Here is a 144,179-nt window from a genome sequence, read left to right as displayed (position 1 = left end):
TGCTCATCTTAACCTGATGAGACTGCTGTGTCAGTACACCAGGCAGAGTTGGACCCTAGCTTAAGCTAGCAATAAAGCCTTTTTGTTTTTGCATCTCTGGCTCCGTGTGGTCTTTGGGAACCCTGGATGGAGTTGAGGCACCAACTCCTAACACTATGATAAGAGCAGACAGGGTAAAGGAAAGTCCTGGAGCCCTCAGTGGCTTTCTCTGGCTTTTATTGAGCATTTACATGTAGTGCAGCAACCAGGTTCATGGCAGGCAGGGGTGCCAGGGGGCCAGGAGACCAAGCCCCAGGCAAGTCTTCACTCTGGGCTCTCTGGCTTTCTTTTCTCCTTCTCTCTCCTGCCTCTTTCTCCTGCCTCTGTTTCTCTTGGTGGATATCTCTATACTCCAGTCATGGCCCACAGAAGTAAACAACACGACTTATAACAATGTAACAAAATACAGGTACCCCATCAGGCAGGGCAATCCTAATGGCAAGGGCAGAAAAGCCTGAAAATCAAATACCCTACAAATTACATTGAAATTTTTATTGGAATAGCATTGAATGTGTAAATTGCTTTTGGTAGGATGGCCATTTTGATAATGTTAATTCTTCCAATCCATGAGCAGGAGATGTCTTTCCTTTTCTTTGTATCTTCTCTCTTTCTTTAAAGATCAGGATTAATATGTCAATAATGTTTGCTATCATCATTTCTATTCAAAATTATTTTGGAGTTCTGGCCAGTGCAACAGAATACGAAAAAGAAAGAAAAACCTAAAGGATTAGAAGGGAAGATATAAAACTAATTAATCTCAGATTATATTTTTGTATATGTATAAAATACTAAAGAGGGGCCTCCCTGGTAGTGCAGATGGTTGAGTGCCACACTGTGAAGCTGTCCGCAGTCTCTGCTGTTCAGGTTCGATCCCGGCCAGCAGGTGAGAATCCTACATGGAGAAGCAGACCCCTCCTGTCTCGCCTGCTGCTCCCCTCATCAGTGTATTTCATCAGTGTGCCTGTTCTGTTTCCCGCTCTGTCTCTGGTGAATCCTCTCACTTTCCCATGCATTTGGCTTGTACCCCAGTTCTTGTATAAATAAATAAATCTTTAAAAAAAATTAAAATAAAATACTAAAGAATCTTAAAAAAATAGAACTAATAAGTAAAATTAGCAAGGTCTCTGGACACAAGGTCAGTATAAAACATAAATTATATTTCTATATAGTTGCAGTATTTATCAAATAGAAAAATGACACCTTTTGCAATAGCATCAAAACTATTGAATACAGAGAAAAAAAAAACTAATAAAGACACAGAGAAGACACAAAGAAGACACAAAGAAATGGAAAGACATCTCCTGCTCATGGATTGGAAGAATTAACATTATCAAAATGGCCATCCTACCGAAAGCAATTTACACATTCAATGATATTCCAATAAAAATTTCAATGTAATTTGTAGGGTATATGATTTGTAAGACTATACTAAAAACTGCAAATCATTACTGATAAAAATCAAAGGCCTAAATATAGAGAGGAATACAGTATGTCCATGAATTGGAATACTCAATTTATGAAAATGTTGGTTCTCCACCAAATAAATATATTTATTTAGCACAATTATAAGCAAAATCCCAAAAAAAAAATGTTTTGTGGACAAAATTGTTAAGCTCATTTTAAAAGTCATACACAACTTCAAAGGGGCAGAAACAGCCAAGGCAGTCATGGCTGGAGGACTTAAATGACAGATAACACAACCTTAAATAAATCCTATGGTAAATGAACGTTTGGTACTGGCACAAGGATAAACAAACTGTCCAGTAGAGCAGAATAGATATTCCAGAAGCATGTCCACAGAAATTTGTATATTCAACTGATTTATGTTGGTGATTATAATGCAGCACAATCAGTAAATACTGATCTCATCAATAAGTGGTACAGTGTCAACTGCATTATCATAGGAGGAAAAATATATCTTGACTTCTATAATACCATAATAGGAAATTAATTTCAGATGTATTGCAGATCTAAAGGTAAATGGTAGGGCCTCCCTGGTGGTGCAGCGGTTGAGTGCTGGGTTGCGAGACTGCCTGCAGCCTCTACAGTGCTGGTTGGACCCCCGACCACCAGGCGAGTGTCCCATATGGTGCGCAGACCTCTCATGCCGCCTGCTGCTCCCCTCAGCAGTGTACTTAGTCAGTCTGCCTGCTCTGCTCCCTGCTCTGGCTCTGGTGAATTCTCTCACCCACCTGTGCTTCTGACTGTACCCAGTGCTTGTATAAATAAATACATAAATCTTAAAAAATAAATAAATAAAGTTAAATGGTAAAATATGATTTTTAGAGGAAAAAATATAGAAAATCATTTTTTGATCTTAGAGTTGGCAACAATTTCTAACATAGAACACAAAAACTATATCCATAAAGTAGGAATCTATTAACGTGAATTAAATTAAAATTAGAAATTTCTGTTCAGGGGCTCCCCTGGTCGTTCAGGTGGTTGAGCACAGTGTTGTGAAGCTGTCCGCCACCTCTGCAGTGCTGGTTCGATCCCGGCCAGCCTACAAGAGTCCCACATGTGCGGCAGACCTCTCCTCTTTCACCCGCAGCTCCCCTCAGCCGTATATTTCATCAGTCTGCCTGTTATGTTCACTGCTCTGTGTCTGGTGAATCCTCTCACCCTCCTGCAAATCTGGCCTGTACCCTGGTTCTTGTATAAATAAATAAATAAATCTTTAAAAAAATAAATTTCTGTTCACTAAAAAATGCCATGTCAGGAGAGAAAGGGAACCCACAGAGTTGGATAAGATCTAAGCAGTGTTCTTGACAAGAACTCAAATTCAGAATATATAAAGAATTTCTAAAAATGCATACAAAAAGGCAAACAACCTATCAGAAAAATATGTCAAATATTTGAAGAAACGTAACAAAAGTAATATCCAAATTTCCAGTAAGTGTACAAAAAGTACCCAATATCATTAGTCATCAAGAAAGGTTGAAGCCATAGGAAGATATCACTTAATATCCATTAGGAATGACTAAAATTAAAAAAAAAGGTGAAAAATTTCAAAGGCTTGGTGAAGATGTGAAGCTCTCATATGGTATTGGTCGGCATATTAAATTGTTACAAACACTTGGGGAAAAATCGTAGATAGAATCTGCTGAAATTGAGCATAGGCATACCCTACTCCTACAACAGAAATGAGTAAATACACTCATCAAAAACAGGATATTCATGACAGCACTGTTTGTAATAACCCAATTCTGGGAATTCCCCATATGCTCAACAACAGTAGAATTCATAAATTGAATAAATGCATTCCATGCAAGGAATATTTTACAACAATATGAAAGATACTTGTGCAGTTAGAAGCAGTAATGTGGATTGACCTCATAATTTGATGAAGGAAACTAGAAATAAGTAAATATGAACTGAATTATTTCATTCATATAAATCATAAATAATAAAAACTAATATGTGCTGTTGAAATTCCTGATACTACTACATTGGGATGTCCAATGACTAGAGCAGAGCACAAAGGGGAACTTCTAGGGTGGTAGTAGTGTTTCTACTATGTTGATTTTTTACATTAATAAAAGTGAGGAGGTATATTAGTTTGTTAGGGCTGCCATCGAAATTAACACAAACTTGGTGGCTTAAAACAACAGAAAAATATTTTTTTATAGCTCAGGACACCACATGTCTAAAACCAAGGTATAGGCAGGACTGCATTCCCTTTGAGAATTCTAGGGGATTATATTTTCTTGCCACTTCCAGCTGGTGGCTACAGGTGTTTCTTGGCTTGTGACTGCATAACTCCTTTCTCTACCTTTGCCTTCACATGGCCTTCCCCTTTTCTATATGTCTCTCCTGCACATATCTCTTATACGGACACTTGCTATTGAATTCAGCACCCAATTGGAGATTCCAAATAAAGTCACATTCACAGTTCTGAGGGTTTAGGATATGTATGTAGCTTTTTCATAACACCATTCAAGGAAATACTATACTAGGAAACATATTTAAGGAGAAAATATTTATTCTCTGTTGTCTGATATCTGTAAGGTCCCCTTTTTTAAGATTTATTTATTTATTTTATACAAGCACTGGGTACAGTCAGAAGCACAGGAGGGTGAGAGAATTCATCAGAGCCAGGGTGGGGAACAGAACAGGCAGACCAACAAAATACACTGCTAGGGGAGCAGCGGGTACACCAGGAGAGGTCTGCGCACCATGTGGGACCCTCGCTGGCTGCCGGGGATCGAACCGGTGCTGCAGAGGCTGTATGCAGCTTTGCAGCCCAGCACTCAACTGCTGTGCCACCAAGGGAGGCCCTGTAAGGTCCTCTTGCTCACTGCATTGATATTTACTATTGCTCTACTGGCCAGCTGAATTGAAAATGTTGCCAAAGGAATCCAGAAACATGCATTTGATGACCTTATTGAAGGCATAGTGTATCTGATATCAAAACTCTAAACAAGATTTGGAGCCAGGACAAAGTATCAAAGAAACAAAGGGGAGGCAATTGTGGAACTGCCTGGCTACTATACTGCCAACAAAAGTTTCTTTGGCAAAATGTCCATTTATTACTAATATATAGGGTTTCTTTTTCCCATGTGTCCCCCAGTGACCATTCCCATGCCTTTTATTTTTCTTTCTGTAACAGCATCAAGACACATAAGGTGTGTGTTATGGGACATACAGGGAAGTATGGTTTGTATTCAGTAATGCCATATTCAAAAGTGTCCTCGTGTTGAGATCTGTAAGTACTTCTTGCTTAATGTACTGGAATTAACTATTGCACAGAAGACCTTTATCTCTGGTAGGTGATGAGCCAGAATGGTTGCAATTCTGAAGAAAATCTTGACATTTTTGAATAGGTCCCCAGAAAAAATAAAACACTGATTTATGGATGAATTAGGTGCCACATAGGTATCTCATTACAGATGAACCAAATACTACAGATTTGATGCTTTAGCCAAGACAGTGACACCAGACTCTAATGTCATTTTGATTCTTCCATTCAGATACCTTCCCTGGGTTGTTAACAGACATTTCAAGTATAACATGACCAAAACACAATTCTCACTCAAACCAGTTCTCTCATTATTACCCATCTCAGTAATTGGCATCACCTTACAACCAGTTGCTCAAAACAAAAACCTAGTAGTCATCTTTGATTTGCATTTTTCCAAATACATGCAATTGACATGTTAGGTCAAGTACACCACCAAAATTCAGTAACTTCTGAGGAAATTACTGCCACTGCTAACTGCCTGGTATAAGCTTCTATTATGTCTTTTCTAAATTACTGAAACAACCTCCTACCACACCCCCTTCTTCCACTTTTGTCCTTACAATAATGTTCACTACCAAATAAAAAATGATAAAGAAGGGCCTCTCCTGGTAGCGCAGGCTGTTGAGCACAACACTGTGAGGCTGTCCGCAGCCTCTGAAGCGCTGGTTCGATCCCTGCCAGCCTATGAGGGTCCTACATTGTGCAGCAGACATCTCCTGTCTCACCCGCAGCTCCCCTCAGCAGTATATTCCGTCAGCCTGCCTATTCTGTTCCCTGCTCTGTCTCTGGTGAATCCTCTCACCCTCCCGCAAATCTGGCCTGTACCCCGGTTCTTGTATAAATAAATAAATAAATAAATAAATAAACAAATAAATAAATAAATAAATAAATAAATCTTTAAAAAAATGATAAAGAAGAGAAGAAAGTAAGAGAAGATATGCTTCATTTTAAAGAATATTACAAATAACTACAGTCATATATGCTTTTGAGAGATTTCTGGGAGGTGACAACATTGACCTTTTCAGAATCAACCTGAGTACCTCCATCACCAACTAGCATATAAACAGAATATAATGGGTAGGGTAATTAACTTATCAGACTCATGTATCATTACCCTAATAATAATAAAGTGTTTTTTCTTTACTTTGATGGGTTGAGTGTGGGAGTGTCCTTAATCTTGAACCAAGTTAAAGGTGATATAAGATAAGAGTATCATAATGTAAAAGATATGTATGCTAAATCAACCATATTCTGTACTTTTCTTTAATATTGCATACTTTATTGCTTTCATTATTTGAATTTTCTATCTAGCATTGCATTGTTTTTCTATTTGTATTGTTTCAATTAAGTATATTATAACGATATTCATTTTCAGTTATTTATACTGCCATAGAAACAGTCTTTCCACTTTACCAATAGAAGTAAGCTTTCCACTTTAAAGAAAACCCAAGAGAATCTCTCAAAACATGTCCCTAGGAACCCAAGTAGGAAAAACAACATCTCATTCTTCATTTTATAAGGATAACTGAGTTTCCTGTGCATCAAATGGTCACTCCAAAAAATAGCTAAATTTGAGCTATTTTGGTAGGTTCCAACTTGAGGGCCTGCTACAAGGCAAGAACACCCCAGTAGCGAGAAGCTTTAGGTTTCATAGGTGGGGAGTGGTAGCTGAAAGAGAATGGAAGCAGACTAACCTGACATTTAAATTTGTTTCTAGTCTTAACATTCTGATTTAATGGATCTAACTATCATTTGCCACTATAGTAGTGACCCTTTCGTTTTTTTAATATTTATTTATGCCTACAAGGGCTGGAGTACAGGCCAGAAATGTGGGGGCTGGTGGTGAGAGGATTCATCAGAGACAAAGTGGGGAGCAGAACAGGCAGACTGACTGAAATACACTGCTGAGGGGAGCAGCGGGCGAGACAGGAGAGGTCTGCTTTGCCATGTGGGTTGCTCCCTGAGATGCTGGGAATTGAACCCATGCTGCAGAGGCTGCAGATTTCTTCATAGTGCATTCCTTAACCCCTTGTGCCACCAAGGAGGTTCCAAACCTTTCTTTTTTTATCCAACTCCCTCTATAAGAAGGAACACATTGGTAATCTTCTGATTATTTGGGACTCTTATTTCCTTGACAACTGCTGTAGTCTGACCCCAGTTACTCAATTTTTACCTCATTCTTCATACACAATCCATTAACAAGCTATCTAAACTTTACTTACAAAGCAGATATACAATCCAACCATTTATTAACACTTTGTACTTTAATCCAAGTCTATCTAAACCAATATTATCTCTTGACTGGGCTGCTACTATAGTAACCTAGCTTGTCTCCTCATTCCTACCCTTGATCACTAAACTCTGTTGTCCACAGAGAAACCCTAGTCATTCTTTTAAAATGAAATTTAGACCATGTATCTTCTCAAACCAAGGCCCGTCATTGACTTTTTAATCACACTTAGAATAAAATCCAAATTCCTTAAGATAGTCTCTAAGGCCTTACATGATTTTGCCCCTGTCTAAGACTGGCATTCTTGTTACACTTTGAATATCCCACCTCTAAACCTTTCCTTTGCTTTTTCCTCAGACTAGAACATTCTGTCCCCAGACCTTTACATAGTACTATTCCCCATATCATTAAGGTCACTGTTTAGATAATACTGGCTCAAAAAGAACTTCCCTGACAATCCAACATGAAATATATACTCTCCATCATACACACCCTTTCCATATTTTATTTTTCTTCTCAGTATTTATCAATACTTAAATTATATTGTATATTTGTTGTGTGTTTATTTTTGTCTCTATTCACAATAATATGTGTCCTTTACTATCTCTTCTCTCATAAATATATGGCATATCTTAAGGTTAGATTAGGCTCCACTGTCATCTCTTCTACTAAGAGAAAGATATGGGGACCAGAAAATATATTTAATATCAATTTTACACTATTTATGGCATCTTAAGTTGAGCTCATCGCAGCTTTTGTACTGTAAGCTACATTCCAAAGGAACAGTTATGAGATCATTATTTCACAAAAATTCATGGCTTTCACCAGTGGTGTGAATAAATAGGAATTTTAACACCAACCACTCACCTATAAGACCATAACAGGCACAAGGAGGAAAATAGTTTTCATTAGCAACTAGTCAAAGCCTGATGTACTAGAATTTGCAAAGCAAACAAGGAAAGAGCTACAAAGGGGGTGGGACACCAAAAGTAAAGATTGAAATAGAGGGCTCTAAGAATGATGGGAGGAGAGAAATCAGAGATAAAGTGAGGTCAGATGAGAGGGAGAAACTACCTGGGGAGTGTGACTGAAGACCTAAAGTGTTAAGGCTACTGTCCATTGTGTGGTGCAAGGAAACTAGAAATTTTTTCAATAAAATCACATTCTAGGACCTCCCCGTTGGCACAGTGGGTTGAGCGCAGTGCAGTGAAGCTGTCTGCTGCCTCTGCAGCACCGGTTTGATTCCTGGCCTACCAGGGAGATACCCACATGGTGGGGCAGAACTCTCCTGTCTCACCCACTGCTCCCCTCAGCAGTGTATTTCACTCAGTCTGTCTGTTCTGTTCCATGCTCTGTCTCTGGTGAATCCTCTCTCCCCCCACCCCCAGACCTCTGACCTGTACCCCAGTTCTTGTATAAATAAAATAAAAAAAATCTTATGAAAAAAATCACATTCTTGGGCCTCCCTGGTGGGCAAGGTGAGAGGAATTGGGCTTAAGGGTAGTTTTAGAAGAGACTGTATTCAGATCATATTCAGGATTATTAGTTGGCATCACAATTGAGTATCTCTAGTTGTGGATGGGTCTATGAATGAGTAACTATAAAAAAACAGCTGAAAAAATGATGACTATCTTTACACACCCACTATCCCCACCAAACAGCTTATCTACAAGTCAGCAAGGAGCATCCCTAATAAAGCTAAAAGAAGAAAATTCTCTTCATTCCATAAACATATATAAGTGAGAAATATGATAAATTGATATTCAGAATTTCTGAACACTTATAATTATCACAAAATCTTTAGAAACTTCATATTTCTAACATACTACAGATGAAGAAACTTAAGCAAAGTCACACAGAAGGTGAAGAACTTGGGGCTTGAAATGAGGACTCTTTACTAAAGTCCTTTCCTACTGGAGTCTAGTCCCATTTTTCACTATTGATTGATAAGCATGAGATGTTATACTTCAAAGATCAAGGAATTTTCATTAAGGCTCCAAACTGATTCCAACTCCAGTTTTATGCACTTTCTAGCTTAAAAAGCTTACACTTTCACTTTTCAAGTCTTAGTTGCATCATCTATGAAGTGAGAATATGGGATCTGTCTCTCTGTGTCATTATAGTAAATGAAATAATTCATGGAAAAAAAGCCTAATATATTACAGGGAATATATTAAGTCCTTGGTAATGGCAGTTAGTCATACTAATTGTGGGGGCAAATAGGTGCAGGGGGCAGGGGGGCAGGTAGGCTCAGGTGACAGCATAGCCCCCCAATCTCCCACGAAGTTCCACACTCATCTCTCTGCTGTTTTTCCTCTGTCTCATGTCATCTCATAGTAGTCTCAGCTTGACACCACCTTTATATCCCTTGCCTCTTGTCATATGTGTGCATACACACAGATGAGCACACCCATGCTCTCTGGGCTCAAGTGTCCATAGTTATAGACACACATACCCCCCAAACACAACTCTTGGCACTGGGCATCCACACAAGCAGGAAGATTTCAAGATAGAAGGTGGTACTCATAGAGGCTAGCAGTAGGAGGGCATAAAAAATCCTGATTCACTTCATTTACCCTACAATTCACCCCTCAGGGTTTTTTCCAATGTACAATCTACAGGTAATTATTCCCCAAGTTTCCCTTGGGGAGAAGTGTGGAACATTGTAACCACAACCCACAAAAGTAACACAAACTGTAACAGAATGCAACAGAATACAACTAAGCCAAGTTCACAATGGTGTTCAGGCACACCAACCTAGGAGCAAAAAGATAAAGAAATTATTGCCATCAGCAGAGGACCTGTCAAGTCTGCTACTGAAGGCACTGCTACATGTAAGGGAGGAACCAATTTATTCAACTCACAGTAATCTACCATCATACACCAAGAGCAATCAGGCTTCCTGGCCTTCTCTGGCTGTGGTCTGCAGCCACAAGCCATGTAGTACATTCACCCTAGGGAGGCACTCTGAGATTGGTGACATATACATTTTATACTCCTTTGGGGGTAATCACCCAATCCCCAGGGGTAGTCTCACTGCTGTCACTATGATAGCTGTCCTCCATGGCCATCAATGTAACAAGCAGACCCCTGAACTAAGGCCCACCCTTTGCACATACACATGGGTTGGGAACACATGGAGAGCAAGCTCCACATGTGACCTTCAGTTCCTGGCCATGCCCTGTGGATGGGTTCCTCAACACCTCACCTTTATTCAAGAGTGAATAGGACATGACCTACTGGTGATTTTAAGAGGCTTGCCTCCCTTCCTTAGCATCTTTTTTGGCTGCTTAACAACCACTCAGGACTTCCTGACCTTGGCACCAGCTTTTGGCCTTATCTAAGTTGGCTTTTTGATACATCTCCTGCATGGCTGCAGAGGACCTAGTGAGGACTTCCTACCTCAGCCAGCCCCAGGCTGCTCTCATGCCTATACCTTCCCCCACTCTAGCCCATTTGCAGAGGCTGTTGCCACTTTGGGCTGTGCTCATCACAGCTCCCTGGCTAGTCAAGCACAGCCAACCGCTGTGGCCCTGGGAGTACCGGGCAGCACACAAGGCTGTTTTAGGCCACCAAAGCCCACTGGATACCCCTTTATTTTCATTTCCTGGGGGGTGAAAATGATCCCATCCACCCCCAGGATCCATAGATATAGCAGTCAACCTGACAAAGGTCCCCCACCTTCTGGCAAATTGTCTATCCAAGTATATCATTTTATCTTTGTGTCATCACTGAGCAAGCTCTGAATGAAGGATGGGGGTCTCATTTTTCCCTGATGAGTCTGATGCCTCAAGGACAGTGGGATGTTCCTCCTAGTCTGTTTCCTCCTCTGCACGAAGTCTTGTCCCACAGTTCCCAGAACTCATCTACCTCCCGTCTCCTGCACCATCTTTAGCTCTTCTCACTACTTGTGGACTTTGGCCACCACCTCTGTTTCCAAGACACCTCCAGTGTTGTCCTGGACTCCATTTGCAGAGCTGTGAGAGAACACTCATACCTTAGCCCTGCCACTGAGCAGGCACCATGTCTGTCCAATTGCCTCCCGATTGTGTGCACATTTCTCTCCACATGCACCAAGGACTCATCCACCTCAGGCCACTTCTAGGGAGGTGCCCACACAGAGAGGAGGCAGGCCACCGATCACTACATGCTGGTGGCCTGCCACCACTCAGTCCTTCCCAAGGTCTTCAAAGGGCTCCATACCCTAATTGTCCTGTCATCTATGCCAATTATACTGGCAAGGCCACAGGCTGCCAAGGCAGGCTCTCAGGGCAGGCAGGAAAGGAAGGGTGCTAGGAGTCAGGCAGGCAACCGAGCCTCCCAGCCCCCCACAAAGCTTTACTCTCTCTGGGCTCTCTCTTGGATTTTCTCATGCATTACCTCCTGGTCTCACCTCTTCTGTAGTCATGCCACTTGTATGCCCTTTTTTAGCCCAGCCTCTAGGCTTAGATATGCACACTTACAATACTCCAGGTGTCCACAATCAGGTACACATGCCCCATGCCCACGCACCCAAATGCCTTCTTCATTGGCACAATCAAGGCCACAGAGGCTAGTGGCTTAAAAAGCTTGATTAATTATTTTACCCTACAACCATTTGTGGATATTTTTATCTGAAGAATATGAAAACATTAACTTGGAAAGGTATATGCTCTTCTGTCGGGACAACCATTCCATACTCCAGGTGTCCCCAATTTATTTCTTACTTTTTATGAGTATTTTTCTATGTTCGTTATTAATTTGGGTAAATGGAAAAGGAATCTTGGAGACTTAGGTATATCTGACTGTAGGGTAAGGTAAAAAGTATCAGGCTTTTCTGCCCTCCCGCCATCAGGATAGATGAGGGAGCCCTGTGATCCTGGGTGCATGCCTGATGGCGGGCACCTGAAGTGGGTCCACCTGAGCTAAGAGACTGATTTATAAGGGTGGTGCAGCAGAGTGTGGTGGTGGTGGTAGTGCGGTGTCGAGGGTGGAGGAGTGGAGTGTACAGAGGCATGTGGCGACTACAAACCACGGTGAAGAGCATGTGGCTGCTAGAAACGTTTATAAACCTGCTCAGAATGGGTTGGTTGCTTTACAACTGGCGTAGACGGCAGGACGGTTCGAGGCAGGACAGCTCTATGCAGACAAAACCCTTTGAAATCTGGAGAGGGATCCCCGATGGCCGGCCACGAGCAGATGGTACCCGGTGGCCGACCTCCTCACCCAATGGGCACCTCCCCAGCAATGGCCAGAGGTGGATGGATCCCCGGGGCAGTTGGAACAGGCCCTGTATGAAATAGAAGAAACCCTGAGTGGATGCAGTGCCTGCGAGGCGGCAGGAGCCGTGGGATGGGTGTTTCTCACGGCTCTGCGAGAGTCCAGGCAAAAAGAGCAATCTAGGATCCAGCAAGTACTGGATGAGATGCGAGAAGAGATATGAGAAGAGATGCGGATACAGCAACAACATTTGAGGATTCTGGAGGAAGAAGTTCGGAGAAACCGACCCACCCCTCCGGAGATGCCAGACCCTGTCTCAGGAAGGAAGGAGAGGGAGGCTGGCCCTTTGCCCGAATCGCAGCTGGTGGTGGCAAACCAGCCTGCGACTCCAAAGATGCCTGACCCCTGCTCAGGAGAGGAGGAGAGGGAGGCTGAACCGTTGCCTGAGTCCCAACCGGCCGTAGCAAACCAACCTGCAACCCCGGAGATGCAAGACTCCTCTGGAGAGGAGAGGAGGCTAATCCCATGCTCTGGGCCTGCCCGGTGGTGACTCAGAAAATGAAGCGGCAGCGACCCATGGCCCCAGGGGGTCTGGCTGTGGGACCACCACAGATGACAGAATTTACTACCTACCGACCTTACACCCAGGCGGAACTGGTGGACTTGGGCAAACAGTTCCGCCAGAAACCAGGGGAACCCTTGGCAGCCTGGCTGCTACGTTTCTGGGACCTGGGGGTGGATGGGATTATTTGCTCGGCTCAAGAGATGGAGAGACTGGCCTCTGTGACTTCACACCCATCCTTGCGACAGAGGCTGCAGAACTGCCGGCGGTATGGCCAGGGCGACCACACCCTCCTGGAGTGGATAATGGCTGCCATACGGACAGTATGGGCTGATGCGGGAGACGCGCCAGAGACAGAAAGCGGATGGCAGACGTACGCCGAGCTGGTGCAGGTACTTCGGGAATTGGGGATGCGGCAGGCCATGTTTAATGTGAATACGCGTGGTCCTGACGACGAGCGTTTCACAGCAGGGATGAGAGACTTGGTATTAAAGAATGCCCCCTCATCTACATTTGGATCTCTCATGGCAGTACTAGCACCCTATGTGGGACATCAGATACATGACGTCACCACAATGATAGCCAGCTTGGGAGAAGTTGAGAGCCGGCGCTCTCAGAAAGGAATACGGGTAGTTTCAGAAAGGTCAAAAGGAATGCCAAGGAGGGCAAGGAGGCCTCTTGGCATCAAAGAACCTATAAAAGTCACCCGTAACCAAATGTGGATGGATTTAATAAGAGCAGGGGTAGATGGCACTAAAATAGACGCACAGCCCAATGCATATTTGTTGGAATTATGGCAGCAGCTGCGAGAAGACCAGAGGTTCACACCCATGAGAAGGACTGCTGCTCAGGGGGAGCCTGGAAGCCCCAGGCCTCAGGCACGCGCCCTGCGCCTGGAAGACCACTTATTGCCAACCCCGTCCTCGGGTGATGGCCTGATATCCTTTGAATAGGGTGAGGGCCAAGGAACCCGTCCACAGGGGACGGGCGGAGACCGGAGGCCACATGTGGAGCTTGCCATCCACTGGTCCCCGACTAACGTACAAAGGGTTTTAGCTCTAGTAGACACAGGAGCAGAATGTACTCTGCTCTATGGAAATCCAGAAAGATTTCATGGGTCTACTTGTTATATTGATGGCTATGGAGGCCAGAGTGTCAAGGTGACAGCAGTAAAACTATCTCTGGGGATTGGGCGATTACCCCCAAAAGAGTATAAAGTATATGTATCGCCCATCCCGGAGTACATCCTGGGGGTGGATGTACTACGTGGCTTATGGCTAGAAACCACAGTCGGAGAGTTTCACCTTAGAGTGTGAGTAGTAAAGGCAGTGGTAAGAGGACACGCTAAGCATCCACCCCTACAACTGCCAGTCCCTAGGCGAGTGACTAATACCAAGCAATATCGGTTGCCCGGAGGCTACAAAGAAATTACAGGCACAATATCAGAGCTGGAGAAAGTGGGCATTGTGCGTACTGCACACAGCCCCTACAATTCGCCAGTGTGGCTGGTGAAGAAGCCCGATGGCTCTTGGCGCATGACAGTAGATTATCGTGAATTGAATAAGGTAGTTCCCCCCTTGCATGCTGCAGTGCCTTCAGTGGCAGATTTGATGGATCGTCTGAGCCACGAGCTGGGAATGTACCATTTTGTAGCCGATCTGGCAAATGCTTTTTTTTCAATAGATATAGCCCCAGGAAGTCAAGACCAGTTCGCCTTCACCTGGGAAGGCCGGCAGTGGACATTCACTGTGCTGCCACAGGGATACCTGCACAGCCCTACTCTGTGTCATGGGCTGGTGGCAGCAGATTTGGCCCGGTGGGAAAGGCCATCTTCAGTGCGTTTATACCATTATATTGAAGATATTTTATTGACAAGTGACTCTCTTACAGATCTGGAAAAGGCAGTACCTTTCTTATTAACACACCTGAAAACATGAGGCTGGGCAATCAACGAAAGCAAACTGCAGGGGCTTGGACTATCAGTTAAGTTCCTGGGAGTTGTTTGGTCAGGTAAGACAAAGGTTATCCCTGAAGCTGTGATACATAAAGTTCAAGCTTACCCCACTCCAACCACAGTGAAGCAGCTGCAAGACTTTCTGGGTCTGCTGGGTTACTGGAGGGCATTTATACCTCACATGGCCCAGCTCTTACGACCCTTGTATATGTTAATACGTAAGGGAGCCAGGTGGGATTGGTCAGCTGAGGCAGACACAGCATTGGCCATGGCCAAATGAACTATAAAGACTGCTCGGGTCTTGCAGGTTTTTGACCCAGCCCGACCCTGTGAGCTTGATGTGCATAGTACTCAGGAAGGGTTCAGGTGGGGACTCTGGCAGAAATCAGAGAGGCTACGACAGCCTATTGGGTTCTGGTCCCAACTCTGGAAGGGGGCTGAGGTTAAGTATTCCTTAATTGAGAAACAGTTAGCTACGGTATATGCAGCCTTACTAGCCACAGAAAGTATAACTGCCACAGCCCCTGTCTTAGTGAGAACCACCTACCCAATAGCTGGATGGGTACGGGACTGGACAACAAAGCCCCATAGTGGCACTGCTCAAACGCCCACTTTGGCAAAGTGGGGGCATAATTAGAACAGAGCTGCACCCTGTCAACTAGCCCCTTAAGGGTGGAGTTGCAGGAGGTTCTTGGTCCTGTGACATATATTAGTATGGAACCAACTTCAGAAGCCTGTATAGAAGCCGAACCTGAAGCTAGTCCCTACAAGGAGGGTCGAGCACCAATTCCAGCAGAGGCCTGGTATACGGATGGCTCCAGCTGGGGCCAGCCAGCCTCTTGGACAGCGGTGGCTGTCCACCCAGAAACAGACACTATTTGGTTCGAAACCGGGATGGGACAGAGCAGCCAATGGGATGAACTGCGAGCAGTATGGATGGTGGTGGCCCATGAGCCTTCCCCTCTAGTAATCTGTACTGACAGTTGGGCTGTGTACAGGGGTCTGACACTGTGGATTTCCACATGGAATTTAAATGACTGGACAGTTTTGCATCGGCCATTGTGGGGCCAGACCCTATGGAAAGATCTATGAGATCTGGGGCTTCAGAAGCAGGTGACTGTTTATCATGTCACAGGACATGCCCCATTAGCCTCACCAGGCATCGATGAGGCAGATACCCTAGACCGGGTTCGATGGCTTGAAACTGCTCCAGGGCGGGATGTTGCTCAGTGGCTACACAGACGCTTGCTCCATGCAGGGCAGAAGACAATGTGGGCCACTGTGCGTGCCTGGGGTCTACCTGTAACTTTAAAAGAAATCCAGACTGCATGTGAAACATGTGTAGTATGTTCTAGGACTTACCCCTGGAGACCTTTTGCATCTACAGGCCAGGTGTTGCGGGGGCAGGTACCCCTGACACGCTGGCAGATTGACATCATTGGACCACTACCTCGCTTTGATGGACAACAATATGCTGTCACCTGTGTAGACACTGCTACCGGGTTATTGGCAGCTTACCCTGCTCCACATGTGGAACAAAAGGCAGTTTTGGCAGCACTGGCATGCCTATGTGCTGCATATGGACGTCCGCTGGTAGTGGAGAGTGATCAAGGGACTCATTTTACAGGAGCCTGGGTGCAGCAGTGGGCCAAGAACATGGGTGTTGAATGGAAGTTTCACACTCCCTATAATCCCAAAGCTGCAGGGATTATAGAGAGGTATAATGGCCTACTGAAGCAAGGACTAAGAGCCACTGCCCCCACTCAGACACTGGCCGGGTGGAGCTGACGTCTATGGGAGGTGTTGCAGACACTGAATGAGAGGAGCAGGAGAGGCGGCCTGGCTCCAGTGGAGGCATTGCTACATCGTGCCGCTGCTCCCATCCAATTACAAATAAAAACTTCAGACATCTTATTAAAACCGGGACTTGGACAGCAGGGCAACATCCTATTGCCAGCCCCAACTGGAGTGAACCCAGGGCAGACTGTGGACTGGGAATGGCCCTGGACAGTGAAGGCTCCCCACACGCGGTGGGTGGCTCTGATAGCCCCTTGGGGTCGTGGCCTGGAGGCCGATTTACAGGTAAAACCATGGGTGAGTGCGCAGTGGCCGCCACGGGTGCGTGTTACCCACCCTGGAGTGGCAGATCAGCGGGCAATCCTCAAGGGGACATTTGTAATAACTCTGTGGCCCATTATGAGCTCTCCACTCCTGCTGCATGTAGAACCCACTGATGCCTCTTCACTGGCAAAGCGAGTGTGATACTCACGACCTGGAAGGCCACTGATGCCAGCAACAATATTGTCCTCAGATGCCAAATTGGCATGTATATTACCCGATGGGAGGGATCTCCCATTGCTGGTACCGGTAACTTCTCTGTCTTTCTGCCCCTAGGAAAATTAAGTTTAGTCATTTTGTGATGTATTTGCTTTTTTGGTCCATGGCTGCACTGTTTATGTTTGCTTAAAAAATTGTATATACGTGGGCTATATGGCAGAAAACCCTGAGGGGGTGGACTGTAGGGTAAGGTAAAAGGTATCAGGCTTTTCTGCCCTCCCGCCATCAGGATAGATGAGGGAGCCCTGTGATCCTGGGTGCATGCCTGATGGCGGGCACCTGAAGTGGGTCCACCTGAGCTAAGAGACTGATTTATAAGGGTGGTGCAGCAGAGTGTGGTGGTGGTGGTAGTGCGGTGTCGAGGGTGGAGAAGTGGAGTGTACGGAGGAGTGCGGCGACTACAAACCACGGCGAAGAGCATGTGGCTGCGAGAACCGTTCATAAACCTGCTCGGAATGCGTTGGTTGCTTTACACTGACACACCTTTTTTTTTTTCTTTTTTTTTTTAAGATTTTTATTATTTACTTATGCATATAAGAACAGGGGCACAGGCCAGAGGTGCGGGAGATGAGAGGACCCACAAGAGACAGAGTGGGGAACAGAACAGGCAGACCGACCGAAATACACTGCTGAGGGGAGCAGCAGGCAAGTCAGGAGAGGTCTGCTTCACATGTGGGCAGCTACCCGGCCAGGGATTGAACTAGCGCTGCAGCGGTTGTGGACAGCCCCATAGGCTCTGCCTCAATCCATTGTGCTGCCAGGGAGGCCCTGTAGGGTAAGGAAAAATGTCAGACACTTCTGCCCTCCCGCCATCAGGATAGATGATGGATCCTTGCGGTCCTGAATGCATGCCTGATGGCGGGCACCTGGAATAGGGTGTGGGCAGATGTAGATAGGATTCACCTGGGCTAAGACTGGGCTTTTAAGGGCAGCATCACGGGGATGCCAGCAGAAGCCAAAAGAGAAGCCAAGAACGAAAGGAAGCCGAGAGAAAGAGGAGCAGAGAGAACACCAGAGAGAGTCCAGACAGAGTGAAGATTTGCTGGGGTCTGGGAGGATTGCCAGTCTCCCGGCCCCCCAGCACCCCTAACTGCCATATGCCTGGAAAATCCAAATAAAAGACCTGCAAAAACCACTGAGGACTCTGACTCCTCCTTTACCCAATCTGCTGGATCAGAAAACGTAACTGTGTCCTGTCTAGCCGCTACAGGCCCCTGATACACTTTGTAGGGTAAAGAAAATATCAGGCTTTTCTGCCCTTCCGCCATCAGGATAGATGATGGATCCTTGTCCTGAATGCATGCCTGATGGCGGGCACCTGGAATAGGGTGTGGGCATAGGTAGATGGGATTCAGCTGAGCCAAGACTGTGCTTTTTAAGGGCGGTGTCACAGGGACGCCAGTAGCAGCAGTAGAAGCCGAAGCCGAAAGAGAAGCCAAGAAGCAGCAGAACAAACTCCAGAGAGCCAGCACCCCTGCCTGCCATGTGCTTGGTGAACCCCAATAAAAAGCCTGAAAACCACTGAGGACTCTGACTCCTCCTTTACCCAGTCTGGATGGGATCAGAAAACCTGCTCTGTCTCCATTCCTGCCTTTACAACTTTTATTTTTTTTAAGATTTATTTATTTATACAAGTGTTGGGTACAGTCAGAAGCGTGGGAGGGTGAGAGAATTCACCAGAGCCAGAGTGGGGAACAGAACAGGCAGACCGATGAAATACACTGCTGAGGGGAGCAGCGGGCAGCAGGAGAGGCCTGCACACTATGTGGGACCCTCGCTGGCAGCTGGGGATCGAACGGGCACTGCAGAGGCCACGGGCAGCCTCACAGCCCAGTGCTCAACCACTGCGCCACCAGGGGAGGCCCAAACCTGACACATTTTTAATGCTGAAGAAGGGGACTGGATGCACAGGCAGGGAGGCAGGGAGGTAGCAACTGAGCCTCCTAGCCCCTTTGATCTCCACTATGATCTCTGTCAAGATATCTCCCCAGGGATCTATAATTATTGGTGCACATACCCTGTGCTCATACCTCTCAGCCTAGGTGTTTGTATTCATAGGTGTGCGTGCCCTGTACTCTCTAGCTTCTCAGCCCAAGTGTCCATAATTACAGCTGTGCATGCCCTTTGCTCATGCTTCTAAGTGCTTTTTAATGTGCAATAACACATTATCATATGTGGGTAATGAAATCTAAGAGGAAAACAAAGCTGCAGAAGGCGGCTGTAGAGGCTAGTGGCGGGAGGCTAAAAAAGAGCCTGAGATACTTCATGTTCCTTACAACTCCTATGTTCACTGTAGCACAGTTTACAATAGCACAGACTTTGAAAAAACTAAATGTCATTTAGTTGGCAAATGGATAAAGAAGATATGATATATTCATACAATGGAATATTATTCAGCCATAAAGGCAGATGAAATATTGACATTTACAGCAAAATGAAAGGAATTTGCGGAAATTATGTGTAGTAAAGTAAGTCAAAATAACAAAGACAAATATTGGACAATAACATAGTGGATGATTTAACATAGAAAATACTCATAAAAAAGTAATAAATAATAAAGTGAGATTTCTGAGGTTAAGGGGAGTGAAATAGAGAAAAGTCAAAGGTGATAGAGAAGAAAAAGAAAAAAAACTATTCTTATCTATAAAAGTGCTAAGATCTCTGGAAATGTTTTTGTTTCCCCTAAATTGGCCATTATATTTATATGGTTTAAAATAAGAAAAGGGAAAAAAGGGAAAGCTAATTAATGACCAGATGTTATCACTCATGTGCAATATAAATAAATAAAGAAAACAAGCAAAACTCAACAAAAATAACTTTCAGACTGACAACAAATTAGAGGTTACTTAAAGCAGGGGAGGTGGGTGAAACATACAAGGGGTCTATTCAATAATAGTGAATGACTAAAGATTTGGTAATGGATGAAGTGTAATATATGCATTTATCAAGGTGTAAAGCTATACTTTTGAAACCAATGATAAATCAATTTTTAAAAAGAATTACTCCCAGAGAAGCTTGTAAAACACTCATCCTGCCTGGTTAACCTAGAGCTTTTCCCATGAGGGTCCAAAATGCGTGTCGCTATGTGGCCATAGCCAAAATCTGCAAAGCACTTCTGGGGTGAGATCTTGAGAGGTGATGGTAGTAGGGTGATGATGGAAATCTTAGCTTAAACTCCACTGGAGTAATCACTCTGAATCCAGAAAGACATTAAGGAGAATGACCCAGGGCTACCCAATTCCAGGCTTATAACATTGCATTAATGAAGTTATAAAAGAGACTGTTATCTGGAACCGTGGAGACTCACCTGACCCTTTACTTTAATCATTACAAAATCATTACTTATACTGATCACAAGTCTTTTTTCTTGTCCATTCCAGCCAGAAGTCCTCATTTTGCTTGTTTTTATCCAGCCTCTAGGCTCAGGTGTGCACACACATATGTACTTTCTACTCGCGACAATTTGTAGGGTAAGTGATGGTCAGGCTTTTGTGCTGTTGGCCTCTGTAGCCATTACCTGTGGCCTTGAATGCAGGATGGGCTTGGGAGTGTGGGCTTGGGGTATGCATGCCTGATTGTGAACACTTGTAGTATGGTATGGGAATGTGTAAATGGGCACACCCGAGCCAAGAGACTGAGGTTATAAGTGCAGCATCACAGTTGATGGTGTGTGGCAGAGAGTAGAAAAGAGACCATAAGAGAATGGCAGAAAGCCCAGAATAAGTACAGATTTGCCAGGGACTGGGAGGCCTGCCATCCTCCAGGCCCCCAGGTTCCCTGCCTGCCCTTACCTGGTTACCTCACTACGAATGGTGTAGAAAGATCATTAAAAGCCCGAAAAAGCCACTAAGGGCTCCAGAACTTTCCTTTACCCACCTGCCTGGATCCATAGAGAACCTGCCTTGGGCTTCCTAGCACTACACAACCCTCTGGTAATGGCAAAAAAGTGACGGAGTCTACCTGAGTCTTCCTGTTTCTTCTCAAGCCAAACTTAGTTGTGTGGGTGAGGTGTTGGAGGCATTTCAGTATTTCTCTGAATATCTCCCACTACTGAAAAGAAGATTTTTTGCACCCACCCACTAGACATTAAATCTTTTTTTTTATTATTTAAAGATTTATTTATATATTTATTTTTTAATAATAAATTTTCTTTTTATATTCCCATACAATTGTAACCCCCTTATTTGACCCCAATTCCTCCCCTCCCACCCTCTACCCCCCCATAGAGTGTCTTTGGTTCACAGTTGTTTGTTGATTTTGATTTTCACTTTCTTAGAGTTATTCATTTTCCTGGTCCCTTATTTAAGTTTTCTAGATTCCTGCTATGAGTGAGACCATCCGGTATTTTTCTTTTTCTTTCTGGCTTATTTCACTGAGCATGAGCCCTTCCAGCGCCATCCATGTTGCTGCAAAATGCATGTGTTTATCTTTTTTGAATGCTGAGTAATATTCCATGGTATATATGTACCACATATTCTTGATCCAGTCATCCATTTTTGGGCATTTGTGTTGTTTCCAAAGCTCAGCTATTGTAACTAGTGCTGCTATAAACATAGGGGCGCAGGTGCTCTTTGGAATTGATGTTTCTGTGTCCTTTGGGTAAATACCTAGGAGTGGAATTGCTGGATCATATGGAAGCTCTATGTTTAGTAGGTCCAGAAATCTCCACACAGATCTCCATAGTGGTTGAATCAGTTTGCACGCCCACCAACAGAGCAGAAGAGTTCCTTTTTCTCCACATCCTCGCCAACATCTGTTGCTAGTTTTTTTTAATATGTGCCATTCTCACTGGTGTGAGATGGTATCTCATGGTAGTTTTGATTTGCATTTCCCTGATTACAAGTGACATTGAACATTTTTTCATATGCCTGTTGGCCATTTGCATTTCTTCTTCAGAGAAGTTTCTTTTAAGCTCTTCTGACCATTTTTTGACTGGATGATTTTCTTTGTTGTTGAGTCTCATCAGTTCTTTGCAGATTTTTGTGATCAGTCCTTTATCATTAGTGTTGTGTGCAAAATTGTTCTCCCAGTTGGTGGGGTTTCTCTTTGTTTTTGTTATTGTCTCTTTTGCTGTGCAGAAGCTCTTTAATTTGATGTAGTCCCAGCTGTTTATCTTTGCCTTCACTATCACTGCTTTGGGTGATGTGTCTGTAATGATGTCTTTGATGTGCAAATCACATAGTGTTTCGCCTATATTTCCTTCTATGTATTTTATGGTTTCAGGTCTTATGTCTAGTTCTTTAATCCATTTTGAGTTGATTTTTGTGTATGGTGTGAGGTAGTGGTCAAGCTTCATTCTTTTGCATGTAGCGACCCAGTTTTCCCAGCACCATTTATTGAACAAACTTTCTTTGCTCCAATGCATACTCTTTGCTCCTTTGTCAAAGATTAGTTGACCACAAATCTGTGGGTTTATTTCTGGATTTTCAGTTTGATTCCATTGATCTGTATGTCTGTTCTTGTTCAAATACCATGCAGTTTTTTTGATTATGGCTTTGTAGTATAGTTTGAAGTCTGGGAGTGTGATGCCTCCATTCACTTCTTTTTTTTTTTTTTTCAGGAGAGCTTTGGCTATTTGGGGTTTTTTGTGATTCCATATGAATTTCATCAATAATTGTTCTATTTCTTTGAAGAATGACGTTGAAATTTTTATTGGAATAGCATTGAATCTGTATATTGCTTTTGGTAGGATGGCCATTTTAATAATATTTATTCTTCCAATCCATGAGCAGGGGATGTCTTTCCATTTCTTTGTGTCTTCTTCTATTTCTTTTCATGGTGTTTTATAGTTTTCTTTGTATAGGTCCTTAACCACCTATTTTGTTAGATTTATTCCCAAATATTTGATTTTTTTTGTTTCAATAATAAAAGTTTTTTTTTTTATTTCTTCTTCTTCAGATTTATTGTTTGTGTATAGGAAGGCTACTGACTTTTGCTTGTTGATTTTGTATCCTGCCACTTTACTGAACTGATTGATGAGTTGAATTAGTTTTTCTGTGGAGTTTTTGGGGTTCTCTCAGTATATTATCATATCATCTGAAAATAGTGATAGTTTGACTTCTTTTCCTATTTGGATTTCTTGTATGTCTTTCTCTTGTCTTATTGCTCTGGCTAGGACTTACAGTATTATATTGAAAAGCTGTGGTGAGAGTGGACACCCTTGTCTTGTTCCTGATCTTAATGGAAGTGCTTTCAGCTTTTGACCATTGAGGATGATATTGGCTGTTGGCTTGTCATAGATGGCCTTTATGATGTTGAGGTATGTTCCTTGTATCCCAAGAATTTCAAGGGCTTTTATCATGAATGGGTGTTGCAATTTGTCGAAAGCTTTCTCGGCATCTATTGATATTATCATATGGTTTTTATATTTATTTTTGTTGATGTGTTGGATAACATTGATTGATTTTCAGATGTTGAACCATCCTTGTGTCCCTGGCATGAATCCTACTTGGTTCTGGTGAATTATCTTATGGATACATTGTTGGATTCTGATAGCTAAAATTTTATTGAGGATTTTTGCATCAGTGTTCATTAGGGAGATTGGCCTGTAGTTTTCCTTTTTTGTGTTGTCCTTGTTCAGTTTCGGTATTAGTGTAATGTTGGCTTCATAGAATGTGTTTGGTATTGTCCCTCCCTTCTCAATTTTTTGGAAGATTTTGTGAAGGATAGGCACTAATTCGTCTCTGAATGTTTGGTAGAATTCATTTGTAAATCCATCAGGTCCTGGGCTTTTGTTTTTGGGGAGGTTTCTGATTACCATTTCATTTTCACTGCTTGTAATTGGTCTGTTTAGGTGTTCTATTTCTTCTTTATCTAGCTTTGGGTGATTGTAGAGTTTTAGGAATTTGTCCATCTCCTCTAGATTGTTGAACTTGTATCCATATAACTGTTCATAGTAGTTACTGATTATTCTTTTGAATTCTGCTGTGTCTGTTGTGATTTCTCCTCTTTCATTAATGATCCTGTTTATTTGTGCTTTCTCCCTTTTTTCCTTTGTGAGCCTGGCTAGGGGTTTGTCTATTTTATTGATTTTTTCGAAGAACCGGCTCTTGGTTTCATTGATCTTTTGGATTGTTTTTTTAGTTTCAATTTCATTTATTTCTGCTTTGGTTTTTATTATTTCTCTTCTTCTACTGGTTTTGTTTTTTTTGTTGTTGTTGTTGTTCTTTTTCTAGATCTTTGAGCTTCGAGATTAGGTTGTTTCTTTGAATTCTTTCTTGTTTCTTGATGTGAGCTTCTATTGCTGTATATTTTCTTCTTATAACTGCTTTTGCTGCATCCCGTACATTTAGGATAGTGGTGTACTCTTTGTCATTCAATTCAAAGATTTTTTAATTTCTTCTTTGATCTCCTCGTTAGTCCTGTGGTCTTCCAGTAGTGTGGTTTTTAATCTCCATGAGTTAGGAGAGTTCCTTGCCTTCTTTTTATGGTTTATTTCTAGTTTGATGCCTTCATGGTCAGAAAAGATGGTTGATAGGTTGATATGATTTCAATCTTGGTGTATCTGTTTATGTTTGTCTTGTGCCCCAGTATGTGATCGATCCTGGAGAATGATCCATGTGCGCTTGAGAAAAATGTGTACTCCGTTTTTTTGGGGTTTAGTGTTCTATAGATGTCTGTTAAGCCCAAATGCTCTAGGTCCTTATTTAGACTTTAGTTTCTTTACTTATTTTTTGTCTTGTTGATCTATCCATTGTTGATAGTGGTGTGTTGAAGTCTCCCACTACGTATGTGTTTTCTCTGATGTTTGTTTTCAGAGAGGACAACAGTTGTCTGATATATTTTGGTGCTCTTTCGTTTGGTGAGTATATGTTAATGAGTGTTATTTCTTCTTGAAGTATTGTCCCCTTAATCATAATGTAGTGACCATTGGGGTCTCTTTTTATTTTTTTGAGTTTGAAGTCTGTTTTATCTGATATAAGTATAGCTGTTCCTGCTTTCTTTTTTGGCCCATTTGCTGTAGGATTGTTTTCCATCCTTTGACTTTGAGCCTATTTTTATCTTTTGTAGCTAACTGTGTTTCCTGGAGACAGCAAAAGTTTGGGTTGGGTTTTGTTTCTTAATCCAGGCTGCAACTCTGTGTCTTTTTATTGAAGAGTTTAGTCCATTTACATTTAGAGTTAATATTGTTATGTTAGCATCTGTATTTGCCATTATGTTTGTCTTTCCTTTGATTTTATTTATTCTTTTAATAACTTTTTTTTTTTTTGGTCTTCTTTCGTTGTTATTCGTCCCTCTGAGGTTCTGTCTTTAGGATTCTTTGTAGTATTTTTTGGAGTGGGGGTTTAGTTGTAATGAAATTCCGGAGTTTCTCTTTGTCTGGGAAGGTCCATATTATTTCTTCATGGAAGAAAGAGAGCTTTGCGGGATAGAGTATTCTTTGTTGGCATCTGTTTTCTTGGAGTCTGTTGACTATGTCCCTCCACTCTCTCCTTGCCCGTAGTGTTTCTTCAGAGAAGTCTGATGTCAGCCTGATTGGTTTTCCTTTGAATGTTATCTGTTTCTTCCCTCTTGTCAGCTTCATTATTTTTTCCTTGTCCTGGATTCTTGGGAGCTTTACTATTATGTGTCTTGCTGTGTTTTTCCTTTCGTCGTGGAAGTTTGGTGTTCTTCTTGCTTCTTGTATATCAATTTTCAGCTCCTTCTTCGCATTGGGAAGTTCTCTTCAATTATATCCATGAATATTTTCTCTGTTCCTACATGTCTCTCCTCTCCTTCTGGAATTCCTATAACTCTTATATTTCCTTTCCTCATGGAGTCAGATAGTTCCCGAAGTCTTTCTTCATTCTTTTTCCTTTGTACTTCTCTTTCCTTTTCTGTTTTGGTTCTTTTTATTTCTGTGTCTTCAAGATTAATTATTCGTTCTTCCATTTCATCTATTCTGCTTTCATTGCTTTTCCCAGAGTTCTTTAGTTCCTCCATTAATTCTTTGATCTCCTGCATTTCTTTTACTTCCCTCTTTAGGGACTCAATTTCCTTCTTCTGATCTATCACTTTTTTAATCATGGCAATTTTAAATTCTCTTTCTGGAAGGCTCAGAAGTTCTTCCAAGTTGCTGTCGTTGCAATCTGGGGAGTGGTTTTCTTTTTGTGGTGTGCTTCTTTCCTGAGGCGTTGTTAGGTTGCGTGTGGTTCTTCTACTCCCTACTGTCTGTTTTCTAATTTGTCGTATGCATTGGGACACTGTGTTGCTCGGACTGACTGGCATCTTGGGTGAACTTCTCTGTTCCCCTCTGGCTCTTCCAGGAGCCATCTCTGTCTTCTGGGGGAGCTTTCTGCTGGTTTTAGGCAGTTTTTACTGAAGAAATGTCCCTGTTCTCAAATGGCGAAGCGGGATGCAGTCCCTGCGCCTCCGGTTTCAGGCACACTCTTCTGCGCACCCCGTCTGCCCCGGACGTGGGTGCCTGCTCCCTCTGTGGGCTCAGACTGCTGGTCGGAAGGGGACTGGCGTGGGCTAACTTCCCGGCTGGCCAGTGGGTCCTCCAGAAGCCTTCTGCCCTTTTCAAGCCGTCTTAAGAAATTTCCTGTTCTATGGGGTATTAGTGACTTTTTTTTCCTGGTCGCTAGGTGGCGCCAGAGATCTCTCCTATTGTCCTTGGGGGGCTGTTTTTCGCCTCCCCCCACCCCGTGGGACAGGGAACAGAGCGGGAATGGTAGGGTACACCTCAACAGCTTTGGGGTGCTGTGTCTGCCTTGTTCCCCACCGTCGTGGAGAACCCACGCCCAGAATTTTCGTGCCCAGGGTCTCAGTTCAAAGCCCTCAGTTCCAGGACGCGGGCTGTAGCCCAGTTCAGTGGCGCGGGAATGGCGCCTTTTGCACCGCTCCCGTGCCTGGGCGCCTGGTTCCTGCTTACTCAGGGAGGGACCTTCACCTCAGTGAGGACCTCCTTGCGTCTCCCCGCAAGCCTAGGTCTCAGGCTCAGGGACCTGGGCAGCCGCGATCCTGGTCCATGTTTGCTTTTCAAGCGCGCCAAGCGCGCTGCTTTTCCGCACAAGCTTTCGGGCAGCCCGGGCTGTGTGCGCGTCTCCCGGGGTCTTTGTTCTTCTCTAATGGCACCCGGAGCCCTTCGCTCACTGCCACGGCGAATCCTGCAGGGTTCGCCTCAGCTCCCGTTCACGGGGTGTGGTGGCTGCAATAGTTCCTTTCCACTCACAGTCCCGCTTGCTGCGTCGTTTGTTCTTGTTGGCCGTTTTGGTTTGTTGTTTTCCTCCTCTCTGCCGGTCGGAGAGTGCTGCCTCTGTGGGCGGGGGAGGGGAGCAGGGTTCTGCGCTTCCCTCCCTTCTAGTCCTCTTTTATGGCCACTTTCTTCTTCGGGTAGTTTGCTGGAGTCACCCGTTTATCTTCCGTGTCCCAGTTCTCACTGGGACCTGCTGCTTTTCCTCCCTACTAACTTTTTTTAATGGGAGATCTCACTCGCAGTGTCTCCTCGCTGCCATGTTGCTCCTATTTTAAATATTTAATCCCTCTCCCATGGACTTCCAAGTTCCTGCCAAAAAATTAAAAAATAGTCTCATGGAGGCCCCCATGTATATGACAAGTCACTTTTTATTTGTTGGTTTCAAAATTCTTTCTTTGACTCTGATATCTGACAGTTTAATTATAATGAGTCTTTATTTAGTCATTTTATGCTTTAAACTATTTCGTTTATCCAAATTCATGGATCTGGATAGCTATATCTCTCTCCATGTTTGGAAAAATTCCATCCATTATTGCTTTAAATTAATTTTCTGTCATTTTTTTTGTCGCCTCTCCCTTGAGTATATCCTTTAAATTGGTTTAGAATTTTTAGTCTTAAATCATACTGCTTATTTCAATTTTCCTTTTTGTTTCTCGGTTCAAGTGTTCTGTCTTCAAGTTCACAGATTCTTTATTATGTCAATTCCCCTTGGCATTCAGAAGAGTTTTGGTACCTATGCTCCAAATGATACCGCTTTCTAAAACACAAACCTGCAGGCTCAACAAAGGATATAAAGTCTTATATTATGTCTCTCTCTACAAAACCCCCTCACTCCACTGAGTGTTCTCTGTTTCAATTACAGTCATATTCTCCATGAGGCCACAGGGACCATCAAAAACCAAATTCAGAGTCCCCACCTGGACTGGTGAGAAAACAAGCCCATTCAGGAGGAATGTCAGTGTGACCAGAGACCTCATGACCTTCTGAATTAATGTGTTGACCTCCATCCAGACCAACAGAGGTCTTATGAGTGTCTTCAAGAACCTGAGAGTCTCCACCCAGACTAGCAAGACTTTGGACCCCATTGGGGAGAGAGCCAGAGTGTGGAGAAGGCTGCAGGAATCTGCCAGAATCTGCCCAGACCAACAGAGATCTCATGATTTCTGCAAGACTCCACCAGTGCCTGTGCAGATTGGTGAGGCTCTAGGCCTATGTTGGGGAGGGTTCCCTGAGCAAATAGTACAATATAGGAGAGAACAAATCCCCAAAACTGCAAGTCATAGATATTGTAGCCATGTTCTCCAATCAGGTGCAGAGTTTAGAATTGAAATTAATTTAGAAAAATAAATGATTATCCTTAGAAATTCATGTCAGTGAACTGAAGGCAGAAAATGAACCTCTAAGTAAGATAAAAATAGGGATTCAGCATTTCAAGAGAGAAATGTAGGAGATGAAAGACTAAGCAGAAAGTCCTGGAAGTAGAATAGATCAAGTGGAAAAAATAAGTCAGTATAAAAGAAGATAGAAATTTACAAAGAACCCAGGTAGATAAGCAAAGAGAGAAATGAAGTTAAAAAAAATGAAGAATCACCAGAGAACAATCCAAATCCATGTGAAAATGAAACATAAGAATAATGTAAATACCAGAGGGGGGAGAGAGAGAGAGAGAGAGAGAGAGAGAGAGAGAGAGAGAGAGAGAGAGAGAGAGAGAGGTAAAATGTATTTAAAGAAAATTCCCCAAACATAGAAAAATGAATGAATGTACAAATGCAGGAAGCTAAAAGAACCCCAGCATATCTAGAAAAAACAAGATAGTCAGCAAGACATATGATAGTAAAATTTCAAAAAAAATCACAACAAAGTAAGAATACTAAAACTGGCAAGGGAGAGGAAGCAGATAACATATAAAGTTACCTGATCAGGCTAACATCATACCTGAAAAACACTGCAAATGAGCAAAGAATGGAATGACATGTTCCAAATACTTAAGAGAAAAACTGCCAGGCAAGAATACTCTATCCAGCAAGACTCTCCTTCAGATAGAAGGGAAGAATAAAGGTCCTTTCAAAAATAGGAAGCTCTAGAAGTTTGCAAACACTAAATGACCCCACAAATAAATATTGAAAAAAGCTTACATGATGAAACTAAAGAAAAGTAATATACACAAAGAGCTAAATAAGGAAATAGATTAACCCACAAAAATTAAGAATAAAATGTGAAAAAATCACTTTAAACACAAATTGACTGAATTCCCTAATTTAAAGAGTGTCTCTGGATGGATTAGGAAACATAATCCAAACTTCTGTTGTCTCTAGGAGACATACCCAACTCCAAAAACAAACATAGGCTAAAAGCAAAGCAACTCACCAAGAAAACTCAAATAAATAGAATAAAATAATGAAAGTGAAGAAATCATAACAGATGTTGCAGAGATTCAGAGGATAATTCGAGAGACCTATGAGCATCTAGAAAATTCCCCAAACATAGAAAAATGAATGAATGTACAAATGCAGGAAGCTAAAAGAACCCCAGCATATCTAGGGGTTTGGAGTTTCTAGCTAGAGCAATTAGACAAGAGAAATATATAAAAGAAATCCAAATTGGGAACAAATTTAATAAACTAGAAGAGATGGACAAATCCTTAGAATTACACAATAATCTGAGACTGAATAGGGAAGAATAGAAAACCTAAACAAACCTATCACAAGCAAAGAAATTAAAGTAGTAGGGTCTTCCCAGTGGCATAGCGGGTTGAGCACAGCTCTGTGAAGTTGTCCGCAGCCTCTGCAGAACTGGTTCAATTCCTGGCCAGCCAGGGAGATACCCACATGGCACAGCAGACCTCTCCTGTCTCATCCGCTGCTCCCATCAGCAGTGTTTTCGGTCCATCTGCCTGCTCTGCTCCCCGCTCTGTTCCTGGTGAATTCTCTCACCCTCTGCTTGTTATGCATCCCACTCTCTCTCTGGTGAATTCTCTCACCCTCCCATGCCTGTGACCTTTACCCCAGCTCTTTTATGCAAAAGATAAATAAATCTTAAATAAAAGAAATTGAAGCAGTAACCAAAACTCTCCAGAAAAATAAGAATCCAGGATCAGATGTCATCACACATGAATTCCACTAATGTTCAAAGAGGTACTAATGCCTATATTGCTCAAACTCATGCAAAAAAAAAATAAAAAGGAGGAATATTTCCAAATACTTTTAATGAGGCCAACATTACTTTAAAAACAAAACCAAACAAAGGTGACAACAACAAAAAAACTACAGATCAATCTCCCTAATGAACACAGATGCAAAAATACTTAATAACATTCCAGCAAACCTAATCCAACAGCACATTAAAAAGATCATACACCATGGCCAAATAAAATCATACCAGGAAAACAAGGATGGTACAACATCCAAAAATCATTCAATGTAATTCACCACATCAACAATAAAAAAGATAAAACCATATGATCATATCAATTGATGCTGAGGTAGTGTTCGATAAGATCCAACATCCATTTATGTTGAAAACCCTTGAAAAATTGGGAATAAACATAGCATCCCTTAATATACTAAAAGCCATTTCCAATAAATCCACAGTTAATATCATTCTCAATGATGGAAAACTGAAAATTTTTCTACTAAGTTCTGGCACAAGTCATGGATCCACTTTCACCATTGCTATTCAAGGGAGAATTGGAGTTTCTAGCTAGAGCAATTAGACAAGAGAAATATATAAAAGAAATCCAAATTGGGAAAGAAGAAGTATAGCTATGATAATTTGCAGATTACATGATAACATACATAGAAAACCCTCATGATTCCACAGGAAAAAAAATGGAAACAATCAGTTTAGCAAAGTGGCAGGGTATAAAATCAAAACACATAACTCAGTTGCCTTATAATACACAATACACAAACAATGAGAAAGAAGAAGAAGATATTAAGAACGTGATCCTATTTACAATTAGACCCAAAAAAAATTGAATACTTAGGAGTAAACCTAACAAAGGAGGTAAAAGATCTCTACAAAGAAAACTGTAAGACATTCTTGAAAGAAATATTAGAAGACACAAAGAAATGGAAATATATTCCCTTCTAATGGATGGAAGAATTAACATTGTCAAAAAGGTCATTCTACTCAAAGAAATATACAAGTTCACTGCAATCCCATTAAAAATATCAGTGGATTATTTCAAAGATTTGGAGCAAATGCTATTGAAATTCATATGGTATCACAAGAGACCCTGAAGAGAAAAAAACAATTTTGTCAAAGAACTAGAATGGGGATATCACAATTTTAGCTCTCAAAATATAAAGTCACAATAATTAAAAGAGCTTGGTACTGAAATAAAAATAGACACACGGACCAATTATATAGACTTGAGAGCCAAGAAATAAACCTACATATATATATATATGGATAGCTAATATATGACAAAGGAGCCAAAATAATAGCTTGGAAGAAGGATAGCCTCTCCAATAAATGGTGCTGGGAAAATTGGACAGCTGCATGCAATAGAATAAAACTAGATAACAAAATCACACCATATACCAAAATCAACTGAAAATGGATGAAAGACTTGGATGTAAAACCTGAAACCATAAACTACACAGAAGAAAACATAAGCAAAACATTTAATTCCTTAAGCTTTAGTAATGCCATTTGGGATTCGTTCCCAATATCAAGGAAAACAAAAGACAACATAAACAGCTGGGGCTGCTGCTAAAAGCTTATGTACAGTGAAAGAAATCATAACTAACATGAAAATATGTCCTACTGAATGGGAGAAAATATATGCATCCCATACATTTTACAAAGGACTGATATCAAATAACTCATAAAACTCCACTAAAACAGAACAATTCACTCAATCAAAAAATGTTCAAAAGTACCTATGGCAAAGGAAACATTCAAATGGGTCTCCCTGGAGGCTCAGGGCATTAAGCACAGCACTTTGAAGTTATCCACAGCCACTGCAACATTAGTTTGATCCCCAGCTGGCCAGGGAGCTACCCACATGGCTCAGCAGACCTCACCTGCCTTGCCCGCTGCTCCCCCCAGCAGTGTATTTCAGTCAGTCTGCCTGTTCTGTTCCCTACTCTGTCTTTGGTGAATCATCTCACCCCTGCACCTCTGGCCTGTACCCCAGTTCTGGTATGCATAAATAAAATTAAGAAGTCTTAAAAATTAAAAAAAGAAAAATCAAATGACCAACAGGTGCCTGAAAAATGTTCACAATAACTTATTAGAGAAATGCAAATCAAGACCACAATGAGATATCTTCTCACACCTGTGAGAATGGTCCATATCAAAAAGACCAGAAACTAGTGTTACGGGAATGTAGAGAAAAGGGAACCCTGCTTCTGGGAAAGCAAACTGGTCCAGCCCCTTATGGAAAACAGTATGGAGATGTCTCATAACATTAAACATGGTTCTCCTATTTGACCTAGTAATTGCATTCCTAGGCATCTATCGAAAAGATTTAAAAACATTAATTTGAAAGGAAACTTGTTTATTGCAGCACTATTTATAGCTAAGCTATGGCGACAACCTAAGTGATCCAGATCAGATGAATGGACCAAGAAAACGTGGTATATATACACAATGGAATACAACACAATGATCGAAAAAGTTAAACTCATGCAATTTTCAACAACATGGATGGAGCTTCAAAGGATAATGCTAAGTGAATAAGTCAGAAGGAGAAAGATAAATACTGGATAGTATCACTAATATGTGGAATATAAAGCAAAGTAATAGCTGGAAGTTGTAAAACTAGTATTTCATAGCTGACTACAGAACTGAAGCACTAAGGTGTGGAGGGGGTAGGAGAGGGGGAAGAACAAAGAAGGAAGAAAGCACAATGGTCTATGTTGGAGGAATATGGGTTAATTGGTGGTGGGTGCACTATGCTGATAATACCTGATGGGGGTACCTCAGTTAAAAAAAATACATAAATTATAAAAAGAACACACCGAGATTATACTTAGTGTTGTAACAAATACTTTCATATACAAGATATTCAGTATGAAACATGGAGAAAACACTCAAAATGCTCTTCAATATGACAGTGCCAGAAATGTGGAGGACTGACTTACTGAAGAGCTTCTGACTCCATTGGTTGTAGGTCCCCTTGATAATGATATTGCATTCATCTGCTTTTCTAAAATTGTCCACCACCAAGAAGAATCAAAATACAATTTGGATCCTCAAATACCAATGCACTCATGATGCATGTATTTATTCTATACTTTAAATGTGAATTTTCTTTACAGCTCACTTAACTTAAGCTCAGAGTCAAATTGTTAAGCTCCTGGAAAGTAGTAGAAACCTAACCAATGAGCTATACATTTGGTATTTACTTTGTGAGAATAATCAGTTTCTAGGAATTTCAAACATTCTAACCATCAGTGGATATTATAATCTACCTATTGAATTTTGTCATATAGGATATTAGGGAATTTCTCTAGCACTAGGTGATTAAGTGGAACAAAGAAAAAGAGAAAAAAATAGCATTTGCATGTAAATAAATAGGTGAAGAAATACCCAGGCAAATTTAATGCCCTCCTCTGTTTCTACCACCCTGCCCTTTTGACAGTGGGGCCAGTTGCTAATGCACAGTCTGCTGGGAGTTCACTCCAGATGGGCAGTTCCGGGATCCAGCTGTTACTTCTTCAGGGACAGAAGTTTGAAGCTGTCATCTAGGATGGACCTCCTGTTGCGCCGTAGCTTTCTTTGCCGATGCTGGTACCAGACCACACCACCAAGAGCCACAGCAATGAGCAGGAGAATGATACCCATGGCAATCAAAACAGAAGCCAGCGTCTCAATATCCTTCACAGGGATCTGCATGCCTAGCAAAGTCACATTGCCTTTTTCAATATCTCTTGGTATAGTTGCTGAAATGGAACAAGAGGAAAATGAGCACCCTGAGATAACTCTAAAGGGGAACATTTGTCGTCTTCTGGAAGAGGAGGAATAAGTCCTTCCAAATAGGAAAGAGGAACTATCTCTGTCCCTCAAATGACCAGGTGATGAAAACAGATTTAGAGGTTACAGAGAATCAGAGTAACAAGATGTCACAGTTAAGAAGTTCGTAGGAGTTATTAAAGCACTGATCCTTCCATGGAAATAGCTAGAGTCAAAGTGGGGGATGCCTTGATATATAAAGGTCTATGATGTAGAAAAAAGAACTGGGTTTCGTTTACACGGTCCAGAGGGTAAAATTTGGAGCATCACGTGCAACTCCAGGAAACCATTTGACTTAAACATCTATATAATTTATCAATGCACACTTTGATCATTGGACCACGCCAATAGCTTGTCTGGTCTCTTGTTTCTTTGGGTCGTGTTAAGACTGATGTAACATGAATCTTTTCAGGTGAGTATCTCATTGTCTCAGTTCTTGACTACAAACTTGATGTTTTATTAACATACAGATTAAAGCTCAGACTCAAAACAGTCATTCCAAATCTCACAATAAGGTTCTAAATTACCATTTGAGTCTTATTTACTACTTTTTGGCCATTGCAAATAATTCTTTATCCCCTGGATAGGTTATCATCATTAAGGCTTCCAAGACTTTCCCTTTACCTGAACAGCCTTTTTTCTTCCTTTGCATTTTTCTAACCCCATTTCAGATTTCTGTAAATCTTTCTTCAAAGCAGCTACAAAGTTAATCCTGTATTCCTTAAGTATCAGTACTGTTTGTCCTCCCACAATTTGCTTGTTTGATCCAAGTGATTTAATCCTCCCTCACTTCTAGACTAGGTAAAATGGGGATAATGATCATACCTAATGAATAGGCTTACCACGAGGTTTAAGTGAATTAATATTTACAATATATAAAATATTGACCATAGTGCCTGGAAGATAAGCAAATATACAGTAATTGATAGTGATTTTTTTTCTTTTTTTTCTTTTTTACAACATATAGTATCCAGAACTATAATTATTATTTCAGTGTCTCATTACATTTCCAAAAACAAATACTCTAGAAAGTAATGTTATATCTTACTTTTTTCAATATCCCTGGCATTTAGCACATGTTTGATAAATGTATACATAATTGAGTGAGAATGAAATGTAAAGAGTTTTAATGGAAGAAGGAAAACATCTGGTTCTGAGTTTACTTGCTACCACTTACTCCTCTCATTACCTTGGATAAATAACTTTCCATTTCTCAGTTTCTGATGAAGAAAATTATTGGGTTTTACTAGACCAACAGTTTTCAATGCAGAATTTTTTTAACAAACAAGGCCTTATGAATATGCATGTATGTGGACACAAATATGAATGTTTGTATACAGATATAAGCAAAGTGTATACATATACACATCCATATCTGTGTATCACACCACTCTCAACCTCACCTTATCTCTCCCCATCCCCTTCAGTACATACTCTTAAGACTTTTCTAAATACAGGTGAAAGAACATCCAGACTAAACTGGTGATCTTTACTGTTCCTCATAATTTTCATAAATTGCTGAATATTTCTTAGTTCATGCAAAATAGGGTGGAGAGTGAAAGCACTATTTTGGACCTAGGCTTGATAAAACAAGAATTTCTATTTTCTTGAAAGTTAGAAATAGCTGGTTCTTAAAATTGGTATTCCATAGATGCAAGGAAAAAATAGTTAGTGCACTGTGGTGTTTGTTCAAGTTTCGCACTATCCCTGTGAGGAATCTGTCTCTTTGATACAGCTCATTTATGCCCAATGCAGTAAGTCTGTGAATTTTCTCCTCCCTTTTACATTAGATTGGAGGTTACAATAGCAGCCTGTGATTGGGAATAAGGCACTATTCCCCTACTCAAGAGGCTGGCGGTTGGGCCCAGAAAAACTAACCTTTTTGATGGAAGTTGGGCCTTTGGTCCCTTTCTTCTGAAGTCTTACAGAAATTTTAGGATGCTTCTTACTAAGATTGTGGCCAAGTTTTTCATCATGAGAATCCCATTTTCTAGAAGAACTGAACCTTCCCCTAACCCCAAGCACATACCACTTATAATTAACTACCCAGTGTCTGAAATATTTCCGTACCTTTTTCAATCTCTTTGGTTATGGTGGTGATAGTGCTTACATTTTCTGGAAGAAAACACAAGAAATTAGTTTTTTTTATTCTTCCTGTATTATCATTTCCCAGGCTCATTGTGTAAGGTTGATGTTGCTTAGAGGGATTTCTCTGTTATAGTAAGAAAAATGAAGTTTCCTGGAATTAATTACATTATGGTCAAAGTAAGTCTCAGCATGTAGATTTGATTTTGAGTATGACACAAAATATGAATAAAAACATAGGCATATGAGTCCAAAATATAAGTCATCTTTCTGCCACTATGTACATATATATTGGCACTTCCTCTGTCCCCATTATTGCTCTTCTTTTTTTTAAGATTTATTTATTTATATAAGAACTGGGGTACAGGTCAGAGGTGCCTCAGGGTGAGAGAATTCACCATAGAGAGCGGGGAGCAGAACGGGCAGACGGACCAAATACACTGCTGAGGGGAGTAGCAGGCGGGACAGGAGAGGTCTGTCCTGCCATGTGGGTTTCGCCCTGGCTGGCCAGAAATCAAACCTGCGCTGCAGAGGCTTTGGACAGTTTCACAGCGCAGTGCTCAACCCGCTGCACCACGGGGGAGGCCCCATTATTGCTATTATTGTTACTCATTTTCACACTCCCTTCAGAAAATCCCTGTTCCTTGTGAAATCGACATCTGTATACATGTAACCTCTTCTTGGACAACTTCTCCTCTTCTTCCCATTTTAATGAGGTTGAACTCTTCTCTGGGTGCCATGCTTCATTTAACACTCTAAATACTATGCTTAGATATGGTGCCTTTCCGTTTTGTAAAGATCTATCTCTTTTGATAACATTTGGTCAGAAAAGCCACAACCACTTCTTGTCACTTCTATTTGGTCATGTGAGTCATCGGTACCTGACTCATTCTTCTTCCTAAATACCCATCATGGGTATCAACCCATCCAATGCACAAGCCTCAGAGTTTTTGGACCACTTAACACCAACATATACACTCTAATTCTGCAATCTACTCCCATGGTCACATAGAATTTGTTATGCAAAACTGCTCCATGTCAGAAATCTAAAATCAAGCAAAACGTTGTCATATGTCCTTTCAGTTTTCTAATGCTATTTATTCCATTTCACACTTATTCCCCTCTCCTGGAGAACTTTAACTTCTGAACCCTTTCATTTTTCCCAAAGTAGTGTTTTCAATCAACTTTTTCTTCCATTCCTGTCAAGACAAGATTCCATTTTCTATCATTTCAACTACTAACTTACCAGAAACACTATAATCATCTACTGAAACTCAAATAACTGTATTTTCCCTCCATTTATCTAGTATGCTGATAATTGGTGGGCCAAAAAAAAATCATACAATTGCAAACATCAGTATTCTTTATGTCCAACATTAATCCCTCAATGCACCCAAACAATAATTAATTTCCCATGATTCAAAGTAAACATTTTTCTCATTTTCCAGATTGATTTTTAAAATTTTTGCTCATTTTTCAGAAGTCACTCATTCTACCACCTATCCTTCACTTTGAATAGATGACTCTATCTCTTCCATCACAGAGGAAACAGAACTTCCGTCAAGCCCCTCACTTCACTGCCACTGCAACACGAGTTTCATCCCCGGCCAGGGAGTTGACCCACATGGCACAACCGACTTCTGACTCACCCACTGCTCCCCTAAGCAGTGTATTTCAGTCGATCTGCCTGTTCTTCTCCCTGCTCTCTCTCTGGTGAATCCTCTCACCTGCCACACCTCTGGCCTGTACCCACATTCTTGTACGCATAAATAAATAGATCTTTAAAAAAAAAAAAACTTTCGTTTTGGCTCTGAATTTCATCCCCGCTGCTTCACTATGAATTTTGTTCCAACAATTTTTTTCTCCTTATCAACCTTCAACTCTAACTTTTACTTGGTCTGTTAGCAAATATGTGGTTGGAATTAAGCCATAGTAGGGTATAACAAAAAAAATATAAATATTTGGGCCTCCCTGGTGGCCTAGGTGTTAAGTCTCAGCACTACCACGGTGAGGGCCTACCCCAGTGGCCTGAGTTGGATCGTGGTCAGGGAGCTAACACACATGGCACAGAAGACCTCTCCTGTCTCACCTGCTACTCCCCTCGGCAATGTATTTCACTAGATCTGCTTGTTCTTGTCCCCCTCTGCCGCTGATGAATCCTCTCACCCACTTCACCTCTAACCTACACCTCAGTTCTTCTATGTAAAAAATTTAAAAAAATGTAAATAGTTAAGATTTATGGACTGTCTCGTTGTCATAGAGACATATGAGCTATTCTTATTCATGGAGGTTTTATGATTATATATATATATATATTTAAAGATTCATTTATTTATGCATACAAGAGCAGGGGTACAGGCCAGAGATGCAGGGGAGTGAGAGGATTCACCAGAGACAAAGCGGGGAACAGAACTGAATGACTGAAATACACTGCTGAGGGAAGAAGCAGGCGAGATAGGAGAGGTCTGCTTCACCATGTGCGATTCTCTCCGGCTGGGGATCGGACTCATGCTACAGAGCCTGTGGATTGCTTCATAGGACAGTGCTTAACCCCTTGCTGCCACCAAGGAGGCCCTGATGATATATACTGAGATGATGTTTTATCTATTATTTGGCCCATGTTTGAGATGATCTATTATGATACACAGATTTGACTGTTGTCTTAGACTATAGCATCTTGATGACACACCAATTCATCATTAGAATTTGGATATGAGGAATGCAGAAAACAAAAAATCATTCTTTGCTTATTGCATTGTAAAATTCAAACAGTGATTTAAAGAAATGTTACTTCAATAAAAATTTTACGAAAAAAAGGTTTTCTATGCCTGTCTGGATGATGGGGAAATGGTATTAGAGTAGTAAGTGGAAGCCACATTCTAGCAGTATAGGTTACCAGAGAACAAAGCTTTTAAAAAACATAGGAAATCATAGATACCATCTTACACCAGTGAGAATGGCACATATTAAAAAAAAAAAAAAACAGGAAACAACATGTTGATAAGGATGTGAAGAAAAAGGAACACTCTTACACTGCTAGTTGGAATGCAAATTCATCCAACTACTTTGGAAAGCTGTGTGGAGCTTCCTCAAACTACTAAAAATGGGGCTACCCTGTGACCCAGAAATTCCACTCCTAGGAATCTACACAAAGGGCACAAAAACATTAATACAAAAGGACACCTGCACTCCTATGTTTATTGCATCACTATTTGCAATAGGTAAGATATGGAAACAACCCAAATGCCCAAAATTAGATAACTAGATCAAGAAGATGTGGTATATATACAAAATGGAATGTTACTCAGCAATCAAAAATAAAAAAAAAAAACTCATGTCATTCACAGCAACATGGATGGAGCTGGAAGGGATTATGCTAAGTGAAATAATTCGGGAGGAAAAAGAAATATCAGATGGTTTCACTTATAAAGAGGGATGTAGGGGAACAAAATAAGGTATCAGGAAATAAATAATTATAATAAAAAAATAGCAGGCAACTATAAATCAGAAATATTCTGTAGGGGAGGGGTAAGGAGAGGGATCAAAACAAGGGATGGGATAACACAAGGTACTAATGGTGATGATGCACAGGTGAATTGGTGGTGGGAATTTTACAGGGAATACACCTGAGAGGAGAAAGCATACATTGTACAAAAAGGAAGAATGATATATATATATATATATATATATATATATATATATATATATATATATATATATAGAGAGAGAGAGAGAGAGAGAGAGAGAGAGAGAGAGAGAGGGGAAATCATATTGTACGATTATCTGTCTTCCTCCCTTGGGATAAGTAGCAGCTTGGCATTATCTAGATTGTTTGAATGACCACAGATATTCCCCACAATCCTGCTGACAGAATATCAAGGATGGGTAATCTAAGAACTTATATTAGTACCACATTTTTCAAATCATTATGAAAAAAAATTAATGCACAGAAGAAACAACCCTTGATTCTTGTAGGCCACATGAGGTTCTATAGAGACTTTTGGAAGGGAGATATTGTTGAGGGCTAGACTCAGATGAAGAGACTTAAGAAGAAATACACAACCCTTTAATGATTCAAGGATCCAATAATACAACAACACAAAGTATTTTATGTTCTTGGTGTTGACACAAAGATTGATTGGTAAAGAAGCTACCCCAACTATGCCCTATCCTTACAAAAAAAAATACAAGAAAATGTTTTTCTACCCTTGGAAAAAAATTGGTATGTTATAATTGAAGGCTCAACATCTCCTTCCAGACTTAGAGTTGTTCCTGAACAGAGAGATTTGCCTTTCACAATTTACACAACAAATCAATTAAGGGGTAACTATTAGAATTACATTTCTTGCCTTTTTTAAGGTTTCTTTAGCAAGATTCCTTTAAATAATATCCTTAATGAATTGTAAAATTAATAAATTTACATACAAATTGAATATATTCCAAAGGAAGCAAATCTTCATTAAGGATACATGCATACAGTCCAACTTACAGCCTCAGTCAATCCATGTGAGCTCAACAGATATAAAAGTAATTAAGATAAGTGCAGGACCAAGAGGACAATAGACAACACCTGGGGACATACTCTGTTAGAACCTGTTTCTTCTGGGATCAGAAGCACAGGTACACAAACTTCTTGGGATTATCTGATTGCTAAAGATTAGATAAAGTGCTAGAAAATGGCCCATTTTGGGTATTTAGACCTTACCTCCTTGGGACAAGACAGTAAAGAGGGTCTCCATGCCAGCATGGATATGGTCAGTAACATGGCAATGCATCAACCACGTTCCAGGATTGCTGGCAACCATCTCAACAACCTCAAAGGTCCCTGGGAACAGATCCACCACATCTGCACGGTATCTCTTTCCATTCTGCAAGAGAGATGGAGGGTAAGAAAGAGAGTGAAGCAAAGGGTACACAGATTATCTAAGAGTGTGTGGGAACGAGAAGGCTTGGACTTCCACATCAGGGATATGGGGCACCAAGATTCATATATCAGAGAGTAGCTTAATTCGTCTACCTGGTCCATATCCTTTGAACTTACTCAAATTGAGCCAATAGTAAAGTCTGTCTCCTCCTACTTTTTCTCAAAGAATCCAAAAGGAAAAGATAATCCAGCTTTATTTAAGGGTAAAAATACCAGTATCGCCAAACTTTTCAGCATGCTTAAATCTGAAATTTAGATTAAGCTTTTCCCCCTAGGAAGGAGTCACACATTTCTTTTAGAAATGAACTCATTAGTTTATTCTACATGTCATCACCTTTATCAACACTTCTAAATCTTTAAGTGTATATCGATGTTTCTAATTCTGTCCCTCTTTCCTAATATTAAATCTTCTTTATCAAGGTGGGGAGGGATGTACCAATGAACTATGGTGGTGGACTATGGGGGTTTTGGTGGTGGAACACTATGGTAACATCAACAGAAGGGGAGGAATTCTACTTTCAAAATACAAACAACAATGTAAACCAATGTTACATCAATCAAAAAGATCATAAAACCTATATATTATCCGTTCCATGTAGCCTCTGAACTGAAGTCCTTCTCATAAAGGATTAAGGACTTTCAGAGATTCTGAGACACCACTCTGAAACTCCTTGATGTTAAAATCACTATTTGCTGTATCTCAAGACCTTGATTGAGACCAAATTTCATTGATTCCTTCAATCTCCATACCCTATTAATAGGCCACTCATTTCTCCTATAAGAGGGAAAAGCTATATAATAGCTGTGACTGATCCTGAGATACACAGGCAGGCTAGATTTCCCAGCTCAGTTCTCCCTGTACAAGGTCTTTCCTTTTTCCATGGATTATTATGTTGTTTCTTGCTATTCCCTTCTTATTTAATAGCTATGAAAACACTTCTCTAATCAGTCTCAGGGACTCAGTCTCTTTCCAGCTTACCTGATATAGGAAGCTCTCTGCATGGAAGTGGACAGTGTGTATGTCAATATCTTGACCCATGGCTAGCATGTACCAGGACACTCGTTCTCCTTGGTACATGGTAAGACCCCTGAGGTTGGCATAGAGCTTTCCATTAATGGCTACAAAAGAATAAAAAAAAAAACCTCTTACATATCTCATTTTGTCTTCCCATTGCTACTGCCCTAAGTAAGGTTAGTCCCTTTCAATTCTGATAATTAACAACAGCCTGCTATTTTCTGTCATCTATCCTTGTACAGTCTATTTTCCATGCTGATATTATTAGAGTGGTCTTTCTAAATAACTAATCTGACCATATCATTCTGCTGTTTAAAATACTTCAATAGTTTCCTCCTGTCCAAAACATCAAATCCATAACTCCTTAGATTAACTAACAAGATCCTTCAAAGTATAGCCCCAAGCAACCACTATAGACTCATTTCTCACTATCTCACTATTGCTCACTATGATTTATTTCAGTTAGGTTGATTTATTAACCATCATTCATATATGCTATATACATCCTGTTTGTGTCCTTATTCATGTTTCTGAACTTCCCTCCCAGAAATCTTCTTTCCTTTCATATATCTTTTCAAAGTCCAGTCAAACTTTTACCTCTTCCAAGAAAACTTTTCTTATTAGCTCATCTCAGTACCTCTCATTCCATGAATCTCTCTCCACCTCTGAACCCCTCTGATTACTGTCCAGATTATTCTTTGGTACTCACCAGAAACTGATTTATACATTCACCTATCTATTAATTTGTGGAAGCTTATATCCTCTTAATTTGTGTAAGCACATTTGTGGAAATTCTTATCTTTAACTAGGCAGCAGGTTTCCAGTAATCAGAAAATCAATGTATATACTACAGTACTATATAGATCTCATGTATTCTTCAGAGCATCCAGCAAATGCCTGAAACTATAATCAAAGTTAAAAAATAAAATACTTGTCATATTCTTGGAATTAATGATAATATTAATGAATGAAGCTCATCATCTGCCTTTCCCCAGAATACATATTATGCTTTTAAAAAAAGGTTAATTCACACTGCCAAGGCTATCTCCAGGGTACATTCCCTCCACTTTCATGTTCTCACAGAGGGAAGGTAATTTCACTCTAAGACCCAAGAGGGAAAATATTGTAGGAGCATGTATAGCCCATCTTTGTATCTATGTCAACAAAACTGTGAATTTGAGAGAAGGAATTAAACATTTTAGATCCTTCTGAATATTTTCTCTTGTTCATTATGATGACAGAAAGGAATAAAAACTGATTTTCTATTTCATTGTGGGGAATATGCTACCCCTGCAAAGGTGGAGGGCTATTGTTGTCCACCTATGTCAATCTCAAGGTGGGTAAATGTATTAGAGTATCACAAATCCCATTTAGCTGCAGAACTAAATTAATTTTTCCAATTATTCTTCTCAGAAATAAAGCTCACATTTGATATTAAGCATTTCTTTATTTCTCAATTGGTTCAAGACTCTGGATGGGTAAGGACATATTTATTTGCCCTCAAAACCCAATATCATTTATATTTTTATCTCCAATGACAAAGTATTAAACAAATAACTAACAGTTACATAAGTATATGGATTAATATTTGAAGAGTTTGGATGGATATACACATAAACGAACAGATCATAATAGGCATTAGCCAAATCCCTGCACTAGCAAGATGTAATTGTGTTGCTACTCACCTTTTTTCTGAAGTCATTTATTTCTCTGATTTTACAGTGTCTAAAAAGTCCATTTTGTGAAGCCTGTGAACCATCTGTTCTTATGTTAATCACTCGTATTATCATGAAGAGGAAATGACTAAAATTTGTGTGACATTAATATACAACTTTTCAGTTTCATTAGAGTCACTATCAACAGTTTTATTAAATAAATCTTGGTTTAGAAAGTAATGAGTTGAATATGAGCTCAAAGCAGAGCTCATATCCAGAGTGACCAAGAAGATACTGAGAGACTAAACTCATGATTTTAAAGCAGAGGTGTTCTAAGCAGTCAGTTCAATTGGTAAACTAAGGGTAATAAATGTCCACTTGGCTTCTGTCATATGTTAAAATATTCTGCTGTTACCATAGCAACTTTCTGGTTTCTGGGTAACAATTTAATATGGAATTTTTATCTGTTTTATGTATATAAATGTACACTAGCAGGAAACACTTCTTTTACTGTGTCTCATTATACCTTCCTACATCTCATCCTTCCCATAATTCCTGAGAATTGTTTCCTTGGGTGTGATATCCTAATACAGTCAGTGAGGATTTCTTTGGAAAAGGAGTAGTATCTTTTATACAGACCATGCATTTTATTGCTCTCCAAGAATGTCTCATCCTGTAAGTTGACATGGCCTGGCTCCTGGGGTCCGTGGGCTGCCACATTCTCTTCAAGATACCAAGACTGGTTCTCATCAAAGATCAAGAACAACAACGCAAATTCCCGGTCCACATCACTTCGTCTGCCATCAGGTTTCAGGATGCCCTTTCGGCAGATGGCCAAAGGTCCCACTAGGCCACTATACATATCCTGAATAAGGAAGCAAGAGTGAGAGAGATGAAGTTGTTCCTACATGGTGGTGCTCATATCTAAGTCCATTGTGCCTTATGCTCTTCACCAGGATATCTTACATTTAGTAGCACTTCCATATTATAATTTGAATTCCTTTACACAACCATTTTGGGACACAGGTAAGATATACAATCTAACCAATGCTTTAGCTAGGATGGACTATTCATTGATCTCCAAAACACTTGATTCATTGGTCTACCAAACATTTTCACAGCGCAGGCCTTTTCTCATGCTTTTGATTTTGCTCTATTCTCCTCCATACCCTTTACCTTACAGCATACTGCTATTCAACTTTCAAAGCCTAAAATACATATGTCCTCCATTGTGATATCCCTTTCAGCTTCTCTCTTGTTCAACCCTTAATCAAAACAGAAGTAAAAACGGTCTTATTATATTTGGCCTAGAGGAATATAGTTCCTATTATATGGCTTTAAGGAACTACTAATATTATATTATATAAATATATACATATATGTGTGTGTATACATATGTATACATACATATACACTTACACACCTATATATATCTAATCACATATACATATATATGGTTATATATGTCACATATAATATATGCATAACATCATCATCTGTTTTCCAAATTAGATCGTAGTCTTTGCAGGTGAGAATCTTATATTTATAGCATCCAAAACACCAAGTAAAATGTCTCAGATGTAATAGGCAATCACTAAATGATAGCTAGCTGCTGACAGTGAATTAGTGGCTACATAGATAAATTTATTTTCCAGATGAAGAAACAGTGTCAGAATGATGTCTAAAATTATTCAAAGTAATATAGAACAAAATTTTGAAGTAGAGCCCAATCTCTTGACAATCAATCCTAGTGCTTTTAAGATATATGTGGGGGGGGGGCTCCCCTGGTGGCGCAGCGGTTGAGCACTGGGCTGCAAGGCTGCCCACAGCCTCTGTAGTGCCAGTTCGATCCCTGGCCGCTGGTGAGGGTCCCACATGGCGCGCAGACCTCTCTTGCCATGCCTGCTGCTCCCCTCAGCAGTGTATTTCGTCAGTCTGTCTGTTCTGTTCCCTGGCTCTGACTCTGGTGAGTTCTCTCATCCTCCAGCACTTCTGACTGTACCCAGTGCTTGCGTAAATGAATAAATACATCTTAAAAAATTTAAAAATATATATAAAATATATGTGTATATATATATAGATAGCTCTCTCTATATACATATGTATGCACACATATTTTAAGTTATGTATACACATACACATTATAATAATACATATAATATACATATGTATATATATAATTTAAAATATATGTGTACATATATAATTTTATAATTATTTACTAATATTTTATTGACATATCATTTGGTTTACAATATTATATAAGTTTTGGGAGTGTAGCTTCATACTTCAATAAATGTATATGTCACACCACACCCACCACCAAACTTTTAGTACCATTCACCAATATCAAATTGACCCCCTCTATCTCTTCCTCCCATTCTTTCTAATTCACCTTGGCTAATAAAAATTTTGTTGTCCATGTCTAAGGGTTGTTTTTGTTGTGTTTTGTTGGGCAAACCTAGATTTTTAAAATTAGAGCAAATTGCCTTGTAAGGCCCAAGAAGAAACAAGGAATAAAATCCTCAGAATAAACATGTGTTGTTACCTATTTGCTTTATCCCTCATTTTGTCTGCAAAACAAGTCCAAAACTTAAGCAATTTTCCCCAAACTTTGGGTGCTAGTATTTTAGGAGGCTGGGTTTCTAACTACACTTATTAAATAAGTGCCAGGCAATCTGCCCACTTATGTGATTCACTTCTAGGTAGCCAGTATTGTTTTACCTTGAAAGGATCCACTGCAGAATAATAAATCCAGGAAACACAAGCAGAATCATTTGGCCCAGGGCCAGATCTCTCTGGGATGTTCCATTGGTAAGTAAGCACTTCACCTAGGAAGGTAATGGGATCTCCAGTTGCACAATGTCAGACATTTCTGTAAACTCCCAGACTATGGTGCATGACTCTCAGCACCTTTAAGATTGTATAATTTATATATTAGTCTCCATTTTAGTTTTGTAATTTTTGTCCCTCTCCCTTCTGGGAACCAGCAGGTTCTCTGTTTCATTTCCTATACCTAAAGGTCCAGTTTCAAACCTTGCAACGGCAGTTCTGTAAACATTTTCTCTGCTTGTAATGTCTCTCTTTCTTTGACTCTGTTTTGATGCTTTTTTCCTGCTGCTGCCCCCCACCTGTTTCTGCACATCTCTGACTCTAGTCTTCTTATTCTCTTTTACCATACTCTTTCCATGGAAGCTTTGGATCACTTTTCTAATGTCAATTTTAATCTATGTAATAATGACTCTTCAGTAGCTGACCAGACCTCCCTCATCATTAAGCTCTAATTTGAAATGTTCAATCAGATACTTGATATCTTTTGAAGATTGTCCTGACAGCACATCAAAAAATTGGATTGTTAGGAACACACCTCTTTTGAAAAAAGGAACACAATTACTCAATATGTGTTTCAAGTGTATAGTAATTACATAAAAATCTACCTAGTTACCTAAATTCAAAACTTTAGCCTTTTTGTTTCCCCACATATATATACTCAGCATTCAGCTGCATGGCAAGTCCTATCGAATGTGCCTTTACATGATATTTTCTATCCATACTCTCCTCCTTCCAATTCCAAAACTCCTGCCCTAGTTTAAACACTTATTTTCTCAATTGTACTGTTAGAAAACCTACTAGAAAGTTCTTCTGCCTCCAACTTCCAACTGATGCCACATTTATCTTTATAACAGCTTTATTGATATATAATTTGCCTATCATACAATTCACCATTTAAAGTATACAAATAAATGTTTTTTAGTATATTGACATAATTTTACAACCATACCATGATCAATTTTAGAAAAGTCACTGCCACCAAAAAAAAAAAAAAATCCATGTACTCCATAATCATCATTCCCAAATACACCTATCATCCAAGCCCTGGGTAACTACTAATACACCTTCTGTGTGTGTGTGTGTGTGTGTGTGTGTTTGTAGAAGATCTTGTGTGTAGGCCACAGAGGGTGAGAAGATTCACCAGAGACAGAGTAGGGAGCAGAACAAGCAGATTTACTGAAGTACACCATTGAGGGGAACAGCAGGTGAGACAGGAGAATTCTGCTGTGTTATGAGGATTAGCTACCTGATAGAGATCATCTTCAGGCCATAGTGGTGATAACGTTGAGATTTAATCTCTAGGTCACCAGGAAGACTATATCATCCCAGTCTGGCACAACTTTCAAGAAAAAATGATGGAGAAAATGGACAGCAGGAGGTGCCCAGCAGACCTCACCAGACAGTCTTTTTTGATGCTGATCTCATCTAATTGAGTTACCTGGAGTCTATATGTCTCTACAACCTCTACAAGAAGGACATTCCACCACTCTGCCTCCAACCAAAATATAAATTGTAGTTGATCTGCCCAGGAAGAGCTGACATCAGATCACTTCTCAAGGAGCCTCCACTGCCCTTCCCTGCCTAAGGCATCACTCCCCTGTCCCTTACCAAATGACCCACTGTTAACTTGGCCTGCTCCAAAGAGTCACATCTGTTCTGCCTCCAGCACCACAAGGAGGTGCTACTATCCACCCAGAGAAGGAGCTGCGGCCACTTCATTTTTTTTTAAATTATTTATTTATGCATACAAGAACTGGAGTACAGGCCAGAGATGTGGGTGGGGGTTGAGAGGATTCACCAGAGACAGAGTGAGGAGCAGAAGAGGCAGACTGACTGAAATACACTGCTGAGGGAAGCAGCAGGCAAGTCAGGAGAGGTCTGCTCTGCCATGAGGATAGCTCCCTGGCCGGGGATCTAACTCATGCTTCAGTGACTGCGGGTAGCTTCATAGGTTGTATCTTAACCCCTTGTGCCACCAGGGAGGCCCTGTGCAGCCACTTCTTAACACACAACCAGGAAAACTAAATTTCTGTCATGTTTCCCTCCACAAAGAGCTAGCAATGCTTCATCCCCCAAGAAAAGAAGACATTGTTGCTCTGCATATACCCAGAAAGAGCCATCACTTTTCTACATACCCCAAGAAGGAATTGACTTAGCTCCCTTAAGAGCCCTGACACCTTAACTACTTCAAAGTAAAGCTACTGACACACCATGTTTTTTTTAAAGATTTGTTTATTTATGCAGGAACTAGGGTACAGGCCAGATGCGCAGGAGGGTGAGAGGATTGACCAGAGACCGAGTGGGGAACAGAACAGGCAGACTGACAAAATACACTGCTGAGGGGAGCAGCGGGCCCATCAGGAGAGGTCTGCTAGCCATGTGGAACCCTCACTGGCCAGCCAGAATCAAACTGGTGCTGCAGAGGCTGCGGATAGCTTCATAGCATGGCGCTCAACTGCCTGCGCCACAAGGGGAGGCCCTTGACACACCATCTTTTCAAGAGGAACTAACACCTGTTTTTCCCCAGAGAAGGATCCACTTCTATACTAACCCCCACATACAAAGAGCTGCTGTTGGGCCTCCCCTGGTGGCGCAGGCGGTTGAGCGCAACGCTGTGAAGCTGTCTGCAGCACTGTACAGTGCTGGTTCAAACCCGGCGGCCGGCCCACAAGGGTACCACACGGCACGCCAGAACTCTGCTGTCACACCTGCTGCTCCCCTCAGCGGTGTACTTTGTCAGTCTGCCTGTTCCTTTCCCCGCTCTGTCTCTGGTGAATACTTTCACCCTCCCACGCACCTGGCCTGTACCCCAGTTCTTGTATAAATAAATCTTAAAAAAGAGCTGCTGTTGCTTATCCTCAGAAAAACTGACTCTGTTTTTGCTCCCTTATTCAGAAAGAGTCACTGCTGATCTATCCCCATGAAAAGTTAGCACTTGGCACCTCTCCCCCAATTAGAACTGTCCCTACCCCCAACTGCAAGCAAAATCTAACCCTGGATCTCTGCGGCAGTATCTTGAACACCAAACACTGAGACATCAGCGCTACTGTGGCAGTGAGTGGGTACACATTACAGAATTTTGGAACCATAGTTACTTCATGTGCTGTTGATGCTGTGTGTGCATCCACATGTTGGGCATCTTGCCACAGGGGCATCTCAGTCATGCCTCTGCCCTTTGAAAGAAAATAGAAGTAGTAAGATCCAAGTAGTTTTCATGATTGGGAATTTCAGTAGCCCTTGCCACCACTGTGGATATCTGCATATTTGTTTATTGAGAAATATTGCAGACTCACCAATGTCAAACTCAGATGATGGAGTCTACACCACTGTACCCTGCCCAGAGCAAGAGTCAATGATGAAGACTCACAGTGCTGAGACTGCTGCACTTCACAAAGTTGTAATCCTCATACCTAACCACAAGTTGAAGGCCTTTCCTCATGGAAAACATTCCATAAAATTTTGAAGAAGTGATTGATCCTTCAAAAGTGGAAATGCCAGTGTTAGGCTACGAGAAACAAATAAGCAAAGAAACATGACCACCAAAAAAGGAACCACATTAGTTTTCTAACAATACACCCCAAATTAACTGAGATCTACAAATTACCTGGCAAAGGATTAAAAATAATTGTTTTAAATAAGTTTAGTGAGATACAAGAGAACACCAAAAAACAATTCAACAAAATCAGGAAAATAATGCATGAAAAAGCAAAAAGTTCAACAAAGAGAAATAATAAAAAAGGACAAAACAGAAATTCTAGAAGAGTACAGAGAACAAAATGGAAAACACATAAATAAACTTCAAAATCAGGCTCAATAAATCAGGAGATAGATTTTCTAGACCTGAATGTAACTCATTTGTAATCAACATATGCATTATGAGGGTTACAAGAAGAGAAGATAGAGAAGGCAACTTCCCAAATAACGAAAGTGAAATAGACATCCAGATAAACAAAATTCAGTATTTCCCAAATAGGATTATCACAAAGAAGATTATTCCTAAACATATTACAATCAAGTTGTCAAAAATCAAGTACATAGACAGACTTTTTAGAGCAACAGGAAAATTAATTGACTTTTCACATGTAAGAGAACCCTTAAAACACTGTCAATTGATTTCTTAATAGAAATCTTGTAGGGCAGGAGAGAGTATGATATATTTGGAGTATTAAGAGAAAAAAAAGTCTACCAAGAATAGTGTACATGACAAAATTAACCATTAAAAAATGAGGACAAATAAATCCTTCCTAGAGAATTAAAACCACCACTAGGTATACCTTATAAGAAATGTTTAAGAAAATTCATTAAATTGGCACAGAGTAACATACTGGATTGAATAATATGCTACTGAAAGACCATTTTGCTAATGAGGAAATCAAAGAAGAAATTTAAAAAATACCTTGAGACAAATGACAAAGATGGCACACAAAAATGGTATTAAGAGGAAAGTATATAGCAATAGAAGCCCATATCAAGAAGCACAAAATAAGCCAAAAAAAAAAAGCCTAATCTCCCATTTTGAAGAATGAGAAAATAACAACCAAAAATATTCAAAGTAAGTAGAAGAAAGAAATAATAAAAAAAGCAGAAATAAATGAAATAAATAGAAATAAAAATGACAATCCAAAAGATTAATGAAACAAAACACTTGTTCTTTGATAAAGTAAATAAAATAGACAAACCTCTAGCAAGGTTCACAAAGAAATAAGGGATAAAACCCAAATAAGTAGGTTTGTAAATGAAAGAGGAAAAATTACAACAGACACAGTAAAAATCCCAAGGATAATTAGAGATTACAATGAACAACTATACGCAAACAATTCTAGATGAGATGATCAAATGCTTAGAATTATACAATTATCCAAAACTGAACAAAGAATAGAAAACTTAAACAAATCAATTGCAAGCAGTTATATTGAACACTAATCAAAACCCTCCAAAAAACAAAAGCCCACGACCAGACAGTTTCACAAATGAATTCTACCAAAAGCTCAAAGATAAGCTAATGCCTATCCTACAAAAACTCTTTCAAAAAATCAAGAAACAAGAAAAACTACTAAATGCATTTTAGTAGGCCAACAATATACTAATACTAAAACCAAACAAAGACAACACAAATAAAGAAAACTACAAACCAATCTGCCTAATGAACACAGATGCAAAATTCCTCAATAAAATCATAACAGAATTAATCCAACAGTGTATTAAAAGGATTATATACCATGACCAAGTGTGATTATTCCGAAACACAATGATGGTTCAACTCCTGAAAATCAATTAACATAATCCACCATATCAACAAAAAAGAAAAGTAAAAACCATATGATCATATTAATGAACACTGAGAAATCATTTGTTAAAGTTCAATATCAATTTATGGTGAAGGCCCTGAGGGGGTGGAAACCTCAGGATAGAAGTGGCGTATCTTAACATAATAAAAGTCATATATGACAAACCCACAGCCAATACTATTCTCTATGGTGAAAAACATAGTCTTCACATTTATATCTGGAACAAGACAAGGATGTCTACTCTTACCACTACTTTTCAGTAAAGTACTGGCAATACTAGCTAGGGCAATTAGGCAAGAGAAAGACATAAAAGGAATCCAAAATGGGAAAAGAAGTAAAACTCTCATTATATACAGATTATTTGATAATATGTAGAGAGAATCTTAAAAAATCCACAGAAAAACATTAAAAAAATAAACCGGTTTATTAAAGTAGCAGGTTACAAAATCAATACACAAAAATAAGTAGCCTTCCTATATGTAAACAATCTATCTCAAGAAGAAGAAATTAAGAAAACAATCCCATTAACAATTATATCCCCAAAATTAAATTTCTGGGAATAAACATAACAAAGGAGATGAAAGACCTATACAAGGAAAACTACAAAATACAGTTAAAATAGAAGAGACACAAAGAAATGGAAATATATTCCCTGTACATGGATCAGAAGAATCATTATGTCCATTATGAAAATGGACATCCCGTCAAAAGCAATTTATAGATTCAATGTAATTTCAATAAAAGTCTCAATGACATTCTTCAAAGAAATAGAAAAAGTATTGTTGAAATTCATATGTAATCACAAAAATCCCTGAATAGTGAAAGTTCTTCTGCCTAGAAGGGAAAGAAATGGAGGCATTTCACTGTCAGGTTTCAAACAATACTAGAAAGTCATTATAAGTAAAACAGCATTGGTATTGGAATGAAAACAGGCACACATATCAATGGAATCACATTGAAAGCCCAGAAATACAATCATATGATCATCTAATCTACAACAAAGGAGCAAAGAATATACACTTGAACAAGGAAACTTTCTTCAATAAATGGTGTTGTGAAAACTGGACTGCATCAGGCAAAATAATGAAACTAGACTACTATCTCACACCATATATAAAAATCAACTCAAAATGTATAAATGACTTGAACATAAGACCTGACACCATAAAATAATAGAAGAAAACTGGCAAAATACTCCATGATATAAACTTTGAAGATTCTTTTTCATGAGTAAGGAAAACAAAGGAGAAGATGAACAGCTAACCCACATCAAACTAAAAAGCTGCTGTATAGCAAAAAAGACAATAATCAAAACAAAAAGATATCCTACTGAATGGGGGAAAAAATTGGACACCGTTTAATAAATAAGAGACTGATATCAAAGATCTATAAAAGTGCTTACACAGCTCAACAAAAACAACTCAATCAAAAAACTGGCAGAAGAACTAAAAAGACTTTTCTCCAAATAAGAAATGCAAATGGTCAACAGGTCTATGAAAAGTTCAACATCACTATCAGGGGAATTGCAAATCAAAACCAAATTAGGGGCCTACCCTGGTGGTGCAGCAGTTGAGCGCTAGGCTTCGAAGCTGCCCACAGCCTCTGCAGTGCCGGTTCGATCCCCAGCCCCTGGGTGAGGGTGCCACATGGTGCACAGACCTCTCCCACTGCCCGCTGCTCCTCTCAGCAGTGTACTTTGTTACTCTGCCTGTTCTGCTCTCCGCTCTGGCTCTGGTGAATTCTCTCACCCACCAGCGCTTCTGACTGTACCCAGAGCTTGTATAAATAAATAAATAAATCTTAAAAAAAAAGTGATACCACTTCACTCCAGTGAGAATGGCCCACATTAAAAACAAACAAACAAACAAACAAACCGGAAACAATAAATGTTGTTGAGGATTTGGAGATAAAGGAACCCTCTTATGTAACTGGTGGGAATCCAAACTGGTCCAGCCCCTGTGGAAAGCTGTGTATAGGTTCCCCAGAACACTAAAAATGGAACTTCTATATGATCTAGTGATTCCACTCCCAGGAATCTACCCAAACAACATAAAAACACTGAGATTAAAGAAAGACACACCCCTATATTTATTGTAGAATTGTTCCCAACACAATAGCTACAATATGGAAACAACCCAGATGTCCCAAAATAGAGGAATGTATCAAAAAGTTGTGGCATATTTACACAATGGAATATTACTCAGCAATCAAAAAGGACACACTCATGTTGTTTGTACAACAAGAATGGAGCTAGAAGGAATTATGCTAGCAAAAATAAATCAGAAGGAAAGAAGATAAACACTGCATGGTTTCACTTGTATGTGGAATGTAGAGAAACTAAAGGTCAAGAAAAAGTCAATATTAGCAAGCTGACCCTAGATCCCTGGCATTCAGCAAGGGAGGGAAAGGGAGGCCGGTCAAAATAGGGGAGGGGTAAACACAGGGAATATGATGATGTTTCGCTGGTAAAATGGTGGTGGGAGAAATACAGGGACTACAACCATGTAAGGAAAAAAGTATTTAATTAATAGTAAAAATAAAACAGTGTTACTTTTGTATTAATCATTAATAAAAATAAATTAACAAAAATATATAAAGACAAAACAAAAATTTAAAATATAAAATAAAATTACCAGTTTGGTTTTCCTGACCTATATCAATTGATTTACCTACTTTGCTTGTTGGTAAGTATCAAGCCAAACATTGGATGAAACATGCCAGATGGGAAAATCTTGAAAAGGATTTAGATAAACACATTCCTAGTTTTTGGCAAGAGGTTAAGAAGATGGCTGATAGACTTCATCAAGACATTTCCATCACCTTTCTTAAGTGTATATATTAGAATAAAATTCATCCTTACACACAAAAGCCTGGTGATCCTTGTTAATGAATTTTATATTGTCTTTAAATTGTATTCAAAGAAAATTCAGTTTTATCCTCTGATGCTAGATAAACAAGGGGGATTTTGAATTAAATGTTGGTTAGTGAAGTAACCAGTACTTTTTTCTTTTAGAGTACATTTTTATTTTAGTTAAAGAAAATCAGATGTAATAAATGCCATATCTACTTCACCTTTAGTTAATTTAGCAAATATGCTTGCTCACATTTTAGACCAGCCACCACCTAAAAGAAAGATTGCAAAAATATTTCATCTTCAATCTCACCCAAGAAAGATCACTCATGGAAGTTAAAACCTAGTTTTTGCCATTATAGTAAGAAACCAGGACATTGGAAAAGAGATTATCACAAACTTCAGAGTTTTAAACATTCACAATCTTCCAACCAGAATTTAGGGTGAATTAAAATATCCAGTTACAATTCTTGTTGTATTTTTTATTCTGTGAAGTACCAACAGTTATCGTTTGCTATATTATGAATCTATATTATTATGTGTATGTATGTTAATAGTGGTTATATTTTATTGTACTATTCTTCATGTTACTGGTATATACTCAATTTTTTATTGAAATTTCTTGTGTGTCTCTGCGGTCACCCAAAGGACTGTCATGGGTGTTTGTCTCTCTTGTGTCTTACTCTGATTTCACCCAGGTTGGAAAGGTGGCAGGCCCTGTTCAAAAATATTGCAAAGTGGATAAATAACACAAAGCCATGTGAGACAAAAGATTATCTCTGAGATAGACAATAAACCTTCATCCTTGGGGGAAAATCTGAGGAAATAGCTTATCTGGGCAATTGGAATAATAAAAGCACCTGTGTATTTAGGGAAATTTATAAATCCCAGGAAAAAGATACATGCTCAAAATGACCTAGAGACACTTTAATGCTATAAGGTTATAAACCTCAGGCTCATCCCTAGGCTCAGAGAAAACCTTGATAAGTGTTGAAAGAGGACATTAGCCTCTCTCCTCTCTCTTTCTTACCTTGACACTCAAGGATATTCATGTTAAATGTTAAAACACTAATCAAGTAAAAACTAAGTGACAGGGACGTCAATGAAGATATATAACAAATAATACAGCCTCTGCAAAATATTTGTGAATAATCACCAAATAAATCTACCACTAAAGGCATTAACAATCAAAAACATACAGTAAACCCTGGGAAAGAAGAGGATAATAGGATTTACATAATTAGCACATTATATTCAAACACACAAGTTTCAACAAAAATTCATAAGTTATAGAAAGAAATAGGAACCTGTTTCCCATTCAAACAAATGAAATAAATCAGTAGAAACCATCCCTGAGGAAGCCCAAACAATGCAATTACTAGGCCAATACTTTATAACATCTGTTTAAATATACTAAAAAGCTAGTGGGAAACACAAGCTAAAAACACTAGTAAAAACACCAGCTAAAGTGTTTTTAATAAACACTAAAGATTTTTTTTTAGAAAAACTATGTTTGAATAACATTTGAATATCAATAGTAGTATATAAAATGAAAGGAACCCAACCAGATACTCTGGATTTGCAAAGCACAATAATTGAAATCAATTCAATAAATGCAATCAAAAACAGACTTGAGCAGACAGAAGAGAAAATCAGCAAACTTAATGATCAGACAACTGAATGCATCCAGTCTGAACAGTATAAATATTAAAGAATAGAATTAAACAGAGCATAAGGGACCTATGGGAAAATATCAAGCAGACTAATATACACATTATGGGATGCCCTGAAGGAAAGGATAAAGAAAAAGGAGAATAAAGAATATCTGAAGAAATACCAATGAAAAACTTCTCAAATTTGATGAAACACATGAATCTACATATCCAAAAATCTGAAATAACTCCAATCAGGATAAACATAAAGTCACTCACATCAGGACACATAATAAAACTGTAGGAAAACAAAGAGAGAACCTCAGAAGTTGAATGGAAAAAGAGACATGTTGTATAGAAATGTTCTCAAGATTAATAGGCACTTTCTTATTCAAGACTATGGGGGGCAGAAACAATTGGATTTACATATTTAAAATGCTTAAAGAACAAAAACAATATGTCAATTAAAAATTCAATATCTCACAAAAAAGTCCCTCAAAATAGGGAAGAAATTAAGATATTGCCAGTTAAATTAAAGTTGAGGGCATTCATCACCACTATCCCTATGCAGCAAAAATGCCAAAGGGAGACCTTTAAGTTAAAATGAATGGTTACTAGACAATAACTGAAAGCCAATTGAATTAACGCATTTGCCTATGAAGTTACCTTAAATAGAGTTCTTTATTAATTAGTATTATTATAGGTTTGTAACTCCACCTTTTATTTCTTATTTAACGTAAGTACTCATAAAATTACATCCTTATATCTTGTGTATTAAATAACAGATGTATACTAATTTGTGAAAACAATAAAGGAAGGGAGCTATATATAATAAATTGTGTATGTTATTTAATAGAGCTGGTATCAACTCAATATGGATTGTTATAAATATAGAATGCTAAATATTATAATCTCCAATGTTAACCACAAAGAAAATATATACACCAAAGAAAAAAGTGATTCACTACAAAGCATGAACTAAATACATCAAGAAGTAGAGAAAATGTAGGACAAAGAAAGTTATAAGACATACAGAAAACAAATAACAAAATGTCAGAAGTCTTCCTGTACCTACTACTTCAAATGTGTTTTAAAATCTCCAACAAACATAAAATTGGCATAAATAATTTTTTAAAGATTTATTGTATTTATGCATGTATGAGCAGGGGTATGGGTCAGAGGTGAGAGGAATCACCAGAGACAGAGTGGGGAGCAGAACAGGTAGATTGACTGAAATACACTGGTGAGGGGAGCAGTGGGTGAGACAGGAGAGGTCTGCTGTGTCATGTGGGTTAGCTCCCTGGCCGAGGATCGAACTCATGCTGCAGTGGCTGGCAATAGCTTGATAATGCTGAAACTTAACCTCTTGCATCACTACGGAAGCCCATCATAATTAATTTTTAAAAATTTCACCTGTCTAGATGCTATCTACAAGAGAATCAGTTTAGATACAAATATGTAAAAAATGGAAGAATGGAAAAAGATATTCCATGTAAATAGTAATATCAGGGGGTGGGGATGGGGAGAAACTGTAAGTAAAATACTGTTATAAGAAACAAAGAATGACATTATATACACATAAAATGTTCAATATGTCAAATAAGATATAACAATTACAAACACCTATGCACCAAAAAACATATCTCCGAATTATATGAACAAAAACTGAAGAATACCAGGGTATAATAGTTGAAGACTTCCATACATCACTTTTAATAATGAATAGAATATATAGACAAGAGATCAATAAGGGAAAAAAAAAGACTTGAACATCACTATACACCAAATAGATATAACAGACATGTGTAGAACATTCCACCCAATAACAGCAGAATATACATTATTCTAAGCGCACATGGAATGTTGTTCAAGACAGAACATGTTAGGCCACAAAGTAGGTCTCAAATTCATTTACAAAAAAAAAATCAAAAATCAAATCATGTAATTTTCTGAACACAATAGAATTTAGCTAGAATTCAAAAAAGCAGTCTTGAAAATAAAAGTTTGGAATTTAATAAAACACTGAATGATGGATGATAGAAGAAATTATAAAGAAAATTGTACAATATTTAGAGATGAATAGAAATGGACTTACAACATACCAAAACTGATATGATGCAGCAAAATCACAGGAAAATTTATAGCTGTGAACACCTACATTAAGATAGAAGAAGGGTATCAGTAGTTACCTTTATACCTTAATTACCTAGAAATAGAACTAACCATTTCCAAAGCTAAGAGAAAGAATTACTGAAGAATAAATTGAAGATAAATAAAATACAGAACATAAAAGTGATAGAAAGTATCAATAATACAGAAGGTTGGTTCTTTGTAAAGATAAAATTGATTAAGTTGAGGCCTCCCTGGTGGTGCAAGGGGTTAAGATGCAACCTATGAATCTTTTCTGCAGCCTTTTCAGCATGAGTTCATCCCCAGCCGGCCAGGGGACTACCCACATGGTGCAGCAAACCTCTCCTGATTTGCCTGCTGCTCCCCTCAGCAGTGTACTTAGGTCAATCTGCCTGTTCTCCCACCAGCAAAGTAGGAGAGTCTCTTTTCACCACATTCTTGTCAACATGTGTTGTTGCTTGTTTTTTTTTTTTTTTGTTACATGCCATTCTTACTGGTGAAAGGTGGTATCTCAATGTGGTTTTAATTTGCTTTTTCCTGATTATAAGGGATGTTGAGAATGGGGGGATTGCAATTGTATGGGGAATATAAAAATAAAATAAAATAAAAAAAAATAAGGGATGTTGAACATTCTTTCATATGCCTATTGTCCATTTGCATTTCCTCTTTGGAGAAATGTCTTTTAAGTTCTTCTGCCCATTTCTTGACTGGATTGTTTATTTTGTTTTTGTTCAGTTGGGTGAATTCTTTGTATAGCTTTGTGATCAGTCCCTTATGAGTTGACTGGAATGCAAAGATTTTTTCCCAATCAGTGGGGTATCTCTCTGTTTTTGTTAATGTCTCTTTTGCTGTGCAGAAACTTTTCATTTTGATGTAATCCCAGGTGCTTATCTTTTCCTTGATTTTCTTTGCTTTGGGTGATGAATCTTTAAATATGTTACTGCAATGTATGTCTTGCACTGTTTTACCTATATTTTCTTCTATATATTTTATGGTTTCAGGTCTTATGTCCAGTTCAATTATCTATTTTGAGTTGATTTGTGTGCACGGTGAAAGGTAGTGGTCTAGTTTCATTTTTTTGCATGTGGTGGTCCAGTTTTCCCAGCACCGCTGAATATAATTCAGCAATCAAAAAAGAGATAAACTCATGCCATTCACAGCAATGTGGATGGAACTAGAACGTATTATGCTCAGTGAAATAAGCCAGAAGGAAAAAGAAAAAAATATTGGATGGTTTCACTTATAGCAGGAATATAGGGGAACCAAATAAGATATCAGTGTAAAAAAAAATAATAACAGTACAAAACACAACAAAGCAATAACAGACAATTAAAAAACAGAGATAATCTGCAGGGGAGGAAGAGGGAGAGGGATAAGAGGGAGGAAGAGAAGAGCACAGGGGCCTGAGATGATGGTGCATGGATGGATTGGTGAAGGAAACTCTATTGGGACTACACCTGAGGGGGTGTGGGGGGAAAGCAAATATTGTTTAAAAATGAACAATGATATAAAAAACTATATATATATATAAATCTGCCTGCTCTGTTCCTCACTCTGTCTCTGGTGAATCCTCTCAGTCCCTACCCCATGTCTCTGGCCTGTACCCCAGCTCTTGTATTCATAAATAAATAAATCTTTAAAAAATTGATTAAATTGAAAGATATTACGCATATTACATGGAGAAAAAAAGAGACGACACAAATAACTAAATTCACAAATAAAGGTGGGGTCATTACTACAATCTTGCAAAAATAAGAGATCACAAGAGAATACCAAAAACATTTATATATGAAAAAATCCCTGGAGGAAACAAATTTCTGAAAATTCCTTTTAATTCTACCAGTTTTGTTTTTAGGAACTTATCTTTGAAAATTATGCATTCATTTTTTTAAAGACTTGTTTTATTTATACAAGAACTAGGGTAAAGGCCAGATGCACCAGAGGGTGAGAGAATTCACCAGAGACAGAGCGGGGAACAGATCAGGCAGACTGACAAAATACACTGCTAAGGGGAGCAGCAGGCAAGTCAGGAGAGGTGTGCTGTGCCATGCCGGTGCTCCAAGGCCAGCAGGGATCAAACCAGCACTGCAGAGGCTGTGGACAGCTTCACAGCGCTGTGCTCAACCACCTGCCCACTGGGGAGGCCCTATTTATTATCTTGAAGGTAATTTCCTTAGCCTAAAGTTTATTTTCTTGATAATACTATTAGCCATTCCAGTGTTTGCATGGTACATATAATCCCGTTCTACTATTATCCTACTATGCTATTATGCTTCTATGTTCAAAATGGCTTTTTTTATTTGGACATATATAGTTGGGTCATTTAAAAAAAAATCCAACATCACAATACATATATTTTTATTGCTGTGTTTAGAGGATTTAAATTTAATATGATTATAGCTATAGTTGGAATAAAGGCTACATATCAGACATTTTCTAGCTTTTTAACTCTTCTTATTTTTTTTTCCCATCTGTCTTCTTTTGCACTAATTCAGCATTTTGTGTCATTCATTAATCTCTACTATTAACTTATTCTTGTCAAATGCTTTTACTTTAGCATTTTTTTTTCATTGAAGTAATACTGGTTACAGCACTACATATGATTTATGAGAATAGGTTCACACCTCCTCAGATATAAGCTACCACACAACACCCATCACCAAAGCACTTATATCTACTATAAATCACTGGGACCCCTTCTCTTATTTCCTACCCCCACCCTTCCCCTCTAGTAGTCTCAATTCTGAATTCATACTTCTAAGATATGTTCCTCTGTTTTCTTTATATTTCACTTGTGAGTGAAATCATCCAGTATTTATTTCTCCATCTGACATTTCACTTAACATAATCCCCTACAGTTTCACCTATGTTGTCACAAATGGCAAAATTTCATCTTTTTATTTATTATTTATCACTTTTTTATAGCTGAATTGCATTTCATTGTGTATATACACCACATCTTAATCTATATTTTTTTTGTCAATGGGCACTTGTTTTTTTCCCCATAACTTGGTTAATATAAATATTGCTGCAATGAACAAAGGGGTGCACATATCCCATCAAACGAGTGTTTTTGTATTCTTTGGATAAATACTAAGATTGAAATTGCTGGATTTTTACCTCCTTTAAAAATCATTTTCCTTATTGCTCTAGAGTTTACAATATGTGTCTTACATTATTCAGAATCTATATTCAAATAATACTTTGCTTAATATCTAGAAGATGGATTTTATAACCATGTATCCCCAAAGTGTCTCTTCTACCCATTGTGTTTTTGTCATATATTTTATGTTTGTGCATAGTGTGCATATATTGCCACTATTTTTTAGATAGTCATCTCTTAGAGCACTTAAAAGGAACAAAATATTAATTTTAATTTTATCTTCATTTATTCCATACATAATAATTTTCATGTCATTAAATAGATTCCATTTGCTATCTGGCGCCACGTCATATTTACTTGAAGTATTTCCTTATAACTTCCTGCAATATATATCAATAAATGCTCAATTTTATTTAGAATGTGTTATTCTTCCTTCTTAATTTCTCAGAACGTGAAAATTTGTTTTGTTTGACAAGTTTTTTCCTTCAGTGCTATAAAAATGTTACCATCATATTACTCTTTTTTTATGATTTCTGATGAAAAGACTGTCATAAGTGTTATCCTTTTTCCCCCTTTGCATATAACTCTCACTTCCCCCCTCCACCTGTTTCCAAGAACTTTTTGTTTTGTTTTATTTTGAACAGATTGTACAAAGTATTACTAGGTGTGTTTATGTGTGTTTCTCTAAGGGTTTTCTTGTAATTATCCTGTTTGGTGTTCTCTGAATTTCTTGCATCTGTGGATTGGGGTTTATCATTAATTTTGGAAAATACCCAAATATTAGTTCTTCAAATTTTCTTCTTTATCACTCTTTCTTCTCCCTTTATGATTTCACTTTCATATATGTTTGAGTGCCTGATACCACAAGTATGCTTCATTCTTTTCTTTTTCCTTCCAGTGTTTCTGTTTTCATTGACCTATCTTCAAGTTCACTAGTCACTTCCTCAGCTGTGTAAAATCTAATGAAGATATTGTTGAAAATTCCCTTTATATATGTACTAAAAACTGTGCTTTGCATTTCTAGTATTTCCATGTGATTAAACTCATCAATAAAATGACACAGAGTAGCAGGATTAAAAAACAGAACCCGACCTTCTGTTTCTTAGTTTTAATACCTCTACTACAATTTACCATCCCACTTTTGCATATTGTGCACTTTTGCCACTAGGGCCTTTAACATGCCAATTAGAGTTATTTCAAATGCTATGTCAGGTAATTCCCAAAAACTATGTTATACTTCAATCTGCTTTGTTTTATTTTTGTATTTCTTGGAATAATGAATGGACCATTTGTTGAAGAAGGAATTTGGAGTCCCTACTATGTATTTTTTAAAATAATTTTCTTTTTATTTATATATATTTTTACAACATTGTTCATTTTTAAACAGTTTGCTTCCCTTCCTCAGGTTTAGTCCCCACAGAATTTCCTTCACCAATCCACCCATGCACCATCACCCACAGTCCCCTGTTCTCCTTCCTCCCGCCCTCTGATCCCTGTCCCTCCTCCTTCCCTCAGGATATCTCTGGTTTATAATAGTCTGTTTGTTTTCATTTTGTTTTGTTGTGTTTTGTATTGTTATTATTTTTCCCCTGATGTCTTATTTGGTTCTTCTATATTCCTCCTATAAGTGAAACTATCCAATATTTTACTTTTTCTTTCTGACTTATTTCACTGAGCATAATTCCTTCAAGCTCCATCCACATTGCTGCAAATGGCATTAGTTTATCTTTTTTGATTGTTGAATAGTATTCCATTGTGTATATATACCACACATTCTTGGTCCAGTCATCTATTTTTGGGCCCTATTATGCAATTTTTATTGATATCATCCAAACATATTTTTAAGTGAAAAAAAAATCTAGAATCCCAAAGGTTAAAAATAATGATTCTATTTTCATGATATTACAAACAAGCAAACTATAAGGAATTGGAATATAAAAACAGTGGTTATTAGGATGAAAATGGGAAATGGCTTGAATGCAAAGAGGCAGCATGAGGGAATATTCCAGGGTGATAGAATTGTTCTGTATCTTGACTATGGTGAAATGTATGTTTTTTTTTTTTTTCAAAATACATGAAATTCTACACTACAATGAGTGAATTTTGCTAAATATAAAGTAATTTATTTTAATTAAAAATTCTATACAGAAGAATCATTTTCTCCATTAGAGGCATGATTCTTGATTTAGCAGACCATGATCTGTGTGGTCAGGGCTTAAATTTTGCTCAGTTCCATCTTTTTTCTTTGGCTAGGAGAAATGCAATTCATCAGGTAATAAAGTATAACAAAGGTATAGTTCAGGAATTGAAATATCAGAACCCTAAAATGATTTATATTGGAAATTATTGTCACACACAGATAGCATTAATTCCAATTAGGAACAACAAGAATCCTAACTAATTAAAATTTAAAAATATGGATTTGATAACACTGGCATAGAATTATGATTAACCTATGAATTCTGAAAAAGCAAGACTTTGGTTCATTATATAAATATGAGTCCTGATTTCCATGTTACACTTTTTATAATTGTATGCGTTCAATTTAATTTTATGATGATATATAGTCATTAATGTACAATTATCCTTTAAGAAGACTAACAATTAATTCTATAATAGGAACACAGATTGATTTGGAAATTGCTGGAGAAGTTGTCTTCCCATAATAAAATATGAAGTGATTTAATTATGTCAGGAGTGACAGTGAAGGAAGTGTAGTATCCTAAGAGTCTGGCATTGGGGAAAAGAAAATGGTCTGACCAAGCAGACTGTTCAACATAGCAGACTGCTCATTCATCCTCTATAGGAAAGACTCTTGCAAATATCTGGCCATTAAGAAAAATCTATTTTTTTTTAGATTTATTTATTTATTTTATACAAGAACCGGGGTACAGGCCAGATGTGTGGGAGAGTGAGAGGATTCACCAGAGACAGAGCAGGGAACAGAACAGGCAGACTGACAAAATACATTGCTGATGGGAGCAGCGGGCAAGACAGGAGAGGTCTGCCATGCCATGTGGGACCCTCGCCAGCCGGCCGGGATCGAACCGGCGCTGCAGAGGCTGTGGACAGCTTCACTATGTGGCACTCAACCGCCTGTGCCACCAGGGGAGGCCCAAGAAAAATCTTAAAGTAGCTTCTTTACCAGAAGGTTATGAAGTTTCATCATCACAGACCCAGAATTATTGTTATTACCAGAGATGAACAAAATGTCTGATTAGACAGTTGTTTCTGGGTTCTAAAAACAGAGTAGATGTTCTACAGTGAAGTGATGGCTACCTTTCAGGAGGCTGCTGAAACATATCTGACGATTTCCCAACCAATGTACCATCTTCAACAAGAGTTCTCTATCATACGTATACATATTCAACTAGCCAGTTTTTACGATGTTTTGTAATCTATTGGGTAAAGTTCTTTAGTTTTAGTTTATGGCATTTTGGTAATAAATTATTTACCATATGTTGCATTTGTACTTAGGTTATCCCATCTTTCAATTATAATAGTATGGTCCCTTACAGATTAAGTGAAACAGACAGAAGGCTCCCGGAGGAGCAAGACACTTAATAGTAAAGCTCCCAAGAACCCAAGACAAGGAAAAAATAATGAAGCGGACAAGAGAGAAGAAACAGATAACATTCAAAGGAAAACCAATCAGACTGACATCAAACTTCTCCGAAGAACCACTATGGACAAGGAGAGCGTGGAGGGACATAGTCAACAGACTCCAAGAAAACAGATGCCAACCAAGAATACTCTATCCTGCAAAGCTTTCCTTCCTCTATGAAGAAAGAATAGGAACTTCCTAGACAAAAAGAAACTCTGAAATTTCATTATGACTAAATCCCCATCCAAAAAATACTACAAGGAGTCCTAAAGCCAGAACCTTAGAGGGACGAATAACAACAAAAGAAGGCCAAAAAGAGTTATTAAAAGAATAAATAAATAAAATCAAAGGAAAGACAAACACAATGGCAAATAGAGATGCTAACATATCAATATTAGCTCTAAATGTAAATGGACTAAACTCTTCAATGAAAAGACACAGAGTCACAGGCTGGATTAAGAAACAAAACCCAACCTTTTACTCTCTCCAGGAAACACATTTAGCTACAAAAGACAAAAATAGACTTAAAGTTAAAGGATGGAAAACAATCCTACAAGCAAATGGACCAAAAATGAAAGTAGGAACAGCTATACTTATATCAGTTAAAACAGATTTCAAACTCAAAAAGGTAAAAAGAGACCCCAACGGTAACTACATTATGATCAAGGGGACAATAATTCAAGAAGAAATAACACTCATTAACATATACTCACCAAACGAAGGTACTCTTTCGTTTGGAGCACCAAAATATATCAGACAACGATTGCTGCCTTTGAAAACAGACATCAGAGAAAACACATATGTAGTAGGATACTTCAACACAGCACTATGAACAATGGATAGATCAACGATACAAAAAAATAAGTAAAGACACTAAAGCTCTAAATAAGGATCTAGAGTGCTTGGGCTTAACAGACATATATAGAACACTAAACCCCCAAAATTCTGAGTACACATTTTTCTCAAGCGACACAGATCATTCTCCAGTATTGATCACATACTGGGACCCAACACAAACATCTACAGATACACCAAGATTGAAATCATACCAACCATCTTTTCTGACCATGAAGGCATCAAACTAGAAATAAACCATAAAAAGAAGGCAAGGAACTCTTCAACCTCACGGAGATTGAAACCCACACTACTGGAAGACCACTGGACTAATGAGGAGATCAAAGAAGGAATTAAAAATTCTTTGAATTGAATGACAAGGAGGACACCAATTTCCTAAATGTATGGGATGCAGCAAAAGCAGTAATAAGATGAAAATATATAGCAATAGAGGTTCACGTCAAGAAACAAGGAAGAACTCAAGGAAACAATCCAATCTCAAAGCTGAAAGATCTAGAAAAAGAACAACAAAATACCCAGAAACCAGTAGAAGAAAAGAATAATAAAAACCAAAGCAGATATAAATTAAACCGAAACTAAAAAAACAAAACAAAACAAAACAAAAAAAAAGATCTATGAAACCAAGAGCTGGTTCTTTGAAAAAATAAATAGAATAGATAAACCCCTAGCCAGGCTCACAAAGGAAAAAATGGAGAAAGCACAAATAAACAGGATCACAAATGAAATAGGAGAAATCACGATGGACACAGCAGAAATCAAAAGAATAATCAGAAACTACTATGAACATTTATATGGAAACAAGTTCAACACTCTAGAGGAGATGGACAAATTCCTACAACTCTACAATCACCCAAAGCTAGATAAAGAAGAAATAGAACACCTAAACAGACCAATTACAAGCAGCAAAATTGAAATGGTAATCAAAAACTTTCCCTAAAACAAAAGCCCAGGGCCTGACAGATTTACAAATGAATTCTACCAAACATTCAGATACAAATTAGTGCCTATCCTTCACAAACTCTTCCAAAAAATTGAGAAGGAAAGGATAATACTAAAAACATTGTATGAAGCAAGCCTTACACAAATACCAAAACCAAACAAGCACAACACAAAAAAAGAAAACTACAGGCCTATCTCGCTAATGAACATTGATGTAAAAATCCTCAATAAAATTTTAGCTATCAGAATCCAACAATGTATCCATAAGATAATTAACCACAACCAAGTAGGATTCATTACAGGGACACAAGGATGGTTCAACATCTGAAAATTAATCAACGTTACCCAACACATCAGCAAAAAGAAATATAAAAATCATATGATAATATCAATAGATGCCCAGAAAGCTTTCGACAAAGTACAACACCCATTCATGATAAAAGCCCTTGAAATTCTTGGGATACAAGGAACATACCTCAACATCATAAAGGCCATCTATGACAAGCCGACAGCCAGTATCATTCTCAATGGTGAAAAGCTGAAAGCATTTCCATTAAGATCTGGAAGAAGACAAGGATGTCCACTCTCACCACTGTTTTTCAATATAATACTGGAAGTCCTAGCCAGAGCAATAAGACAATAGAAAGACATACAGGAATCCAAATAGGAAAAGAAGAAGCCAAACTATCACTATTTGCAGATGATATGGTAATATATATAGAGAACCCCAAAAACTCCACAGAAAAACTAATTCAACTCATCAATCAGTTCAGTAAAGTGGCAGGATACAAAATCAACACGCAGAAGTCAGTAGCCTTCCTATACACAAACAATAAATCTGAAGAAGTAATAAAAAAAATCCCTTTTATTATCGAAACAAAAAAAAAATCAAATACATGGGAATAAATCTAACAAAATAGGTGGTTAAGGACCTATACAAAGAAAACTATAAAACACCATTGAAAGAAATAGAAGAAGACACAAAAAATGGAAAGACATCCCATGCCATGGATTGGAAGAATAAACCGTATTAAAATGTCCATACTACCAACAGAAATATATAGATTCAATGCTATTCCAATAAAAATTTCAATGTCATTCTTCAAAGAAATAGAACAATTATTGATGAAATTCATATGGAATCATCAAAAACCCCAAATAGCCAAAGCTTCCTGAAAAAAAAAAAAAAAGAGAATGGACGCATAACACTCCCAGACTTCAAACTATACTACAAAGCCATAATCATCAAAACTGCCTGGTATTGGAACAAGAACAGACACACACAACAATGGAATCCAATAGAAAATCCAGAAACAAACCCACAGATTTATGGTCAACTGATCTTTGAAAAAGGAGCAAAGAATATGCATTGGAGACAAGAAAGTTTGTTCAATAAATGGTGCTGGGAAAACTGGGTTGCTACATGCAAAAGAATGAAGCTTGATTACTACTTAACCCCATGTACAAAACCCAACTCAAAATGGATTAAAGAACTAGACATAAGACCTGAAACCATAAAATACATAGAAGGAAATATAGGCGAAACACTACATGATATGCACATCAAAGACATCTTTACAGACACATCATCCAAAGCAGTGATAGTGCAGGCAAAGATAAACAGCTGGGACTACATCAAATTAAAGAGCTTCTGCACAGCAAAAGAGACAATAACCAAAACAAAGAGAAACCCCACCGACTGGAAGAACATTTTTGCACACAACACTAATGATAAAGGACTGATCACAAATATCTACAAAGAGCTGACAAGACTCAGCCAAAACAAAGAAAATAATCCAGTCAAAAATGAGCAGAAGAGCTAAAAAATAACTTCTCTGAAGAGGAAATGCAAATGGCCAACAGGCATATGAAAAAATGTTCAACATCACTTGTAATCAGGGAAATGCAAATCAAAACTACCATGAGATATCATCTTACACCAGTGAGAATGGCACACATCAAAAAAAAAAAACTAGCAACAACAAATGTTGGCGAGGTTGCACAGAAAAATGGACTCTCCTGCACTGTTGGTGGGAGTGCAAACTGGTCCAACCACTATGGAGAGCTGTGTGGAGATTTCTGGACCTACTAAACATAGAGCTTCCATATGATCCAGCAATTCCACTCCTAGGTATTTACCCAAAGGACACAGAAATATCAATTCCAAAGAGCACCCACACCCCTATGTTTATAGCAGCACTATTTACAATAGCTAAGCTTTGGAAACAGCCCAAATGCCCAAAAATAGATGACTGGATCAAGAAGATGTGGTACACATACACCATGGAATATTACTCAACATTCAAAAATCATAAACACATGCAATTGCAGCAACATCGATGGCACTGGAAGGGTTCATGCTCAGCGAAATAAGCCAGAAAGAAAAAGAAAAATACCGTATGGTCTCACTCATAGCAGGAATCTAGAAAACTTAAATAAGGGACCAGGAAAAAGAATAACTATAAGAAAGAAAATACCAAAATCAACCAACCACTATGAACCAGAGACACTCTATGGGGGTTCAGGGGCTGCAAATGGTAGAATTGGGGTCAAAATAAGGGGGTTGTAATTGTATGGGGAATATAACATAAAATTTAAATAAAAAATAAATGATACATTTAAAAAAATGATTCTGCAGTGAAAGAAACCATAACCAAGACAAAAATCACACTCTATTGAATGGGAGAAAATATTCACATACCATACGTTTTACAAGGGGCTGATATCATAGATACAAAGAACACACACAAACTCAACAAGAAGAAAACAATTAACCCAAACAAAAAATGGGCAGATGAGCTGAAGGCAGTTCTCAAAACAAGACACACAGATGGCCAATAGGTACATGAAAGAATGATGATCATTGGGCCTCCCCTGGTGGCACAGCAGTTGAGCGCTGGGCTGCGAAGATGCCTGCAGCCTCTGAGGTGCCAGTTCAATCCCCGGCCACCAGCGCGTGTCCCGAGTGGCGCGCAGACCTCTCCTGCCATGCCCGCTGCTCCCCTCAGCAGTGTATTTCGTCAGTCTGCCTGTTCTGTTCCCCACTCTGGCTCTGGTGAATTCTCTCACCCTCCCCTGCTTCTGACTGTACCCAGTGCTTGTATGTATAAATAAATAAATAAATAAATAAATAAATAAATAAATAAATAAATAAATAAAAAGGTATTGCACATGAAAGAAAAAAAAATAAAAAAATCATCATCATCATTCATTGTCAGGGAAATGCAAATCAAATCCACGATGAGATACTGCCTCACTCCTGTGAGACTGTTCTATATCAAAAACACCAAACACAACAGGTGCTTTCAAAATGTAGATAGAAAGGAACCTTTTTACACTGTTGATGGGAATGAAGACTGGTCTAGTCCCTGTATACAACAGCATGGAGGTTTTTCTAAAGATTAAAAATGAATCTACCACATGACTGATTAATTCTACTCCTCAGTGCTAACCCAAAAAGCACAAATATACTAATTAATTGCAGTACTGTTTACAATAGCCAAACTATAGAAACAACCTATGTCCCTAAAAACAGATGAGTAGATCAAGAAGAGTTGGTACACACACACACACACACACACACACAGTGTGATCAAAAATGATAAACTTATCCCATGTGTGCTTTGTGGCAACATGGATGGAGCTGGAAAGTATTATGCTTAGTGAAATAATTCAGGAGGAGAAACACAAACACCAGATGGTGTCCCTTATATGTGGAGTACAGTGAAATCAGACAAAGGGTCAGATAATGCAAAACTAAAATACTAATCTTTGAAAGCTGACCATAGAAATCAGTCATTTAGAGAGGGAAGTGTTGTACACAAAGTGGGGAGGGAACACAGTTGTGGTGGGGGTTCTCTGGTAACATCTCTGGAAAAAGGGTATCCGATACTTCCAAAATATAAACAAGATAAACCAGCATTACCTTAATTGAAAATGTGGGTGTCATACGAGAATTCTTCTTTCTCACCCACAATATCCCATTAGTCACCAAGTCCTGTTGATTCTACATCATTCATCATTTTAAGGACATGTCCCTTTACCTTTACCCCAACTTTCATTTCTCTTACTACTGGACCTTTACAGATTGCATTCCCTACATCAGCAACATCATTTTTTCCTGCTTTTCTTCCACACTATTATTTTACCTCTATACTTCTCATCCTTTAGGTCAATGTGCAGTTGGTGCTCCAACTGGGAAACTATTTGACCTAGACATTTCTTAAGACCCATTTCAGATCTACTGAGTCAGAGACTCTGAGAGTTAATTCCAGCAATATGTAGTTTCTCAAGCCTTCCAGGTAGTTTTGAAACATGCTTAAGTTTAGTTCTGTCTTAGATTAGGATTTAGTCTGTAATAAAGGAACAAGATCTTTGGCTGGGGTTAAAGATAAGTATATGGTTTGGGAAAGGCCACTCTCTAGCCATAATTAGGAACTCAGACTATAGCCAATGTTAACTTCAAAGGCTACAGTTATAAACTCAATCTGATTTCAAAGTTTAAGGCAATCTTAGGTAAAGAAATACTTCACATGTGATCAACGTTAATGATATCTTTGATTAAAAAAAGTAGAACTCGGGTCTCCTCTGGTGGTGCAGCGGTTAAGTGCAGGGCTGCGAAGCTGCCCACAGCCTCTGCAGCGCCGGTTTGATCCCTGGCAGCCTGTGAGGGTCCCACATGGTGCGACAGATCTCACCTGCCGCGCCCGCTGCTCCCCTTAGCAGTGTATTTCTTTGTCAGCCTGGCTGTTCTGTTCCCCGCTCTGGCTCTGGTGAATTCTCTCACCCTCCCGTGCTTCTGACTGTACCCAGTGCTTGTATAAATAAATAAACAAATCTTTCAAAAAAAAAAAAGAACTTATGGTAAGCAGTCTAGCAGTCTATTCTGGGATTGTGTATTTTTTATGGAGTCAAACTCAGGCTGTAGATTAGGTGTAGTTAATAGTTATGTTTACAGCCTTTGAAAGCAATTTTTACTCAAGGAATAAGTGAGAGGATTGAAGCAGAGATTCCATGCATCCTTTGCCTCTTTACTAAAAATTCCCACTCACCAGGTTCAGCGGCCTGTGGCCATCCAGTTCTAGATTCCAGCACTCCACTGGCATGCACAGAGTAGGGGCGGCTGGCATTATTCTTGAAAACCACAGTTAGGATATCACCAACCTCTCCTCTGAGAAGTGGACCTAATATATGCAAAAGAAGGAGCAGTCTTATTAATGGCATAGTAGAACAGGAAACATCAAAGGGATATACACAAGAGCTCCCTATGGTTAAGAATTTACCCTGAGAAAAGATCGCCCTATCACTAAGTCATGATGACCCCATTTTTTAAATTCAAAGGTGTTAAATTGTTACTGCTTCCCACAGTATCAAGATACCTCAAATAGATTGTGTTTCTACCCCATCCCAAATTTCACTATATACTAGCCCAAGGTTGTAGGCACTGTAGACTAATTGATGGTAAGGAGTAAGAGTTCGGCAGAGTAGAGAATTGCTGGACTCTCTTCAAAGTCCAGTGAGTCCCTTTAGTGCAAGATGAACAGTCAGATTTGTTGGCCCTTACAAAAGAAACTGAACTAATAAACTGAGATGCAAGAATACTACCATTTTCTACTTTTGGAGAGGGTTCCTAAATTTTCCTTACTTTAGCATTAAAATAAACCTGTCACCCCAGAAATCCCTGGATATAGAGGCATGGAGAAACCTGGCTCAAGGTTGTAGCAGAATTTATAAACCACCCTCACTTTGATAGCTGTTTTCATGGTTAACTTATAAAATGAGACTGTATTTACAATATATCATAAGGAAATAATGACAATGGGGAATGTGGTATCCTTCCTGATATGACATAACCTCATAAAAGCAGTACAACCTTCTAATAGGAAAGTAGAATGACTTTACCTAAGATTCCCAAGTGTTCATCTACTCCAGCCCTTGGCTGAGGAATCCTGAATGTACCATCAGTGTATTCCCTGAATACAGCCTTCTTGTATCTGGAACCCAGGAGTCCATCCTTGTTGCTCAGGAAGATGTGACCATAACTAGAAGAATCCAAAAGTGGTATCAGCACCTTGACATCAACTCCTTATTTTCAGATACCAGTGAAACAGGACCCCCACATACACAGCACAAACTACAGGACATGACTGGCTTTGTTGAGGCCCACTTTACTAAGCTGGGTTTGATGGCCAACCTCACACCTCAGTGGTTGGATTTGAGAACTGACCCCATTGACAACTTGCAGGCCAGCCCTGGACTATAGCAATGTCAGCCTGTGTTGAACTGGGACAGTCCCTAGGGCAGTCTGGTGGGCTACAACAACAGTAGCAGCCCCTGAATCCTGTGATTCCTGGTTAAGGGCTGCTCAGATGACCATCTGATCCTGCTGAAGCTGGCTCCAGCTGTAGCTCCCAAGCCCCCCATGGATATGAGCCTGCATAATCTCAATGTTTATCAGATCAGATCTGGATGCATGACTGACTGGGAGTTAAATTTTGAATATGGTGCCAGAATTGTAAGTGAGCCAATCAGGTTCAAGCTCCTACTAGGAAAATCAGGTTTGTACTCCACTGGTTCTATTAAAGGTTTTTGAGACCATTCAGGATGATCTGATTGGAGTTCAGTTCTCAGCACCAATAAGACAGTTGGAAGTGTAAACAAACCAATAAGACTTGAATGACAGGGATCCTGAAGAGGATATAAGCCAGAGCATTAGCCAGCTTGAGATCATTCATCAGACAGCTTCAGATCAGAGTCTTCAGGAATCCTGGAAAGATCTTGGTAGACAGATTTGTCAAGAAGATTTGTTGGGACAGAACCCTTTTCAGACTTTGACACTTCCATAAACCCTCTGGACCTTAACAGAGACCTTCTCAGAGACCTCCATAAAATTTTCAAGAGACTTGACTGCTGCACCTGCCTCTAGCCCTGCCTCTGACATCACCTACAGAGAAAACTGTTGACTTATGCTTGGTGTCTCTGAAAGATCTGTTTGTCATTGGCTTATGCCCACCATCAGAAATAGCTATCACACTAGTGCCAGTTCTCTGGTGCTATCACCTGCTGACCTATGACCAGAACTGTTGACTTGTATCTGGCCACCGTTGAGAGTTGACCACCACTTCTAATCCTCCAGCACTGCCTCTTGGTGTTGTTGCATCTGGCACTGTTAAGCTCAGCATGTTGTCATGTCCAGTTCAGCTTTTGGAGTGTTGCTGTTGGCCGCTGCAGTATCACCTAGGCAGTCTGAGACGTGACTGCCTCCAGCTAACACTGTGAGTTGAATCCACTGCTTACCATTGTGCCAATATGTCCAGTCTCTCATTGAAGGGACAATAACATCTTGCATGAGCAGCCTTTGTTTGGACTACTGGACACTGCATACACTATCTAGGGTAGATCAGCTGGCCATTTATTATCTTAGAAATGCTTTCCTCTTTTCCAATCTTCCCTTTGTTGATAAACCCCATTGTTGTGCACCCTGAGCCTGAGTAGTATCTTGCAATTGTGAGTACACAGGTGAGAACTCACAAACAGAAACCTATGCCCTAGCCCTGGTACTGTTTTATGCAAAGCTAAGTCAGACCCAACTTCATGTGACAGATAGAAAAAGGAACCTATTTCCTCTAATGTCAGATTGCCCACCATTTTTGCTACATAAATGCTATTAAATGTGGCAGGTTTCAATATTGTTCATATTTTCTTATCAATTATCATCCCTGTAGGAATGTGTACTAAAATTTATAAGGGAATACCTCTGGGATAAGAATCAGAAGCCCTGGGCCTTAATGATGTACTTAAATTGAATTAGTTTCACAAGAGGACAAAGCACTGGTGGTAGGTGGCAGAAGGATAGTAAATGTTTCAGCTGCTAGAGGGTTAAGGGATGTCGAGAGGTAAGGAGGAAATTGACTATTACAGATCTCTCCTCATAAGATACTTTCCTATTTACAAATAGTTTTATTATTTATTGTTTAATTAATATTACTTACTTTATCATTTGACAGCCCCAATAGGCTGATGAGGTAAGTATGTCCCAGAGTATGGGAACTTTTATTATTAAGTGCCTTGACTGTTCTATGCCTTTGCCTTAATTATTCTTTGCTTTGACTGTTCTGTGTGTCTAGTGTGTAGAAACAGGGAAAGTTAATAAAGAAATCTCCCAGGGCAAAAGTCCTGGTATGAGAATCCACACATGCTGAAAACAGCATGTGCAGAAACAGGGAAAGTTGATAAGAAATCTCCCAGGGCAAAAGTCCTGGTATGAGAATCCACACATGCTTAAAACAGCATGTGCAGAAACAGGAAGAGTTTAAGCAAGGGAACCTATCAAGGCAAAAGTCCTAGTGTGAGGGTCTACACATGCTGAAAACAGCATGTGCAGAAACAGCAATAGGTGTTATGGCTAGAGTAGCATAAAAACTGACACTTTACTTGGCTTTCTCATTACCTCTCAACCTTGGCTGGTGCAGCTGGTTGCACATCCCCCATACACTTGTGCATTCCCTGTTTGCCTGCTTGCTTCTTTGATCTTTTTACTTCCTGTCTGATTCTAAATAAAAACGAGATTGTCCTTGGAGCTGGGCTGCACTTTCTTGGTGCAGTCCTTCTACGCTTCTCATTGTTCTGGACATGGACTCTGAATAATCCATTTTCATCCCGCCGCTTCAAGTCGTCATAACGAGACACCAGAGGATAAATCAGTGCGCCAAAGATAAACAAAGTTTAGAAAAGGGAAGTCACTTCTTCTCAGTCATAGATCAAGTTAGCAAAATGGTTGTAACTTCAACAACCTACCAGAAGGACAATAATTAGCAAAAAGTAGTGAAATCACCAAAAATAAACTGGAATGGAGAATCCTAAACTGTACCTCAGTTTCCATTATTGTTTTGGCTAAGCACATAGCTGCCAAGCCAGAGACTATACTTGCAAGAATTCCATACAGCTAGGTCTAGTCATATTAATAAGCTCAGGATAGTGAGGTATGAGAGAAAGTGATATATATATATATATGTGTGTGTGTGTGTGTGTACATATATATATATATATTTCCAAGTCATTGTCTTACATACTATTTTGCCTGACCTGAACTGTTTTAACCTTTTTTGATAGTTGGGATGACTACAACAGGAATAGACATCACAGTTCTAGGGATAAAAGCAAGTGTTATGGACTGCTCGTATTTGTACTATGATATGACGAAGAAATGAAATTCTTACTTATTTAAGTTACTCTACTTTAGGGTTTTTCTGCTCTTCAGCTTAATCTTAAGGATATTTTGTCAAGAGACAGTTAAATTGGGAGTTTTTGCTTCCTTGAGTAAGTCCTCTATACAATTTAAATGCCAGTATAGGTGCTTTTTTTCTGTTTAAACAGAGAAAATGAATCAAATATTAAGAGCATGTGGATGTAGATAAGGGCTTTTATTCTGCTCAACAGGATTATAGAAGAAGTACTGAGTTCCAGCGAATCTATGGTCTAGTCCTGCTCTAGATTTGTTGTTATCTTATTCAGTGACTTTAAGTGTTTTTTCAACTCAAAATTTCAGTATCACTTTCATTTGCAAAATGATCAAAAAACTCAAAGTGTGAACTATCCATTTCTAAACTTACCTGTTTTTCTCAGGCTGCTTGTGCCATTCCAGTTCCCAGTTTCTGTCTGGGCAATAGTCCCACTCCACTTCTTCTGCCATGATGTAGTAGATCCTTGCAGCCTGGTAATGTTCCCGAGGGGTGGCTTTGTGTCCAGGACACTGGGAAACATTATAGAGTGCCCTCATCCCTGCTTCTCTATGGCTGCCTGCCTGACAGTAAATCTCAAATGTCCCTGAATAAGAAAGAGAGAGCAATATTCAAATCAGAATACCATGTGTAGGTCCTGGGGAATTCCCTGCCTCTATCTAAAGCTTACTGCAGAGAGTGGACAGTTTCAGATATGGTTTCTCTATGCATAGATAAAATATGCTTACAAGTTTATTGAGAATAATGAATACAAAGGTTAAGATTTCTGACTCTAAAGTTACACGAACTGAATTCTGGAGTCACACAAAGATTGCAACTGAAGAAGTTCCTTGCTTTGCTTCTGAGAGGAAAAATCTTACAGTTAACCAAAGGGACACTATACCAAAAGAGTCCCATGGCTTGGAAAAACTGAAGTCCCCATTGGATACTGGATAGCAACACAGACTATAAAGGAAACATTGAGCAGGAGGTGGGAGGGACACCAGAAACTGTAGACTGGGGTGGGAGACACAGGTGTTAGGACTGTTGACTCAGTCAGAAGCCCAGAGGAGGGGAGAGTGGGAATCTTGTAGATGCATACATTCTTGAAAGAAGAGACACCCATATGGAAGAGCTGGGGGTTACCTCATATAGGCCTGTCCCTGAAAAGGAAAAGAATTAACTCTACTTGCATCACTCTTCTCCTAACCCACTAACAGTGCTCAGACTACTAAGTCTCACACATGGAACCTGAGAAAGAAGGGATATCAGCAGCACAAGCACAGCAAAACCAGGCAACAGCACTGCAGCAGCTGAACACTTTGAGACCTCCCTTGTATTCTAGTGACTCAACAACTGAAAAAAAAAAAAAGTTCTATGTAGCTACAGAAGCTTGAAAAAAAGCAAAAAAAAAAACATATGAAATCAAATAAAAACAAGCAACATGTACAATAAAAGTAAAATTAATTTGACTCTCTAAGTCATTGTAAAACATATTTTAAATATATAAAGGACTTAAAAATAGCAAAATATACAGACAAAAATATATAACATGTGGTAATTGAGACTTCAAGGGAATATAAAATTACAATGAGAGCACAACTCTCTTTAAACCAATCAAAATAGCATGGTATAGGATTATATCTCCCTACTAGATAGAGTTCAAATTTGCTATAATAAAGGAACTAAAAGAGATAAATTAAAACTCAGAAAAGAAAGTCAAAATGATACAAGACAATTCAGAAATGTTAAGCAAATAGATAAAAGAAAATTCAGAAAAATGAATGAGCTCAGAAATTAAAATGAATGAAGGTAGAAATTAAATCTTTAAGTAGGAAAAGACTCAGGATATAAAAGATACAATAAATTATATCAAGAAGTAGGAAAAAAGCTATGAAAGCAGAATAGACCAAATGAAGGTTTGAATCAGTAACCTTAAATATAGTAGTGCACAATGGAACCAGGTGGAGAAGAGAAAGAAATACTATGTAAAAATATGAAGAACTTCAAAAACTATCTGACTCCATTGAAAAAGACAACATAATGATAATGGATCTTCCAAAAAGGGAGTCTAGAGAGGGCAACATAAACCTTATTCTAAACAATACAAAATAACTTCTCAAATCTGAGAAAATGTATTATACAACTCCATGAAGTCTATAGTTAACTAAATTCTGTGACTGAAAGCAAGATCAAAGGAAGGGAAAATATAAAGAGTTCCAGACAAATAATATTGAATAAAACTGGGGGGTTGAGGGGTGGGGAGGTAAATTATAAAAGAATTCCCCTCAGGCTTACATCAGATTTTCCACAGAAATTCTACAAAGAGAAAAAGGAATGACATATTCAAAACACTCAAAGATAAAAACTGTCATCCACTGTTACTTCCTGCAAGACTCACTAATATGTGAGGGAGAAATAAAGACCTGCCAAGACAAACAAAAGCTGATGGAGCTTGCCAATTAACAAATCTCTCTTACAAAATAGCATGTATCAAATCTATCAAAAATTCAAAAATACTAATTCAAACAGAAACTTGCATTCCCATGTTTATTGCAGCACTATTGTAATAGCCAAACTGTGAAAATAACAGAAGTGCCCCAAACAGATAAGTGGATCAAGAAGATTTGCTATACATACACAATGGAATACTACTCGGTGGTCAAAAAAGATAAACTCATGCCATTTATGGCAACATGGCTGTGGCTGGAGGGGAAGGTACATGAAAGGAATGGTACATGAAAGGATGGTACATGAAAGGAAGAAGTGGAAGGAGAAAGTTACTGGATGGTATCACTTTTATGTGGACTATAAAGAAATTAAACTAAGGTTCAAATAAAGACAAACTTAAAAACTAATTCCTAAAGTGACTATGGAATTGAAGCACCCGTACAGGAAGGAGGTGGGGGAGGGGTGAAAACAAGGAGGGAAGGGAGCACAATGGACAATGGACTATGGTGGTGGATTGTGAACGACTTGGTGGTGGGTGCACTATGGTGGAGCTACATGAGGAGGGGTATGTTGTACTTCCAAAATGCAAACAATAATATAAGCCAATGTTACCTCAATTAAAAAAAAAGAGAGAGAATAGGGCCTCCCCGGTGGCGCAGCGGTTGAGCGCTGGGTTATGAAGCTGCCCGCAGCCTCTGCAGCCTCTGCAGCGCCGGTTCCATCCCCGGCTGCTCCCCGGCCACCGGAGGAGGGTCCCACATGGCGCGCAGACCTCTCCTGCCGACCTTTGCTCCCCTCAGCAGTGTACTTCGGTCCTTCTGCCTGCTCTGCTCCCCGCTCTGTCTCTGGTGAATTCTCTCACCCTCCCCTGCCTCTGGCCTATGCCCCAGTTCTTGTATAAATAAAAATAAATCTTTAAAAAATATTACATTTTATAAAAACTGATAATAATCACATCAAAACAAAAACAATATGGAAGTGTCAAATCCTAATACATATATAATCACCATAAATTTAAATGAACTTAATTTACCAATCAAAAAGCACAAAGTGGTTTGCTGGATGATAAAATAGCTCCACCATTCTGCTGTCTCCAGGAGACCCTCTGAGTTCTAAAGATAAATGTAGGCTCAAAGCAGAAAGTTAGAAAAAAAATCCAGTAAATAAATAGTACCTCAAAAAAAGAAAGGGCCAGACACACATGTTGATGAAATAGATTTCAAACTAAGACAGGTAACAAGAGATAAGGATGAATATCATATAATAACTAAGGGAATACATAACACTCATCGTTTGAAGGAGAATCAAAATATGTAAAGCAGCTATTGAAAAACCTGAGCAGACATTGATGGGATCATAAAAAATAATAGACGATTTCAACACACCATTTACATCATTGGAGAAATTAACCAGTCAACAAAACAAGTAAACAATAGTCTTCAATGAGGGTTTAGAACAGATGGACTTGATAGATAGTTATAGGACACTGCACTCCAAAAACTCTGAGTACACACACTTCTCAAGTGCACATAGTCATTTTAAAGTATAGAGCACACGCTGGGTCACAAAATTAAGTGAATGCATTCATGAAGACCGAAATCATATTGAAACAGGAGCCCTGCCACCCTGGCGAGAACGTTGGGGCATGAATGGCTTTGCTGAGGCTTGCCTCAGTAAAATGGGTTTGACAACAGACCCCAGTATGAATTGTGGAGAGAGAGGCTAATGGTTCCTAGTTTGGGTCTGCTCAGAGGAACATCCCAACTCTGCAGAGAAACTTGAGCTCAGCATACAATCCTCAAGGGGTCCCAAGGACAGTTATGTGGGCTCCATCAATGACAGAAGTGGTACTTTGCCAGCTTAATCTTGGCAGTAGCCAGAATCTCTAAGAGCTATAATATTGGGACCTTTTCTCTGGTATCATATCCTGCTGACTGGTGCTGACAGGCACTGCTGACCTGTGTCCAGTACTGCTGAACTGGATCTTGCCACTTCTGAGAGCTGGCCAAAACTTCTTGTCTTCCAGCACTGCCTCCAGTTGGTGTTGCATCTGTCACTGTCTGGACTGGCATCTGGTGTTGTCCATCCTGGCCTCAGACTGCTGCTGTTGGCTACTGCAGTTTCACTTCTGGAGCCCGACCTGTGATCACTTCCAGCTGCCAACCTGAGTGCTTACCAGTGTGCCACCAGCTCCAGGCCCTTGTCAGAGAGACAGTGTCATCTTTCATGAGCAGCCTTTGTTTTGCACTACTGGATAGTGCATACACAATCTGGGGTAGGACAGCTAGCCTTTTGTCACAATAGAAACACTTTCCTTTTCACAATCTCCCCTGTTAATAAATTCCATTGTTGTTTCACACTGAGCCTGAGTAGTGTATTGCTATTGTGAGTGCATGCATGAGAACTCTCAGTGACCTGTCCCCTACCTTGGCACTGTTTTAATATCAGGAATCTTCTCTGATCACAAAGCTAACAAACTAGAAGTAAACCAGAAAAAGAAAGAGAAAAAAGTCAAATGTATGGAGACTAAACGACATGCTACCGAATGACTATTGGATTATTGTGGAAATAAAAGGAGAATTTGAAAAACAAAACAAAAAAACTGGAGGCAAAAGAAATGAAAGCATGATTGCCAAAAAGTATGGGACAGAACAAAGGAAGCATTAAGAGGGAACGACACAACAGGGCCACTCCAAAAAACAAGAAAGATCTGAAATAAATAAACCAACTATATACCTTTTTAAAAAATAATGTATTTTATATATATTTTACATAATTATTCATTTTTCTACAATGTTTGCTTTCTTTTCTCAGGTGTGGTCCCCACTGTATTTTCACGACCAATTCACCCATGCACAATCATCATAGTCCACTGTGATCTTCCCGCCTTTGTTTTGATCACTCACCCTCCCTCTCCCCAGCAGAATATTTCTGATTTATAGTTGCCTGTTAATTTTTGTTTTGTTCATTATTGTTATTACTATTTCCCTGATCCCTTACTTGGTTCCCCTACATCCCTCCTATAAGTGAAACCATCTGATATTTGTTCTTCTTTTTCTTTCTGACTTATTTCACATAGCATAATCCCTTCTAGCTCCATCCATTTTGCTGTGAATGGCATGAGTTTATCTTTTTTGATTGCTGAATAGTATTTTATTGTGTATATATACCACTTCTTCTTGATCCAGTCATCTATTTTTGGGCATTTGGCTTGTTTACAAATCTTACCTATTGTAAATAGTGCTGCAATAAACATAGGGGTGCAGGTATCCTTTTGAATAATGTTTTTGTGTCCGTTGGGTCGATCCCTAGGAGTGGAATTGCTGGGACATGTGGTAGCTCCATTTTTAGTAGTCTGAGGAACTGCCACACAGTTTTTCATAGTGGTTGGAATAGTTTGCATTCCCACCAGCAGTGTAGGAAAATTCCTTTTTTGCCACATCCTCAACAACATTTGTTGTTGCTAGTTATTTAAATATGTGCCATTCTCATTGGTATAAGGTGGTATCTCATGGTTTTGATTTGCATTTCCCTGATTATGAGGAATATTGAATATTTTTTTCATATGTCAGTTGGCCATTTGCATTTCCTTTTTGGAGAAATGTCTTTTAAGTTCTTCTGCCCATTTATTGACTGGATTGTTTACTTTGTGTGTGTGTGTGTGTGTGTGTGTGTGTTTTAGTCTTGTGAGTTCTTTGTATATCTTTGTGATTAATCCCTTATCAGTTGTATGGAGTGCAAAAATTTTCTCCAAATCAGTGGGGTGTCTCTTTGTTTTCGTTAATGTTTCTTTGCTGCAGAGAAGCTTTTTAGTTTCATGAAATCCCAGCTGTTTATGTTTTACTTCACTTCCTTTGCTTTGGGGGATAAGCCTTTAAAGATGTTATTGAGATATATATCTTCTGTGTTTTACCTATATTTCATTCTATATATGGTTTCAGGTCTTATTATTAGTTTTTCTATGGAGTTTTTAAGGCTTTCTATGTGTATAATCACATTGCCTGCAAATAGTGATAGTTTTATATCTTCTTTCCCTATTTGGATTCCATGTATGCTTTTCTCTTATTGCTCTGACTAGAACTTCCAGTATTATGTTGAAGAGCAGTGGTGAGAGTGGACATCCTTGTCTTCTTCCAGATCTTAAAGAAAGGATTTCAACTTTCACCATAGACAATAGTATCATTTCTGGGTTCATCATATATGACCTTTATAATGTAAAGGAAGTACTTTCAACCTTGAGAATTTCAAGGACCTTCATCATAAATGGTTGTTGGACTTTGTTGAATTTTTTTGGGTGCAGTGTATTATTGATGTCTGTTAAGCCCATGAGATCTAGGTCTTTATTTAGGGCTTTTGAGTCCTTGCTATTTTTTGTCTTGTTGATCTGCCCATTGGTGCAAGTGAGGTTTTGAAGTCTTCAACTCTATATGTATTTTCTCTAATGTCTGTGTTCGGAGCTGATAATAATTGTCTTACATATTTTAGTAATACTTTCTTTGGTGAGTATATGTGGATGAGTGTTATAACTTCCTGATGTACTGTCCTCTTAATCATAATGTAGTGTCCATCTATGCCTCTTTTTTACCATTTTCAGTTTGACGTTTATTTCATCTGATATAAGTGTAGCTGTTCCTGCCTTCTTTTTTGGTCCATTTGCTGTAGCACTGTTTTCTGACCTTTTACTTTCAGTTTATGTTTGTCTTTTATTGTTAAATCTGTTTCCTGGAGGCAGCAGAAGGGTGGATTTTGTTTTTTAATCCAGCCTGCTACTCTGATAAGTTTAGCCCATTTACATTTAGAGTTAATATTGATACGTTGGCATCTGTATTTGTCATTTTGTTTGTCTTTTTTATGATTTTATTTCTTGCCTTATTCTGTTTTTTTCTTATTCATTCCTCTGTTGATTTTTGCCTTTAGGACTACTTGCAGTATTTTTTGGAGTAGGGGTTTAGTCGTAATGAATTTCTGGAGATTCTGTTTGTCTGAAAAGGTCCTTATTTTTTCTTCATAGAGGAAGGAGAGCTTCATAAAGTAAAGTATTTTTGGTTGGCATTAGTTGACTTGAAGTTTGAGGTATATGTCACTCCATTCTCTTCTTGCCTGTAGTGTTTCTTTGGAGAAGTCTGATGTCAGTCTGATTGGTTTTCCTTTATAGGTTATCTATTTCTTCCCCCTTGTCAGCTTCATTATGATTTCCTTGCCTTGGACTCTTGTTGCTTTACTATTATGTGTCTTGCTATAGTTTTCCTTTCATTGGTGTTCTTCTCTCTTCTTGTATGTATATTTTCAGCTCCTTCCTCATGCTTGGGAAGTCTCTTCTATTATCTCCTTGAATAGTTTCTCAGTTCTTTGGTCTCTCTCCTCACCTTCTGGGATTCCTTTAACTTTTTTTTTTTTAAGATTTATTTATTTATTTATACAAGCACTGGGTACAGTCAGAAGAGCGGGAGGGTGAGAGAATTCACCAGAGCCAGAGCAGAAAGCAGAGCAGGCAGAAGGACCGAAGTACACTGCTGAGGGGAGCAGCAGGTGGCAGGAGAGGTCTGCGCGCCATGTGGGACCCTCCTCCGGAGGCCGGGGAGCAGCTGGGGATGGAACCGGGGCTGCAGAGGCTGCAGGCAGCTTCGTAACCCAGTGCTCAACCACTGCACCAATGGGGAGGCCCTCCTTTAACTCTTATATTTCCTTTCTGCATTTTGTCAGATTGTTCTTGTGGTGTTTTTTTCATTCTTTTTCCTTCATACTTTTCTTTCTTTCTTTTTTTTTTTTTTTTTGGTTCCTTCTATTTCTGTATCTTTGAGAGTAATGATTAGTTCTTCAATTTTATCAATTCTGTTTTCATTGCTTTTCCCAGTGTTCTTTAGCTCCTCCATTAATCTTTTAATCACTGGTGTTTCCTTCATTTCCTTCTTTAAGGACTCAATTTAATTTTTCAGTTTATAAATACATTTCTAATTCATTCTTTTCCTTTTCATCTTATTTATGTTCTACAATCATGACAGCTTTAAATTCTCTATTTGGCAGGCAGAAATTTCTTCCATGTCATTGTTAAGTTGCAGTAGCTGATTTTCTTTTTTGTGGTGTGTTCTTCCCCTGAGGTCTTGCTCGGTTATTTGTATTTTTCCTTCTTCCTATTGTTTGTTCTCTAATTTATTCTATGCATTGGGCCACTGTGACACTGTTACTGGCAGGCATCTCTTTGAGGTGCTCCTTCTGGGATGTTGGGGACTGGTGACCAGACTGAGTCCAGAATTGTTAAGCCAGACTCCACAAAGGTAGTGATGTTGTGGATATGTGAATAGGTACTGTCCCTGAAGATCCCCTCCCACTTGGTTCAACTTTATGGTGGAGACCTCCCAGTCTCTACTAGTTCCAGAAATATACTATACTCAATTTGTGTACATAATACAAATATTAATTATTCTCCTGATGCCTAGAAGATATATTTATTGTTGTATGAAGATAACATTGAATGTGAAGAGAGACACAGGGCCAGGTCTGGAGCAATGGATCTTGTCCTCATGGAGTATGAAGCCTTGCATGGTAGCACATGGCAATCATTCTAGCTCACCAACCTGGAAGCTATTCCAACTATATACCTTAGGGAACTAGAAAAGAAAAATAAGAAGGAAAGAAACAACAAAACTATTATCTACCTTTCTTAAACTCTCCAAAATTTGGGCCTCCCTGGTGGTGCAGGCAGTTGAGCACAGCGCTGTGAAGCTCTCTGCAGCCTCTGCAGTGCAGGTTCAATCCTGGCCTGCTGGGGAGACACCCACATGGCACAGTAGACCTCTCCTGTCTCCCCCACTGCTACCCTCAGCAGTGTATTTCAGTCAGTCTGCCTATTCTGTTCCCTGTTCTGTCTCTGGTGAATCCTCTCACACTCCCACACATCTGGCCTGTACACTGGTTCTTGTATGCATGAATAAATAAATCTTTAAAAAAAAACTCTCCAAAGATATAATACTTCCAAAATCTATTTATGAAGCCAACATTACTTATATACCAAAAGCAGATGAGAATATCATGATAAAATAAAATTATAGACTGGTATCAAATCAACAGAAAAGATGAAAATCTTATGATCGTATAAATAGATGCAAAGAAGTAATTTGAAAAGATTCAGTGTCCATTTATGATAAAATAAATGGTGTAAATGAAATTAGGAAAGAAGAAACATCCCTCAACCTCAAAAATAAAATCGACATAGGCCAAACCCACAGTTAACATCATATTGATTGGTGAAAAAACAAAAGTTTTTCATCTCAGGACAGGTACATAAGAAGGATGTGCACTTTCACCACTACTATTAAACATGTTACTGGAAGTCCTAGATAAAACAATTAGGCAAAAGAAAGATATAAAATATATCTAAAATGGAAAAGTAAACATGAAACTACCACTAGTTGCACATAACATAAGAAACCATACAATTTCCACTACAAAGGTATTAGCAACAATAAATTTGTGGAGTACTAGGCTACAAAATGAACATATAGCATTCAGTTGTGTTTCTGTAGGCAAACAACAACTATATGACAAAGAAAAAGAGAAAAATACCTCATGTGTAATCATATCAAAATGAATTAAGTACCTAGGAATAAACCTAATTCTCTGAATTGGAAGAAGTAACATTTGTAAAGTGGTCCTCATACCCAAAGCAACATTGTCAATGAACTCCTTAGCAAATTTTCAATGACATTTTTCAAAAATAGAACAATCATTACAAATTTATGTGGAACCACAGACCCCAAATAACCAAAGCAATCATGACAATAAGAAGAACTGAAATATGATATCCCTAGTCTCCAAACTGTACTGTATAGCTACAGTTATTAAAACAGTATGATACTAGAATAAAAATAGACACACAGGCCAATGGAATAGAATTGAGAATCCAGAAATAAAGTTATATGGGCAGTTAATTTATGACAAAGGAATCAAGAGGATACAATTGAAATGCCATGGTCTATTCAACAAATGGTATTGGAAAATATCAACAGTCACATAGAAAAGAATAAAATGACCACTATTTCACACTATTCACAAAAATGGAGTAAAATAGATTAAAGATTTTGAGGTGAGACCAGAAACCATAAAATATATAGATGAAAATATAGGCAAAACACTCCATGATATTGGCTTCAAGGATGTCTTTGAGTAGTCAACTATAACACCAAGAGAACAATAACAAAAATAAACAAATGGGACTATATCAACTAAAAACCTTCTGTATAATGAGATACTATCATTAAAATGAAAATATACCATGCTGGATGGGAGAAAATACTTGCATATTATAAATCCAATAAAGGGCTAATATCTACATCTGTAAAGAACTCATACAACTCAATAATATAAAATCTAAAAATTTAATGAAAAATGGCAGAGGAGGTAAATAAATATGTAAATAAGACATACAGTGAACCTATAAGCATATGAAAACATGCTTATTATCACTTTTAGGGGCAATACCACATTGAGATAACATCTCTTACCCATGAAAAGGCCCATATAAAAAAGATTAGAAGCAAGTGTTAGAGAGGATGTAGAGAAAATAAAACTCTTAGTCACTGTTTATAGGAGTGTAGATTGGTCCATCCCCTATGAAAAACAATATAGATAATTCTCAAATTATGAACTATAGATATACCATATGATTCAGCAAGTCTTCTCCTAGGTATTAATCTGAATAACATAAAGCCACTAAATTGAAGGGATGTATGTACTCCTATGTTCATTGTATCACTCTTTACAATAGCCAAGTTATAGAAACATAAGTGCCCAACAATAGATGAGTGGATAAAGAAGATGGAATACTCAGCAAGGATATAAACTAACAGCACTTAGTAACATTAACTTAAAAAAAATAAAAAGTTGAAATCTTGCCATTTGTATCAACAAGTGTGGAACTGGAGGAGATTGTCTTAACTGTAATAAATCAAAAGGATATAGAAAAATATCAGATTATTTCAGATTTTTCCTACGAACACTACTGTTACCTATTGACTGGAAAAAGAACATGCATTCCTATGTATGTAGTGCTGTATTATAAAAATTCAGACATACTTAGAATGTGAAAAAAAAAAAACATTTTAGCAAACTCTTCATGAAAGGAGAAATGAGGGAGGGAAGTGGAAAGATAAGGAGGGATAGAAAAAAATCTAACCACAAAGAAGGGAAGCAATTTTTGTTCTACAAATTTAAATTTGTTCTACAAATTTAAACAGAAAATTAATGAAGATCTTGGTTAAAAGTTGTGTTTTGATTCCTGTACTGAAACTGTTATAATACACCTCTCTCCACTCTCATCACCTTTGCAGAATCCCTCACAGAATATCAGAGTTGGAAGAGCTTATAAGTACATCTCATAGATGTCCCTCCCGAAGCAAGGACTCTATTTACAGAATCTTTATATGGCCATAGCTATATGTGCCCAAGGAGCTATGCAGTCAAGTTTACCCTGCCTATGTAAGAACTGCCCTCATGTTGAATAGTATCCCTACTTCTCTCCCATTATTTCAGAAGCAAGCTTCCTCAGCTCTTCACACTATACTGCCTGCAGTTGAGAAAAAAAAAAAACAGACAACAAACAAACAAGAAAAAAACCACAAATAACACTAACATGGACAGCATAGTGAAGAGAGGGAAGGAAAAAAGTTTTTGAGTATTTCCAAATACCCTTAACAAAGCTCTTCTTTATTCTTCACCAGCATCATCCTTCCATCATCATAGCCCCATGCACAACAAAGCCTCTGAACCCAAGTCCAGATGTACTTACCAGGATTGTCTGGCTGCATGATGGCCATGACAAAAGTATGAGGAAAGAGCATGGCTGCACTCTTCCTCATGCCCTGAAGCTGCACAGTGTTGCCCTGGAACATGACCCCATGCACATCTGTCTCTGTGCCCAGGCCAAGCAGGTGCCAGGCCACCATGTCACCCTTGCATATGTCCAGCCTGGGCAGGTTAGAGAACAGAAACCCGTTAATGGCTAGAAAACAAAAAGACAAGACAGGATAGGGAGATGAGACCAGATAGTTGACTCACGCACCAGCCAGCAGCATGGCATCAGTTATTTACTACGATTTTCCACAATTTCAATTTTTAGTTATACTAAATGCCTCTCTCTTCTTCCTTAAGCCACTTTAGTCTATATATAAAGATCTGCCTCTTCAGGACAAGGGTCAAACTGAGCTTCCTATCATCTTATATCTTGCTCCACAAACCTGAACTACTCTTCATTACCAGAAGCCATTCACACACAGAAATATCAACTTTTCCTATTTCTGCTCTCTTGAAGCTCTCCTTCCTTAGCTTTTGTTGTACCACACTTTTTCCTGGTTCTCTTAAAGCCTATCTAATTTTTCCTCCTCCATGTTGTTCTCATTCTCTACCATGGAGTTGAAGTATTGGGGCTGCACATGATTTGCAATCTGTCTCTACTTCATCTTTACCACCACTACCTTGCTTCTGGGTCTCATCTCTGGCCTACACACCTGCAAAAACCTTCTCCCTGGTACCAGTGCCTGCAAGTAGTTCTTTCACCGATCTGCAATCCCACAAACACACTATCAACCTGTGAGCTCTATTGACCTCTGTATTCCCAAGACCACAGTAGGTATTAGAAAACATTTATTGACATTTCACATGTTAGTCCCTCTAGTTGGCACAAATTTTTCCTTTGGCCACTCTCTACAGCAGTGTAATACTCATACATCATGCCTCAGATCAAATGTCACCTCTATGAAGCAGAGTCATTGCCCTCAGTCAGATTCTATGAAATCTTCTCCCCAAACACAAAATTCTGCCGTATCACTTACCACAGAGTCCACTGATTTTTTACTTACAATATAACCTTCTGCACTAGATAAACCTGGAAGAAAGCATATATTTTTTCCTGAATCTGTGTGATTTCCCTAGCACCTGGCATGTTTCCTGGTACTAATCAGGAACTTAATAAATTCAAAAAATTCAAACTGGAATAAACTTGGTTAGTAAAACTATCTTACTTTTCTCCATTTGATGGAACTGACTAGTTACAAGAACCAAGAAATGAAGCAAAAATACACCACACTCATTCTTGACTCACCTTAACTTCTACATACCCCTCAAAATTACAGGGAGCCCTGCTTGAAAATCACCCAATTTCAATGTCCTCATATCCACTGGAACAAGTTTTAGTGAATAACCCTATTTGGTAATCCCATAGGATGTTGATAAGAACTTTACTGACTTCCTGATTCTGATGTCCCTATTTGTATCGTCATAAGACTAAAACCTTTCCAGCCTTTAAGATCCAGCTCAAACATTCACTTTTCCCAGTTATACTTTAATTAGATTTTTTATTCATATTTTCTTCCTCTGAAATCTATGATAATTAAAAAGATGTTTCACAAATAATTATAACTTGTCTTGGATTATTTTATAATTATTTGGTGGGTGTTGTTAGTTCTACCTCATTGCAAAATGCTGGGAACTCCTAGCAAATCAGGTTCACGTCTTCCCATTCATTCACTCATCTCCCCATTAATTTGGTAGTTCACTAGTTCAATAAATATTTACTGTGTGTTATATTGTACAGAGGATACAGAGATAAACAAACAAGACAATAATAACTTTTCAGGAGACTACACTGTAGCAGATGTCAGAAATCATGTAAAAATAACTATAATATTGAGAAGATTATGGTTATTAAAATAGTATGAAAACACAACAGTAGTCCAGAAGAGTGTGTCATATAGTGGATGTGGGTGATAAGAAATGATTACATGGGAGGGTTAACTTTGAATTAGGGAATTTGAGAATGGAATTAATGTCCACTAACTGAAGGTAAAAAAAAAAATGTAAGAAGGGGTATTTCAGGTGGAGAACATATCACTAAAAAAGCATGAAATAAGAAAAGTACAAGATATGCTCTTGGAGAGAAAAAGAGCACCAACTGACTGGAGTATAGGGTTGGGGAGCAAGAGTAGTGAGTGATAAGGGAGAAGATAAAACTGGAAACATGTCATTCCAGCTTACTCTCCTCATTCTCTAGTAGATCCCTTGTGTTAATCCTCATTTCACTTTTTCTACTGTCCCCCCTACCATGTAACACAAGACACAGCACAAAAAAGTACTAAGTATAAGATTTGCTGTCTTATGTTTAATTCCTCACTTGGGATCAGATCAGTGTTTTCTTAAGGATGAGCAATTATTAAGTTTAGGGTTAGTTTTCACTGGGAACATTTCAGTTGTAGCTCAGAGCAAAAACACTCCCCATACCATGCATCCGATTGGAGTCCTGGAAACCCTTGACATCCTCCGAGAGCAGCTGGGAATCCAACATAGCAGCTACTTGATTGGTATTGGTATACCAGCTCTTGTTCTCATCAAACACGGTGAAAAGGAGAAAGAATTCTTTATCCACCCCTTTCTGTATGCCCGTTGGAAGAAAACAAAGGGAAGAATGACAAAAAATTCAGCAATCGTGGACTCTGCAGTTCTACACCTAATGATCCCTGATTCTTTCCCTTTTCCTTTTCCAGACACAGAGTCAACTCCTTATCTTCTGCCTAGAACTATAGATATTGCTATATTTTTTTTTCCTTAGGTAACCTCAAATTGCAGGTAAGTAAAGGAGGTCAGAATAAAGTGACAAGACTGGAGTGGAAGACAAAGACATGAGATAAGGATTATGGAGAAAATGTACAGAGTGTAGTAGAAGAGTCTGAAGTCACTAGGGGAGAAGAGTGGGAAAAGTTGTATAGGTAATTTTGGGGGGATTGCCAAGCAAGGCAAAATAATTATAATAATTAACACATTATTTTATTCTTTTAATTATTAGTATAATGTTACATCTAACATTTACTGGTACTTATTACATATTGAATATTATGTTAAGTACTTTATATGGATTATTTTGCTTAATTGCAGAAACCCAAAATGGTTTATTTCATTGTTGTTAACCATATGCCACATGAGGAAACTGAGGCAAACAGAGGTTAACTAACTTGCCCAAGGTTACATAGCTACAAACAGTGGACTGGATAAAGAAGAAGACAAGCAAATACTAAAGCCAATTTAGGAATTATAAGCAAGGTTTAAGGACCACTGAGATACAAAAAAATGAGATATAGAAGGAAATATAGGCAAAACACTATGTGATTTGCACATCAAAGACATCTTTACAGACACATCACCCAAAGCAGTGATAGTGAAGGCAAAGATAAACAGCTGGGACTACATCAAATTAAAGAGCTTCTGCACAGCAAAAGAGACAATAACAAAAACAAAGAGAAACCCCACCAACTGGGAGAACATTTTTGCACCCAACACTAATGATAAAGGACTGACCACAAAAATCTGCAAAGAGCTGATGAGACTCAACAACAACAAAGAAAATAATCCAGTCAAAAAATGGGCAGAAAAGCTAAAAAGAAACTTCTCTGAAGAGGAAATGCAAATGGCCAACAGGCATATGAAAAAATGTTCAACATCACTTGTCATCAGGGAAATGCAAATCAAAACTACCATGAGATACCATCTTATACCAGTGAGAATGGCACATATTAAAAAAACTAGCAACAACAAATGTTGGCGAGGGTGTGGAGAAAAAGGAACTCTTCTGCACTGTTGGTGGGAGTGCAAACTGGTCCAACCACTGTGGAGAGCTGTGTGGAGATTTCTGGACCTACTAAACATAGAGCTTTCATATGATCCAGCAATTCCACTCCTAGGTATTTACCCAAAGGACACAGAAACATCAATTCCACAGAACACCTGCACCCCTATGTTTATAGCAGCACTGTTTACAATAGCTAAGCTTTGGAAACAACCCAAATGCCCAAAAATAGATGACTGGATCAAGAAGATGTGGTACATATATACCATGGAATATTACTCAGCATTCAAAAAAGATAAACACATGCAATTTGCAGCAACATGGATGGCGCTGGAAGGGATCATGCTCAGCGAAATAAGCCAAAAAGAAAAAGAAAAATACCGGATGGTCTCACTCATAGCAGGAATCTAGAAAACTTAAATAAGGGACCAGGAAAATGAATAACTATAAGAAAGTGAAAATCAAAATCAACAAAAAACTATGAACCAGAGACACTTTTAGGGGGGCGGGGGCGGGAGGAGAGGGATTGGGGTCAGAATGGGGGGGCTGCAATTGTATGGGGAATATAACAATAAAATTTATTTAAAAAAATGAGATAATAGGAGCATATTGAACAGAAAGTAATAAAGACTAAGAAGATGTGTTTGTAAGCATAAGAATAGCATGCAAGATAACATAAGGTCCCCGACTGTTAATTCCTGATTCAATAGCCTGGTTATTTTGCTTTCCATTCCTTTACCTTTAGAACCCAGTTCTATCGAACAACCCAGCCTCATACATCTACCAGCAGGATTTCTAAGCCAGAAGCCCTGGTAATACCTGCTTGCCATCTGCACCCAAGGCACCAGCCCTGCACACCAGCAGGGGTCCCACCAGACCAGAATTTGTATCTTTTATGGGATCCACGGCAGAGAAATACATCCAGGTGAGACAGTCAGGATCCTGAGCAGTAGGGCCAGCATGAGGTGGTACTGTCCAGCGGTATGTCACTTTCTCAAAGGGCTTGGCCACCAAGCCAGGGTGGGATATGCCTGGAGGAAAAAGAAAGGACTCATTACTCATTAGTCACATTGGCTAGACTGAACAACTTCAGCTCCCAACAGTGGGACATCATAAACTACAAAGAGGCAACTACATTTTGAGGCAGCAGCAGGGGTAATAGTAACATGGAATATTGAATATTGAAAAGGATCCTGGGTAGAATTTAAGATATTACAGTTTGGCTTCTGTTTCTACCACTAATTGCTATATGAACTAGGAAGATTTAAACGTCTAAGTGTTTCAATTTTCTAAACTCATAGGATGTAAGGATTAAATGAGCATTTAAAACTTATTTGGAATACCCTTGCATTAATCTACTCCTCTATCCATATATCTGTTTAAATATCTATACATAGGGCCTCCCCGGTGGTGCAGCGGTTGAGCGCTGGGTTGCGTAGCTGCCCACAACCTCTACAGCACCAGTTTGATCCCTGGCTGCTCCCCGGCCACCGGAAGAGGGTTCCACATGGCGAGCAGAACTCTCCTGCCGCCTGCTGCTCCCCTCAGCAGTGCACTTCAGTCTTTCTGCCTGCTCTGCTTCCCGCTCTGGCTCGGTGAACTCTCTCACCCTCCCGCGCTTCTGACTGTACCCAGTGCTTGTATAAATAAATAAATAAATATTTTTAAAAAATAGCACATTAAACCTTTAAAAAAATCTATACATATATAATATTTACTGATTGCCATCATATCCTATTTCATCTTGAATGGCTCAAATTATTGAACAGTTTTTTTTTTCCCTTTTGGCATGTATGTAATTCTGTATGTTATGTATATATGTGTGTGTATATGTTATTTATATATGTGTACATTTATGAAAAATATGACTGTAGATTCTTAAATGGATACATCATGTTCAAGCAATGAATTTTTTTTTAAACATTCAAACCTGACCAAGTGGGATTTATACCAGGGACTCAAGGATGGTTCAACGTCTCAAAATCACTCAATGTAATTCACCACATCAATAAAATGAAAGATTAAAAACAATATGATCATATCAATGGATGCCAAGAAAGCATTTGACAAGATCCAACATCCATTTATAAAAAAAGCACTCAAAAAACTTGGGGAAGATGGGACATATCCTAATGTAGTAAAAGCCATAATATATGACAACCCCACAGCTAGCATCATTTTTTTAAAGATTTATTTATTTATTTATTTATGCAAGCACTGGGTACAGTGGGTATAGTCAGAAGCGTGGGAAGGTGAGAGAATTCACCAGAGCCAGAGCGGGAAACAGAACAGGCAGAACGACAAAATACACTGCTGAGGGGAGCAGTGGGTGCAGCAGGAGAGGTCTGCATGCCATGTGGGACCTTCACCGGGGGCCGGGGATTGAACCAGTGCTGCAGAGGCTGTGGGCAGCTTCGCAGCCCAATGCTCAACCACCGTGCTACCAGGGGAGGCCCAGAGCTAGCATCATTATTAATGGAAAGTCTTTCCACTAAGATGAGGTACAGGACAAAGATGTCTCAATATACAACTACAATTCTACATAGTATTGGAAGGCCTAGCTAGAGCAATTAAGCAAGAGAAATACATAAAAGGAATCAAACAGGGAAAGAAGAAATAAAACAATCACTATTTGCTGCTGATATGAAAATATATAGAAAGAAACTTAAAAACCTCACAGAAAAAGTAAAAAAACTAGTGGTAGGTAGCAAAATCAATGGACAAAAATATCAGTTGCCTTCTTATATGCAAACAATGAGGTAGAAGAAGAAGGAATTAAGAAAATCATCTCATTTATAATTGCAGCAAAAAGAAATAAACACTTAGGAGTAAAGCTAATAAAAAAGGAGAAGGACCTACACAAAGAAAACTATAAAGCATTGATAAAAGAAATAAAGGAAACCATAAATAAGTAAAAAAAAATACCCCTTCCTCATGGATTGGAAGACTCAAAATTGTCAAAATGGCCTCCTACCAAAAACAATTTATAGATTTAAGGAAATCCAATGAAAATTTCAATGACATTCTTCAAAGAAATGGAATAAACATAACTGAAATTCATATGGAACAAAAAAAAGACAATTAACAGTCAGAGCCATTCTAACAAAAGAGGGTAAAATAGTGGCATTATACTTCCAGACTTCAAACTATACTATAAAGCCATAATAATTAAAACTGTGGGCCTCCCTGGTGGCACAAGTGGTTAAGACACAACCTATGAAGCCATTCACAGCCACTACAGCACACGTTCAATCCCCAGCCTGGGAGCACCCCACATGGCACAGCAGACCTCTCTTGACTCACCTGCTGATCCCCTCAGCAGTGTATTTCAGTCTATCCACCTGTTCTGTTCCCCACTCTGTCTCTGGCAAATCCTCTCACTGCCCCCCCCACACTTCTGGCCTGTATCCCAGTTCTTGTATGCATAAATAAATTAATATTTAATAATTAAAACCAAATGGCACTAGAACAAAATCAAACACACAGACCAATGAAACAGCATCAAGCACCCAGAAATAAACTCACACATGATATGGACAACAAAGGAGTGAATAAAATACATTGGAACAAGGAAAACACCTTCGATCAATGGTGTAGGTAAAATTAGAATGCCACATGCAAAAGAGGAAAACTAGACTGCTATCTTATAACATATACAAAAATCAACCCAAAATGGGTAAAAGACTTGGATGTAAAACCTAAAGCCATAAAATACATAGAAGAAAACATAGGTGAAAGACTCCATGAAGTAAGCTTCAGAGATACTTTTTTGAATCCATCCCCAGCAGCAAAAAAACAAAAAAAGACTATAACAATTTGGACTACATCAAATTATAAAGATTTTGCAGAGCAAAGAAGACTAAAATCAAGAGACACCCTAATTAATGGGATACAATATTTTCACACCATACATCTGACAAGGGGTTGATATCAAAGTCTATAAAGGACTCATACAACTCAACAGAAAGAAAACAAAGAATGAAATTGAAAAAATGGGCATATGAGCAAAATAGGTACTTCTTTTTTTAAAAATATTTATTATTTATTTATGCAATATCTGGGGTACATTCTAGAGGTGCGGGAGTATGAGAGGATTCACCAGAGACAGAGTGGGGAGCAAAACAGGCAGACAGACCAAAAGCACTGCTGAGGGGAGCAGCAGGCATGACAGGAGAGGTCTGCCGTGCCATGTGGGTATCTCCCTGGCCAGCCAGGAATCGAACCTGCACTGCAGAGGCTGCGGACAGCTTCACAGTGCTGCGCTCAACCCACTGTACCACCGGGAAGGCCCGCTAAATAGGTACTTCTCCAAAGGAAACAAAAGCTGGCCAACAGGTTCATGAAAAAAAAAATGTTCATATCACTTACCATCACGGAAAAGAAAATCAAAACTGAAATGACATACAACCTGACATCTGTGAGTATGGCCCATATCAAAAAGACCAGAAACAAGTACTGCCAAGGGTGTGGAGTAAAATGAACCTTCTTACACTGCTCTTGAGAATGTAGACTGGTTCAGCACTTATGTAAAGCAGTATGGAAGTTTCTTAAAAAAACTAAAAATGGAAATGCCATATGACCCAGCAGTTCTACTTCCAGGCATCTAAACACACACACACTCACACACACAATGTGAAAATGGTAATTGAAAGGAAACCTGCAAACCTATGTTTACTATAGCACTATTTACAATAGCCAAGATATAGAATCAAACTAAGTGTGCAAAAACAGATGAGTGGATCAAGATGTGAGATATATATATATATATGTATATATATATATATTTATATATGCAATGGAATACTACTCAGTGATCAAAAAAGATAAACTCATGCCATTCACAGCAACATGGATGGAGCTGGAAGGGATTATGATGAGAAGTAAACCAGAGGAGAAAGATAAAGGTGGAGTATAGAAAAAACAAACAAAGCATCAGAAAAAAGCTAACTAAAACTAAACCTTGAAAACTTATCATAGATATGCAGATTTCAGAGGGGATAGGAGAGAGGGAGGAATGAGAAACTGGAAAGGGAGAAAAAAGAATGGAATTTGGCAGATGTTTGTGGATGCTTTGGTGGTGGGAGTGCTGTGGTAACTACACCTCAGAGAGGAAATCCTATTCTTCCAAAACACTGGCAAGGATGTGAATCTATGGTATTTCAATAACAAAAACTTAATTAAATAAAAATTGGAACAACTACACAATAGACTACTATGCAGCTATCAAAAAGCATGAAGACACTGCTATATCACAATGCATATATTGTCACGTATATTAATTTTAAAAGCTTGGGTGCAGAACAATATATTAATATGTAAACATTTGTATAAGAAGGGGAGAAAATGTAAATGGTAACACATACTTGTTTACATATTTTTAAAAAGTAATGAGAGGAAAAAATCAATGAAAATACAAATATCTCAATAAACTTTACACGGATTACTGGTTGCAATGCTGCTATTTTAGATATACTGAGTTAAACAAAATATATTATTAAAACTTATTTTCATCCAAAGCTATACATAAACTTTCAAACATCTTAGTAATAAAAGAAGCACAAATGAAAGTAGATAACATTTTTTTTGCCATCAAATTTGCAAGATTTTACAAATTGCAATAAACAATGATGGTGAGAGTGGTTCAGATTGCATCCACCCCTTTTACTCATCTATAAAAAGGCAGTGTAAATGAGAATAGCTTCATTTAAAAAAGATGTTGACAAAATGAATTAAAAGACTTAAAATGGGTTTATGCCCACAGAATAGTAAGATATGCGATATAAACAGAAAAAAATGTTGAACCAAATGCAAACCAAAACAATAGTGAGTTTGGCGGTTGTTGTATTTCGCTTACAATATTAATATTTTGACAGACTAAAATATTTGAACTGGTGAGGTTGTATAAAAATGGACCCTTCTCGGGCCTCCCTGGAGGAGCAGCGGTTGAGCGCTGGGTTGCGAATCTGCCCGCAGCCTCTGCAGCGCTGGTTCGATTCCTGGCTGCTCCCCAGCCACAGGAGGAGGGTCCCACATGGCATGCAGACCTTTCCTGCCACCTGCTGCTCCCCTCAGCAGTGCACTTCGGTCCTTCTGCCTGCTCTGCTTCCCACTCTGGCTCTGGTGAATTCTCTCTCCCTCCCATGCTTCTGACTGTACCCAGTGCTTGTATAAATAAATAAATAAATATTTAAAAAAAAAAATAGACCCTTCTCATTACTGTTGATGGAACTACAAATCGATGGGACTGCAAGTTTTTCTAGAGAACAATATGGATGTAGGTAATAAAAGTCACTATCTACCGTCTGGCATAGCAAGCCACACCTTAAAATTATATTATGAAGAAATAATAAAAAATGTCCAAAGAAGCATAAAAGAATATTAGTAATATAATTTATAATAGGGTGGCATAATTTAGGATGGTTTCCACGTGTTTTTTCTAATTCATTTTCTAGCTCTTTAAATTTTCAAACATATATACAACATTAAAGGATAGTACAATAATCATCCTACTACCTGGAGTTGATAGCATTTTGCCATATTTAATTTATCTATATCTATGTGTATATATTTCTAAACACACACAAAAGTGTGTACACACACGGAGTATCTGTGGGCTTTAGCTAAATCATGTGAAAATAAAATGCAAGTCTGATGGCATACATTACCACAATATCATCACTGCACATATATCATCAAACATCCAACCTATACAAACAAAATTCCAAATATCTCCAAAATGTCTCTAATGCTATTTTTTAAAGATCCAGGATAAAACAAGATTTGCATCTTGTGTTTATTTTGGCCCATGTCATTGATTTATTTTTATTAATATTTTATTTTATATAATTCTTACATCATTTTTCATTTTTGCACAATGTATGCATTATCATTTTGGTTATATTCCCCATACAATTGCACCCCCCTTATTTTGACCCTAATCCTTCCTCTCCCCTTTCCTCCCTCCCCCCCCCGGCCCCCGCCGTAGTGTGTCTCTGGTTTATAGTTGCTTGTTGATTTTGATTTTTACTTTGTATTAATTAGTCTTTTTTCCTGGTCCCTTATTTAGGTTTTCTAAATTCCTGCTGTGAGTGAGGCCATCCGGTATTTTTCTTTTTCCTTCTGCATGTCATTGATTTCTTCAAGAGACTACACCAGTTGCCTTGCAGAATGTTATTTTACTCCAGATTTGTTAGCAAATATGCCCTTTATACTTTCAGTAGTTTTGATATTTTTCTGCTTGGGATTAGTGTAAGTTTATATTCTCAGATAAAACAAGAAATTATTTGTACAATAATCTGACTTTTAGGATTCCCTTCTGTGAAGCAATCTTAACCAAATATATTCACTCATTGCAACATGATTTACAATAATCAAAAATAATGAAAAAAGTACATGTCCAACAATAAGGAATAAGGTAAATAAATTATGGCAAGATCATGTGATGGAGTATTTTTCAGTTATTAAAATATAATATCATAATGGTATGATAAAATGGAAACAATATAACAGTAAGTGAACATAATATAACACAAAACTGTGAAAACCATGTGATCAAATATCTGTGAATATATACATTTTATAAGCACACATATTTAAAGATATATAAAATATAATAGAAATGTACTATATAAAAATCTAAGAATGGAGAAGAGGGATCAACATGGCAGCAGAGATCGCTACCAGTAAGTTCTTCCATAAAAACAATTAATTGGGTGGAAAAGCGGCAGGTCCCTGCAAGACCAGGGACACAAAAGATAAACGGGCAATGCTGACAAACTGCTGGAAGAGGAAAGTTGCAATAAAAGAGGATGCCAAAAAGCCGGCACACTCCGACCAATAAAAAGGAGGGAAAAAAAAAAGGAACAAACTGGAGATCAATCAGGACAGTGAGTGGAAAGGAACTGCTGCAGGCAACATACCCTGCAACCAGAAACTGTGGAGAACCATGTGGAAATCGCCACAAAGGTGAGTGGAACCACAATGGGTAACCGCAAACTCAGCACCATTACAGGAAGATAAGGACTCCACTGACAGAGCTGCAAATAGAATAGTCAAAGACCAGCCAATAAGCTTGTGTGGAAAAGCATACAGGCACTCGAAAAGCATAACTGGATAGCAGCTGCCCAGGTCCCTGCGCCAGCAATCTAGGATTGTGGGGACACTAGGAGGAGCCGTCACTGAGGTGAATGACCCTCACTGTGTAATCAAAACCCAAGTGACTGGACACAAGTGCAGGGTGCAAAAGGTGCCCTTTCTGTGGACACTGAACTGGGTTACTGCCCACATCCCAGATCTGAGGGCTTTGGAATTGAGAATTGGGGCACGAAATTTGGGGCATGGGATCCCCATGCTGGTGGGGAACAGGCCAAACACAGCACCCCCAAGCCATTGAGCATTCCATGTCACCCCACTCTGTCCCCTGGAGACCTACGGGAAGAAGCACAGTTCTGGAAAGATACTAGGAAAGATCTCTGGTGCCACCTAGTGATCAGTACAAAATCATCAGTTCCCTGGTAATTGGAAGCCAGGGATTCCAAAACCACCCTCAGGCTCTGAGAGGTGGTGGACTATGCAAACAGGGGTGAGAAGTGAAACAAGGCATGGAGCAAGACCCCCATCCTGGAACTGAGAGCCGGGCATGGGGTGTGGGGTGTGACACATGCCATAACATTGGGCACTGCACGGGGTGACAACCAGCATTTTATATCTGAGAGCCCTGGAATTTAGAACTAGAGTGTAGAATTCGGGGCATGGGATACACACAGCTGCAGACACAGTACCCAGTGAACAAAGGGCAGACACAGCACCCAGCATAAGCAATAGCCCCCACGTTCAACTCCCCCCCTCCATTTCTCAGAGAACTACCGGGAAAAAATGCAGGTCTGTAAGTGCAGATCTTTGGTGCAACCTAGTAATCAGAATAAAATCATCAACTAGCTAAATCCCTGCTGGAACTGACTAAATACAGGGAGAGGTGCCGCGGACCAGCCCAGCGGTGGCGGGAGATTGAGACAATCTCAGGGTTGAATGAGAATGAGCAAAAGGTGATCGAAGGAATTAGGGCGAGGGACAAGAAAGAATGACACACAGACACACTCAAGGGAGAGTGAAAATCTGAGTGCAATTTATTGAAAGCAATCTTCTCTTTTTATACATTTTTACAGTAATTGCTTCATTGTGTTTTGCACAGAATATGGTTAATCATTTATCAAGGCATACGTGCATACTGTGACACATATCATTACATCTTGCTTATTATTTATCAAGAAATCAAGTATAAATCAAGAACATTTCATACTCTAATTTCCATAATGAAGGCTTGTTCTAGAGCTTCTAATTTATTGTTATACTTATATTTATATCATTACTTTATTTTTATTTATTCTATACTCTATTATTTATTTTCATGATTGTGTTTGGCTATGTTATTTACTAAGTAATAGAATCTGTTTCCATAGTTGCATTCCTTTACTATGAGCCTAGTTACTGGTAATGAGTAACAACATATTTTGGTGGAGCCTCAACAACGCCCAGGCCTGATTGTTCCAGTTATTTTTCATGGATGAAAAGGTGGGAACCAAAATCCCCTCGGGGACTGCGCCTGTCTTAGGTTGTCAGAACTTAACTTTCTGATCTTACCCGTCATTGACTGTCCAGTCCAGCGCACAGGGGCAGGGGGCCAATTGTGCCAAGATAGCACAGCCACCCAACATTAATGCGAAATTGTGGCAATTGTAACATTGCTCTCAGGAGCCGCCACAGAGAGGGAATTGTAAGGGACAGTGCCCAGCAACACAGCCACAGCATCAATACCCTGGTGTAGTTTTGGTCTGACAGTGTTGGACTCAGTCTGGTAAACAGTTTCTAATACCCCTGAAGGAGCACTCCAAAGAGATGCCCGCCAGCACTAGTGGCATAACTTCCCAATGCATTGAACTAATTAGAAAGCAAGCAGCATGGAAAAATATAAATAACCAAACAAGCCCACAGGGGAAGGACACATCATAAAAAGAAAAACAGTCACCAGATCTCAACAACGACATGGAAGAACTTGTCTGCTTGCCAGATAAACAATTAATCATCATGATTAAAAGCATAAAATTAGAGAAAAGGAAAAAAAAGTGATATGAGACAAATAATGAACTGAAGAACGAAAATGAGACCTTAAGAAAGGAAATAAAAGAAACACAGGAGATTAAAAGATTACTGGATGAAATAAAGAACTCTAGGAAAAGGAACAAAAACAGAATCAGTGAAATGGAAGAATAGATCAGTACTCTCAAAGATACAGAAATAAAAAGAACCAAAAAAGAAAAATAAGAGAAAAGTACAAAGGAAGAATTTCAACAATTATCAGGCTCCATGAAGAGAGGGAATACAAGAGCTATAGGCATTCCAGAAGGTGAGGAGCAAGACAAAAGAACTGAGAAAGTATTCAAGGAGATAATGGAAGAAAATTTCCCTAGCATGAAAAAAGAGACGAATATAGACATACAAGAAGTGAGAACACCCAATTACCACAATGAAAAGAAAACAACAGTAAGACACATAACAGTAAAGCTTGCAAGAGTCCAAGCCAAGGAAAAATTAATAAAACTGGCAAGGGGAAGAAACAGAAAACTTATAAGGGAAAACCAATCAGGTAGACATCAGACCTCTCCAAAGAAACACTCCCGGCAAGAAGACAGTGGAGTAAAAATATTCACCAAACTTCAAGACAGAAAATGGCAACCACATATACTTTATCCTGCAAAGTTCTCCTTCCTCTATGAAGAAAAAATAAGGACCTTCTCAGAAAAACAGAAACTGCATAAATTCATTACAACTAAATCCACACACCAAAAAATTCTACAAGAAGTTCCAAAGCCAAAACCAACAAAGGAATGAATAAGAACAGAATGATGCAAGGAAAAAAATCACAAAAGACAAACAAAATGGCAAATACAGATGTTATTAACTCTACATGTAAATGGACTAAACTCATCAATAAAAAGACACAGAGTAGCAGGCTGGATTAGAAAACAAAACCCAACCTTTTTGTTTCCAGGAAACACATTAAATTACAAAAGATAAACATAGACTGAAAGTACAAGGTTGGCAAAAAAAAATCCTATAAACAAATGGACCTAAACGGGAGGCAGGGAGAGCTACAACTAACTATATCAGAGGAAATGGACATCAAATTAAAAATGGTAAAAAGAGACATAGACGGACACCACATTATGATCAAGGGGATAATACATCAGGAAGATATAACACTCATCAACATATACTCACCAAATGAAGGGGCACCAAAATATATTAGACAATTATTATCAGCTCTGAAAACAGACATTAAAGAAAATGCATATATAGTAGGAGACTTCAACACCCCACTCACACCAATGGACAGATCATTGAGACAAAAAATAAGCAAAGACACTAGAGATCTAAATAAAGACACAGAACTCATGGGTTTAACAGACATCTATAGGACATGAACCCCAAAAATTCCGATTTACACATTTTTCTCAAGCACTCATGGATCATGCTCCAGAATCGATCACATACTGGACCACAAGACAAACATAAATAGTTGCATTAAGATAAAAATCATTCCAACTATCTTCTCTGTTCATGAAGGCATCAAACTAGAAATAAATCATGAAAAGAAAAGAAGGAAGCCTTTCATCACATGAAGATTGAAATCCACACTCCTAGCAGACCACTGGACAAATGAGTAGATCAACAAAGAAAGTGGTGTCTACCAATTTCCAGAATGTATGGGAAGCACAAAAAGCAGTAATATGAAGAAAATATATAGCATGCAGGCTCATATCAAGAAACAAGAAAAAACTCAAAGAAACAACCTAATCTCACATCTCAAAGAACTAGAAAAACAACAACCAAAAAAACCTAAAACCAGGAGAAATAATGCATTAATTAAAATCAAAGCAGAAATACACATGATAGAAATTTAAAAAAAAATCCAGAAAACAGTGAAATCAAAAGCTGTTTCTTTGAAAAAAAAATAAGCAAATTAGACAAACATCTAGCCAGGCTTACAAAAAAAAAAAGGGAGAAAACTCAAAAAAAAAAAAAAAAGATAATAAATGAAAGAGGAGAAATTACAACAGACCCCTTGGAAATCAAAAGAATAATCAGACATCACTATGAACACTTATATGCAAACAAATTCAACAATTTAGAAGAGATGTATAAATTCATGGAACAATATAATCATCCAAAGCTAGATAAAGAATAAATAGAACACCTGAACAGACCAATTACAAGTAGAGAGATTGAAGCAGTAATCAAAACACTCTCCAAAAAAAAAAAGCCCAGGCCCACATAGCTTCACAAATGAATTCTACCAAATGTCAGAAATGAATTAGTGCCTATCCTATATAAACTCTTTCAAAAAATTGAAAAAGAAGGAATATTCCAAATATGTTCTACGAAGCCAACATTACACTAATACCAAAACAAAACAAACACAACACAAAAAAGAAAACTAAAGGCCAATCTCCCTAACGGACACTGATACAACAATCCTCAACAAAATCCTTACCAAGTGCATCCAACAATGCATCAGGGATAATACATCCTGATAATACATGTTCAAGTGGTGGTTCAACATATGAAAATTGATCAGTGTAATGCAATACATCACCAAGAAGAAAAATAAAAAAAATATGATCATATCGATAGCTATTGAGAAAGTGTTCAACAAAGTTCTACATCCATTTATGATGAAGGCCCTTGAAATTCTCTGGATATAAGGAACATACCTTAACATGATAAAAGCCACATATAACAAACCCATAGCCAATGTCTGTGGTAGTCTCAATGGTGAAAAGCAGAAGGCCTTCCCTTTAAGATCAGGAACAAGCTGATGTCCTCTCTCACCACTGCTCTTCAACATAATACTGGAGGTCCTATCTGGAGTAATAACACAAGAGAAAGACATACAAGGACTCCAAATATGGAAAGAAGAAATTAAAATATCACTATTTGCATATGATATGATAATATACATAGAAAACCCTAAAAATGCCACAGAAAACTACTCAAAATAATCAACGAGTTTAGTAAAGTAGCAGGATACAAAATCAACAAGCAAAAATAAGTAGCCTTCCTATATGCAAACATTAAATCTGAAGAAGAAGAAATCAAGAAAACCATTCAATTTATGATTGAAAAAATATACTTGAGAATAAACCGAACAAAAGAGGAGAAGGACTTATACAACAAAAATTATAAAACACTGTTAAAAGAAATTGAAGAAGACACAAAGAAATGGAAAGACATACCCTGTTCATGGATTGGAAGAACAAATATTGCTAAAATGGCCATCCAACCAAAACATTTTACTGATTCAACGTGATTCCAATAAAAATCTCAATGATATTCTTCAAAGAAATAGAACAAATATTGATGACGCACACATGGAACCACAGAAAACCATGAATAGCAAAAGCCTTACTGAGGAAAACAAAGGAGAACCTATACTACAAACTAAACTACACTATACTACAAACTAAACTATACTACGGACTAAACTACAAACTATACTACAAGCTATACTACAAACTATACTACAAAGCCATAATACTTAAAACCGTATGTTACTGGAACAAAAATAGACACACAGACCAATGGAACCAAATGGAGAGTCCAGAAATAAAGCCACACTTATATGATGAACTAATCTTTGACAAAGGAACAAAGAATATGCAATGGAACATGGAAAGTTTGTACAATAAATGGTGCTGGAAAAACTGGACCACCACATGTAAAAATATGAAAGTAGATCATACCTTTCACCGTGCACAAAAATCAACTCAAAATGGATAAAAGAACTGAACATAACACCTGAAACCATAAAATATATAGAAGAAAATATAGGTAAACCACTACAAGACATTCATCTCAGTAATCTCTTTAAAGACTCATCACCCAAGCAAATAAAGTCAAGGAAAAGATAAACACCTGGGATTACATCAAACTGAAAAGCTTCTGTACAGCAAAAGAGACATTAACAAAAACAAAGAGACACCCCACTGATTGGGAAAAAATCTTTGCATTACATTTAACTGTTAAGGGACTGATCACAAAGATATATAACAAACTCACATGATGCAACAAAAACAAAGTAAACAATCCAGTCAAGAAATGTGCAGAAGAACCTAATAGACATTTCTCCATATAGGAAATGCCAATGGTCAACAGATGTATGAAAAAATGTTTAGCATCCCTTATAATCAGGAAAATGCATATCAAAACCACATTGAGATACAACCTTACACCAGTAAGAATGACACATATCAAAAAAAAAAAAAACGCAAACAAAAACTAGCAACAACAAATGTTGACGAGAATGTGGTGAAAAAGGTACTCTCCTACATTGCTGGTGGGAATGCAAACTGGTCCATCCAACATGGATGAAACTAGAAGGAATTATGCTCAGTGAAATAATTCAGAAGGAAGAAGAAAATATTGGATGGTATCACTTACAGAAGGAACATAGGGGAACCAAATAAAACATAAGTGTAAAAAATAATAACAATATAAAACACAACAAAACAACACCAGACAATTATAAATCAGAGACATCCTGCAGAGGAGGAGGAGGGAGAAGTTTCAAAGAGAGGGAAGGAGGAGCACAAGGGAATTTTGGTAATGGTGCATAGATGCATTGTTGAAGGAAATTCTATGGGGATTACACCTGAGGGGAGGGGAAGCATACATTGTTTAAAAATGAACAATGATGTAAAAATAAATAAATAAATAGAAATATAAGAATGTTTATTTTATAAATTTCCTTTTTAAAAAAGTTCTATCACATATGTCATTTTTATAATCTGAATTTATTTCAATATAATTGAAATATTTGTTCTTATTGCACTCAGATCTGTCTCATTATAACATACATTCATTCAACAACAGTCACATAATACAATTAATTTGAGTTCCTTCTCTTACCTTCCCTCCCTTATTTATTTGTCACATAGTTACCTGTTATTACCTGAAACTCCCATTAGCTGTGAACCCTGCCTACTCACCATCATTGTACACAGTTCCCTCATAGTCTTTCTCATAAAAGACTCCATGAGGCTGTATGCTGAATGGCTGAGAGGCACGGTTGTAGAATATCACCAGGATAGTGTCACCCACCTCAGCCCGGATCACTGGGCCTGGAAAAGAGAAGAAGAGACAATTGGAATTAAAACAGGGATGACAGGGAGTATGGAAATGGGGGGAAAGAAAGGAAAAGCAAAGATAAGTGGAAGATAGAGAAAACTTAAATTTGCATAATAATGATTATCTTTTCTAAGTATAATGCAATTTACAGTAATAAAAAACAGTTTAAAATCCATTATCTCATTTTGATCTTCAAACATGATCCCAAAGTAAAAAGAGCAGGGAATATAATTATTTTAATTTTGAGAAAATTACATTTCAGAGAGGTACAACTGATCTGCCCAAATTCAAATGATAGCTAGCACTTGAAGTCAGGACTTTCTTCCACCCCATTGTTGAGTCCAATCTCATTTCCACTACTTTCATTCCTTCAGTTCCTATTTCTGGGTAGAATCCATCAAAATATCTGAGCTTGCCTAAATCCTAAACCAATTTTGAGGAGGAATAATTATTATATCATATATCTGGGCCTTGGGCCAGGTAGCCTAGCCATGATTTCTGGAACTTTTATTTATTCCCTTCCCACCACATTCAACATAGTTTAGGTGATTTTAAGACCAGTCAGAAGTACCAAGGTAATACCCTAAGTGCTATTCTGGCTCCAACCACACTTCCAAGTTTCTGACTTTTTTCTACTCAATTTGTATATCTAGTTTCCCACCTCTGCTCAAAGACTAGGGGGACCATTATTCCACTCACAATAATAAAATATAACAACCAGAAAAAAGATAAATAAGGAAATGGAAGATTTAAACATTTCAATAGACACACTGTATCTAACATATACAGAATACTTTCCAACCACAACAGAATTCATATTCTTCCCAAATTCACGTGTAATACTTTCCCAGATAGACCATATGTTAGACCATCAATTGTCAAAAAATAAAATAAAATTAAATAAATATGACCCTAAAAAATATATCATATAAATTATCTTCTCCAATTACATTGAGATGAAGCGTTAGAAATAAAAAACTGAAGGAAACAGAAAAGTCATAAAATTGTGGAAATTAAACAACACACTTTTAAACAACCAATGGATCAAAGAAGAAATCACAAGGGAAATTAGAAAATACATAGAGCAAATGAAAATGAAAACACAACATACCAAAATTTATCAGATTCATTGACAGTGGTGATAAAAGGATATTTTATAGTTACAAACACTTGCATTAAAAACAAAAACAACGGGCCTCCCCAGTGGCGCAGCAGTTGAGTGCTGGGTTGTGAAGCTGCCTGCAGCCTCTGCAGCGCCAGTTCAATTCCCAGCCGCTGGATGAGGGTCCCACATGGCACACAGACCTCTCCTGCCGCCCGCTGCTCCCCTCAGCAGTGTATTTCATTGGTCTGCCTGTTCTGTTCCCGTTGTGGCTCTGGTGAATTCTCTCACCCTCCTGCATTTCTGACTGTACCCAGTGCTTGTATAAATAAATACATAAATCTTTAAAAAAAATAAAGTCAAGCCAGAAGGAAAAAAAAAGAAAAAAGGAAAAAATAATAAAGGTTATGTTCTGATTGTATACATTGTAATACTGAACTAAGCCAGTGCCTTCATAGACATCAAATGTTTGTTGTTTCTGCTGTTTTCTGATGTTTATGGCAAAGCTTCCCAGAAATCTAAATTCAAGTAAAAATTGGGTAGTCTGTCGTTCTGTTGATATAAGGAAATTTTATGGAACCTCCATAGATAGCCTGAGACACTCTACAAGATTACTCCCTTTTCTCTTGGGAAAGCCATTAGATGAATCAGTCCTATTTGGCTTACCAATTCAGTAAAACTAGAAGGGAAGCACTGTCACTTGGGAAAATGGGTAACACTTTGACATGTGCAGAAATGTTCACATTGGTTTTCTAAAATGTATATACAACCTCTCAATACCTGATATGCATTTAAATTGTCAATGGTGATTGTTGCCTTGCAATATTATATAGTACAGAAATTGTTTCTGGAGAAAATAGGGAGAAAAGACCTCAACAGATTCCTATTGATGGAAGTGTTGAGAGTAAAAATTTCCTACAAAGAACTGACTAGACTTGGAAATACACCTGATTTTTACTAAGTTTTCTTTGACAATACTGATATTATTTTTGCATTTTGTTCTGAATTCATAAACTTTTCTTGTTTTGAGTGACCAGGATCTACAGCAATGTTGTATTTTTTTCTAGCAAAGCTTACTTGTGTTCACATTTTCTCTCCCCTTGATACCAACACAGCATGAAAATAGTGGTAGTAATTTTTTTGCTACTTATCTCGGAGTCTATTTTTGCATAACTTCCATAGGGATTTTGTCTGCTTAAACTAAAACAATTGGACACGAGGGTCATTGTGTGGCTTTGAATGGAATCTTCCAGGAAGTTGAAACAGCTGAACCAAGAGGAGAACCTGTTGCTTTGTCCGCAGGTTCCAAGACCTCCAAGGGAGGTGAGGAAGCTGCCTCCATGGGCAGTAGTGGACAACCCAGAAAAAGAAAAACCCTGGTACCCTCAAGAAGAGGAAACCCAGGTGGAGTCTGATGAGGCCAACTTGGTTCTTGAAGCCTACATGGACTGGTGGTGTCAAGAGTTCACTCTAATCCTTAATGGAGTATTCCAACAAAGCCAGCTAAAATTGCTGTTTAGTTACTCTGCCCTGTGATTTTATGCAAAAATAGGTAATATGGTTTAAAAGTTGATTTTGTTTGCAAACTTTTGCTACGCTGTTGGAACATTTGGGATCAAGGTTGAGAGAACCTATTTTTGCATAAGTTGAATCAATTTTAATATTTTTCCTGTGATTCGATATCTCTGCTGGTTTGTTTTGGCTAATGCCTCCAGATGTTATTTTTTTTTTTGATTGTTTTTTTGTTTTTGTTTTTGTTTTTTTTTGTCTTGGACTGATAAACTATTTCCCAGGAATGGAGGACTTTTGCTTTCCACAATAGGCAATACCTGGAAAGACTGGTTTGCTTTCCAATGGGATCCCTGAGAAAAATTTTCATCTGTGACTGTGCCCCAGCATCCATACATTTGATCTTCAACACCACAGAAATGATGGAAAAAAATGAAGCTAATTCCATACAGGCTTTGTGGATGCCACCCCCACTCCATCAAGACACTGGTAACTACAAATCCCCAAATGGAAGTGGCAAGGACCTCAGAGCAGAGTTAAGCAGCCATTTTCTCTATTTGTAAATAAAAAAACATCCATGTTACTGGGGTCAGGAACATTTAGCTCGTTCTCTTGGCCAGGCAGTTTTGGTCACGGCAGGTCACTTGGGATTCTAGGTCGATGGAACTGGTAGGAGACATTTAAGAATTTATTTCCCTCGTTTCTCCCTGAGTTGTACATTTCCTCATTCCCCTTCCTTTGTAAATAAAACTTTTGTTAACTTTTAAAATAAAATAAAAGTTACTGGTTTATAGTTGCTTGTTGATCTTGATTTTTTTTCTTTTTTATAGTTATTCTTTTTCCTGGTCTATGCTTATTGAAAGAAGCCACACAGAGAAAAGCAAACAGCATATAATTTGATGCATTTGTGGTATACAGAGAAAACAAATAAACAGATAAAGTAAATAAGAAAAAAATACAAAAAAAAACAAAAGAAAAGAAAAATGAATGAAATCAAAAGTTGGCTCTTCAAAAAAGACCAAAAACAGGCCAATAAAATTGACAAATCTTTAGGTAGATGGACTAAAAGAAAATAATACTCAAATTTTATTTTTTTTCAATTTTTTAAAGATTTATTCATTCATGCATATAAGAACTGGGGTATAGGCCAGAGATGCAGGGGGTGAGAGGATTCACCAGAGACAGAGTGGGGAACAGAACAGGCAGAATGATTGAAATACTTTGGCTAAGGGGAACAGTGGGTGAGACAGGAGTGGTCTGCTGCACCATGTGGGTAGCTCCCTGGCTGGGGATCAAACTCGTGCTTTGGTGGCTGTGGATAGCTTCATAGGTTGTGTCTTAACATCCTGTGCTGCCAGGGAGGCCCCATTAAATTTTTAAAAAACAGAAATGAAAGTGGGGACACTACAGCCAATTTCATAAAAATAGATTATAAGAGAATAGTACCATGACTAATTTTGTGCTAGAAACTGCATATACTTGATGAAATGCATAAATTCATAAAATAAGCAACCTATCAAGACTAAATCATAAATAAATAGAAAATGTAGATAAAAATGTAACCAGTAAAGTAATTGAATTAATAATCAAAAATCTCCCAACAAAGATAATCCATTAATCTGATGGGTTCAGTGGTTAATTATACTAAATATTTAAATAGCTTATACCAATTTTTCTCAAACATTTACTTTTTTAATTGAAGATGTCAAATACTTTTCAACTCATTCTTTGATGTCAGCATTAACTTGATACCAAAGTCACACAAATGTATTACAAGAAAAGAAAACTATAGGCAAATACCCCTTATGAATTTTGATGTAAAAAATTCTCAACAAAATAGTTGCAAACTGAATTCAGCAACATATTAAAATAATGAACAACTTGACCAAGTGTAATTTATTACTGGAATGCAAAGATAGTTTAGCATATGAAAATTGATCAAAGTAATACACCACATTAACAGAAATAAGGGGTAAACAGCACATGAGCTTCTCAACTGATGCAGGGAAATCTTGAAACAAAATTCAACATCCTTTCATAATAGAAAGATTTTTAGATCTATGTATAAAAGGAGATTAGCTCAACCTAATAAAAGCAATATTTCAAAAATCCACAGTGAATATCATACCCAGTAATTAAAGACACAAAGCTTTATCTCTGAGATCACAAATAAGGAAAAGATGTTGGATTCCAAAACTTATAGTCAACATAATACTGGAAATTTTAGCCAGAGAAATGAAAGAAAATAAATAAAATTATTCCAAATTTAAAGAAAAGTAAAATTATCTCTGTTTGCAGATGATACAATCTTACTAGAGCCCCTAAAAAGTCTTCATCAGAAAAAACTATTAGAAGTAATAAATTAATTCAGCAAAGTAGTAAGATATAAAGTTAGCACATGAAAATCAGCTGTACTTCTCTAATTTAATAATGAATCCTATACTCTAACAAATTTATTTAAAATGACATCAAAAATAATAAAATACTTAAGAATGATCTCAACCCAGGGTATGAAAGACTTACACAATGAAAACTACAAAACACTGCTAAAGACATAAACTGAAACATATCCCATGTTCATGGGATGGGAAGAGTTAATATTATTAAAATTTCAGTATGTGGTATGATTTCAATCTTCTTGTTCTTGCTGCTGTTTTTCTTGGACCCAATATGTGATTGATCCTGGAGAATGATCCATGTGCATCTGAGAAAAATGTGTATTCCATTTTTAGGGAGGTGTAGTGTCCTATAGATGTCTATTAGGTCCATGTGTTCCAGATCTTCATTTAGGGTTATTGTGTCCTTGCTTAATTTCTGTCTTGTGGATCTATCCCTTGGTGAGCATGGGGTGTTGAAGTCTATGACCATCTATGTGTTTTCTCCAGTGCCTGTTTTCAGAGATGATAGTAATTGTCTAATGTATTTTGTTGTTCCTTCATTTGGTGAGTATATATTGATGAGTGTTATGACTTTCTGGTACATTGTCCCCTTAATCATTATATAGTGTCCATTGGTGTCTCTTGCTATATTTTTTAGTTTGAAGTCTATTTTCTTTGATATAAATATGGCTACCCCTGCCTTCTTTTGGGGCCATTTGCTTGTAAATTGTTTTCCAACCTTTTATTGTCTTTTTTTAAAGATTTATTTATTTATTTATTTATACATGCACTGGGTACAGTCAGAAGCGTGGGAGGGTGAGAGAATTCACCAGAGCCAGAGCAGGGAACAGAACAGGCAGATAGATGGAGGACACTGCTGAGGGTAGCAGCAGGTGCAGCAGGAGAGGTCTGTGCGCCATGTGGGACCCTCACCTGCGGCCGGGGAACGAACCGGCACTGCAGATGCTGTGGGCAGCTTCACAGCCCAGTGCTCAACCGCTGCGCCACCCAGTAGGCCCCAACTTTTTATTTTCAATCAATTTTTATCTTTAGAGTTTAGCTATGTTTCCTGGCTGCAGCAGAAGGTTGTATTCTATATTCTTATCCAAAAAGCTACACTGTATCGTTTTCATTTAGGGTAATTATTGATACATGGAAGTATGTTATTTCCATTTTGGTCATCGCTTTGTGATTCGATCCAAACCTTGTTCAGTTATTCATGTTCATTCTGCTGTTGGTTAGATTTTAAGGCTTCTTGTAATATTTCTTGTAGTGGGGGTTTAGTAGTAGCATTGGAGATGGAAGGGATTATGCTAGCCAAAATAAATCAGAAAGAAAAAAATAAATATTGGATGGTTTCACTTATATGTGGAATATAGAGAAACCAAAAAAAAATAAAGGTCAATAAAAAGACAAAACCAGCAAGTTGACCATAGATGTGAGGCATGCAGTAAGGGAGGGATGGGGGTCAAAACAGAGGATAGAAGAACACAAAGGAATATGGTGATGGCTCATGAATGATATGGTGGTGAGAGAACTATGGGGACTACATCTGAGGGGAGAAACCCATTACTGTACAATAATGAACAACAATGTAAGGAAATTAAACTAAATTAAATTAAAAACTGGGCCTCCCCAGTGGCACAGCGGTTGAGTGCTGGGTTGCGAAGCTGCCTGTGGCCTCTGTGGTGCCAGTTCGATCCCAGGCTGCTCCCCGGCCACCAGAGGAGGGTCCCACATGGCGCCCAGACCTCTCCTGCCGCCCGCTGCTCCCCTTAGCAGTGTACTTCGGTCCTTCTGCCAGCTCTGCTCCCCGCTCTGGCTCTGGTGAATTCTCTCACCCTCCTGCACTTCTGACTGTACCCAGTGCATGTATAAACAAAACAAACAAACAAACAAATAAATAAAAAAATGCCTCTATTAAAAAATATTAGTATTAAATTAAATTAAAAACTTCAATACTTTCCCAAGTAATCTACAGATTCAATGAAATCTATGTCAACATCCCAATGATTTTGTAGAAATAAAAAAACACATCCTAATATTCAAATCTATTCTCAAGGACCCTAGAGAGTCAAAACAATCTTGAAGAAGAACAAAACTGGAAGACACTTCCTGATTTTAAAAAAATACTAGAAAATTATAGTAATCAATACAGTGTGGTACAAATATAAAGATATATGTATCTATATATATCTATATATATATATAGATATATATATATAGATATATATCTGAGATAGAGTGCTCAGACATAAACTCTTACATATATAAGATCAATCTTTTAAACAAATGATGCTGGTAAAACTGGATTTCCACAAGCAAAAGAATGAAAATGCACCCTCACCTAACACTATAAACAAAAAGTAACTTAAAATATATTAAATACCAAAATGTAAGATGTAAAATTACAAATCTTGGAAGAGAATACAGGGCAAAATATTCACAATTTCTTAAGGATTTCTTGGCTATGGCATTAAAGGTATGGATAACAAAAGGAAAAACAGATATATTGGATCTCATGAATTTTTTTAAAGATTTATTTATTTTTATACAAGAGCTGGGGTACAGGCCAGAGGTGCAGGAGGGTGAGAGGATTCACCAGAGGCAGAGCAGGGAGCAGAACAGGCAGATGACAGAAATACACTGCTGAGGGGAACAGCGGGCAAGACAGGAAGGGTCTGTTTCAGCATGTGGGATTCTCGCCAGCTGGCCAGAATCGAACCCACACTGCTGAAGCTGTGGACAGCTTAATAGCATGGCATTCAACTGGCTGTGCCACTGGGGAGGCCTGGGATCTCATGAATTTTTTTAACGTACATCAAAAGACTGTCAACTTAGTGAAAGACAACCCACAGAATGGGTAGAAACATTGGCATATAATTTTTCTGATAAAGGATTAAATCTAGAATATATAGCAGACTTCTAAAACTCACCAACAAAAAAAAAATAAACAACCCAATTTAATAATGGGCAAAGTACCTTAATAGACATTTCTTGAAAGGAGATAAATGGATGGGTGGAGCAACATGGCAGCGAGGAGACGCTGCGAGTAAGATCTCCCATTAAAAAAAGTTAATAGGGAGGAAAAGCGGCAGGTCCCAGTGAGAACTGGGACACCGAAGATAAACGGGTGATGCCAGCAAACTGCCCGAAGAAGAAAGTTGCCATAAAAGAGGACCAGAAGGGAGGAAAGTGCAAAACCCTGCTCCCCTCCCCCGCCCACAAAGTCGGCACTCTCCGACCAGCAGAGAGGAGGAAGGAAAAAAAAAAAAAAACTAACTAAAAGGACCATCAAGAACAAACTATGCAGCAAGCGGGACTGTGAGTGGAAAGGAACTATTTCAGCCACCACACCCCACGAACTGGAGCTGCGGAGAATCCTGCAGGATCCGCGGAGGTGAGCTCCAGGTGCCATTAAAGAGAGACCCCGCCCCCCAGGAGGAGGCCAGCACCAGCACACAGCCCCGGGCCGCCCGGTAAGCTTGCCCGGAAAAGCAGCGCGCTGGAAAAGCAGACTCGGATCGGGATAGGGATCGGGATTGCACGGAAAAGCAGTGCAGTTGAAAAGCAAGCGCAGGTCCCGGCGCCTGCGACCTAGGCTTGCAGGGAGACGCGCGGAGGCCCTCACTGAGTGGAAGGAACCAGGCGCCCAGGCACGGGAGCGGGATTCAAAAGGCGCCATTCCCACGCCACTGAACTGGGCTACAGCCCGCGTCCTGGAACTGAGGGCTTTGGAACTGAGACCCGGGGCACGAAATTAGGGGCGTGGGTTCCCCACGATGGTGGGGCACAAGGCAGACACAGCACCCCAAAGCCGTTGAGGTTTACCCTACCATTCCCGTGCTGTTCCCTGTCCCACGGGGTGGAAAATCAGCTCCCCAAGGGCTCTAGGAGAGATCTCTGGCGCCACCTAGCGACTTGAAGCCAGCAGAGGCTCCTGGAGGAGCCAGTGGCCAGCTGGGGAGATAGCCCACACCGGGCCCCTTCCGACCAGTAGTCTGAGCCCACAGGGGGAGCGAGCACCCACAGCCAGGGCAGACCAGGCGCGCAGAAGAGTGTGCCTGAGACCGGACCCGCAGGGAGTGTGTCCCACATCACCATTTTAGAACAGGGACATTTCCTCAGTAAAGACTACATTTCTTCAGTAAAGAAGGCTTCCTCAGGAGCCAGAGGTGAGCGGGGGAAGTTCGACCACGCCAGACCCCCTCTGGCATGCAGTCCAAGCCCAGAGGGGGAGCAGGAACCCACCGCCGGGCAGACCAGGCGCACAGGGGAGTGTGTCCCCACATCGGCATTTTAGAAAAGGACCTTTCTCCAGTAAAGACTGCTTGAAACTGACATATGGCTCCTGGAGGAACCAGAGGGGAGCAGAGAAGCTCGCCCAAGATGCCGGCCAGTCCCAACAACACACAGTCCCAACGCATACGAAAAATTAGAAAACAGACAGTAGGGAGTAGAAGAACCACACGCAACCTAGAAACTCCCCAGGAAAAAAACACACCACAAAAAGAAAACCAGCCCCCAGATTTCAACGACATTAACTTGGAAGAACTTCTGAGCCTTCCAGAAAGAGAATTTAAAATTGCCGTGATTAAAAAACTGACAGAAGTCATAAAGGAAAACAATGATAAGGGAAAAATAATCAACGATCAGAAGAATGCAATTGGGTCCCTAGAGAGGGAAAACAGTGGTCAGAAGAATGAAATTGAGTCCCTAAAGAGGGAAGTAAAAGAAATGCAGGAGATCAAAGAATTAATGGAAGAACTAAAGAATTCTGTGAAAAGCAATGAAAGCAGATTAGATGAAATGGAAGAATGAATAAGTACACTTGAAGACACAGAAATAAAAAGAACCAAAACAGAAAAGTAAAGAGAAGTACGAAGGAAAAAGAACGAAGAAAGACTTCGGGAACTATCTGACTCCATGAGGAAAGGAAATATAAGAGTTATAGGAATACCAGAAGAAGAGGAGAGAGATGTAGGAACAGAGAAAATATTCAAAGAGATAATTGAAGAGAACTTCCCAAATGTGAAGAAGGAGCTGAAAATTGATATACAAGAAGCAAGAAGAACACCAAACTTCCACGACGAAAGAAAAAATACAGCAAGACACATAATAGTAAAGCTCCCAAGAATCCAGGACAAGGAAAAAATAATGAAGCTGGCAAGAGGGAAGAAACAGATAACATTCAAAGGAAAACCAATCAGGCTGACATCAGACTTCTCCGAAGAAACACTACGGGAAAGGAGAGAGTGGAGGGCCATAGTCAACAGACTCCAAGAAAACAGATGCCAACCAAGAATACTCTATCCCGCAAAGCTCTCCTTCCTCTTTGAAGAAAGAATATGGACCTTCCCAGACAAACAGAAACTCCGGAATTTCATTACAACTAAACCACCACTCCAAAAAATACTACAAGGAGTCCTAAAGCCAGAACCTCAGAGGGACGAATAACAATGAAAGAAGGCCAAAAAAAAAAAGTTATTAAAAGAATAAATAAATAAAATCAAAGGAAAGACAATCACAATGGCAAATACAGATGCTAACATATCAATATTAACTCTAAATGTAAATGGACTAAACTCTTCAATAAAAAGACACAGAGTTGCAGCCTGGATTAAGAAACAAAACCCAAACTTTTGCTGTCTCCAGGAAACACATTTAGCTACAAAAGATAAAAATAGGCTCAAAGTTAAAGGATGGAAAAAATCCTACAAGCAAATGGACCAAAAACGAAAGCAGGAACAGCTATACTTATATCAGATAAAACAGATTTCAAACTCAAAAAGATAAAAAGAGACCCCAATGGTCACTACATTATGATCAAGGGGACAATACTTCAAGAAGAAATAACACTCATTAACATATACTCACCAAACGAAGGAGCACCAAAATATATCAGACAACTGTTGTCCTCTCTGAAAACAGACATCAGAGAAAACACATACGTAGTGGGAGACTTCAACACACCACTATCAACAATGGATAGATCAACAAGACAAAAAAAAAGTAAAGAAACCAAAGCTCTAAATAAGGACCTAGAGCAATTGGGCTTAAAAGACATCTATAGAACACTAAACCCCAAAAAAACGGAGTACACATTTTTGTCAAGCGCACACGGATCATTCTCCAGGATCGATCACATACTGGGGCACAAGACAAACATCAACAGATACACCAAGATTGAAATCATATCAAACATCTTTTCTGACCATAAAGGCATCAAACTAGAAATAAACCATAAAAAGAAGGCAAGGAACTTTCCTACCTCATGGAGATTAAAAACCACACTACTGGAAGACCACTGGACTAATGAGGAGATCAAAGAACAAATTAAAAAATTCTTTGAATTGAACGACGAGGAGGACACCAATATCCTAAATGTATGGGATGCAGCAAAAGCAGTAATAAGAGGAAAATATATAGCAATAGAAGCTCACATCAAGAAACAAGAAAGAACTCAAAGAAACAACCTAATCTCGAGGCTCAAAGATCTAGAAAAGGAACAACAAAAAAAAACCCAAAACCAGTAGAAGAAAAGAAATAATAAAAAACAAAACAGAAATAAATGAAATTGAAACTAAAAAAACAATCTAAAAGATCAATGAAACCAAGAGCTTGTTCTTTGAAAAAAATCAATAAAATAGACAAACCCCTAGCCAGGCTCACAAAGGAAAAAAGGGAGAAAGCACAAATAAACAGGATCATCAATGAAAGAGGAGAAATCACAACGGACACAGCAGAAATCAAAAGAATAATCAGTAACTACTATGAACAGTTATATGGAAACAAGTTTAACAATCTAGAGGAGATGGACAAATTCCTACAACTCTACAATCACCCAAAGCTAGATAAAGAAGAAATAGAACACCTAAACAGACCAATTACAATTAGCGAAATTGAAATGGTAATCAAAAACCTCCCCAAAAACAAAAGCCCAGGACCTGATGGATTTACAAATGAATTCTACCAAACATTCAGAGACGAATTAGTGCCTATCCTTCACAAACTCTTCCAAAAAATTGAGAAGGAAGGGACAATACCAAACACGTTCTATGAAGCCAACATTACACTAATACCAAAACCAAACAAGGACAACACAAAAAAGGAAAACTACAGGCCAATCTCCCTAATGAACACTGATGCAAAAATCCTCAATAAAATTTTAGCTATCAGAATCCAACAATGTATCCATAAGATAATTCACCACGACCAAGTAGGATTCATTCCAGAGACACAAAGATGGTTTAAAATCCGAAAATCAATCAACATTATCCAACACATCAACAAAAAGAAATATAAAAACCATATGATAATATCAATAGATGCTGAGAAAGCTTTCGACAAAGTGCAACACCCATTCATGATAAAAGCCCTTGAAATTCTTGGGATACAAGGTACATACCTCAACATCATAAAGGTCATCTATGAGAAGCCAACAGCCAGTATCATTCTCAATGGTGAAAAGCTGAAAGCAATTCCATTAAGATGTGGAACAAGACAAGGCTGTCCACTCTCACCACTGCTTTTCAATATAATACTGGAAGTCCTAGCCAGAGCAATAAGACAAAAGAAAGACATCCAAGGAATCCAAATAGGAAAAGAAGAAGTCAAACTATCACTATTTGCAGATGATATGATAATATACATAGAGAACCCCAAAAACTCCACAGAGAAACTAATTCAACTCATCAATCACTTCAGTAAAGTGGCAGGATACAAAATCAACACGCAAAAGTCAGTAGCCTTCCTATACACAAACAATAAATCTGAAGAAGAAGAAATAAAAAAAAAAAACATCCCTTTTTTTATTGAAACAAAAAAAATCAAATATTTGGGAATAAATCTAACAAAAGAGGTAAAGGACATATACAAAGAAAACTATAAAACACTGTTAAAAGAAATAGGAGAAGACACAAAGAAATGGAAAGACATCCCCTGCTCATGGATTGGAAGAATAAACATTATTAAAATGGCCATCCTTCCAAAAGCAATATACAGATTCAATGCTATTCCAATCAAAATTTCAATGTCATTCTTCAAAGAAATAGAACAATTATTGATGAAATTCATATGGAATCACAAAAAAACCCGAATAGCCAAAGCTCTCCTGAAAAAAAAAGAAGGGAATGGAGGCATCACACTCCCAGACTTCAAACTATACTACAAAGCCATAATCATCAAAACTGCATGGTATTGGAACAAGAACAGACATACAGACCAATGGAATCGAATAGAAATCCAGAAATAAACCCACAGATTTATGGTCAACTAATCTTTGACAAAGGAGCAAAGACTATGCATTGGAGCAAAGAAAGTTTGTTCAATAAATGGTGCTGGGAAAACTGGGTCGCTACATGCAAAAGAATGAAGCTTGACCACTACCTCACACCATACACAAAAATCAACTCAAAATGGATTAAAGAACTAGACATAAGACCTGAAACCATAAAATATATAGAAGGAAATATAGGCGAAACACTACGTGATTTGCACATCAAAGACATCTTTACAGACACATCACCCAAAGCAGTGATAGTGAATGCAAAGATAAACAGCTGGGACTACATCAAATTAAAGAGCTTCTGCACAGCAAAAGAGACAATAACAAAAACAAAGAGAAACCCCACCAACTGGGAGAACATTTTTGCACCCAACACTAATGATAAAGGACTGATCACAAAAATCTGCAAAGAGCTGATGAGACTCAACAACAACAAAGAAAATAATCTAGTCAAAAAATGGGCAGAAGAGCTCAAAAGAAACTTCTCCAAAGAGGAAATGCAAGTGGCCAACAGGCATATGAAAAAATGCTCAACATCACTTGTAATCAGGGAAATGCAAATCAAAACTACCATGAGATACCATCTTACACCAGTGAGAATGGCACATATTAAAAAAACTAGCAACAACAAATGTTGGCGAGGGTGTGGAGAAAAAGGAACTCTTCTGCACTGTTGGTGGGAGTGCAAACTGGTCCAACCACTGTGGAGAGCTGTGTGGAGATTTCTGGACCTACTAAACATAGAGCTTTCATATGATCCAGCAATTCCCCTCCTAGGTATTTACCCAAAGGACACAGAAACATCAATTCCAAAGAACACCTGCACCCCTATGTTTATAGCAGCACTGTTTACAATAGCTAAGCTTTGGAAACAACCCAAATGCCCAAAAATAGATGACTGGATCAGGAAGATGTGGTCCATATACACCATGGAATATTACTCAGCATTCAAAAAAGATAAACACATGCAATTTGCAGCAACATGGATGGCGCTGGAAGGGATCATGCTCAGTGAAATAAGCCAAAAAGAAAAAGAAAAATACCGGATGGTCTCACTCATAGCAGGAATCTAGAAAACTTAAATAAGGGACCAGGAAAATGAATAACTATAAGAAAATGAAAATCAAAATCAACAAAAAACTATGAATCAGAGACAATTTTAGGGGGGCGGGGGCGGGAGGGGAGGGATTGGGGTCAGAATGGGGGGGGCTGCAATTGTATGGGGAATATAAAAATAAAATTTATTATTTAAAAAAAAAAGAAAGGAGATAAATGACCAATAGGCACATAACAGACGCTCAACATCACTAATCACTATAACTGCAAGTGAAAACTGTATTGAGCTACCACATCACATCCTTTAGGATGGCTACTATCAATAAAAACAGAAAATAAGTGGTTGGATATGGAGAAATTGGAATGTATGTGCACTCTTTGTAGGAATATAAAATGATACAACAATTATGGTTCCTCAAAAATTTAAATATTTAATTTCCATAGTTTCCAGGATTTGAACTTTAGGGTATATACCAAAAAGAATTGAAAGCACACGGCCTCCCCGGTGGCGCAGTGGTTGAGCACTGGGTTGCAAAGCTGCCCGCAGCCTCTGCGGCGCCAGTTCGATCCCTGGCTGCTCCTCGGCCACTGGAGGAGGGTCCCGCATGGCACGCAGACCTCTGCTGCTGCCCGCTGCTCCCCTCAGCAGTGTACTTCGGTCCTTCTGCCGGCTCTGCTCCCCGCTCTGGCTCTGGTGAATTCTCTCACCCTCCCGCGCTTCTGACTGTACCCACTGCTTGTATGTTATTATGTATGTACGCATGTATGTATAAATAAATAAATAAATAAATCTTTAAAAAAAGAATTGAAAGCACAGTCTTACAGAGGTATTTCTACACCTATCTTCATAGAAGCATTATTCACAACAGCTAAAATGTGAAAGTCGCACAAGTGTTCATGAAAGGATGGATAAAAAAGGCATTATGTATAAAATGGCACATAATTAAGTCTTTAAAAGGAAGGAAGTTATTCAATAAGTTACAACGTGGATGGATCTTTAATACATAATGCTAAGTGAAATAAGCCAGTTACAAAAAGACAAATGGTGTATGATTCCACTTATATGAAGTGCTTAGAGTAGTCAAACACATAGCACAGAAAGTAGAATAGTGGTTGCCAGGAGTTCGGAGAGGGGAAAATGAGAGTTATTGTTTATCAGTATAGAGTTACAGCTTTACAAGATGAAAGAAGTTATGTATTTAATAATGCATTTAATACCACTAAACTATACACACAAAATGATTAAGGTCATAACTATTGTGTGTTTTTTACCACAATATTAAAAATGAAGGGATGAAAAGACTGGAATTGAAACATCAGCTAATGATACAATTTAATAATATCTACTCTATTTTCTTAGGTAGATTTCTGCTCATTATATCTCTCTAGACAGCTGATGTAAGACCAACTACTTATGTAGAATCTACTGGCACAGAGCCTCCCCGGTGGCGCAGAGGTTGAGCTCTGGCATGTGAAGCTGCCTGCAGCCTCTGCAGCGCTGGTTCGATCCCTGGCCAGCGATGAGGGTCCCACATGGTGCGCAGACCTCTCCTGCCGCTCTTACTGCTCCCCTCAGCAGTGTACCTCGGTCCTGCCTATTCTGCTCCATGCTCTGGCTCTGGTGAATTCTCTCACCCTCCCACGCTTCTGACTGTATCCACTACTTGTATAAATAAATAAATAAATAAATAAATCTTTAAAAAAATGGAATCTTGAAAAAAAAAATCTACTGGCACATACCTATCGATAGAATATGTTCTATTACTTTCATTTCCAAAGTTTTCTTTTATCTGTTCAACTTACTTTCGTATTTTCACCAAGTGAATAAACCACAGATAATCTTGCATAATATTTCTACTCTGCTTTAGCTCTTCTGGATACCTTCTCCCAGGTCAGTCTCTTAAACCTTGTTCTGCATCCCTCACCAGAGCAATTATGTCTGCATGCCATGCAAATGTCTGCTCCTGGTCCCATTTTTTCAAAAAATCTAGATAGCCTTTTTTTCAGAAATATACCTAGAGAAATCACTTTCAAAGTGTGATCTATACAAGCAGCAGATGATGTTCACTGAAAAAGGTTCAATAGTTAAGCTAATATGAGAAGTGCTATATATTCTATTCCCATCTTGAAGATTCATGATGAATGAAAGTGAATCCAAGGATCTGAGAAGCCCTGCAGCAAAGAAAATTATTTGAATATATTTAGCCAAGTGTTTTGCAAACACATTCATAACCATACTACTTTTTCACAAAACACTCATATTTCGGGACTCACTTTGGGAGAAACATGTCTAGAGTGTGCCTCTGGCTCCAGTTTCTGAGCCCTCCCTGTTCATTGGCTCTAGTCAATGGACTTCACAAGTAAAGAGCTCCTCACCCAAAATTCCAAGATGCTTATCTTCTTCAAGCTGCACCTTTTCTTGGAATGTCTCATCTTGGAAGGCTTCATATCGAACTTTCCAGTAAGTTCCCCCAATTCGGCTGGAGCTCCTCTGGAAGAACTTCTCTGAGCCACTGGCATGTAAGGATACAAATGCAACATGATTTAATTATGTATCAAATGATGCCAATGTCACCCTTGGTTTCATCAACTTATAGATTTTTATGGTTAGGGAAAACCTCAAAGAGCAATCAGCTTAATTCCCACCCAGTTAAGCTATTTCCTCTGGTGACACCAGTGATAAGTGTTTGAGCCTTTCCAAAGTCAGGGAATTCATTTTCAGAGAAAGCAATTTATGTTACCTTTGGATAATTTTGATGATTGGAGTTTTTCTTTGTAATAGGCTGAAATTGTCTTGGTTATAAATTCCAGACACTGGGAGCATTTCTGCCTTCAAAAGTTACATAGTCTTACATCTGTACTTAGTCATACTCAGGTACTCATAAACCATTCTCCCCTTAATCAAGAATATCCTTCATTCCAAAATGAAATCCCACTAAATTAGCAAGTTCAGTTAGAGATTCTAGAAGTCATGCTGAGTGAGACCCACATGCCTACTTTCCTATGTTTCCTGTAGATTCATTCCATTATTCCCTGCTGGAAGAAAAAAAATAGCATGATGGGTGCTCTAGGATATTCCCCCACAAAGTCTCCTAGTCATCTACCAAGCACCTTTTCAGTGAAAGTCCTAGCATCACATATAGCCCAATGAGTTGGTCTAAATCAAGGTCTACCACTTGAATAGGGTTCTAAACCTCTGCTCTAGCTTGCCCATATCTGAGTCATGGATGACAGAGAAGACATTTGAAAAATTCTTTTGAAATGACTACAAGGCAGATTTCTTCCCTTTTTTCCTTCACTTCTCAGAGTGCTTTTTAAAATTCCTGCTTAAATGCCTCCTTCAGACTATGGGAGGAAAAAGGCAGGAACAAGGAGGTAAATAATGAGTAAAATAAAGGAGTATTTAAGAAATGTCATTTCAACAAATTTGGTCTGATCTGAGTCTTCTTTCTCTGAATTGAACTGGAATTTCATCAGGAAATGTTTCAAACTCTGCTTGGATCCTTTGCTGGTGATGACATAATCTTATAAAAAGCTTTTTAAGTCCCTAAGAGCAAACTCTCCAGGGGATGACAAGAATTTGGCTTACAGTTGCATAATCTAACCCAGCTTGACAATGATTGTGACACCGAAATGAAGTGACAGATTCCTGAGATGGAGCGAAAGGTATCTGGAGATTGGCGAGGAGTAGGGAGAGGGACCCCACTGCCTCTTACCTGCCTGGCTCCCTCAAATTCTTCCCAGAATTCCCATCATGTCCCATTGGACCATAGTTCCATTGAATCTCATGGGCATCAATGAAGTACTGCCGGACTTTGCCTGTGAGTAAGCTCACAGGAGGGACCATGGAGCAAGATTTAACCTTGTAAAGTGCTTGCATGCCACCTGGAAGAAGAACATCATTATTGACATGCCCATTCAACACAAAATGTCTTCTATCCAGAGAACCCACCCTTCTCCTCCTAATGTTTTCCCTCTCACTCTCCAGTAAACTCTATGCCTAACTCTAAATGGGTCACTTTATCTTACTTTTCAAGATCCTCTATGAGAGAAAGGGAGACCATTACTTCTGCCTGCTCACCACCACTGTCATTTACTATATCCTCATTCCTGCCCCTCCAAAGGCTTACATTGTAGCAATATCACAGAATTTAAAGTCAGAATACCTGAAATTAAATCCACACGTTATCACTATCTGTATGACTTTAGGCAAATCACTTCCATATCTGAGCTTTAATCCCTATTTTTTAAATTGGGAGACATAGTGTTTGGGAGTACCAAATTTAAAGAAAGTAATTTATTTGTAAAGTGGGAATCTCTCCAAAACAATGGAATGTCTTCTACACATGGACATGTAGCTTCAGACTTGGACTGCAGGAAAATATACATTTTAAGTAGTGTCTCCAAATATGGAAGTTATTACATTGAGACATAATGGTAATGGATGATACTGCTTTATATTTGACTGACAACGTATAGAGGTCATTCAGGTGCATTTTCTCATTTGTTTCTCCTAATATCCCAAAAAGATCTGAAATTTGTAAATTAGAAATATGAGGTATGAAGAGGAGGAAAGCATGTTCACTTTTGTTGAATATGTATTATATGCCAGGTTCTGTGTCAGGTGATTTGCAAGTTATCTCCATCAATCCTCATTATCTTAATGTTTCCTTCTGTAGATGAAGAAAATTAAGGATCAAAGAGGTAAAATAACTTGCCCAACATCACACAGCTAGTTAGTGGTGAAGTTAAGTCTTAAGTCTCTAGATTTTTAACTGCAAATTTGATGCTCATTTACTTCTTCTATATACACTGTCTTGGTCTCATCATTCCCCTAGTTTCTATGATTCAAAATTATATTATCTCTCTGAAACTTCCTTATAACTTTATGAGGTAGCATTCAATATTATAATCCTTAGATGAAGAAACAGGGGCTTAGAGAAGTACCATGACTTACCAAAGGTAACTAAATAATTGGTGAAACCAGGATTGAAATCCAGACTTGTCCTTCTCTAAAGTCCATGGTTGCTTTATTATTGTTCTGTATCACTAACCTCCATCCTCATTCATACTCTCTTACTGAGGTATCTTTGGGACTGAAGGCTAAAACTAGATGATGGATCAGGTATAACTGGCCCATAGTGGTCAAACCTACCTCCTCAGACTTATTATCCCACCATCTTATAACTCTTCAACTACTCAAATCTACTTCCACATATTTGTATATCATTTTCCTGACACTCATCTAATACGCCATACATCAAACAATTCCAGAACGTGGTAACTTAAAAGAATCCTGGAGATGCTTTAGACCAAAACCTCTATTTTACAGATGTGGGAAATGAGACCCTAAAGTGGGAATTGACTTTTCCAAAGTCACACAGTCAGTTTTTCAGAGAATTGAGACAATAATAAGAAACTTCTAATTACTTCCCTAGTACTCTTTCTGTTGTTTCATACATTTTTCCTCTCCTTTGATACTCTTAAGTACACTGTGCCATTATTTCATTCTCCCTCTAAAAACCAAACCTTCTACCATTATTACTTTTGGGTTTCAACTGGAGTGTTACTATTTGCCCACAATACTCCATGATCTCCTACATAAACCTTACTCCTCTTTAATTAATCTTTTCCTCATTTTATGTTCAATAAACCACATATACTTCCAAGCCTTAATTCTTTAGATTTCTAATTTAAAAAAAAGCAGTTTAAAGGTTCACTTATCTACCCTTATGTTATCATATGTTAGAAACGGTGAAAGTCAGGCCTCCCTGCTGGTGCAAGGGGTTAAGCACAGCACTGTGAAGCTATCCACAGACTGTGCAGCACAAGTTTGATCCCCGGCCAGCCAGGAAGCTACCCACATGGTGCAGCAGACCTCTCCAGCTGCTCCCTTCAGCAGTATATTTCAGTCTGCCTGTTCTGTTCCCCACTTTGTCTCTGGTGAATCCTCTCACCCCAACACCTCTGGCCTGTACCCTAGTTCTTGTATGCATAAATAATCTTTAAAAAAGAGAAATGATGGAAGTCAGTTCAGAGAGATGTTCCTGAGATCACCCTTTAAGTCTTTACTGCCTGAGCCAGTAGATAATTTTACATGTCCCCAGACTACTAGTATTGTGTTCAATTTTTTATGCCTAGCTGTTTTGCCTGAAAGACATCTCTTATGGTTTCAGCACAGAAATCCAGGTTCTGCTGATGATTATTGACACATCTCTTATATATCTCAAAGCTCAGATATGTTGTATCTCACCTTGCAAGTGACTATTCACTTGACAGCTAATTAACCAGGTACCAGGCTCTTGGGGAACCATCTCAGCAGTCACAAAGGTGGCAGGAAAGAGGTTAGCCACATCAGTGTGGTGGCCCCGTATGGTCAACATCTGCCCATGGAAGAAAGCTGTGTGGACATCTACTTCATTGCCCATGCCAAATAAATGCCAAGCGACACGATTCTGTGCACACATGCTCAGCTCTGGTAAGTTCCCAAAGACAAAACCATTGATTGCTGCAAAAGAAAATCCAATAAAATATCAACATTAGGAAAGAATACTTCAATGGGAGAACGCAGTACTAATAGATAACATTAAGATGAAGTTTTTTAAAAGCACACTATGATGAATGATTATAAACATTATATCATTTTAATCTCACAAATAGCCCTGGAAAATCAGTGTCTAGCATTTATCTCACACCAAAAAATATAAGAAGATCAAGCTCAGGGAGGTAAAGTTATTTCTCTCCCAAAACTATGAAGCTATTAAATGGTAATCCAAGATTCTAACACAGCAATCTGAGAAAATTACTCTAAGAAATGGAGTTTATTTTACAGGCTATTCTTTTCTTCCAGGCCAATTCCTTCTGAAATTTCAACAGGATAATTGTCAAGTTAGCAGACTAATTACCATAGTTACAATTGGTATAGAAACCAAGAGAAATTTGAACAACCAAAGCCATCCTTTTCAGCTTTTCTTTGAGTTTTACCTCCATTTGGGACTGTTTGGCCTTGAGCTCACCTATGCCACGAGAGGTAACTAAATCTTTCCATTAATTAAACAAAAGCAAAATCAACTTGATTCTATTCTTAAAATCAATTCTTTGAACATGACAGATTTTTTGTGTCTGTAGTTTTATGTTAATAAGATGGTGAATTTCCATCTTGCATCCTTTTCAGACCCCAAAACAGTTAATGAATTACATTAGTGGACAAGTGAGTAGGCATATAATATCTGACTTTGGAGTGAACTGCCTAGATCATTCCACATTAGGAGGCAGGGTAGACTATTGGCAAGAGTACAACCTAAGCAGTTGAACAGATTAGGGTTGGAATTTCGGTGTGTCATTCATCTGTTGCATAATCCTGGAGTCTCAGTTTTTTAATAAGTAAAACAGAGAAAATTAATTTATAATTTTTGGTCTTTGTGAAAAGTAAAAAATACCTGGCATGTAAAAGCACCCACTTATCCTAGTAAGACCTTCTATACACAGAGTGTGACCACCTTCCTCCAGCTCACCATGCATCCTATTGCTCTCCTGAAAGGCCTCATCTTCTTTGTCTACTGTAAAAGGAGCTGAGCAGTAAGTATCAATATTCTCATCAATATGCCAGCTAAGGTTTTCATCTACCACGCTGAAAAGAAGGAAGAAATCACTGTTCACGTCCTGACGCTGAGGAGGGGTGTTCCCATCCAGAGTTCCTGGGGAAAGTAAGAAAGGTGCCATTGAAAATCTCCATTCTGAATACACCTAACACAAGAGGTGAAAGACCTATACAAAGAAAGTTATAAAACACTGTTAAAAGAAATTGAAGAAGACACAAAGAAATGGAAAGGGATCCCCTGCTCATGGATTGGAAGAATTAACATTATTAAAATGGCCATCCTCCCAAAAGTAATATAAAGATTCAATGCTATTCCAATAAAAATATCAATGACATTCTTCAAAGAAATAGAACAAATATTGGGCCTCCCCTGGTGGTGCAGCGTTTGAGTGCTGGGCTGCGAAGCTGCCCACAGCCTCTTCAGCACGGGTTCAATCCCTGGCTGCCTGGCAAGGGTCCCACATGGTGCACAGACCTCTCCTGCTGCATCTGCTCCCCTCAGCAGTGTATTTCATCAGTCTGCCTGTTCTGTTCCCTGCTCTGGCTCTGGTGAATTCTCTCACCCTCCCTTGATTCTGAATGTACCCGGTGCTTGTGTAAGTAAATAAATAAATAAATCTTTAAAAAAAAAAAAAAGAAATATAGAACAAATACTGATGGAATTCATATGTAACCACAAAAAACCACTAATAGCCAAAACCCTATTGATAAAAACAAAGGAGAAAGGAGGTATCACACTTCCAAATTTCAAGCTATGCTACAAAGCCATAATAATTAAAACAGTTTGTTATTGGAACAAAAAAAGACACACAGACCAATGGAACTGAATAGAGAGCCCAGAAATAAAGCCAAACTTATACGTACACGAATCTTTGACAAAGGAGCAATGAATATGTAATGGAACATGGACAGTTTAATAAACCATCAATAAATGGTGCTGGGAAAACTGGACCTCCACATGCAAAAAAGTGAAACTAGACAACTACCTCTCACTGTGCACAAAAATCAACTCAAAATGGATAAAGGAACTGGACATAAGACCTAAAATCATAAAATATATAGAAGAAAATATAGTAAAACACTATAAGACATACATATCAGAAACATATTTAAAGACTCATCACCCAAAGCAGTGATAGTGAGGCAAAGATAAACACCTGGGATTATATCAAACTGAAAAGTTTCTGTACAGCAAAAGAGACATTAACCAAAACAGAGAGACACCCCACTGATTGGGAAAAAATATTTGCACTCCATTCAACTGATAAGGGACAGATCACAAAGATTTACAAAGAACTCACAGGGCTCAACACAAACAAAATAAACAATCCAGTCAAGAAATGGGCAGAAGAACTCAAAAGACATTTCTCAAAAAAGGGAATGCAAATGGTCAACAGGCATATGAAAAAATGTTCAACATCCCTTATAATCAAGGAAATGCAAATCAAAGCCACAATGAGATACAACCTTACACCAGTAAGAATGACACATATAAAAAAAAAAAAGCAACAACAAATGTTGGCGAGGATGTGGTGAAAAAGGAACTCTTACATTGCTGGTGGGACTGCAAACTGGTCCAACCACTATGGAAAGCTGTCTGGAGGTTCCTCAGTCTACTAAAAATGGAGCTACCACACAACCCGGCAATTTCACTACCAGGGATCTATCCAAAGGACACAAAAACAGTGATTCAAAAGAGCACCTGTACACCTGTGTTTCTTGCAGCACTATTTACAACAGGTAAAACCTGGAAACAACCCAAATGCCCAAAAATAGATGCCTGGATCAAGAAGATGTGGTATATATACACAATGGAATATTATTCAGCGAACCAAAAAAATAAACTCATGTCATTTGCAGCAACGTGGATGGAACTAGAAGGAATTATGCTCACTGAAATAAGCCAGAAGGAAAAATAAAAATATCGGATGGTTTCACTTATAACAGGAATATAGGGGAACCAAACAAGACATCAGTGTAAAAACAATAATAACAGTACAAAACACAACAAAGCAAAAACAGACAATTGTGAATCAGAGACATAATGCAGGGGAGGAGGAGGGAGAGGGATCAGAGGGAGGGAGGGAGGAGCACATAGTACTGTGGTAATGGTGCATGGGTGCCTTGGGGAAGGAAATTCTATGGGGACTCAATCTGAGGGGGTGGGGGGAAGCAAACATTGTTTAAAAATAAAAATAAATTAAAAAAAAAGAAAATCTTCTTTCCTTAACAAGAGTAATCTACAAGGGATATATGTAAGAAAAGAATAAGGAGAAGTAGCCTTAAGAGCCTATCCACAACAGAAAAGCAGATTGAGCCTTCTGCTGCTAATTTATATTTCCAAACTCCCCAGACAAAACCAATTTAGTTGAGCTTAAGACTTGGTGGTGAAACACACAGGATCAGGAATAATTCCCCTCCAATATCTATGCCTATCTATTCAACCAGGGCCTCAACCTTATGACATTCCTACAATACTCAGGTCTTCATGCCTGACTGCATCTTACACATACCCCATTTTAACAAAGTCTAGAATCCTACCCAAATACTGATGACTATACTTGCAGTCCTATCCACAGTTGTGCTATTACTACACACCTTAATTCTGTGTGATCCGATTCCCATCATTGTTGAGTTTTTAAAGTGAAATAAGAAAAGATAAAAAAGTAATATTTTTTTTTTGTTGTTGGGGTTATTTTAGAAAAGGGGTAATAAAATAAAAGAAATAATTAGAAAGTGGGCTTGGTAAAGTTTATCCCTGGAAATAAACAAGGGTGATAAATCAACACTCCTACGGCTGCTGCTCATTATGTAGGTAGTTCAGCTATATCATTGCTTCCTCTAAATATCCCAAACTGCATGTCATAGCTCACACTTGGGGTCAGTACCTCTTTTACAGGTGACAAGGGGTCCAATGAGGCCAGTCGCAATGTCTCGTGGAGCATCTACATGAGAATGGTAGATCCAAGTGAGGCATGCTGGGTCAGCATCAGTGGGTGCATGGCTTTCTGGAATGGTCCAGTTGTAGATGTAACTGCCTCCAGGGGGAACAGAGTCATCAGCTTTCAGCCGACCAGAGGTTCCATCTGGGTATAGGGAGCCTAGAAAATGAAATTGCAGATTCTGGTAATATCTAGGGAAAAAAAAATCCTATATCTCACATCAACAATAGTAGAAGAGGTGACAGCCAATTAGGAAAGGAGTGTGGTCATGTAAAGTGATGCACAGTCTTAGTGCATAGTGGTGGCATGGAGGCAAGGGAAAACAGAATTTGCTCCTTTTAAGCACCCTGAAAAATAGAAAGCAATCACGGAATTTCAGTTTAAAGACAACATAATGACTACTTCCCATTTTATGGTAGAGAAAAATGAAGGAAGATAATTTGGCCAAGATCATAGATGAAGTGGGTGATTAAGTCAGGACCTTCTGACTTCCTTCTCTATTCCCCCTTACTCACTGTTTTTTATATTACTATTATAGGCATTTGAGCTGCAGATATGAGAAATACAGATTAATAAACTTAACTCCCTCTTAAGAGAGAAAAAAAGTTCCTTTTGAAAGACTGTGACACTAGAATAATGCTCACTTATATTAAAAAAAACACTTTCACATCACAGTCACATGTTTTATGGGAATGCCATTCAAGATAATAAGAAAATTGACTTTTTACATTATTAATAAAGAATCTTAGGCCCAGACTGGGGTAATGACTTGCCCAAAGTCACACAGAATATGTAAAGCAGAACCAATAATATTACCTAGTTGTGCTCTCTCTCAGTATATTCCCTGCCACCTCAGAACAGTAAGAAAGAAAGACTATCCTCATGCCCATATCCTCTCTCTCTCAGATGGCACTAAATTAAAAGTAATATCTATTGGAGGCAGAGGAGAAATTGTTTGGTTAATTTACCTTCTGCATCCTTCTCATAGAAAACGCCATGGGGATGGATGGTGTAGGGACGAGTGGCAAAATTCTTCAGGTGGATATTTATGACATCACCCACCTCAGCCCATAACACTGGTCCCAGGAAGCCCAACCAAGCAGGCTGGGCTATTTCATCCATGTATGAACCATCTCTATATTCCTTGTAGATGGTCTTCTTGTAGCTGCTCCCTATCCGATTCTTGTCTGACTTTAGGAAGCTGGAAGCTACTCTGGGAAGGAAAGAGAGTGTTACAATATTCCCACAATCTTCAAACCTCTAGTGCATTCTTTTCTAGAGGAGATTGTTCATTTTTATTTAGGGAAAAACAAGGAGAAATGAGTATACACTAATTAAAACATGAAAGTTTTAGTTTAGACAATGGGAAGTATTAAATTAAAGCATATGGAATTTGTGATATTTGACCATTTTTAGCTTACAAAAAAAGACTGCTAGCAAAGGTTTGGAGCTAATAATGGTGGATTAAATGCCAATATTGCCAATTCCAAAATTTGTGGAACTTTGAGCAAACTACTTCACTTTTCTGTGAGCAATTTCCCTATCTATAAAGTAAAGATGATCATAGTACCAAACTTGGACAGATGCTGCTGGTGACTAAAAGAATTAAAATGCATGAAGAACTTAGGACAATGCCTGGAAAACAGCAAAAGATTAATACATGGGGCCTCTCCAGTGGCTCAGTGGGTTGAGCGCAACACTGTGAGGCTGTCCGCAGCCTCCGCAGAGCTGGTTTGATTCCCGACCAGCCAGGGAGAATCCCACATGGCGGGGCAGAACTCTCGTGTCTCTCCTGCTGCTCCCCTCAGCAGTGCTTTCAGTCCATCTGCCTGTTCTGCAACCCACTCTGTCTCTGGTGAATCCTCTCACCCTCCCCCAACTCTGTCCTGTACCCAAGCTCTTGTATAAATACAAATAAATCTTTAAACAAAAAGATTAAGACATGTTAACTATAACTAGGAAAGGAGAATAACAAAGTTATCCCTGAAGGACATTTTTTAACATGAGATGCTGCTTCTCCAAAACTAGATAAATAATAATTTGTGGGACTCCCAGGTGGTGCAGTGGATTGAGCACAGCGCTGTGAAGCTGTCTCCAGCCTCTGCAGCTCAGGTTTGATTTCTGGCCAGCCGGGGAGATTCTCACATGGCATGGCAGACCTCTCCTGTTGTGCCCGCTGCTCCCCTCAGCAGTGCTTTCAGTCTGTCTGCCTGTTCTGCTCCCCACTCTGTCTCTGGTGAATCCTCTCACCCTCCTGCACCCCTGGCCTGTACCCCAGCGATTGTATAAATAAAAAATAAATATTAAAAAAGAATAATTTGTCAAAAATGACAGCTTTTTTTTTGTTTGTTTTCTTACTTTAACGTTTCCTAGAGTGCTCTCAGCTATCACAGTCAACTTGGAAATCTATGAGGATTGAGAGATTAAATGATTAATGATCACAAAAGATTATTTAGCATACACTTCATTTTTTTTCAATATATACTTGAACCTGCAAGACTTTACGATCAATAAAGGTTAATCTGCGGGATCTGTTAATACCAAAATGGTGAGGAGAATATGAGTTTTGTATCCATGATATCCAGTTCAAACCCTAGATCTTCCATTTACTAGCTGTAGGACTTGGGCAAGTCACTTGACTTCCCTGTGAACCTCAGTTTACTGAGCTATTCATACTTATTTCCCAGAGCTTTTGTGACAATTGAGAGAAATTATGTTAATTTCTAGTATGGTGCCTGTCACAGACAGAGCATTCCATGAGTAATAGCTATTTATTGTTATGTCCTTGATTCAAAGGCTTATCATATTTTTTTTTTCATATACCTGGAATCCATATAGTTTCACTGAAAGATGGGAACATATTTCTACCACAACAGTTACAGTTAGACAGCTGCTATTAAAACAGCACTGTGTATACTATCTTAGAATCAAGGGAATATGGAATTAGCTTTAGGATCCTAAAAATGCTGAGACACGTCTATATTCAAAATCTGACTCCCTATCAGAATGCTGGCTGCTGAGTCAAGTAGCCCTCTTCCAGGAAACATGGCACTAGGTATATGGCCCAGAGATATCAGGAATTGGTTGCTACCACACCCTGGGGAAAGGTCCTAAAGACACTACCTCCTGACCTCTAGAGTACCACCTCCCCAAAACTAGATCTCTATTCCATAAGAAATTAAACCTACATGTCACTGTCCAGAGGCTGGTTTGTGATGACATTTCTTCCCTTGGGAGCATAATTCCATTGCACATCCTGGATGCCGAGGTAGTAGACTCGAGTAGTCCCATCAGTCAGTTGGGGCCACAAAATTTGAATGAACAGCAGAGCCCAGAAAAGATGGCCTGGCTTCATGGCCCACATTACTCTGAGAACAGGCAAGTGAATGGTTGCTGGTATGGAAGAAAGAGAACAAAAAGACTTTCAAAACTAAAAAAGCAAGGGAGAGACCAACTGACTGAGAAAGCAAAAACAATTTAGCTCAATCTCTATCTTACCTGATTCCTTTTAGTTCAGCAAGTGTTCAGTGATATGTACACATTGGACTTTGGAGGACAAAGTTTAAGAGTCACTTGTACTAATAATTATATATCATTTCCTTCAGAAGAGAAATCTTAATTCAGTCCCCTCAGAAGATAAAAGGAAGAATGTACTCTGACCCAAGAATCAAGAAACAGGGCCTCCCTGGTGGGGCAGCAGATTGAGCACAGGACCCTGAAGCTGTCTGCAACCTCCGCAGTGCTGGTTCGATTCATGGCCAGCCAGGGAGAATCCCACATGGCTAGGAAGACCTCTCCTGTCTCATCCGCTGCTCCCCTCAGCATTGTGTTTCGTCAGTCTGCCTGTTCTTCTCCCAGCTCTGTCTCTGGTGAATCCTCTCACCCTCCCACGACTCTGGCCTATACCCCAGCTTTTGTATAAATAAAAAAAAAAATCTTAAAAAAAATCAAGAAACAAGAAACAAGCACCAGAAGCCTAATTGGACTACTGACTCACTCTGTACCTGAATCAAGTCACTACTTCTCACTGTACTGCTGTATTCTTTGTTGCAATTTTCCATCTTTTGTGAATTGTATTTAAAACCAAATGAGAATTCACCCCCAAACCTAAGATGTTCATAGACCCAAAATATAAACAGTCAAAATGTCCATAAATACTAGAGTGGAGGAGTAAATTGTACTTTTTTATTATACAACGGAATTATATATAGCAATGCTAATGAACAAACTACACCTACATGTTTGTAATCCTTCAGAAAGAAACCAGACATATAAGAGTACATATTGTGTGATTTCATTTATGTAAAGTACAAAATAAGGCAAAATCAATCCATGCTGTTAGAAGTCATGATAGGGTTTAACCTGGAGGTAAGGATTAGTGAGCTTGGGATAGAGAAAGTAAGAAAAGGAAGGTTTCTAGATAATGTTCTGTTTCCTGATCTACATACTGGTTACATAGATGTGTTCAGTTGGTCAAAAATACATTAAGGTGTGGATTTAGGATTTATGCAATTTCCTGCATATCCGTTACACTTAAAACTTTGTAAGGGATACATAACAACTGAGAATATGTGAGGGGGCTATTACTAATTTCTCAAAGATATTCTCTTCTGTGCACAAACCCATTTCATATGTTCAATTCTGTGTCTGAATCAGATCCAAACCTCTAGGTTTTCACCCAGTATATCAGCCAGTAGGCTAGAGTTCTTGAGGTCTGGGGTGAAACATTCAGTCATACTATGCACAGCTACAGTCACACCCAAAAACCAGAAATATATAACATAAATGCAGACATTCACTTGCATCACATAGGTGAAGTCTTATGTAAAAGTATAAATGCACATACTTTCACTCACACATAGAACCACACTGTCACACAGTCTTAGTTTCAGGTTAGTAACAATAATATCAATAATAAAACATCAGTATTTATTGTGTGTGCATGGAATGTCAGACACTATTCACCTGTTTTACATGGATCAAATCAATTACTACTCACTACCAAACATGAAGAGATGCCATTATTATCCTCATATTCCAGAAGGAAAAACTGCAGAACAAAGGTGTAAGGTAATTTGCTCAATGTCACCTAGTTCACAAATGGTAGCACTGGGTTATGAGCTCAGGAATTATGCTATGTCACCTACTTCACAAATGGTAGAACTGGGTTATGAGCTCAGGAATTATGCTATCCTACCTTCCACAAAACTTACTGGCAGAATCCCCTGCATTAACAGAGATCATGTATATATTAATAATTAAATCTGCATCTTAGGGGCTTCCCTGGAGGCACAGGGGTTAAGATGCAACCTATGGAGCAATCCATAGCCACTGCAGCACCAGTTTGATCTCTGGACAGGGAGCTACCCACATGGTGCAGCAGACCTCTCCTGACTCACCCACTGCTCCCCTCAACAGTGTATTTCACTCAATCTGCCTGTTCTGTTCCCCATTCTGTCTCTTGTGAATCCTCTCACCCCCACACCTCTGACCTGTACCCCAGTTCTTGTATGCATAAATAAATAAATCTATATAAAAAAGCTGTATCTTGAAAAAATGCATGCATTCTGAAACACAGAATCACACGTAGCTATGATCACTTCTGGAAACAGACAGATATTCAACCAGGCTGAGACGGCTCTCCCACTGACCTTAGCTTCAGGTAATAGTTAACAGTTGGAACCTTTTTTTTTCTTTTCTATAAAACATGCATAATAATAGCCTTGGAGAAGAAAATTAGAAAACTTATAAGAAAGGGATCTAGCACAATTAATGTTTAGAACATAACAGACAATAACTGTTGTTTCCTTCTCCTTCTTGGCTACAGTTTGTTGGTTTATCCTTATTAGCTCCCATATATATGTTCTATATTTCCACTATAAGGGTTAAATTAAAAATTAACTTTCCCAGAAGGCCACCTTTAACCTCTCCATGCTAAAGTCTTCTAAAGGATTTCTTACTTTCTATAGCACCCAATTTCATTATTCAGACTATAATATTTCTGTCTCATGAGCTGTCTGATGCTATGTCTTTATTTCCCATATTGGGCTGTACACATATTGAAGATAGACTGTCAGATCTTAGAAGTCTTTGTGTGTCTATTACCATAACAAACATTGTAATAGGGGCACTATAGGTGTACCATAAACAGCTAAGATGACATAAAGTGGCACAAATACATTTTCCCAGAAGTTGCCTCTAGTTCAAGTTTTCCACTGGCTCAGGGAGTGACTTTATGCAAGGTACTTCACCTTAATGAGCCTCAATTTCCCATCTATAAAACAATACAAAAATGCATAACTACAGAAAATGTTTTATATAAAGGACTCGTAGAAAGTCCTTGAAGTTTTCACACTCTGCAATAGTCATAATTGTTTATGAAAGACAGGTACTTTCACATGTGTCTGCATATAGTACCATACATGGTCGCACAATTTTTCATGCTTTGGAGCCCCCAACAGAAAGTTTCCTTGACTCAGTGGAAGTCTGAATGCAACAAGAACCTCTTTCATGCTTCCTTTTTAGAGAGGTGCCAGAAAGTTCACTATGCCTTAAACTTGTTTACCTACAAGAAAACTGTCCCCAGTAAGAGTTACACAGTTGGAAAAACACATGATAAACTTAGAAATATTCCCAGATAAGATTAGTACAGACCATCAGGATACAATGAACAAGCATTCATAGGTGGTAACTGGTGATTAAAAAAAAAGGCTAGACAAGAGAACTTGGGGAGTAAAGTTCTTTTGCCCAACACTTTCCACTTTGCAATATGTTTTTCACATCTGTCACTTTATTTAGTTCTCAAACTCTTATGAGATAAGGATTGTTTCTCCATTTTGCCACCAAAGCACAGACTACCTAAAATAATCCTGATTCTACTTAACCTAACTTTATTCTTGATAAGCTGCTTCATTACTCTAGTCATAGTGTTTAATTTTTAAAATGGAATACTATTAACTATATCTCAGAGTTTTTGAAAAGATTAAGTGAATTAAGATCTATAAACACACTGGACATAAATAAGCTTTGAAGTTCAAAAGTAAGTGATTAAAACATATCAGTGGATATTATAATTACAGAGAAGGAAATAGGTTTAAAATTAAATTTGCCAGTATCACAAAGATTTAACATTTTATGGCTAGTCATAACATCTTAAAGATATCATGTGCACACTCATAAGTTCCTATACACAGTAACACATGCTAAGCATACAGACACATATATATGACTGAGATTAGTCTCTTTGGCAACAACATGTTGTAATGAAGGGAACCAGAACTTTGAGTCAGATAAACTTAGGTTTGAGTACTGGCTTCAGTTGTGTTTGAATAAATAGCAATGGGAACTTAGTAGGCATTTGACAAATTCCTTCTAACAGTGATGTCTTTTTTTTTTTTCTTTCCCAATGCTTTGTTTATTGTTGATGTTATACACTATAAGAACAGAAGAAAGGAGAAAGCCATAGAAATACTTAGCTGTTTCATGGTAAAACTGAAAGAGTTCAGACCTTACAAATAATAGGCTCTAGTTTTGGATTCATCAGAAATTTGAGCAAGTTGCTTAATTTCCTGAGCCTCAGTTTTCTCACTTCTTAAGTGGAGATAATATCTGCTTTAGGGTCCTTATAACTTTGCCAGGAAGATCAAATGAGATAAGGGATGTGAACTGTTCACTTGGCCAGGCCTATTTTCTCTCAGTTGAGCCCACAAGAAGAAGTTTGAGAGAAAGATCAGACAGAGGAGGGAAAGTAAAAGGAAAGGGTGAAAAAGGAAATGAAATAGGTAAAGTAAGCAAGAAGTCTTATGGGAAGTAAAGGAGGGCAGATAGAAGAGATGTTAATATTCCTGGATTAGTTGGAATTAGACATAATTTAGTTAATATATACTAAGATTAGACTAGTTTGGGGAGAAGGTCAACTAGGATTAAGTTAAGTCTCTCCTACCTTTACCTTACTTTCCTGTCATCTCAATGCCATCTCGGCCTGTTTTCCAACATATATGACAATTTGCATCAGTGTTTTCCCTAGAATTTGCAAGATGTTGCGTCAGTGTGACAATGCTCTTTTCTTTCTCTCTTTCTCTTTCTCTCTCTCTCTCTCTCTCTCTCTCTCTCTCTCTCTCTCTCTCTCTCTCTCTCTTTCTTTCTTTCTTTCTTTTTCCCTTTCTGAATTGGGCTAGACTGAGTTGGACAGGCTCATCCTACACAAAGGATCACTCAACTGAACACAGGAATGCTGCTATTCTTGGGGCTCTATCTGCAATCTCAACAGTCTTCCTAGTAGAACTCTCCAAGATTGACCTTTGATCTTCTGCTTTCTTAATGCTTTGTGGCTCCTTATTTTTATATCCAAAAGGGCAAGTTTATGATATTTTAAAAAATGGAAAGGAGAAGATGAAACTTGCACAGATACAGGCTGGCAGGAAGAGCCACCTCTGGGAAGGACAAGCTTACTAATGGGGCCATCTGCATAGACATAGTCAGACAGCCCTGGGATGAGAGTTGCCTGTGGCTTTTTCTTTACCCTTTGGTTCAAAACAGGTCTAGGTGGGGATTTTCTCACCATTGCTGGGTAACTTTCTTTGTTGGGAACAAAAAAAAGGAAAGAGAGTGTTAAAGTGTCAAAAGGTCAAGTGTGATTTGTATCATTCTTTACTACTATAACTACAGCCTACCATGTTAGAGGTGGGAAAATTGAAGCCCAGAGGAGAAGGGACACACCTGAATTTTTGAGAAATAATACTGGAACTCAAAGTTCCTGATCTCCTAGTCTAACAATTGCATCTTGTATATCATGTTTCCTGGGACAATAAGATTTCACTACATATTCACATTTTTATTAAAGACATTGCTTTATTTTCTCACACTCCAGTTGTGATATCATAGAAAGCACACTGGTCTGAAATGTGATGAACTGGATACATATCCTATCTCTTGCCTTTAATAGGTATATAATGAATCAACAATTCACTTTCACATATTTTTTTAAGATTTATTTCTTTCTCTCTTTCAGCACGGGGTGCAGTCAGAAGTACGAGAGGGTGAGAGAATTCACCAGAGCCATAGCGGGGAGCAGAGCAGGCAGAAGGACCGAAGTACACTGCTGAGGGGAGCAGCGGGTGGCAGGAGAGGTCTGTGCTCCATGTGGGACCCTCCTCAGGTGGCCGGGGAGCAGCAGGGGATAGAACCAGTGCTGCAGAGGCTGCGGGCAGCTTCGCAACCCAGCACTCAACCGCTGCACCACCGGGGAGGCCCTCACTTTCACATATTTGAGTCTCAATTTTCTCATCTGAAAAATAGGGGCAATATTTATCTCACAGGATTTTTGTGTTTGGACACTTAAAACATAATGTATATTTGAGCTCCTAGAAAAGGACTAGAATATAATAGATGTTTAGCAGAAAACTAAATACATTATAAATTCATACATTTATAGACTTTTAAAACATTTTTATAGAAATGAAACAGCAAACAGGCCAGAAAGAAAACAGGCCAGAAAGGTTAAGGGCTTTGCTCAAAGCCAAGGAGCCAGCTACTGGAAAAGCCAGAATTTGAACCTATGTTTTCTAAAATATTTATACTATTTAACACAAAGCATGGGAAATAATTCATATTTTAAGCTGACAGATTAGGTCAGCTGTCATTTATTGGCTTACTTTATGCTATCTGGATTGCAAAATATGAAAATAAGTGGTTATTTTAAAGTGTTTCTCATTCATGTAGTTCTCAGATCCATCAACTCAAAAAAGCCCTTAACCTGTGAGATAGAAAACAAGCGCTATATTTCATGAGGAAAATTAACTACTCTTTACAATTCCAGGATTGTTCCTGAATCAATGAAGTCAGCCTGAACCTGGCCATTTTGGCGAGAGAAACAAAAGAAACCTATTGTCCATTTTAAATTCCCTGCACACTCAACCAAACGTTCTCCAATTTCTCAATCACCAACTTTCTTTCTCAGTAGCCAAGGACTCCCTTAAACTTTTTTTGCAAAGAAAGACAGTGAGGTACTGTTTGCCAAGAGGAAAAAAAAAATCTTACCTTTGCTAGAAAAACCCTTCCATAATGATGTCTGTGTTCTAGTGGTGCTGAACTGCAAACCCCAGCGTATGACAATCCTGCTCAGTCAGTATCCTGGGTTACAGAGCTTTTACTCATAAATTAAGCCCTGTGCTCCAATTTGGCGGGTGTTACTTGTGTGGGGTGACGGGAGGAGGGAATAGTGCTGAATGCCCACTTTTCCAGAAACTAAACTACTGTAATGTCTTGTCCCAAGACCTGGCATGGTGCAAAACCCGGGATGGTTCTTTGAGCATGTCCGGGTGTTTTACAAATCCCGGTTAGGATCTCAAGGAATTGCAAAGGGGGTGGGATGCATGTCTGTTATTGCAGATGCTTGCTAGTTGGTCTTTGCTGAGAGGGGGAGGAGAATGCAGTGTAAAAGTGGCCAGTCAAAACTCACACACAGATTCCAACAGCCCTGCTTAAGATATAGGGACTTTTGTAAGTGTATGAAGAGCCCCCACCCCCACCAACATTTTCTTTTCTTGCTCTGAAACAGTTACCAGCTTTGCCCATTATTTTGAGACCATGGTTGCTTAGTAATAAATAAAATAAAACTGGCAATTAAATTAAAAAGCTTGCTGTATGACAGACCTGTATGTTAAGTACTTTAATGGATTCTGTCTTTCAAATTTCATGATAATCCTGTGAAATTCATACTTAAATTTCCCTTATTTTGTGACTAAAGAAAATCAGGCTGTTCGAACAAAGGTAACTTGTTCAAAGTCACACAATTAGGAATTAAAAGACGGGGGGGAGTTTTACTCACTATGTATAAATTTATAACCACCACACTTTGTTCCTTGAAGGAGAAATAAAGAAAGCCCTTATGAAACAATTATTTAATGCATTCTGTTTGCCAGTCACTCACAGATTTTTTAAATATATACTAAGCCTGTGTCTGCTACTTCTAATGATCCAAGAATGAAACCCTGGTGCTGTATAACCAACATTTTTCTCTGAGGATACTGGATAAAAGATACCCTAGATAAATATGTCAACATCCTATAAACTCAGCTACTCAGAAGAATCAGAAATATTGACCTTAAAAATGGACAAAGAAAGAAAAATAGGCTCTGCAATTTATGGATGAAACTAGTATTTGGATTTGTTTAAAACCAGAAAACATACTCGTTCCTGCTGGAAAGAGAGGGTCATGGGAAAAAAAAAAACAAACAAACACTGGTCAGAGTCAAATGATCCACCCCAGCTTGATCTGGCAATAATCAGCTATGTGACTGGCACAAGCTCTTCTCTTTTCTTGGCCTCAGTTTTTCCATTTGTACAATAATGACTTTTAACTAGATACAGACTTTCCCAGTTCTGTAAATTTACATGTTAGAATTCCATGAAGAAGGCACATTCCAGATATTAAGAGTAGAAGAGAAAGAGGTTTCAAAGATGCAAAATATTAGGAAAGAGCAGGTACAGAGCAATTCTTGAAAAACAAATGTAGAGAGCTCCATGCCTTTTTGGAAAGGACTGCATCTACCCACCAGACCCAAGTATAAAAAGGAGAAAGGTATGATGGTGGTTCCACCACCTGATATCCTTACTTTGTGATGAGGAGATCTTTGTTAGGAACAGATGCTGTTCTCCAGGCAGGCTCAATGAATTTTTTTCTCTCCTGGATTTAAAATATTGGAGCAA

General features: G+C 38.6%; 1 protein-coding gene across 7 annotated transcripts; it reads right to left on the bottom strand.

The window, feature by feature from the left end:
- Positions 1 to 33,899: 33,899 nt before the first annotated feature.
- Positions 33,900 to 135,845, bottom strand: HEPH (hephaestin; the record flags this gene model as incomplete). 7 transcript variants are annotated; one of them, XM_084259131.1, is made up of 20 exons in its annotated part: positions 33,900 to 34,132; positions 36,273 to 36,317; positions 40,993 to 41,155; positions 42,191 to 42,330; positions 44,521 to 44,746; positions 46,606 to 46,712; positions 72,187 to 72,318; positions 73,037 to 73,176; positions 76,747 to 76,960; positions 88,589 to 88,801; positions 91,075 to 91,225; positions 93,233 to 93,444; positions 107,458 to 107,589; positions 124,305 to 124,441; positions 125,645 to 125,813; positions 128,182 to 128,436; positions 129,443 to 129,625; positions 132,417 to 132,629; positions 133,439 to 133,683; positions 135,659 to 135,845. In XM_084259131.1, the coding sequence occupies 20 exons, from the start codon at positions 135,832 to 135,834 to the stop codon at positions 33,900 to 33,902; spliced, it is 3,486 nt and encodes a 1,161-aa protein (XP_084115257.1). The 7 variants fall into 7 exon arrangements, with proteins under 7 accessions (XP_084115257.1, XP_084115253.1, XP_084115254.1 ...); XM_084259127.1 differs by having other exon boundaries at positions 107,458 to 107,583; positions 135,659 to 135,825; XM_084259128.1 differs by lacking the exon at positions 88,589 to 88,801 and having other exon boundaries at positions 135,659 to 135,825.
- Positions 135,846 to 144,179: the final 8,334 nt, after the last annotated feature.

Source organism: Talpa europaea, assembly GCF_964194135.1.
Source record: "Talpa europaea genome assembly, chromosome: X".
NCBI lineage: Eukaryota > Metazoa > Chordata > Mammalia > Eulipotyphla > Talpidae > Talpa > Talpa europaea.
This window is presented reverse-complemented; position numbering and strand designations above follow the sequence as displayed.